This window comes from Callospermophilus lateralis, chromosome 7 (genome assembly GCF_048772815.1).
Source record: "Callospermophilus lateralis isolate mCalLat2 chromosome 7, mCalLat2.hap1, whole genome shotgun sequence".
Lineage (NCBI taxonomy): Eukaryota > Metazoa > Chordata > Mammalia > Rodentia > Sciuridae > Callospermophilus > Callospermophilus lateralis.
This window is the reverse complement of record NC_135311.1, coordinates 102,918,738-103,056,458: the sequence shown is the minus strand read 5'-3', so window position 1 is coordinate 103,056,458 and position 137,721 is coordinate 102,918,738. Positions and strand designations below refer to the sequence as shown.

General features: G+C 46.2%; 2 protein-coding genes across 3 annotated transcripts; both read right to left on the bottom strand.

Moving 5' to 3' along the window:
* Positions 1–8,286: 8,286 nt before the first annotated feature.
* Magoh (mago homolog, exon junction complex subunit) lies at positions 8,287–16,775 on the bottom strand. Of its 2 annotated transcripts, none has more exons than XM_076862745.1 (5): positions 16,632–16,775; positions 14,555–14,613; positions 12,648–12,758; positions 10,867–10,949; positions 8,287–8,323 (listed from the first exon to the last, which is right to left on the bottom strand). In XM_076862745.1, the coding sequence occupies exons 1-5, from the start codon at positions 16,717–16,719 to the stop codon at positions 8,302–8,304; spliced, it is 363 nt and encodes a 120-aa protein (XP_076718860.1). In that variant the 5' UTR covers positions 16,720–16,775; the 3' UTR covers positions 8,287–8,301. The 2 variants fall into 2 exon arrangements, with proteins under 2 accessions (XP_076718860.1, XP_076718859.1); XM_076862744.2 differs by lacking the exon at positions 8,287–8,323 and adding an exon at positions 8,689–8,925.
* Positions 16,776–24,652: 7,877 nt separating this feature from the next.
* Positions 24,653–101,810, bottom strand: Lrp8 (LDL receptor related protein 8). Its single transcript, XM_076862719.2, has 20 exons — positions 101,705–101,810; positions 100,886–101,005; positions 66,165–66,291; positions 58,145–58,269; positions 54,270–54,653; positions 53,249–53,371; positions 50,305–50,343; positions 48,987–49,106; positions 48,788–48,913; positions 45,704–45,878; positions 44,081–44,308; positions 42,472–42,590; positions 42,134–42,273; positions 40,568–40,709; positions 39,483–39,635; positions 38,106–38,327; positions 35,965–36,033; positions 28,216–28,388; positions 27,061–27,237; positions 24,653–24,767 (listed from the first exon to the last, which is right to left on the bottom strand). Exons 1-20 carry the CDS (start codon positions 101,808–101,810, stop codon positions 24,729–24,731), a joined length of 2,907 nt encoding a protein of 968 aa, XP_076718834.2. The 3' UTR covers positions 24,653–24,728.
* Positions 101,811–137,721: the final 35,911 nt, after the last annotated feature.

The following is a 137,721-nucleotide window of genomic DNA, read 5'->3' as shown; positions in this document are numbered from 1 at the left end:
AGCTAATTTTCTCATTACCAGACCCTTGTCACTCTTATCTATAGTGGGAAAATGAGAATACAAGAATAATTCTATAAAATGGGCCCACTGTGCTGACTCCCCTACATGCTTTCTTTGCCCCAAAGCAATTTACCTGCAGCCCTGCCTGGCCTAAGTGGACAGGATGTGTTGCATTCCTTAAGAGGAACCAAAGTTACTTTGAAGGGAGAGACATTTGTGACCCTTTTCACAGACCAAATTCTGGAAGATAAGGATAATTCCTCCAAACCACAAAACCTGTAAAAATGAATAAGAATCTGGTTACAGTTGCTCAGCATGGACCAAGGGAATCCAGCACTGTCATGGCACTAGGTACTTGAAAGTCTGATGTCACCCTGCTGTCAATTCAAAGGTCAAGAGGTAAACCTGGGTGGAGCTCTCTGGAAAATTCCCTGAGACCCTAAATAAAACTGGAATGCAAAGGAGGCATATTGTCTCCCTCCTTTCTGAGAGGACCAACTCTCCTTCGAGTGTCTCCTTTCCCTTCAATAAATTCATCCTTGTTATTCTGAGGGACATGTCTGAAATCTTTCTGACTTGATCAGTAAAATAAAGGCTTGAAAAGGGGGTATTTGTGCTGCCTCAGTTTCCTAGAAGACCCCAGCTCTGTAACAGGCCCTTCTCCCAATCTAGACATTTCAGGGGTATAAATTTAGTTAGGATAATCACTTCCCATGAGTCAGATGAGGCTTATCAAGGCCTACTTCCTGCCAGCAGTTTTACCTGAAGAAGCCATGCAGTTTGGCAGGGGAGAAAAAAGTTCTTAGTACATTTACCTACCTGAACAAAAATTCCCACACTATCTGTACCACCTGGTCTCAGTTCTTAATGGCTGCTGATTTTTAATTTTACAATGGATTTTAAATTGGGAAATTTTTCTGAGGCCAGGCATTTTATCCCTTAAAATGTGTTAAACATGGGGATCCAAGATGGCGGGCAGAGGGAGATAGCATTCTGTGTCATTCCGTGACCTGGGACTCAAAATGAGAATTCTGTTTCTCTACGAGCCATATGCCTGCTCCCGTGCAGGAATCATGGTCACTGTGACTGTCCAGGGCTCCAGGCCTCGGTGTCAGAGCAGGTCTCTCAACTACTGACCCACGCAGGACTACTGGGTTCGCAAGTAGGACCACTGGCAACAGCACCCTTGCAGAACTTTCGGACACCCACCTGAGCAGAAATCCCGGACACAGCTCCCACGCAGGACATCCAGCAGCTTCCCACACATAGGAACTCTGGCCATCACTCCCGTGTGGACTCCCATCTACCAAGTGGGGCTCCTCAGGTCGCCTTCATCTTGGGACTCTGCAGCTGCAGATAGTCCCCTACATGCAGTAGCCTGTCTGTACCTGAGAACTTCACACAGGCTCTGAAGTCAGTTGACAGCGACACACCGCATGTCACAGAGTTCGTCTCTGAACTCATCGTCCAACGCCATCACTCAGCTCCCGCACCAGACCTGACATTCCATCGCTGAAAGCAGGTGCCTCCATCTTGGGTCACCTTCATCACCGTCTTTAGTAGAGCAACTCCCAGTTTGGAACTCCTGCTGGCCAGGTATCCAGTTTCTAACTCCCCCCCCCCCCCCGCCTCCCCAGCAGCTGCTAACCTGGCACAGTGAGTGACCAACACAAAACAGCTCTCAGTGGGGCAGGTGCACAGTGCACCCAAAGCACCACACTCAGAGCCCCAGAGAGAAGAGAGAAATGTCCCTCATTTAGGAAGTAGTAAGGGAGAGGGTAAGTGTGATAGTTTAGAGACTAACACAGACACCAGGAACTGGGAGGTCTTTGGGCAAGATAAAAAGATAAGATCATGATGTGGTTTCCCTTGGGGATTGGCAGGTCCCACACCCTACTTCCAGGTGCACTCCAACCAGTACCAACCCTCCTACCCTGATTACCTTCACCATCCTGAGGGCCCAGATACAAGCTAACAATAGATGACCCCACCTATTGGATGAGAAGGGAAGCAGGAAAGATATTGAGCTCCAACCAAAACAATCCCTGTTTCCTTGAAGATTTTTTTTTTTCCTTCTCCCTCTCTATTCTCCCAACCTCACATCCCCAACATATGAGGACTGGGACATCTGAATAGTATATTACAGTTGTGTTGAATATTCTTTTTTTTTCTTTTTCCACAAATATTTACTTTTTAAAATAGTATTTTTATTTTTCTTAATTACATCTGTTTGTTTTATGTACTCTACTGTCTTCCCACTTACTTGTCTACCCCAAATCACTTCCTCTTACTTCTCCTGCTACTAATCTTCCTTTTTTAGATTTCTCTTTCACACTTCCTAAGATATAATAACTCTGTATCCTCACCTCCTACCTCCTCAGCATATCTTCCTACTCCTCACCCCCGGTTTTTGTCCACCATCAGAAACTATAAACTCTTATACAAACCTATTGAGTATATTGTAGATAATAATTGAATTCACCATTTCTGAATATTGTTACCAAACTGTAAATGTCTTAATAGCAAATATTTGTTTGTAGGGTGTATATATTGTTTCTATTGGGATCTGTTAACATTGTCCTACACCTCAAAGGAGAGGTATTGGAACCCTACAGGGGCACTATAAGCCTATAGGGTGAAAATGGTAACTCCTCAGATCCACAGTGCTAGAAGGGAAGTCATGCAAGCAATATGAAAAGACAATGGAAGAAAGTACCCCAAACAAATCAAGATACCACATAATTAGAATCCATGGCAAGCACAGCAGAAGAAATGACAGAGAAGGAGCTCAGGGTGTACATAATTAAAATGTTCTGTGAATTAAAGGATGATATAAGAGACCAAATACAGGCAGCAAAAGATCATTTTGACAAAAAGCTACATAAACAAATACAGGAAGCAAAAGATAACTTCAAGAGGGAGATAGAGGTTCTAAAAAACAAACAAACAGAAATCCCTGAAAGAAACAATAACCAAATTAAAAGTTCAATTGGAAGCATTACCAACAGATCAGAGCACTTGGAAGACAAGACCTGAATGAAAGATGAATGAAGACAAAAAATAATCTTGAAAAGAAGTAGACCACACAGTGAAAATGGTAAGAAACCATGAGCAGAACATTCAAGAAATATTGGATAGCATGAAAAGACCAAATTCAAGAGATATTGGGATAGAGGAAGGCATAGAGTTCCAAACCAAAGGGATAAGCAATCCATTCAATGAAATAATATCAGAAAATTTTCCAAACTTGAAGAATGAATTGGAAAACCAAATTCAAGAGGCTTACAGGACCCCAAATGTATAAAATCACAACAGATCCACACCAAGGCATATATAATGAAAATGTCAAATACAGAATAAGGAGAGAATGCCACAAGAGAAAGGAATCAGATTACATATGGGGGAAACCAATTAGATTATGTGCAGATCCTGAAAGCTAGAAGATCCTGGAACAACATATATCAAGTTCTTAAAGAAAATGGATGCCAACCAAGAACCTTATATCAAGCAAAATTAAGCTTTAGATTTGATGATGAAATAAAAAATCTTCATGTTAAACAAAAGTTACAAGAATTTACAACTCAAAAGCCTGCACTATAAAACTTCTTCGGCAAAATATTCCATGAAGAGGAATTGAAAAACAACAATGAAAATCAGCAAACAGAGAAACTACACTAAAGGAAAAACTAATCAAAGGAGAAACCAAGTCAATGCCAAAAATAAACAAAAATGGCTGGGAATACAAATCATGTCTCAATAATAACCTTGAATGTTAATGGCCTAAACTCACCCATCAAAAGACATAGACTGGCAGATTGGATTTAAAAAAAAAAGATCCCACAATATGCTGCCTTCAAGAGACTCATAGGAAAAGACATCCACAAACTGAAGGTGAAAGACTGGGAAAAATCATACCACTCACATGGACTGCAGAAGCAAGCAGGAGTTTCCATCCTCATCAATAAAGTAGACTTTAAGCCAAAGTTAATCAAAAGGGATAATAAAGGCTATTTCTTACTGCTTAAGGGAAACATTCATCAACAAGACATAACAATAATGAATTTATATGCCCCAAACAATGGAGCTTCTATGTTCATCAAACAAACTCTTCTCAAGTTCAAGAGTCAATAGATCACAACATAATAATTCTAGGTGACTTTAACACACCTCTTTCACCAATGGATAGATCTTCCAAACAAAAGCTGAACTAAAAGAAATTATAGAACTCAATGATACAATAAATAAGTTAGACTTAATATATATAGAATATTTCATCCTTCAATGAACGAATACATTTTTTTCTCAGCAGCACATGGATCCTTCTCTAAAATAGACCATATTTTATGTCAAAGCAACTCTTAGCAAAAGTAGAGATACTACCCTACATTCCATCAGATCATAATGGAATGAAATTAGAAATCAATGATAAAATAAAAAATAAAAGCTACTCTAATATCTGGACTAAATAATATGCTACTGAATGAACAATGGGTTGCGAAAGACATCAAGGAGAAGATTAAAAATTTCTTAAGAGGTGAATGAGAACACAGATCCAACATATCAAAATCTCTGGGACGCTACAAAGGTAGTACTAAGGAAAGTTCATTGCATGGAGTTCATTCCTTAAAAGAAAAAGTCAACAAATAAATGACTTAACATTACATCTCAAAGCCCTATGAAAAAAAAGAACAAATCAACACCAAAAGCAGTAGAAGACAGGAAATAATTAAAATCAGAGATGAAGTCAATGAAATTAAAACAGAAGAAACTGAAAAATTGACAAAACAAAAAGTTGGTTCTTTGAAAAAATAAATAAAATTGACAAAAATTTAGCCATGTTAATGAAGAGGAGAGAGAAAACTCAATTTTACTAACATATGTGGTGAAAAAGGAAATACCATAAGACACTAAAGAAATACAGAAGATAATTAGAAGTTATTTTGTAAACCTGTACTCTAATAAAATAGAATATCAAAGGCATCGTCAAATTTCTAGTCATATGGTTTGCCAAAATTGAATCAGGATGATATACATAATTTAAACAGATTAATTTCAAGTGATGAACTAGAAGACACCATCAGAAGCCTACCAAGAAAAGCCCAGGACTGGATGGATACACAGCTGAGTTCTACTACAAGACCTTTAAAGAGGAACTAATACAAATACTCTTCAATTTATTTCAGGAAATAGAAAAAGAGGGAGCACTTCCAAACTCATTCTGTGAGGCCAATATCACTCTGATTCCAAATCCAGGCAAAGACACATCAAAGAAAGAAAACTTCAGACCAATATCTAATGAACATAGAGATATTGGGATAACAAGAACATATTTCAGCATCATAAAGGCTATCTATACTAAGCCCCAGGCCAACATCATTCTAAATGGAGAAAAATTGATAGCATTCCCTCTAAAAACTGCAACAAGACAGGGATGCCCTCTTTCACCACTTCTATTTAACATAGTTCTTGAAACACTGTCCAGAGCAATTAGACAGATGAGAGAAATTAAAGGGATACAGATAGGAAAAGAACTCAAGTTAGCATTATTTGCCGACAATATGTTTCTATACCAAAAGATCCAAAAAATTCCACCAGAAAACTTATAGAACTAGTAAATGAATTCAGCAAAGTAGCAGGATACTAAATCAACACCCATAAATCACGCTCTGAAAGGGAAACTAGGAAACTAATCCATTTACAATAGCCTTTAAAAATAAAGTACTTGGGAACCAACCAAATGAAAGAGGTGGAAGATCTCTACCACAAAAACTACAAAACAATAAAGAAATTAAAGAAGACCTTAGAAGATGGAGATATATCCCTTGTTCTTGGATAGGCAGAATTAATATTGTCAAAATGACCATACTATCAAAAGCACTATACACATTTAATGTGATTCCAATCAAAATCCCAATGACATTCCTCATAGAAATAGAAAAAGCAGTCATGAAATTCATCTGGAAAAATAAGAGACCCAGAGTAGCTAAAGCAAGTCTTAGCAAAAAGAGTGAAGCAGGTGGCATCACTATACCAGACCTTAGACTATATACTACAGAGCAATAGTAACAAAAACAGCATGGTATTGGCACCAAAATAGACTGGTTGGCCAGTGGTACAGAATAGAGGACACAGAGGATCTGGGGCTGTGGCTCAGTGGTAGAACACTTGCCTACACATGTGAGGCACTGAGTTCTATCCTCAGCACAACATAAAAATAAATAAAATATATTGTGTTCATCTACAACTAAAAAAATTTTTTTAAAAAGAATAGAGGACACAGAGACTAACCCATATAATTACAATTATCTTATATTAGGCAAAGGCGTCAAAAATGTACATTGGAGAAAAGATAGCCTCTTCAACAAATGGTGCTGGGAAAACTGGAAATCCATTTGTAACAAAATGAAATTAAGCCCCTATCCTCACCATGTGCAAAACTCAACTCAAAGTGGATTAAGGATCTAGGAATTAAACCAGAGACCCTGCATCTAATAGAAGAAAAATTAGGCCCAAATCTCCATCATATCGGATTAGGCCCCTATTTCCTTAATACGACTCCTATAGCGCAATAATTAAAATAAATGGATGGATTCAAACTAAAAAGCTTCTTCTCAGCAAAAGAAACAATCAGTAAAGTGAATAGAGGGCCTACAGCTTGGGTACAAATCTTTACCACTTGCACATCAGATAGAGCACTAATCTCTAGGGTATATAAAGAACTCAAAAAGCTAAACACCAAAAAACAAACAAACAAACAAACAAACCCATAAATAACCCAATCAATGAATGGGCCAAGGAACGGAATAGACATTTGTCAGAAGGTGATATACAACCAATCAACAAATATATGAAAAAATGTTCAACATCCCTAGCAATTAGAGAAATGCAAATCAAAACTAACGATTTCACCGCACTCCAGTCAGAATGGCAGCTATTAAGAATACAAACAACAGTAAGTGTTGGTGAGGATGAGGGGAAAAAGGCACACTCATACATACATACATACTCGTGGGACTGTAAAATGGTGCAGCCAATATGGAAAACAGTGTAGAGATTCCTTGGAAAATTGGGAATAAAACCACCTTTTGACCCAGCTATCCCACTCCTTGGTCTACACCCAAAGGACTTAAAAACAGGGAAACTGCCACATCAATGTTTATTGAAGCACAATTCACAATAGCTAAACTGTGGAACCAACCTAGATGCCCTTCAGTAGATGAATATTCAAGAAAGAAAATGTGGTATATATTCACAATGGAATATTACTCAATAATAAAAGAGAATAAAATCATGGCATTTGCAGGTAAATGAAGTTGGGGAATATAATGCTAAATTGAAGTAAGCCAATCCCCAAAAAACAAATCCTGAATGTTTTCTCTGATATAAGGAAGCTGATTCATAGTGGGGTTTGGAGGGGGAGGATGGAAGGATTAGACAAACTCTAGATAGGGGAAAGGGGTGAGAGGGGAAGGGAGGGCGAATGGGGTAGAAAAAGATGGTGGAATGAGATGGATATGATTACCTTAAATACATGTATGAAGACACGAATGGTGTGAATATACTTTGTATACAACCAGAGATATGAAAAATTGTGCTCTATATATGTAATATGAATTATAATGCATTCTGCTGTCATATATAATAAATTAGAATAAAAAAATTTTTTTAAATGTGTTAAAACAAGGTATTTACCCCTACATTGAAATACAGATGTGTCTATTAAAAGATGTTTTTAAAAAACTCTAAACACAATTTATTGAACTCAGGCACTCAATCACTGAACTATTTTATTTTGAGACTGGGTCTCACTGAACTGCTTAGTGCCTTGCTTTTGCTGAGGCTGGCTTTGAACCCACGATTCTCCTGCTTCAGTCTCTCAAGCTGCTGGGATTTCAGGTGTGTGCCACTGCACCCAGCCCCAACCACAATTTCATACCTAAAAAATTAACACTACTTCATTATTGTCTTCAAATACCAATGTTCAAATTTCCTCATTAATGTCAATTTGGGTCATGATCCAAATAATCCATACACTGCATGGACTGTGGGGTTTTTTGTTTTGGTAGTGCTAGGTAATGAATCCAGGTCCTTAGGGATATTAGGGAAGCACTCTACCACTAAACTACACCCAGCAATTAATGTGTCTTTTTAAATCTCCTTTATGCGTTTCTGTTCCATGTCTTGTTTTTCTTGCAATTTATTATTTTTCTCAGTACTAGGAATTGAACTCAGGGGCACTCGACCACTGAGCCATATTCCCAGACCTTTTTGTATTTTATTTAAATACCTTATTGTATTATTTTATTGTAAGCCTTCTGGATCCCTAAAATTTTTGAATAGGGTCTCACTGAGTTGCTTAGCACCTTGCCATTGCTTAGGCTGGCTTTGAACTCACAATCCTCCTGCCTCAGCCTCTCAAACCGCTGGGATTATAATTGTGTGCCCAGCTCTTGCAACTTATTTAAGAAGCCAGGTCATTTGTTCAAGAATTTCTTTTCCTCTGAATATTACTAACTGGATTCTTACTCTGTTTTTAAACTTTTTTTCTCCATTTACTTGTTTCCTGTAAAATGGTAGTTTCCAGAGAATTGGTAGATATTTTGGTAATACTTCCACACAATGTTGGTGTTTTACAAAGTAACGGAGGAATGCTCATATGTTCAGGTTTTTATAAAATAAAAATTTGGATTTTATCACATATTTATTAAAGACAATCATTTACAGTTTATAAAAAAAATACTGCCTTGATATACACAAAAATCTCCTGATAGTAGTAATTAAAAACAACTTCTTCCACCCCCCTCAGGTCCATACTAATATTTCATTTAAATTGGTTTAATTTTGAAGTGTAATCCAATAAGACTGAAGACCAAGCACTTTAGGTCCTGGACAAGATAATAAAATACTCGTAAGCCTTCTGGATCCCTAAAATGTAAGAGGGGAAAAAAATTAAAATGCTGAGAAAAACTGGCAAAAAAAATCCTTCCAAAACACAATCCAATTAATAACCTGATTATTTATCTACCAAAATGCTTCTTGTGAAGCATTAAACCTTTGAACAGCCTAAAACCCATAAAGAAATATTACAAATATTAAAATGAAATATTATGAGGGCATTTAAATATGTTGGTTTTTGGGGGAGACGGGTACCAGGGATTGAACCCAGGGGCACTCAACCACTAAGGCACATCCCCAGCCCTATTTTGTATTTTATTTAGAGACAGGGTCCCACTGAATTGTTTAGTGACTCGATTTTGCTGAGGCTGGCTTTGAACTTATGATCCTCCTCTGCCTCACTCTCCTGAGTTGTTAGGATTATAGGCATGTGTCACCACACCCAGCTTGATATTTCCTTACTTCAGTGGCTCAGGAGGCTGAGGAAGAAGGATTGTGAGTTCAAAGCCAGTCTCAGCAAAAGCGAGGCACTAAGCAACTCAGTGAGACCCTGTCTCTAAATAAAATACAAAATAGGGCTGAGGAGCGGCTCAGTGGTCGAGTACCCCTGAGTTCAATCCCCAGTACCCCTCCCACCCCCAAATCATGATTAATATAACATTTCAATATTTTTTATGCTTTTCAAAAACTGTATTTTTTAATGTACACACACAGCAAAAGACTAAAAAGATACATTTCAAGATATTAACAATGGTTATCTAAGATTATGGGCAATTTTTCCCTTCTTTTCTATTTTTTATATATTTCCTGTGCTTTCTACAATGAACATGTATTGCTTTCAGAATTAGAAACAACCTCCTCCCTCCTTTTTAAAGTGGTACTAAGCAGGACCAAGATGCTGAATATTACTAGGCATCAATATCAACAAAAATACTGAAGGAAGACAATTAAACCCAACATTTACTAATAGTGATCCATAACTAATTCCAAATCCTCAAAACACAGAGGAGTCAAACAGGTTGTTGGATTCCAGACCCTTTAAAGCATATAGATTTGTATTGCAACATCGTAATTTGCCCCACTGACAGTATGAATTTTTAAATTCAGATATTAAGAGATTTCAAATTTAATCAACACTTTAAGAGGTGCTGGATTGAATGGTCAACAGTGACTGAGAAAGCTTCTCAGACTCGGATATGGTACAGTTTATTTCAAGAACTTCTTCATGCATACTTAATTTTCTATTCTGGGTGCTTTGATACATTAGTGTGTGTGTGTGTGTATGTGTGTGTGCCACTGAGAAAGTTTTAGTATCAATGACTGAAACACGAAAAGTAACAGAAGTAGCTTTTAAAAATACAGCTGGCCCAAATCTGCAGAGGATCTTTATCATTCATGGGTCCAACCACCCATGGATCAAAATGTATTTAGGCCTATAACAGCAGATTTTTTCCCTCTTTATTCCTTACAGTATAACAACTATTTACATAGCATTTATCCTGTATTAGGTTTTTTTTTAATATATATTTTTTAGTTGTTGATAGACCTTTATTCATTTATTTATTTATTTTTATGTGGTGCTGAGGCTTGAACCTAGTGCCTCACATATGCTAGACAAGCGCTCTACCACTGAGCCACAACCCCAACCCTGTATTAGGTATTATAAGTAACCTAGAGATGATTTAAAGTATACATGAAGATGTACATAAGCTATAAGAATGTGTTAAACCATTTTATATGAGACTTAAACAACCACAGTTTTGGTGTCTACAGTGGGACCTGGCACCAATCCCCTGTGGATACTGTGAAATGACTATAATGTGGAGTCCCTTTCTAATGAGGGGGACAAAGCTGCCCGGTTCTGTCCTGCAATTGCACCAGATCTTCCCATAATGGTCCCAATTTGGTTCAAGTTTCTTATTAATCTACTCCAAGATAGACACAGTGGATATAAGGATCATACATACTTACTTAGATTGATTAACATCAATAAGGGAACCAATTTTTGATGTTGTGAAAGAAATGTGTTCATCTCCAATGACGATTTCAAGCTCCTAGAAACATTTAAAAAATCTAAGTTAGGCAGAACTGAAATTTTCATCAAGTACAGGGAAGGGGCTCACTACTTCCAAATCACTCACACTCTACTATAGATAGCCACATAGAAAAAGTACCTTATTTTAACCATTAAACTGTGATGGAAACAAACAGAGATGATACTGGATAAGCCCTTGAGAAACTCATCTGCCTAGAGAGAGTAGTGTCCTCAAGGACAATCATGTAAGATTTAAATTTACATACCACTTTGTTAAGTGACGTGGATAGATCTGGTATCCAACCTTTCTGGACAACATGGAACAAGGAAAATTATCCTAGATCTTGGGTTTGATCTCAGCTTTGCTACTTACTAGCTGTATGACCTAACTATCTATATGATTGCCTCCTCTTTGCCACATATTGTTCTTAGTGCTTAGGACAGATTAATAAAACCAAACCAAACACATATCTGTCTTTGAAGAACTTATATTCTTCCAGTGAGACCTTTTTTCCCACCTTATTTTTAAAAAAAGAAATATTTAAAAAATCTATCTTCCATGCTTTTTCTTCTTTTGGTACTAGGGATTGAACCCAAGAGTGCCTTAACACTGAGTTACATCCCAGTCCTTTTTATTTTTTGAAAAAAAAAAATATTTATTTTAGGTCTCACTAAGTTGTGGAGGCTGGCTTTGAGCTTATGCTGTTCCTGCCTCAGCCTCCACCAGGTGCTGGGATTACAGGCATGCACCACCATATCTGGTGCCATCTCCCATTCTTTCTTCTTCCTCTGTCCCCTAAAGCTGGAGTGTATTCTTTCTACTTGTGATTTTAGATTTGGTACTATGTTTTAAATCTATTTTATGTGGTCATACTACATGTATCTTTTTACTTTTTCCATTCAATATTGCTTTTTAGATTTTTCCATGTTAACATAGATCTTAAAAATTTTTTTGGAATAAAAAACAATGTGACAAAATTCTTCTATGTATCTCCTTGCAGGTATGTGAAAATTTTCCTAGGAAAATTCCTAAAAGTAGGATAACAGTATTCTCAGGGGCTAGGGATAATAGTTCACTTGTAGAGCATCATAAAAATCAGTGGAATACACAAACATTTTTAAAGATCACAAGATTTTAAGATGGAAATGTGGGCTGTCCAAGATAAGGAAAATCAAGGAAATCAATTAGAAATCTGGATTATGATGGCTGCAGTCAAGGTAGAAATATCTTTTTGGTTAATTCAGTTAAATAAGACAATGGCTCTTATTTAATTCCCAAAACAATCTTTAGAATTTTATACACACACACACACACACACACACACACACACAAAAATATGTGTCATGAATTAAATACATATAGTCACTTGCATGATTTCCTTCCATTAGGTTGTGAAATAACTATTTTTTATTTATCTCTATATCCCTACAATGCTTTGTCCAGAGAAGTTACTCAATATGTGAGGTAGAGAGCAAAAGGTCTAAGAGGAGAGATCACAAGAAGCAATTCAGGGCTGGGCTCTGGGTAGCCTGCAACACCACTTGCTGTCTCTGGTCCTCTCTCTGGAATTAATGTTTCCTTAGACAAAATGCTAGTTATCTGTTTCATGCAAGGCTCAATTACATGCACATACACATGCACACATTAAGCAGAGCAGTAAATGTTATCTTTTTTGTAAGAATTCTGTATTACAAGAACAGTCAATAAAATACACACCTGCCGGCCTACTCGGTCAGGAGGAGGCCACAAAGCATCATCCTCTTTGGTAATTTCACTGTCATCAATTATTCTCTTCAATTCCTCCATCACACTTTTATGTACATAGGCCTGAAAGCAGGTTAAAAAACAGAACTTAGGTTGTATTTTTATGGAGTACTCTGACTCAGAGAAGATAAAAACAACAGCTCCTGAAGACCTATTTCTGTGCAGTTGGGCATAGTAGTGCATTAGCCTGGAAAACTGAGTGAGATCCTGTCTCAAAAAGTAAAAAGGTTGGGGATATAGCTCAGTGGTAAGGTACCCTGGGTACAATCCTCAGTACTCCCCCAAAACAAAACAAACTAAAAACACTTTGTACGCTAGCCCATCTTGAAAAAAAATGTAAGGATGCTGACAATTATGGAAAAGTGTAAAATCAATTGCTCATTAAATAGTTATTAAAATACATTGACTTTGGGCTGGAGTTGTAGCTCAGTGGTTGAGCACTTGCCTCGCAAGTATGGGGTTCAATCCTAGCACTACATAAAAACAAATAAAGGCACTGAGTCCATATACAACTAAAACAAAATTTAAAAAAATACATTGACTGTTAAGATATTTTCAAATGTAACAAAGTGGTAAAAGGAAAAAATAGCTTTGACAAAGTCTTTCCATGTTGAGTTAACATAGTTCTTGTTCACTAGTTTTAATTTTTTTTTGGTATAAAAAACAATGTGACAAATCATAACAGAATGGAAGTCCATGGAACTGTACTAAGGCATGCTGTGTTAGTCAGTTTTTCGTCACCGTTACCAAAATACCTGAAAAGAACTAGTTAGGGGAGAAAAAGTTTAATCTGGGCTCATGGTTTCAGAGGTTCAGTACGTGGTCAGCTAATTCCATTGCTCTGGGCCCTAGTTGAGGCAAAACTTCATGGGGGAAGGGCTTGGCAGAGGAAAGATGCCTGCCAGGGAGGTGGGGAAGCAGAGGGAAGGGCAGCAGAGAAGAGGTCACAGAGAAGATAAACCCTTCTAGGGTATGCCCACAGTGACTTACCTCCTCCAGTCACAACACACCTGCCTATAACTACTGCTTAGTAATTCAAATTATAAGTTCATCAAATGGATTAATCTATACCAATGTGGTTATAGCTCTCAAAATCAAACTATTTCACCTCTAAACATTCCTGCATTACTACATGATATTTCTTTGGGGTCAGGGGAGTAGGACAAGCATCTCATATCCAAAGCATAATATATGCACAGATCTGAATTCCAGTTGTTAACCTCTTACTAGCAAGGATGACTGTGAACAGGCCCCATCTGGGCCTTCATTTTGTTATAAAGAGGATATAATACCTCCCATCATATGGGCTTATAATCAGGGTTAAATAAGATCATATGTATGATCTTAACACCTGGTGCCATGCATGGCATCTATCATGTATTCAATGATGCTAATTGCTTTCCATGATCCCTTTTTGCTTTCAGATGCAAATTAAATAGCTCTCTTCATTGAGTGCTATGTGCCGAGAGGAATATACCAACTGCTTTAAGAATAACATATTTAATTCTATGACAGTATTTGAAAGGGACAATGACTTTATTATCCCTGTTTCTGCATATGAAGAAACAGAGACTTATTAAGTTCAGCCAGGAAACTTGTCCAAGGTCACACAGGTTAGTAAGCAGCAGATTGAGGGATCCAACCAAGGCATACCAGACTTCAAGTAGCTATCAGTAATTGATTCATAATTATAAAATAAAAACTGAAATACATAAATAAAATAAAAAAGAAATAATCTAGAAGCTGTTTATAAATAGAGATCTACTTCCCCAGTCCTTAACTTTAAATACTATTCCTAGAAAGAGCAAAACCAATATAAGGCAGAAAGCTAGACTGAAATGAAAATGAAAGGCTCATACCTCTTTTCTGATCATGACATCATTTTTGTAATTACTGTTGTTGGCATACCTCAATTTACCTGTAAAAGGCAGAAAATAAATGCAATATACAGTAAAAACATATGAATAAAGCATTATTGGTCTACCGAGACTATTACCTGTTGCCTAAAATGTATCCTAACTGTTCTTCAAAGGGGCTGTCAAATTTACTATATACGCCTTGGAGTTTCAATACTACTAGCCTTTTCAGGTTATCAATTCAGGCTACTAGCCTCCCAGCCAAAAATTCAGGTAACACTGAACTACAGTTCAAGCAAAAGGCAACCACCTATGTAAAAGAACAAATGCAGACTGTTTTGTGACTCAGACAAATCACAGTTCTGCAGATTAATATTCTCAGCTGAAAATAAGGATTGTAGTTGATAACTTACCTGCCAGAGGACATGTGAAGGCACATTGAAAACTGTAGGATGCTGTTTATATGTATTATCATACAACCATGTGACAATCTGATATTTCTGTGATGAAAAGAATGTGCTTTTATCACTGAACACATTTGGTACACAAGGCCCTCTGTGCATATGAAGAGTGAACAGGCTAGTTTGGGGAATATGGCAGGGATGAAGGAGAAGATAGAAAAAAACAGAAAACATGATTTTCCCCCCACTATGGAAGACACAGGTAAGAAGAGCCAAATAAAAAGCCTTTTCACTTTTTCTCTACTTCAAGTTTCATTTCATGTAACTTACAATGGACAATGTGATGCAGGAACAGATCTACATGGTTAGGTTAATCTAATACTTTGATACCATCAATGGTTTCCCTCTGCCTTCCTGACAAAACCAAACTCCTTATTATAGCAACTAAGCTGAACCCCTGCCTTTCTTTGTAACCTCTCTCCTACATAATCTTTAATCACAGCTGGTGTCAAACACTTTGTTTCTGCCTGAAACATCTCAAGCACTTTTTAGCTTTCAGCCTCTTTGCTGTGAATCGTCCAAAACACAACTCCTACACAATTCTGCACATCCTTCCAACTCAAGTCATAGTATGCAGGAAGTTTTCTCTGACCCTCAAGTTAGATTAGGTGCCTCCTCTTTGCTTCCAAAGTTTCCTTTGCTTCTTTATGCCACAACACCTAATACACCATTCTGTCACTGTTTACAAATCTATCTCCCTCACAGTTGAAGCTTGTCAGATTCATCTTTGTACCCTCATTTAGTTCAAATTTTCTATTCATCTTTGACTCCTCTCTCCTCCACCAGTGTGCCTTCCAAATATTACCAGTCAAGCCTAATTGGCTCTGCACCCAACACTATCCTAAATCTTCTCCATTTCTATTAATTGGTACCCTAGTCCCAACCAACACTTCCTCATAAGTGACCATTTCCACTCTTGCCCATTCTGCACCCAATTGCTAGAATACTTTTTCAGGAATAGATAACATCTTTCCTTTGCTTCAAAATTTCCGACTGTGTCCTGGTCTATAAACACATGGTGTAGCCCCAATCTATCCGACATAATCTCCTACTATTGTCCTCAGAGCTCAACTATTGTTCAACCATCACACTGGCTATCTGAAACATGCCTGGCTTGTTCTTGCCCTTGACATTTGCTACTCCCTCTGTAAAATGCTCTTCCTCCTGAGCTTCATGAGGCTGGCTTCTTCTTGACACCCAGGTCTCAGTTCCAATATCCACTCTTCAGAGAGCGCTCTAAAGGCTACCCTATCTTAAAGCAGCTCAACCAGCAATTATTTCAACATTTTGCCTTTTCAGGATCAATCGTCACTGTCTGGGATCATTTTGTGATCCCTCTCCCAGCGTTGAAACAGAAGTTCCGCGAGAGGATTAGTTTGTCTATCCTTGTTGCTGTATTCCTAGAGTGGAACACAGCAAATGTAAGCAAACCGATCACAACTAGCACTAAACAGAAGCCGCTGCACACGGATAGAAAGAACTAAGAGCGGAGAAAGAGGGTTCCTTCAGACCCGGTCTGCTCGGGTCTCAGTCCCTTCTTCTAGTTCCAGCCCATTCCGGACCCCAGGGATGCCCCCAGGCCTAGTCTCCACTACCGGCGCGCGAGAAGCCGCTCTTACCGTCGGGTCGGAATTCAAACTCCAAGAACTCGTGGCCGAACTTGCCTTTGTGACCCACGTAGTAACGTAGATAAAAGTCACTCTCCATGCCTAGCAAAACGGAACTAAGACCGAACTTCAGAAGTGAACCACAATGCCGCGATCGGCGGCCGATAATGACGTTTACGGTGGCGCGCGGAAGTGACGTCAAAGAAAGGGCGTGCTCGCGGTGTCTAGGTTCCTCCTTCCCGGAGGTGGGGAAAAGCTTGTTCCTCTTTTCCACCCCGGGGCGGGAAAGTGGAGGAACTTCTCTGTGTGTTTTGGGCATGAGGTGGAGGTTGCCGGCGGTCGTCGTGCTTCTTCTTCAGGGACTGGCGACCTCATTTAAAGACTGGGAGCCCGGGACTTCGATCCTGGGTCCCGCCATTTTAAAGGACACCGACTCATGAGTCGGAGAAGATTCCTTACTGTCTCTGGATCTAGGTTATCTCAACAGTAAAATGAGCAAAATGATCGACTTCCCAGGAGAAAGCCGTGCACGATGATGTGTGTGTAAATTGTCTTCAAACTTCTGTTAAGAAAACGTTCTCAGTGACGCCTTCCCCGAATCCACAGTGCACATTACCTGGAACTAACTCGCCTAGACTAATTCCTATTTTTTCCCCCTTTTATTTTTCTCTCTCTACCTGCTTCACTGGTCTCTAGAATAGGTACCTTAAAGGGAAGTTAAAAGGTATACCTGATTTCTCAGGGATTCTCAGCCCAAGCTGCATGTTGGTGAAAGACCCCAGCCCAGCAACCTTAGGCTTAGTTACAAAATTATTAGGGCACGTCACAAACCTGCAGACAATGTATTTTTCAGATAATCAGTTAAGTGTGACCGATTGAAAAGGGAAAAACAGGATGGTTGGGAAAGAGCAGAAAAACAGATTCCAGGGCATGCCTGAATAAACAGGGGCTAATAAGCAGGAACAGAAAAATCAGAATGCTCATATGTAACTGTCATGTGGTATTGTTCCAGGAACATAAAATGAAAAATAACTTTACCCTTTAGGTAACCTGTATGCTGGGTTCAAAATAGCCAATAAGAAACCTGTTGCTTACCGCGCTTGCGAAACCTGCCCCTTGACCCTATAAAAAACCTGTACCCCAAAGCCCGGTGTGCCAGCTCACCGAAGCTTCGGCTGAGGTTTCGCTGAGCACCCACAGGCACCTGTGTCTGAATAAACCTCATGCGTTTGCAGCCAGTGCCTTGTGCGTCTTTCTTGGACAGGGAGTCGGTGGGTCTTTCATTGGAATCATGTTCCATTGGCACCTTTAAAAAATATAAACTCCTGGACCCACCCGAAACTCATATCTCCAATGGAGGATCTGGAAGTTGCTTTTTTGTAGAGCTCCCTAGGTAGGTCAAGGTAGGTGACCAGCGCCCAGAAGGCTGTCTTCCGGTGAGAGTTGTTGACATCTGAAAGTTTTCTGGCTCAGCTAAGGTTTGTGTAGGCCGAGGGCGATGAAAATCCTAATTATAGAAGCATGCTTTAGCCATCCAAGTTCCAGCTATAGAGAGAATGGTTCTAGAGATGGTGCTAAGATGACATCGTTATTTGGGCCTGGAGATTCTAATTGTATAGTATTCTGTAAATCCTGTAAATTCTTAATAAATTCTTATTCCCAGACTACATTTTTTTCCCCTGAAGAAGCATTGGTAACAGAGTGTAGAGTGGGTTTAGAGGCTGAGGGAATCACTGGAGACTGAGGTTAAAATAATTCCTTAACAGTGAGTCACTGTAACCATAGGTGAACAGGTTCAACTTTCTGAAACTCAGTTGCATTATCTTTAAAATGAGCATAATAGGACTGGAAATGTAGCTCAGTGGTAGAGTGCTTGGTCTAGCATGTGGGAGGCTCTGGGTTTGATCCCTAGTACAGCAAAATGATAAATGTATAAAAAATAAGAACTTAATAATACTGTGTACCTGGAAGCACTATTATGAGTGGAAGCACTATTATGAGGATAAGAAAGAATGTCTTAGAAAATATTTTGCCAACTGTAAATTGTGTTTGTGTGTTTGTGGTGTTGGGGATTGAACCCTGAGCCTTGTGCATGCAAGACAAGAATTCTCCTAACTGAGCTATATCCCCAGCCCATCATGAGGCATTTTTATTACAAAGCACTGGACAGGAGTGGTAACAAGGGAATTTTATGAAAAGAGAGGGGAACCACTAGGTATTTGGCACTGAATACATGTCAGCTCCTAGGCTGAGCCCATTTACACGTGCTTGTTCTTTGAATCACCAGTCTTTTTTTAAATATTTTTTTAATTGTTGATATACCTTTATTTTTTATTTATTTATATATGGTGCTGAGGATCAAATCAGTGCCTCACACATGCCAGGCAAGTGCTCTGCCACTGAGCCACAATCCCAGCCCCCATTGTAATAGTCTTGAGGTGATAGTTGGAATTAGGCCAGTTGTCATATGGTTATTTTCCTACAATGAAATTATAAAAACTCTTAAGGGGCAAATCTAGGCATCTATGGACATGGCAAATAACAAAAGTACTAAAAAATTTAAAGGACACTTGACCCAGTTAGCCTGTAAAGTAATTCAGGTGTTTGGACATGAGATAACATTGAATAGCTGAAAGAGCATGACATAAATGTCTGCAGTGCCTGAATTCAGCATAATTTGTCTACTCTGTGTCATGTGCTGAGAATATGATGTGAAAGAACAAATCTTTATAGAGCTTGCAGAGAATGCAGTTGAGAACACAAGAAGGCATAAGGTAGGAATAAGGGTTATCAATAGAGGAAGCATTGAATACTCTGGAAGTTCAGAGGCGCTTGACCACTGAGTCACATCCCAAGTCCATTTTTGTTTTTATTCACTGAATTGCTTAGCACCTTGTCTTTGCTGAGGCTGGCTTTGAACCCGTGTTCCTCCTGTCTCAGCCTCCTGGGCCACTAGGATTACAGGCACGTACCACTGCACCCAGCAAGACCCTTACTCTTATTAAAGGGTTTGGGTTAACCCAAGAATGTTGGGTTTTAATGCCAAGGAAGAAGTTGAAGGGCTTTAATCAGGAAAGTAGAAAGTAATGGTGGTGACATGACCTATTGTATTTTTAGAGAGATCACTTTGGCTGCCATGTTGTAGGTTAGATTGGAAAATGAAAAACTGAAAGTTGAAATTTGGATAAATAGTCGTTAAAGTATTCCATAAGGGTGGTAATATAAGATAATGGTGACCCATAGTCAGGTAGTGACAAAAGAAATAGAAAAATGGGTGAGTTTAATTTAAGAGGTAAGTAAAGAAGACTAAGATATGGCCAGAGAGGTTGGGGAAAAACCATGAGTATGGTGTTTAAGAGTTTGCCAATAAGGAGTGGTCAACTGTGTTAAATATGGCTTCCAGGTCCAGGAAGTTAAGAACTGAAAGCATTTACAACATTTATAGTGAAGGAGATCCTGGATCAACTTGGTGAAAGCAATCTCAATGACATAGGAATTAAGTGTCAGGACAGAAGTACTGGGGTGCAAATAGGCAAAAATTATTATAGAAGCACAGAGTTGAGTTACAGAATGAGAAAACAGGGAAGCTTCCTGGAGGAGGCATTACCTAAGTGGAGTACTCAGGGATAAATAGGAGTTAGTTAGAAAGAGGCAGAGAAAGAAAATCCAGGCAGAGAATCATGTGCGTGCTCTTTGGGTCTATGAAAAATTACTGTGTGACTTTGGGCAGTTACTTCACCCATTTCCTCATTTATAAAATAGGGATGGGTAGTCCTGATAGTATTTATCTTATAGGGTTGTTGTTGCCAAGATTGAGATGATTTATGTAGAATACCTGAGAAATATTAGGGACTCAATTACTGATAGTTCATTCCCCCCCCCCCAATTAAAGCATCACCATGGACAATACTTCAAAGATTTTTAAAAATGAATTTAATCTCTCTCTAGAAACATTGTATTGATTTTACAAATGTCTACATTTGGTTTTCAGTTCACCAAGATGATGTCAGTACAGCTAAGGAGATGCAGCACACACCTTCACTCCCTCTGTCTCTGTAAGAGAAACCAGATTGTAGAGGGCATGGAGTACAGAAGCTAACAGAACTCGAAATGGTAAGACAAAAAGAGCAGAAACAGTTGGTGTGCCCAAACATTCTAACATGCCCTACTGTTACATCCAATACAGTAATTTGGGGATTGGAAGGAGACATACAAGGAAAATCCACTGGATACAAGATGATGGAGTTTGCAAACCAGTACTTTACCCTCAAATTGACAATTAGTATAGAACAAAATGCTATTTTAAAAGCACATGGTTTGTACAGGTATTTGTTTTTTTGTAATTTTTGTAAAAAAGTATCAAAACTGTGTCTTTAAATATATATATATATATATTTATACAGGTGGCTTTTTTAAAATTATTTTTATAGCACAAAGTGTTTGCAAATGCAGAGGGTTTCTGCCGATTCTTGACTGTGCACATGGTGCATAGCCTGAATGAAGAGCTTCCTGATTTTTTATATTAACTGAAAATTTTGAAGCTATAATTCCTCCACCTTCTAAATTCTTCATATCCTGTAATTTCCCAATATCCTAAAAATATAGTGTGAGAAGACTCTGATATTATCTTCATGCATTTATGGGAAAGGAAATTTTCTCTGAAATGTTTTAACTACTAACTCATTTATATTCTGTGACGAGCGCATGGCCAGTTTTGGTGTGGATTGTATTTCTGTGGGATGCGAATGGCCCTCCCCATTCCCGCTAGTGCCTGACTGTACAGTGGCTAGGATCTCCTCTCCAGACCCCACATCTTTAAAACTTCTAGTTTTCTCACAGTTGAGAAAAATCTAAGAGGCTCTTGACAACATGGCATGCTTCCATGAAAATCACACTGCCTTTATATTAGTTTTCATCAACCATATTAAGAAATCTCTAATTCAAGTTTATGAAATGCAGTCAAAATTTCCCTTTGGCCACTGGAAACTTGAGGCTGAATAATGTCACGTCTACAAAGTGCTGGCAATGCATCTTATATTTTCCATGGTGTACTTAGTGCCTTGTTCACAATAATGACCAAGAAATGTTTAATTAAATCAGAAATTAAATGTAAGTGTTTTATAAAGTGCTTATGTTGAACCTGACTCCATCCAGCCTCATTTCTTGCTAAGTCGTGTTGAGTCTTTTATTCCAGTTACAATGAACTACGTGCAGTTCCTTAAAGTCTCCATGTTGATTCATGCCTCTTGTGTCTTTGCAGTTTCCTCTGCCAGAAGCAGTCTGGATGCTCCTTCTTAATTTTGAGACTTAGCTTAAGGTCACTTCTCCTTTGAATGCATCATTCATCTCCTCAGGTAGAATGACCTCTCTCTCCTTGTCCCTAATGGTAAGGACATTGAAATCTCTAAATTGAAATTTCTTCCCTTTTTGTTTCTACATGTCTCCCTCTGTTCTGCTGTGAGCTTCACAAGGACAGAAAATATTTGATTGACCTTTACATCTGCAGTACCTGGCATACATTGCAACTAGTGAATGATTTTAGGGGATGAATATGCTGCAGTGACATAGAGATAACTGAAGGGATCAGTAGTACTTATTGCCATATATTTAAATCCCATCTTATTCTCTTTTTGCCAGTTGAGGTTATTTTAGTCTGTTTTATATATAATCATGCTATCCAGAATAAATATTAAATAAAGTTTTTGTTTTCCCTGTTTCTAGAAGGCCATTTCTGCCAGTGTCTTGGTAAATCCACTAGAAAGGTAGCTACAGATAGAAAGCACGTTGATACAGTGTTTAGATAGCTTCAAGATGTCTCCTGGAGAAGGAAAAAGGACTGGGCTGGCTTCTTTAAATACAGGAAATATTGTCTTGATGAAATTTTTGCCCTTTTGGCATTATCTACAAGCTTTCTTCAGCTCTATCATCCAACGAGTCTGTGATCTGTTATTGGCTGTAGATAAATATACACAGGAACAAAAGGCAACAGAATTGTAACTGCACCTCAAAATAAGGCCCAAAAAGCCTCCAAAAATAGGAGGAAAGTGGATTTGACTCCTCAGATTTCATGATCCAACACAGGACTCTCCATTTGTTTCTTGTAGGTTATTCTCATAGCTGAATTTCTCAGGGCCATCAACACAAGTACATCATGAGGAAGTTGTAAAACAATGTCCAAGCTTTGGAATAGTTGTTTAAGAAAACAAGATTAGGAGACCATTAGTAGAGCAAAGTCCTAGGAACAGGATTATAGAACTGTAGATTGTCTGCCTGGAGATTTTAAAGGGCATCAAGTTCATGAGACATCCAAGCTTCACTGAGTTTGGGGCATCTGGAGGGTGGGAGTGGGAAGACATTTGCTTCAGAGTGTCAGGTTCCAGGTATGTTAAGGTTAGATACATGTCCTCTGCTCCCACGTAAGCCAAACACTTCCATGTTGTATGTGTCCCTGGTTGTGGAGAGGGAGTGAAGTGGAGGAACAGCAGAGTGAAGGAAAGACCATGCTTTGGATGAGAAAGCCAGTGGTGACTGAATTCCTTCTGTGACTGTAGGATTGTTTCTGATGGTAGATCCCACAGATAAAAAATAGTACTTCTCTCCACCTGCCCCAAGGCCCAGGAAAATCGAGCAGGAAGGAGGTGTCCATAATGAAAAAAAGATCTATACATATAACCAGAGTATTTCCTTTTATTTACATCCAGTAAACCAAATCCCTGTGTGAACATACATAGCCAATATGTTGTACTATTTTGTATGCCACTTCCCCTCAAATATGACTTCAGGTTTAACCACTTCAGGTTTTTCTGATTTAAGCCAAAATTAGTTTCATCTCTATGCCCAAATGATGGTAAGAAACCTACTAATTTCTTTAAACTGTTTTTCCCACCTAAAGAAAATGGTAGAAAGTGAAGGGAAAGAACAAACAGAGATGTAATAAAACCTATTCCACCACCGTTATCCTCACCCACAGCATGTCTCAGAGTTCAGTGCCTGAGTGAGTCTCTATAGTAAACATGGGCTGTTCTGAAAATGTCTCCACTTAGTTAAATAAGTTAGGATGCAGCCTTCAGGGTGCTTCAGAGGAAGCTTACTGAATTCAACCCCAGTGTCCTGAAGGAAACTGAAGACATTACTCAAAGAGCTGAACTTAACAAGGACTTGCTGAGGTTTAGGCATGTTCTTTCTTGAACTCATGAACACTTCTGGCACTATGTATAATATCTGTTCACTGACCTTAGCCACAGACAAGAAGCCCCAGGTGAGCTGAAAGGCTTTTCCTGGTTTATTGGGGTCTCAGGAATAGCCAGAGGTAAAAAGATCTGTCTCTTCAAACCACATATTTGTACAAACCTTGGTATCTATTTTCTGAGCCAAATTTCCAAAGGTTTCTTTGAAAACTACAGATACCCCTCTTGTGGACTATTTTAAAATAAATCTATTTTTATGTATTTGAATAATAACTAGAGGTGTGTCTCTTCTCTGCAGATTTCTCTCTCACACATACATAAACACACACACAGAGTCTGTGTGGTGGGCCAGTCATACCAAAAATAAATACTTTCACTTCTCTAAATGTTTTATGGAACTAATGTCATTTTTGAAATATGTTAATAAATAATCTAAGTGGGGGAGGGAGTTGAAGTGTTTGTTCTTTTTTACTTATGTTGATGGATAGCCACAAAGCATTATCATTGTATTTACAAAAAAACAAAACCCCCAAACCCAAAAAATCCCCCCAAATCAAACATCCTCTGTAAATATAGTATTTAAATGATGAGTAAGGTACTGTACCATCGGCCCCTGTTTGGTTATGTACAGCAGGTTAGTCACTCAGCAGTAGCCATTCCATGAATTCCTCATGGGTAGTGCAACGAGTTAAAAAGTGTATAAAACATTATACATATAAAAACTCTCACATCCTTTGGATGTTTGCAGTTCATCATAACTTTGTGGTTACCTTTCTGCAACATAAATTAAAAAAAAAGTTACACATCCACACACTCACTCACACAGACCATATGTAGAAACCCATTCATCCAGTCATACACCATCCAGAGAGAGTAGTGCATGGGACCGAGCTCCATGAGGCACGAAGGGGTGGTCCCATCCTCAGGGCAGTCCATCATCTTCAAGGCTTAATGCCACTCGCTGGGGAGATAGACCAAAGAAATCATCATTAGATCCATAAGAGTTACTATTTATTATCTGTAAAGTACCAGTCATATTATTACTTTATGGGTATTAGCTCACATAATCTTCAAACTATGCTGAGACAAGATTTATCATATTTTGCAGTTGAGAAAACAGACTCCATGAGCTTATGTACTGTTTGATCTGGATCACGTAGCAAGTGGCTGAACTAAGTTTGACACCAGGTCTGAGTAAGTCCAAAGATATCGCTATTTTCATCATTCTATTCTGTCTCTGTAAAGCAGGGTGGCAGATCTAAACTTTCTTCCCTTCCACGATTCAATGTTGGGTCAACTTAAGTGGATCAGATCTGTAAAACATTAAATCCTTGACTTTTAGTGACTTGTCTCCAGAATGCTAATCACAATTAGTTTGTAACATGCTGCACCCTCCCAACTGATTAAACAGAATTGGAAGGAAGTGCAAGTCATTAAATTCAGTCCCTGTCTTCCTTATCCCTGCTTTCCAGTCACAGGATATAGACTCCCCTCTGCCACAAATGCTAACCACTAGATGGTGAGCCCACTAACCCTTAAGCCAGTAACCCCTTGTGGACAGTGGATTTAAATTCTTTCCTATACTGATGTGAAAGTTGTGTCTTTATATCTTATGAGATTCCCTGATTCTATGTCTTAGACTCAAAAACTGAGTTCTACACAGGACAGTCCTGGTAGAACTCTGGTTCTGCCACTTCCTGGCTATGATCTTGGACAAGTTATTCACTTTCTATGAGTCTCCAGTTTTTTCTTTGAAATTTATAGATAATGTGTGAATTCCTTCCCTTTATTCTGTTTTTGTCTCTAGGATACACATCTAGCTTTCCACAACTGGTCCTGATATAATCATGTTTGTTTTTCTTCCATTCCTCCTTTGGACAGACCCTAGTTTCATTTTCTCTTAGCTATGTGAGTTTAAGCTGGCCACTTGACTTTTCTGGGACTTTATCTGTCAAATGGAAATAACAGGACCTACCTTATAGGGCTGATGTGGAACCAAATGAAATAATAAATGCATAGTGTTTGATATAGGACTTCATACACATGGGACCTGGAGAATTCTAGATCAGCCTAACCAGTGTAAGTATCTTCCGTCTCTGAACATTCTACATATGATAAAAAGCAATTCCACTGCCTTTCAAGTCATCTTTGGCTTATTTGAGGTTTTCTGTGAATGCCATGCTCCACTAACAGACCTTTGAGACCATCTTATTCTAGTCCTGCCACCCTCCCACTCTAGTCAAGACAGATCTCTAGGGCCAAGACAGGTCCCCATAGTGATGGCAGAACTACCTGAAAAAGGGACAGGGAGAAGACAGGTTGAGAATACTGATTTACAGAGTTTTTTCTTTTTTGATTGTAAGAGCTTTAAAGTTATTTACCCCATGATAAAATTGAAAGAGCATGGGCCTTTATGTAAATAAAGACTGGAGTTTGAATCCTGGTTCTGCCACTTCCTGGCTATGATCTTAGGCAATTTATTCAATTTCTATAGTCTCCAGTTTTCTCATCTGCAAAATGGGGCTAATAATATCAACTCTATAACATAATTTTAAAGATTAAAAAAGAAAATGTGAAACACTGAAAACAGTGTCTGACACATAGTAGGTGCTCACTAAATCCAATTTCCTCATTCTGTTAACTCTGTTTCTCTGTAACTGGCAGACTTGGGCATTAGACTTCTCAGGAGTAACTCCTCCTAAGTCATTTCCTTTTCTGGAAATAATGCCACATGCAGAGTGCTTTGTAATTTACAAAGTGCTATCTTGTTTAAACTTTCTAATTTCAGGAGGGTTATTCTTGTTTTACAAATAAAAGTAAGTAGAGAGAAGTGACTAAGATCATGGGGCTACAGAATGGTGGAACTGGGAGACATCTTTTTACCGAAAGCTCAATGCTTCTGGCACTGTGCTCCTTTTGATCTTTAAAAATTGTTAAGCAACTGTTTGCTCGGACTGGCCGAGGTTAAGGATCCTCAAGGCCATCTGCTCACCCTTCTCATTTGTTCAACTTCCTTTCTCATGTCTCCCCTTTATGAACAGTTTGCTTCAGATAAAGTTCTGTTTACTCCATACTCAGTCATGTTCTGCACATGCCATTTCCTTGGTCTGCCACTAACCCAGGTTTCCTCTTTGCCCCACCCAGCTTACAGTTTGCAGCCTTCCAAGACCAGAAAGCCTTCTAGATTGGCTGCACCTTCCTAGGTTCAGGCCCTCACTCACCAGTCCCTCAGGCTCAGAGTGGCACTGCCCTACCTTGCACTTGACGACAGGCAGCTCGGAAAGAGGGTTCTTCGGGAGTTGGTGCAGCTGTGACCTTGGTTCCCCCGGCAAGACAAAAAGCTCCTTGAGGGCAGGGGCTGGGTCTTCCAGTTCTCTGGTCTCCCCAAGACAGGGCTCTGCCCACAGTGGGCGATCAAAGCTGCTGATTGCCTGACAGGGGGATGTACTGGATGACCTCTGAGGTCACACTCAGCCCCCTGACTCTGCTGTACAACAATGATACCTGCTCTAACCACTTTGTGGTTTTTGCTTCCCCAACAAGTCATGCTCTCTTGTGCCTTTAAGCCTTTGCACATGCTCTCTCTAGAATGCCATTTCCCTCCTTCTCTACCTGGAAAATTGCTATTCATCTTTCAAAGATAGAGTTCATCTGTTACCTTCTCTGAGGCATTCCTTTCCCAATTCCCCAGACAGAATAAAGAGCTCCCTCATTGATGTTTCCATAGCATTTGTTCAATAAATACTTGTTGAAAGCCAGCTATGCTATGCTAGGCACCAGGAAAACAAATTAATCATGTCAGATCCTGCCCTCAAGGATCTCACACTCTAGAGGGGACCACTAAGTAAAAGACAAATGGACTGTAGTGTGACAGGTGCTGGGATGGAGAGAGACCCATGTGACCATGGGAGAACAAAGCAAGCCAAGGAAAGCTTCCTAGAATAAAGAACTCCTAAGCTTCCACCATGGCACGCAGCACACAGTTGTACGAAGGTACGTTAGCATCTCTAACTCTCCCAGCAGCTCCTTAGGAGCAACTGCATTTCTTAATTACTTTTGAACACTCAATGTCTAATGTGGTGCTTGGCATATAACTGGCATACAGTGTTGTTGAAATGAATACATTCATATTAAATGGCCACAGTTGCCCTTCTATCCCAAACATGCTGAAAACTCCTCAGCAGAAAGAAAGGCCTCCTGCTTCTTTACTACCAGGAAGAGACTCTAGGTACAAGGTGGTCCTGCTACCCGCTACCCTAACAACCTACCTCAGGATATCTGTATTCCCCAGTGCTTGGTACATGGTGGGTTCTTGATAAATGTTAAGGAAGGAGAAAGGAAGGAAGGTGTGGGGAAAAGGAAGGAAGGGAGGATGGAAGGAAGAAACTCGCCCAGCAAGGAATACTTACTGCAGGATAGACATGGCCAATCTGAGCAGTCCTCCCTATATGGAGCTCGTCTTCATCTTCTTCTTCTGTTGTTTTCCTGTACACTGGGTTGTCAAAATTCATGCTCTTGGTATTCTTCCGCTTCCAGTTTCTCCAGATCAGGTAGCCACTCATGCATAACAGAGCTATTACCGCTAGAGGAAGGGACACATTATACTGGACATCCAGGAGGCTCCGGCTCATGGCCCAGACCTCAGTGCAGATCCTGCCACCTCTTCAACTTCACTGCCCCTTGCCTTTTGGGCACTGTTTCTGCCCTTTGGAAGCCCTTCTCTCGTCTCTTCTTTCCTCCATTAGCTACTCATCCTTCAAAATCCATCTCAAATGACAAATCTTTCCCATTTGCTGTAGACAGAGTCCATTGTTCCTTCATGTATGCTCCCAGACCATAGTATCTTACTTTACTGGAACTGTCCTCCCAGCTCAACTGAGCCTTGGTGGGCAGAGACTGTCTTACTTATCTCTCCATGTGCAGTGCCCAGCACTGAAGAGGTGCTCAGTTGACATGTGCTAAACAAAGGAGTCAATTTTTCCCCCTTTGCCCTATTGCTGCTGCTTCCTGGAATCTCTTAAGAAAATCACCCTTTCTACAAATTAGAGAGTGGAGAGTGGGATGAAGCTATGGCTCCACCAAAGAGGGGCAAGACTAGAAGGGGATACAGAGGGCAACACAGGCTTTTCAGTTAGAATAAATGAATTTATTAATGAGTAAAGAAGGCTGTTGAGAGCCACAGCCGAAGGGGCCCCAGCAAACTTCCAGCTGCCAGCTGATGATTGGCTCACAGCGGCCCCAGCAATCTTCAGCTGCCAGCTGATTGGCTCCTCTGCGGTGATGCTCATTTGGCTGTTTCCCCGCCCTTTCAGACCATGGAGTTGCTCATTGGGGGACTTTTTTTTGGCTCTGCCCACACGATCCAGCCAATCGCCTCAAGAGCAGGAGGAGTGGGGGGGTTTGAGAGGCTTGTGGGAAGCCGGTGGTGGCAGCTGGGCTCTGAGGGAATTCCTGAAGAGCTCGTGTGGTGTGGCGTGTGTGTTCTAAAAATAAAGTTCGTTTCTGCTTGATAAGTGGCTCCTGAATTGTGCCCAGCCAGACTGTGGCATTTGGTGGCCCGCAAGGGGATTAGTCACCACTCCTAGGCCTCGAAGTGTTTGAGTGGCTTGTTGTAACGGCCAATGTTTTGGCCATTCTTGATGAGAGATGATGCTAAGGTCTGCACCTGTATCCAGTAGCCCATTAAATTCATGTCCTTGAATATTTAGTTTTAGCATGGGGCGAGAATCTAAATTTAAAGAAAGCAAAGCCCAATCTACACCTGTGGAGCCTAATCCCCTGGAACTTCTTTCTACAGTATGACTGGAAAATTTATCATGTAGGCTGGGTATTATTAGTAACTGTGCTATTCTATCTCCTGGTGAAATTACTGATATACCCTTTGGAGAACTGGCTATAATTTTTATTTCACCTTTATAATCGGGATCAATTACCCCAGGACTTATCATAAGTCCTTTTAGAGTAGAAGAACTGCATCCCAATAATAAGCCTACTGTTCCTTTGGGAAGAGGTCCTTTTACCCCAGTGGGAATGATTTGAACTCCCATCTCTGGAGTTAGTACTGTTCTGGCGGAGGTGCAGATGTCCAATCCTGCGCTTCCTCTGGTTTGTCTAGTGAGGAATCTAATGGACAATGTGTCCTGGGCACTACCCTGATGGGGTTGCTGGGTTCCTCCAGTGCCCCGTATATTTGTGGTCTTGGGCCCTGGAGCATTGGGCCCCCCTGTCCATTTTTTGGCAATGGAGCCCAATGCCTTTCTCCACGATATTGTGGATAGACACCTGGTCCTTGTACGTTTTTTGATAATGGAGTATCCTCTATGGTGGTTTGAGAACGGCATTCATTAGTCCAATGTCTCTCTCTATGGCATCGTGGGCAAATACCTGGTATTCTACTCCTTTGATACCTAGTTTTGTTAAACCCTCCTCCTATGGGGCAATTCCTTTTAAAATGTCCTGTTTGTTCACAATTGTAGCATGTTTTTGGCCTGGCATCTAAAACCTGTTGTACTGTAGCTGCCAAGACTTGCCCTTGTTCATTAATGTCTCTACATAATTTAATATATGTGTTTAAATCTTCATGTTTCCATGGTCTAATGACTTCTCTGCACCAACGATTCGCTTGCTCATAAGCCAGTTGTTTTATTAATGGCATTGCTTGTTCTGTATTCCCAAAAACTCTGGTAGCTGTTTGAATAAGCCTATCTACAAATTCAGCAGAAGGTTCATTAGCTCCTTGTATTACCTTAGATAATTGACCTTGTAAACCTCCATGTCCTTGTAAAGTCTTCCATGCCCTAACCGCATCTGCAGCAATTTGTGAGTATATGGCAGGATCATATGCAATTTGTTGCTGCTGATCCTCATAAGGTCCCTTTCCTAACAACATATCTAAATTTCTCTGAGGATAACCAGCTGCTGCATTTCGCCTAGCCGTTTCCTTGCAAAATTCCTCATTGGCAACCTTCCATAACAGGTATTGTCCTTCATTTAGCACAGCTTTACACATACTAGCCCAATCTGCTGGTGTCATGTTCAAGTTGGTAATGGATTCGACCATGCTTACAGTGAAGGGTGCTTGAGGACCATAGGTTGTTAAAGCCTCTTTTAGCTGCTTCACTGTTTTGAAATCTAAAGCATGGTGAATTCGCTGCCCTCCTGCCTGCTCAAATACAGGGCATGTTAATATTTGAGGTCCTGTCTCAGGATCCTATCTATCAACTCCGGGGGTTGGGGGCCTCCCAGCATATGGAGGTGGCGCTGTTGGTTGGACACTTACGCCCTCTGGTGATAGAAAGGTGTTAGTAGCAGTCTCCTGTTGTAACTTTTCCCCTGATGGCTTTTTCTGCTCTAAACTTTCCTCCTCTGTCTGACTAGCTTGAGAGACCTTCTCTTTTACTTGAATCTTTTCCTCTGTCTGACTAGCTCGAGAGACCTTCTCTTTTACTTAAATTTTTTCCTCTGACTAGCTCGAGAGAACTTCTCTTTTACTTGAATCAATATGTCTTCTCCTTCCTCTATCATTGTCTGAACTGATGGCTTTGGACTAAGCAAACAAGATACAAACATCCACAATGGCAATGTGCCAACTGGCAGAGTCCCTGGGCTTTTCTTTTCTATTCTTTTTAAATCTTCACCATGATGGTTCCATTGTGATATATGTAACAACTCCTCCTTAAAAAGCCATGGGCTACATTTTTGTATTGTATCAATGTATGCCCTGACTGTTTTTGATTTTACTGAGATGCCTCCTTCCTCTAACAATTTACTTAACACTCTTTCTGTTTGTTTTTTACTATTTTCTGATCCCATATTTCTACTATAATACAACCCAACAAGATGACGCCAAAAAAACTGAAACAGAATGAAACAAAAGTGGAACAACAAAAAATCATTATAATAGCCTTTCTATCCTCCTGAAATGTCCATCCGTCCTTTCTCCCTATCTGTTCCTCAGATGCAAATAGTTTTTCCTCAGATGTGAGCGGTTTTTCTTCCGTCTTACACATCTCCAGGGACAGGCAACTTAAAACAAAAGCGAAATAAAACAAAAGAAGAATCTTAAAATGGCTACCCATCCTCTCGCCCTGCCCTCAGGGGCGAGCAGTTTACCTTATCATTTACCCTCAGTCATTCCCCGTACAGGCAACCAAATGCCGCAGTCTGGCTGGGCACAATTCACGAGCCACTTATCAAGCAGAAACAAACTTTATTTTTAGAACACACACACCACACCACAGGAGCTCTTCAGGAATTCCCTCAGAGCCCAGCTGCCACCATTGGCTTCCCACAAGCCTCTCAACCCCACCTCCTGCTCTTGAGGCTGATTGGCTGGGTCGTGTGGGCAGAGCCAAAAAAAGTTCCCCAATGAGCAGCTCCGTGGTCTGAAAGGGCGGGGGAACAGCCAAATGAGCATCACCGCAGAGGAGCCAATCAGCTGGCAGCTAGAAGATTGCTGAGGCCGCTGTGAGCCAATCATCAGCTGGCAGCTGGAAGTTTGCTGGGGCCGCTGTGAGCCAATCATCAGCTGGCAGCTGGAAGTTTCCTGGGGCCCCTTCGGCTGTGGCTCTCAACAGAAGGCAGCACTTTTTAACAGAGCTGGTTAAAAATGGCAAGCAGCTTCATAAGGTAGTAGGTAATCTCTGCAAGTACTCTAGTGGAGGCTAGATGATCATTATTTAGGATATCTGATGCTTTTATATCATGCTGTTATTGATGGGTTTCTGTTTAAATAAGATGATAATCATTGATACCCACTAAAAATAGGGACAAAGTAAGGATAGTCATTATCACTGCCACTATTTAATGTCCTTGAGAGATCTAGCTGTACAGTAAACCAGATAATAAATTGGAAATTGAAGGGAATAAATACAAGAAAGGAAGAAACCAGACTGCTGTTACTAACAAATATTTGTATGTTTAGAAAGTCCTAGAGAGGCAAGTGAAAAACTATTAGAAATAATTTTAGTTTGTCAAGAATCAATATAAAGGTAGGCCTGGTAGCGCATGCCTATTATCCCAGTACTTTAGGAAACTGAGGCAGGAGGATCACAAGTTCAAAGTCAGCCTCAACAACTTAGCGAGGACCTAAGCAACTTAGGGAGGCCCTGTCTCAAAATAAAAATAAAACACTAGGGATATTGCTCAGTGGTTAAGCACGCTGGGTTCAATCCCTGGTACCAAAAAAAGAAGAAGAAGAAGAAAAAAGGAACCAACACAAAAAATCAATAGCTTCCTTTTTAGTCAGCAATAACCAATTAGAAAATGTAATGAAAAAAGAACACATTCATAATAGCCCAACGAAATCTATAAAATCCTGGAATAACATAATAAAAAATGTGCAAGTCTTATGTGATTTTTAAATTATTCTAAAGGGCATTAAAAAAAGACTGAAATAAGTAAAGATGTGATATTTCTGGATAGGAAACTTCAATATTGTAAAATGTAAATTCTTCCCACTTAAATTTATATATCCAAAATGATTTCAATAAAAATCCATCATAATTTTTATAGAATCGACATGATTAAAGTTCATCTAGAAGAGAAACTGAACAAAAATATCCAAGAAAATGCTGTGAGCATAACATATCACAGAATGCTATGAGTATATAGGAATAGAAATACAATTTGTAAAGTAGAATAAACAGCCCAAAAATATGGGTGTGTGAGAAAGATGGCAATTCAAGTCAAAAGGAAAGGATAGACCAATAATGGTTTTGGAGAAACTAGGTAGATTTGTAGGGAAAAAAAAAAAATAATCTCTCCCTTATACCACATACTCTAAATTCCAAATGGAAAATCTAAGTACTAAAAACAGCTTAAAGTATAAGAAGAAAATATTGGGAGATATTTTAATAAAATTCAGAGTAAGGGAGGCCTTCCTAAGCAAGACACAAAGCTCAGAAATCATAAAAGATTAACAGATCCCGATACTTATAAATTTTAATTTATGCATGGCAAAAAATACCATAAACATATATAAAAATTAAGTAGCAGATTGGGAGAAAATATTCATCACATAATTAAAAAGGTTTTAATATTCATCCTGTATAAATATTTCTTTCTTTTTTTTGTACTGGGGATTGAACTCAGGGGCATTCAACCACTGAGTCACATCCCCAGCCCTATTTTGTATTTTATTTAGAGACAGGGTCTCATTGAGTTGCTTGGTGCCTCGCTTTTGCTGAGGCTGGCTTTGAACTTGCGATCCTCCTGCCTCAGCTGTGGAGCTGCTGGGATTCCAGCTGTATAAATATTTCTACAAATACAAAAAAATGAATAGAAAAATAAGAATGTGAATAGGAAATTTAAGGATGAAATGTAAATAATGGCCAATAAGCTTATGAAAAGATATTCTCTCAGGAAAATAATACTTATCTTTCGCCTCTTGGATTAGCAGAAATTTAAAATTTATTGATTATATTAGGGTGGGTTATATCAATGAAACAGCATGCATGTCTTTCTCTATAGAACATAGGCTGACGGGAATGGGATTGATTTGTTTTTCACTCACTCCACTCAAAATAAGGCTGGAATAATAGTCTCTAATATCATCTTATTCTGGTTAGCCCTTTCAAGGTCAATTCAAATGCTCTATTCTCTGGAGTTATCTTTTCTTCCACTGTTCCTCCCCAGAATTATCATGCTGCTATTATATCAAGTCATTATTATATCATGCCTCTATCTAATCTGTCATGCCTCTGTTATGTATTAATATCTACCTTATATGATTATGTTAACTGATTAAAGACTGAAATCTTAGTCTTTATTTTTTTCTTCTCTGCATTCTTGATATAGCATTCACAAAGGGGAGAAGTTTTTTAACACATTCATTAATTAACTCACTACCATACTGAGGATTCTCAGGATCAAAGAACAATGTCCCTATCCTGGAGGTATTCATGGGCATGTAAAGGAGAAAAAAACTATGAATGGACAATCACAGTTCAAAGATACTGTGAAGAGAGGAAGCTGGCATGAGACACATGTACGAACATCGGGGTAGGGGAATGATTTAACTCCATGGTTCTGTGTGAGGTCATAATCAATATTTTTTTTTTTTTAAGAAACAACTAAAAAAGATTTTATTTGATTAAATAAAGAAAGCTTTAAAATTCATTAAAATTATCAATCCACATAGTCTTTTTGGATAATAAAACTATCAATCTGTACAGTCTCTTTAGATACCAATATTATTCTTCCATAATCAATATTATACTCTGGCTGTATTGAATTCCATCTAGTTCAGCCTCTCCATTCCTATCCCAAACCATTTCCCATTCCTGGCTTTGCTCATGCTGTCTTCATGCTTTCATTGCTCTTGATTTTTCTTCACTTGTCTGACTCAGCTATAAATGTATCTCATGTATATGTGATGCTGAGGATGGAACCCAGTGCCCCACACATGTGAGGCCAGCGTTCCGCCACTGAGTCACAATCCCAGCCCCATCATCATGTATCATTTCACTAGGAAACTTTCCCTGCCCTCTTTCTTCCTCTCTCTCCCAGGATGAGTTAAATACTTCCTCAACACTTTCACTAAACTCAGTGCATAGCTTAGTCTTAGGACTTACCATGTCATAATGAACTTATCTATGTTATGTGTCTTTTCAATAAGACTTAACTTGTGTAGGACAGGACCAAATCTTATTCATCTTTAGTCACCTTTCCTCCCCTTAATCACAATTTGGCATGTAGTAGCTCCTTCATAAATGTTTGTTGAAAACCAGAAAGAAAGCAAAACAGTATGACCTATTCAAGGGATGGCAAATATCCCTACTCATTTGTTCAACATATATTTAATTTAATTTTCTATCATGTGCCAGACTTTGCTAGGAGCTAGGGAGAGTAGTAAGCAAGAGAGACACCAGCCCTGTCCTCAGGGAGCATTCAGTTGGGTTTCATGTGGTGGGAGTGCAGAGTATGAATGAGAGGGGGTGGGACATGCAAACTGGATCATCACTTAGGGCCAGGTCCTAAAGAGCCTTATATGCCAGGCTAAGGAATAAAATCAGGCTCAGGAGGTGACAGGAAGGCTGCTGGGGCAGAATGAGTCAACGAGGCAAGTCAGTGTGACATGTTATCCTCCCTCTAGTGCCTTTTCCCAAGAGCTGGGCAGGGTCTCTCTTTTCTCTCCAGTAACAAGGGGCCACACTCACCTATGGGCGCAATAATCCCAATGACAGCAGCAGTAACTGTTGAGCCCATCTTGCTGCCTTCATTCCCATCTGCAAAATACAAACATTGGCAGAATAATGCTCCATTAGAGTGAGTCCAAGCCTTTACTGGCCTTAAGCAGTAAGAACTACCCAACTGCTTCTCATCCTCACTTTAAATGATGATTGGCTAATGCTTAATAGTACAGTATTCCTAAATGCTATCCAACTCCTGTGAGGCAAACAGGACAGAAGGTGTATCTCCATTTCACAGAGGGAGAAATTATGTCTTAACAGATAAGTGGCTGAGCTAGGACTTGAACTCAGAACTGGTGACTCAAGCCCCACACCCTTCAGATAGCATCACAGGCTGGGGAGTATGCAAGGCAGGGTGAGCACTTAGATTTTTATGTTGCTGAATGACTGGATCAATTGCATTTTTCAGCCACTGTTTATTGCATTGTCTATGGTACTGATGGTCTGTCCATCCATCTGTATTAATAGTTTATTTTTCTTAAGTAATTAATGGGGCATAATAATGTAATGGAATCAAGAGCCCAGGTTCCTGCGTCAGAATTTGGGGCTCATGTCCCATTTTACTACTCATTACTTGTGTGACCTTGAGCAAGTTTATATAAATATAAATACAGATATAGATTATATGTCTGTGTCTATCTATCTATCTATCTATCTATCTATCTATCTATATAAATGAAAATAAACACTATCATGTTATATTTTTTTACCTTTAAAAATGGAGGTAACATTATTATTTTCCTCTTAGGGAAATTGTAAAGATTAAATGAGATTATTCATATAAAATATTAGCACAGTGCCTGATACAGCCTTGCCTGGTTCAAAGAGGGCACTGCATGGGGTATGGATTGTTGTGAGACCTACATCTAAAAATATAGGCAAATACACATTCTAAACTGGAAAATACTTGGAAAATGTCCTATATTTTCTAAAAAGTATGCTGTGTCATCCCTTCTCACTCTCACAAATATCTTCATTATAGTATATTTACAGTACTTTGTAGCTTAAAAGCGTTTTTCCTTTGGATCCTCTTAACAGCCCTATGGGGCATGAAGAGGAGCTGTTATCCACATTTGCTCTGAGTGAGGAGATGACTGTTCCCTGGCAATGGCCCATCCTTTCAGTGTATCTGTTTTTCTGATTCACCTCAAGTCAATCTAACTATTGAAGGGAGAAGAGGGCTTGCATTGCTTACAAAACTAACTGTGGAAGTGCTGCCGTCCTCTCACTCTGGGGCCACAGCAAACACTGAGAGTGAAATTAAACCTATTGCTTGACAAGGCCCATGGGGAGGTCAGAGGCTCTGCCCCCAGATGAGAGGAACTGGAATTGATGTGTTCCACTTGCCTCTCCAAACTTCAGGTGAGTTCTCAACTCTAAAAATTCAGCTTCTGCTGGCAAAACAGGCCTAATCAGAAAGGTGTCACCAGGCTGCTTGGTTTCTGGGCCATCCATGAATAGAAAAAAATGTTAAAACATAGTTTATCCTTTTAAATGAACTCCCCCTGGCAGGTAACTCAATTAAAAAGGTATTTGCTCATTAATGAGATAAAATAGTTCGCAGTGACAATTACTGTTCCCAGTGATTTAATAAGTGGCGAACTTAATTATTTTCAGCCCAGGGTATGGGAACAGGAATGAGTAGACCATAGCTAAGGATGTTAACATTTGGGCAGCTCACTGAGGATGCTGGGAACTGAGATTAGAGCTTTCCAACCCTGAGGGACACCCTTCCTACACATGTCAATAACTCATAAAGCGCAAATATACATCCAGGCAGCAGAGGCTATTTATGTGCTTCCATTTATCCTGCCTCCTTTGTCTCTTTTGGCAAACTTGGGAAGCAGGCAGGGAGTGTGTTGTTTTTATTTTCTCTTTGTAGGGAAAGAAAATGAGGCTGAGAGATAGGATATAGCTTCCCTACAGATCCCCTATAAGTTAGGGGCATCTACGACTCCTAAATCACAGTTGGCATTCTCTTTCCCTCTGCTTCTTCCTCAGAGATATGCAGCATTCAACTCTGGTCTGATCTCTCTTCCCACACATTCCCATCCTGCTTCCACAGGACCCTCCCATGTCATGAAAGAATACAGAGCTCATTTCCTTACAATGCTGGGAGTGGTTGCTGGTTGCAGGGCTTGGGGTAGATGGGCTGATGCTGGGAGCCCTGGGGACACTAACTGAGCTTGGGAAGGGAGCTGCCAGGCTTGGTGTGTCTGTGCTGTGATGGTAGGTGGGGCTGTGGATGGTGGTCCCAGGTGCTCTTGTGGTGGCAGCTACTGTCCTCGTCGTAGTAGAGGCTAACGTCGTAGTTGAGGTAGATTGAGGTGCTGGAGGAAAAAGACCATGGAGGTCACTTGGACAGAGCATTTTGTTGCTTTAGTGCCTAAGTTATTGTCTTGATGAATTACACGTAGAAACTTATTCTCATGGCTTAGTTCAAATGCCACTCTGGTGAGACCCTGCCTCATCCCTCTGAATAGGCCACGATCTTCTCTTGATTCAAAAGATGAGTCATTAAACCATGCTATAGAATTAAGTGTGGGAAAGACCACTGTAAAAGACTAGAGGGAAGGGAAATCAAAAATCTAGAAGCATTTTACTGTGGTATTGTAATATCATTAGGTTTAAATTCTTATTCCACTTTAAACAATGGAACCTGGAAATCATATATGGTACAGGAAACCTGTGCTCATATAAAAGGTCTTGGCTTTACATCAAAATTGGGAAATAAACATAATTTATGTTGTTCAAGTATTATATGATGATTAGTCCTAGTCATATCACAAAAGGGCTTCTAATGTAGTTCTAGGTAAGAAATAGGCAAACACATAACCATCCATTTAGTATATAAATAGTAACTAAAGCCATGGAGATAAAGGGTTCTTAACTTGAGGTTTTCAGGGAGTTCCAGAAACCACCTACAAATTGAATTTAAAATATTTTGTGGCCAGGTATGATGGTACATGCCTGTAATTCCAACTACTTGGAAGGCTGTGGCAGGAGGATCATAAGTTCAAGGTCAGCCTCATCAACTTAGTGAGACCCTATCTCAAAATAAAAATAAAATGTCTAAGAATGTAGATCAGTGGTAGAGTTCTTGCCTAGCATGTGTGAGGCCGTGGGCTCAATACCAATACCACCACCACACACACACACACACACACAACACAAACACACACACACACACACAAACACACAAAACACACACACACACATACACATATACATACTGTAACAACTGAGATTTATATTATTATTATTATTATTATTATTAATGTATATGTGCATTTTTTTTTCTTGGGAGAAGAGGAAACCTTGACAGGCCTCTGGGGACATGCACATTCAAGGAAGGTGGAAAAAAAGGAGTGTGCAAAGGCAACAAGTAGCCAAAAAAGATGGAGGAAAACTAGGAGCATACTATGTCCCAGAAGTCAAGGGGGAGATTTCTGCCAGAGGCCACCCCTCCTGGAAGCTCTGCTTACCTCGATAACACCTCTTCATGTCTGGGCCCAGCCACATCGTGTCAGGACAGGCACATGTGTACTTGGGAGAATGGCTGGAGATTTGAGGAGCAGGAAGGCACAGGTACTCACAGCCTCCATTAGGCTGGGCACTCAGCTCACAGGCATCTGCAGCTAATGGCAGAGAGAGAGAGAGAGAGAATTAGGGCACAAATAGGACATGCTGTCTTCCCACCTCCCATTGATGAGGCTCCTCCCTCTTAGCTTACTCAAAAAGCTTTCCCTACTTAATTGCCCCCATCCAAGGTCTTGTACATGCTAGGTAAGCACTCTACCAACTGAGCTACATCCCTAGCACCCCCTACAATTTTATTGAGCACCTTCCAATTCTATACCTCGTGCTTTATTTCTATTCTCATTTGATTCTTACAATTCTGAGAGATGGGTGTTATGTTAGATTCCAAAAACTCATGACCCCACCCCCATACCCCATGACATATGCCATATCTCTTAAATTTCTAGATCTAGAATCAGGCACCAATCCTATCTCTTTACCCTCTTTCGCTTCCCCATCTACACCCTGACAGCCAACACTTCAGTTACAGTTAGAATTAGTACATCCTAGTAATAGGGAACAAGACAACCTAGAGGAATGATCCTGGATTCTATATCCAGCCAACAGTGACTTACTGTACAGACCTATGACACATAAGTTTATACTACTGCAAAATGGGTACAAATAGCAAATAAGAAGTAATGTGTCACAGCAGAAGAAATTCTGGAATCAGACCTGAATTTAGATTTTAGTTCTACTACCTGCTAACATTAATTTATCTCTCTAAACCTCAGTTTCCTCAGCTGTTAAAGGAGAATAACAATATGTACCCTTTGTAGGATCAGAAAAAATAAGAAATTTATATATTTATTTATACCCAGCCTTATTTCGCAAAAAGCTTGAGGCAAAATAAGACAAAATATGTGATGTTAAAGCACTCTATCAACAAGAGACAGTTGTTATGCTGAACCGTGATATAAATGTGAACATGGTCTGTTTCATGGCAGGAGAGGACCAGGGGACCAAGGACCAGAGACCAGGGAAGGCTCACCTCTTGGCTGCTTCAGTTCATGGAAGATGACAATATCATGTGGGTTGTTGAGGTTCTCAGCCAAGATGGAGATTTCTAAGCCATTGAGCCGATTTGCACTGAAAATGGCTTCGTTCTCCAGGTCTGTCCAGAATACCTTGTCCTGTAAAGGCACAGATATGGAGGGTAGGAGGCCTATAGACTAAGCTCATGAACTCAGTCTGAGGGCTTGGACCCAAATTATAGTCATAAGAATTGCCCTGATATTTCCCCTGAGCTATCCTATCCACAGATTCTCAGAGGACTGAGGATTAGCTTATGATCTATGATGTCAGCTCTCCTGGTTCCCTTCTCTCTTTGAGGATTACTTGGTGATTCTGTTCTTTGACCTGAAGGCCACAAACTAACTCACTAATGCTAAGCTGGGCCTGATTCCTGGGCCAGTAGAAACCCAAGGTTAGATCTCTATAGTTATTACTATCACTGGAGTCAGGGACCAAGACTGCAGAGGATACATGAGCTACTGAGGACTATCTGCTGCTGGGCTTCCTACAGCCTCTGATACACATCTAATACACATAAGTCCATGTGGTTAGTCCATTCAAGCCTACATGTGCATCTGCAGGCAATCCACAGTTACTGTGGTATAATCATGCATCCTTATCCACAGATCCAGACACACACCTAAATGTTCCCCTATACACATAAAGGCATATTTGTACCTAAATAAACTTGTCTAAATACTGGTGGACATATTTACATCAATAATATGATACAAGCACCAGTGCATACAGGAATGGATATTTTTACTCTGATGTACTATACATACACATGCACATACACATACTTTACACATAACACAAATATGCTCGAGCACACATATATGTGTCCAAACACACCTGCCTTTTGAAGCAGGGGCTGAACTTAGAGGTGGAGCTTTGCCCACAATTCCAGAGCAATGCTGAGTGAAGCAGCTCCAAGAAAATATTATCAAAGCCCACCATAGACTACTGTCTCCTCATTTTTTTTAGCAGAGTTAGTCTCAGGGAAGAGACTGATGTGTAAGATCTTGGTAGATTCTGTCTTCCTTGTTCCCCAGGAGGAAAGATTGTTGGGGTAAGGGCAGAGAAGGGCCCTGACTCCTCACCTTCCGGGGAGCTTCTTGAGGACTGGGATAGTGTCTGATTTATTTCTATGACCCCAAGTTCTGGTAAAGGTCAATAGAAGTATGTTGAATTGCATGTCATCTCTCCGGCCATTTCCTACAGAAAATGACTCTAAGGAAACATATATTCATTCCATCTTCCCTTCCTCCCTTTTTTGGGTGCTGGATGCTGAGGTTGGAAGCATCCATATCTAGCAGTCACCTATAAGAAGTGCTCTGAGAGAGGCTTCTAGGAAGAGAGCACAGGAAAGACTACCAGGCCCTTGTATTCAGGCAGCTATCAATCTGCGTACAAACATGTCAGCTGGCTTCCCTGTTCCTTTGTTTCCATTTGGACAGGTCTCAGGGAGGCATCCTATTTGAACAGCATTCTCTAGGCTTCAGCTTCTTGGCAGGGTCATGCCTCCCTTCACAGGGCTCACCTCAAACACAGCTATCCCAAAGGGGTGGCTTAGGAAGTCAGGAGAGAAAATCAGCATCTTTCTGTTGCTTCCGCTGAAGTCAATGCTGGACAGCTGGTGCAGCTTGGAGTCCACCCAGTACAATCGCTGGTTCAGTAGATCTTGGGGAGGAAGAAGGGGAGGAGGGATCAGGGTTAAGACATTTGTACCTCCCCACTGCCTACATTCCCAGGCCTCAAACTGCACCCAGCCTAGGGCAACAACCATCAGGGAATGACTGGAACCATGAGGAGGACCTAGAAACAAGAGCCATGGAGTTCCAGACAGTCATCAGGATCAAGCACTAAAACAGGGCTCACCTAGGGTGATTCCGTTGGGCCATTCAATATTGTCTGATACCAATGTTTGCCGGTCCACACCATTGAGCCCAGACTTCTCAATCTTGGCCTGGAACCCCCAGTCAGACCAATACATGAACCTGAAATATAAAAGAACTCAATTTGGCTTCTTGTTAGGGATACGATTGGGGTGGGCTGATTCATTAAGGCTCAATGACCCACGGACTAGTTAAGGATTATACATTGTAGGAACTAGGAATACTTCTGAAATCCTTTGGAATCATGAAATATAGAATCAGCAGACACTTTAGCCTTCATCTAAGAACCTTGAGAAGCTTAGACTCCCTGATTCTACACAGTCTCAGCTGAATAGTCTTTGAGCCCATCTTTCCCATTTCTCGAAGCTCTAATCAGAGCCTTCGCGTGTCAGTGTGGGAAGAGTTCTGCAAACTTTTCTCTTTCTTGGTTCAGAAAGGAGAAAGTGGATGACCTTCTCAACTGGGTAGCCCTCCCTGCTTCTGAATCCTCAAGCCGACTAGGATTGGTAGCAGCTGACCATTGTAATTCCAAGATAGTGCATTAGACCTCACTCCTTTGTAAATAGTTCCTTTATTAAACTCTATTCCAATATCTTACTTTGAGTATGCAGTGCATTTCCTGCTAGGACCCTGACAAAGCCATAATGGAATAGGGCAAGTTTAGGGGACAGGATGTGGCAGGTGCTGCACCAGGTCTGCATGAGAACATGCAGTGAACAGGACTGAGGTGAGGGTTAATGAGGCCACTGAGTGTCTTACCAGAGTACCGTGCTGGGAGCACCTGACTCATGCTCAGTAAATGGCAGCTATTACTTCCCAAGGCCTCACAAACATGCTCATGTGGTCTGACTTGAAGAAGAGTATTTTCTCATTTGTTTAACAACTAAAGAAACAACAGAGGAAGAAGCTAGCAAGGCTTCACATGATACCTCTATTTAAAAGGTCCTATTCTGTTCAGTTCCTAACTTGTAAAATAGATACGGGCAGAGCAAGGCAGCCTAGTTGATGAGGAGTTCAGAGACTAGGCAGCTGAGGTGGGAATGGAGGTGGGTAGCCAAGAACAGAGCAGACCTAGTGACTTGGTCCTCAAATCTTGCTAGCTGTCCTGCAGACATGTTTCATTTAACTACTGAGGCCAATGGAGGAAGTTATACAGAGACAGATTTGGGATTATGAGGAAAAAACTGACTTTCCAGTGGGCAGAGCTGACCCACAATAAAATAGGTCCTATGGGAAGTAATGATCTCCTGCCCCCAGAAGTATGTGAGCAGCTGCCAGATGTCCATCAGCAGCAGGTTGAGGAAAGGCCTCTGCCCAGGAGCTTCTACCAGGCCATCTCCAGAACCCTGCTGTGCTCCGAGACATGCTAATTCTATAACACAGTGGAGTGGGGAGTTGGGGGAGAAACCTGGCAAACAATGTCCAAAGAACCCCTGGTCTGGGATTAATAGGATAAAGGCCCTCTGCATGGACTTTCTTCCCCATGGCCTGTGTCTGAGCCACCCAGAATCTTCTAGGCAGCTCTTATGACAGACATGTGAGGACTGAGCACCTACAGTCGTGGAATGGGAAGTTTAGGTGGGGACACTCACCCTCGCAAAGGGTCGACAGCAATGGCCCGGGGTTCACTGAGGTCACGGCTGAAGAGAGTGCATCTGCGGCCACCATCAACTGTGGCCACTGAGATGGTCTTATTGCCTGAGTCTGTCCAATAGATGTGCTTGTGGACCCAGTCCACTGCCAGGCCTTCTGGAGAGTATAGCTGCTCATCAATGAGGACCTCCTGCTCTGCTGGGTCACTGGCCTTGTCCATGTAGGCACTTAGGAGAAACCAGAGCTGGTATGAGCAGATATTCCACTCATGGGCCCATCTGGAGCTGCCTGTGCACCCTTTTTCTTCCCTTAGGATCATGACAGTGATTTTATAAGATTTTGGTTAATTTACATTCAAAATGTTCCCTGAGCCACCAGAATAGTTATAAAAGCATGAATCAGCACAGTCTCTAGTCTGGTGAGCTCAATTTAGTGGGGGACTGAAGCTTGTGGCTAGGTACAATGACCATGCCCTCTCTCTGGTTCCACAGTGTCTACTACCATCCATAATCCTGCCTGTCCAATCCCCAACAATTCTGGCTGTTCTTGGATGTCCTATGGACACCCTGAATTCAACATGTCCAAACCTGTTCATCCTCATTTCCAATCCTTTAGTCAAACAGACTGTCTAAACCCAACCCCAGATCCTCCTCCAATTATTCTCAGCTTAAAGAGCAGCATCAAAACCCCCAAGCCAGACACCTGAGACTCCCCAATTTAATTTTGACTCTTTCTCCTTTAGCCCCACATCCAGTCTCTTCATCAAATCCTCTTCTTCCAGTCGCAAATGTTGGTCATGCCCTGCTATAGCTTTATTTCTACATGTATGAATGTGAACACAAGCATGTCTGTGTGCTGGGGGGACATAGGAATCTAGTAGTCAGAGAAGAGCACTTGGGATACTTGCTTCCACCCATCCATCTACTCATCTATCCCATCATTCTTGCAACAGTGATTCAGGGTCAACCTAGTGTCTAGTCATCAACAGTCTTGCCAAGTGGATCTCAGAACAAAAAAGACATGACTTCCTAAGGAGGCTTGGACATACAGGGAGCAAACTAGCGCATCTGAAACCTAGAGTAAACCACCTTGAGTATGCAAGGGCCTCCTGAGTGCTGTCCACTGCTGTGGTCACAGTCAGAATGCTGGGGGTACTGCCATCCAGGAAGATTTCTCAGTTCCCAGATTGGGTAGAGGTTTCCTCTGTACTTTCCCTGCTTGATCGCCATAATGGATGTCACTGTATATGGGATTCTCCAGGCAGGAACCAGGTCTGAGTCATATTTGAGTCTCTGGAGTCTGACACACAGGTATGTGAGCTGCTGTGAAAGTCTTCAACAGAGCCAAGGGTTTCTTTTTGTTAAATAGCTCCTGCCTTGAACTTCTCGCTAGAGGTCAGACAAAGCCCAGGCACATGGGCTCAAGACTGCTCTCCCACCAGCGCTCCCAACCTAAGTGCCCCAGGGGGTGAATGAAATTCTGGTGCTGCCAGAATTCTATTCCCAAATGCAACTCTCCTGAGAAACCCTAGAGGCAGAGGCTACCCTTCCCCTCCTCCTCTGTCAGCTGTTCTTTACCCTCTCCCCTCCAAGCCTGGAGGGTGCATGAGACATGCCACTCACCTATAGATCTTGCGGTAGGAGAGGTCACACCAGTAGATGCGATTGGTTGCAACTTCCACATCTAGCGCCACAACATTCTTGAGCATGGGGATGAGTCGAGAGTAGTCCCGCTTCACCAGGTCTATCTTCCGCACCTCATGCCGGTTGGTAAAGATTAGGGACGGGCTCTTGCCAGCTGCCATGCAGGGAAGTGAGAGAGGCTCAATGTAAGAGACAGGAAGGGAGTCTGGAGAATAAGTCTCTGTCACTAGATTGCTGGGTAATGGCTCATTTTCTTGTAAAATAGGGGTGATGATCCCTACTCCACAAGTTTAGAGGAGCAGATGAAGTGAGTATAAAAAGCACAAGATGCAAAGTATCACATATAAAAGGAGTTTTTTCTTTTCATTAAATATAAACCCCCCCAAATCTTTTACAACTCCCCATTTCCTCCTTTGGCCTGCACCAAGGCCTTCTGAAGTATCCAGACTCATCAACCACCCCCCAACACTCCTTGATTCCAGCTACAGACTGACTGTCATAACCTAGCCAGGGCAGGGCTATGCTGCCTTGGACCTGTGCTCACATCCTCCTCTCCACCTAAAATGCATTTCTTCCCAGCAACTTTCACCCTTCTTTGCCTGAGACCCCATTGCCATAGTTCAAGAAGGGGCCATCTAATTAAGGAAGTGCCTTAGAAGTACGGCTCAGAATGGAGGACAGAAATCAGATCCTTGGGGAGGCTGCTGTGAGTTTTTCATGTTGTGAGTCTTTAGTTTATACAAAGTGTGTCTGGGGACATGACAAGAGATGAAGCTGCAGAGACTGACAAGCCATATGACAAAGGGTCCTGTGAGCTGGGTGAAGTTTGCTTTATCAGTGGCAGAGTGGGACATGTGTAATATCTAACACACATTATATACATGCAGCAGACATAATGCACAACTGCCCATGTATACACAAAACCCATTTTTAGAGTTAGGGTTAGATTTTAGGAAGATCATCACTGAACTAGACATTCCTGGCTACTCCAAATGGACAGACTCTCCCAGGCAGTTTTCATATGTACCTGGCTACTCTTGAGCACCAACACTGTCTGAGCGGCAGCTCTAAGAAATACCTGTCCCTGGAGCTGCCTGTGTCTTCTCCTTCTCATGTTTTCCAGTTGACACTTTTGCCAGCCACCTGGTCACTGAAACTGTGCATCTGAGCCAGGCTAATGTGTTCCCTGGGGGCAAGGTGGGACCAGCACAAAGCATGTAAGGTCTGGGGCTGGGTGTATGACCTGTGTTTAGTGATGAAGACTTTTACAAAGAGGGTCAGGGAAAAAGGGAGGCTATGATACAAATAAAGAGCCCATAAAATAGGGCTTTAAGTACAGGAAGGGGCAAGGAGGAAAGCTAGGCTCTAAGACCAGCTCTGCCACTGACAAACTGATTTTCCTCCCCAACTTGACCTCTCTGAAATTAGGAGCTGGGTTAGAGGGCATCTCAAGTTGTTTTTAATGAAGAATTATGACAGTAAGAGAGACAGTGTGTTTATGACTTGCATTTCTATGTAAATGTATTTTAGATATCCCTACATATATACATTGAATTTTATATATACATGAATAGTTGTTTATTGTCCCTACTATAGATAATGTGTCACATGTCCTATGTGGAGGTTAAAAACAGACTATGTGGTATACATGATGCGGGTGTTACATAGTGTATAGTGTAGATGTATATTTCTTGGATTTATGGGCTACATATTAAGCATCGTGGCTGTTGTGTTGTTTTAATCTCTATGTTATATGATGTATTTAAGTGTATGAACTCCAGACTAATGCTTCCAACTGTCTACTCATAGCCCTACTTGGACATTTAAATGGTTTCTTATACTCATCAAGTCCAAAACAGGCTAACATTCCTCCAAAACTGATTCTCTCACCATCTTTCCCAAGTCCAAAAATAGCGATCCTATATTTTTAGTTGCCTGGCCCAAAACTTTGGAGTCATCTTTCAATCCTTTTTCTCTCACTTCCCACATTCAATTTATAAGCAAATCCTGTTGGCTGGCCTTCAAAATATAACCACAGTCTATTCACTTCTCAATATTCCCCCTGCAACCACCCTGACCCTCTCTCTTTACTGAGATAACCTCTCCAGCGGTTTCCATTTCCTTGCTTGCCCTCTGCAGTCTGTTCTCCACACTGCAGCCAGACAGTCTGAATGGCACACTGCATTCTCCCTCTACTCAAGACCCTTCTGTCAGGAAATGCAGACAGCCCCTAATAATAGTCTAGAAGGCTTTTGGGTATCTGCCCTGAGTCACCTCACTGACTTCATCTCTTTCTAAAAGTTTCCTCAGTTCAACTACCCCGCCTTCCTCACTCTTCCTTCAACACGTCAGGCATGTTCCTGCCTTAGGGCTTTTGCATTTTTGATTCCTTCAACCTGAAATGTATTTTTGCAGGTAAGAGGTAGCTCACTCCTTCACTTCCCTTAGGTCTTTATTCAAATGTCACCTTCTTAATGAGGGCTGCCCTGATCATTCTATTTAAAACTAAAACCCACTACTCTCTAAACTTCCCCATCCCCATTTCCTACTTTACACTTCTCTTTAGCCCCTATCACCATCTGATAGACTATATTTTATCCTGATTTCTTGTCTGTCTTACCCATTAGAATGTAAGTATACAAGGGGAGATGAGGATTTGTATACTGCTGAATCCCCAGTTCAATATAAAGAATTGAATAAGGTGAATTAATTCAGTTGGCTAAATGATCAATGTGTAGGACTACACATGTCACGGTTTTTGTGTGGACTACACGTCACGGTTTTTGTGTGGGCTGCTCATGCTCTGCATGTGGTCCCAGGGTGCCTATATATTGTGTTGTGCAAGTATAGTCTCTGGGGGCCATATTGGGAGCTATTTGTAGTGTCCATATGGGTTATTGTATAGTATACTGTATATGTGATCTATTTCTACACTTTGAGCACAGTAAGTGCAACCTGCCTTCTATGTGTGGGTGCACGTGACTATAACCACTCTCACATATGTGAAGGCTTGCTGTTTCATGTAGCCCCATAGAACAGTGGATAGCCTTGGGGTGTCCATACCCACAGCCTTGCAGTTCTTGGTCAATGTGTCCATCTCATAGCCAGGGTGACACTCGCACTTAAAGTATCCCTTGTAATTCACACAGATCTGGCTGCAGGCATCTGGGTCCTCACACTCGTCAATGTCTGTGGGGAGGAGCAGAGGTCAGAACTGGTAGGAGGATCTGCCTCTCCTTGGGCAGATAGGAGGAGATCTCACCGCCACAGGTCTTCTGGTCCAGAAGTCGGAAGCCCGCTGGACAGGTACACTCAAAGCCAATCTTGAGGTCAGTGCAGATGTGGGAACAGCCTCCATTGTTTTGCAGACACTCGTTCAGCCCTAGGGAGGGATGCAGGCTCCTGAGAGTCCAAGAGCCCAGAAGGGATGGGAGCAAGGCAGGGGTGGGGGGCAGAGCCTCAGTGCAGCAGAACTCCCACAGAGCCAAGACGGCTGGAGACCTCGCTGAGCCTCAGCCCTCATTAACCAGGAGAGAACAGATTCAGAGAGAGCAGGTCCTTGGCCTTCCAGGCCAGGGGTCTGTCCACCTCCAGGCTGAAGGCAGTAGGCTTTCTCTGGTAGTCTGAGGTCTTTACTTTCACAATCATGTTTCCAATGATCCCTCTTTCCTCACCACCTCCAAGATGAAGGGGCCTGCATGTGGTAACATCCAACTTTGGGATACCCCAAGAGTGCCTTCTGAAATGCCCCCGCTCACACATCTCCAGCTTAGGGAGCCCACTTCCCTCCTGGGGAATAGCAATGCTCTTTATGAAGTTCTTCCTCATAGGATATGCCTCCTCCAGCTTGGCCCCCACTCCTAGTTCTGCTATATGGGCTTGGCCAGGGTGCAGGGGCTCCCTCAGAACTTCCTTAAAGTGCTTATTTCTCACTCCCTGCCATTTAGTTGCCTTTCTCTGGACATATTCCATCTGTTCACAACCCTGTCTGGGTAGGGGACAGAATCAGGAGTCTGAACAACATCCTTGCCCCTTACCAGGCTTGAGGCTATCTAAAACTCCTAGGTCAGGCCTTTTCCTACACGGACCTGTGGCTGAGTCAGTTCTCTCCTATATGAACCAATACAATGGACTTTTTTCCAGCTCCTCCACTGTCAGCACCTGTCCCTGTTCCTCCACCTAGTCAAAGGCCTGGTCCCAATATTACCAACTGCTTCAAGGGATGAAGGGATGCCAGGAGGTCATCTGGGTCTGCTTTCCCCATCCTCCACTCCCTCACCAACTTCTGGAAGGTCCTAGGGGAGGTCAGGGAGTCCAGGACCAAGGCTCACCAAGTTCTCACAGCATCTTCTGAACTTTAGAATCACAGAAGGTTAATTCTATAAGCCAAGGAAAGGTGCCACACCACCCCCTTTGCCCACCAGGCTCATGCACTGCCACTTCAGCCAAGTCAAGCAGAGTTGAGCTGAGCCAGCCATGGCCATGCATACAGCTGGTCTGAGCTGCCCACCCCAGGCCATGCACAGCTATGGGATCCCCCACCTCCAGCCTGAGCCATGCTTAAGGAATGTCCCCTTTACCCCTGGGCCTCCTCCTGTTTCCCTGGAATGTTGGTGCAACTGAAAGAACAAGACCATAGCAACCCCATGACTCATGGATCCAGGGGTGGCTCAGCCAGGTTCAGCCCTGGGAAGCCTCAGACTCATGAGGATGAACTGAGCCATGGTAGCTTTGGAGTAGTTGGGGCAGGGGTGAGGGTGGGGGTGGGGTCACCTTCAGGACTCATTCTATCACCCCAAATCTTTCCTGACCTTTTTGGTACCATATTATTCCCTGAGCGCCATCCATTCATTTCTTTCATTCACCTGCTACCTCATTCATGCATCCACTCGCTTCCTTCCTCTCCTTTCACAGGTAGCGGCATCTCTATGATTCTATTTACTGAGCATTTGATGGAGAGGCATGTAGGCTGGCTCTGAAAGGGGAAAGCTCACAGTGACTCTGGCTTCTAATGAAAAGAAACACAGTTCTCCAGGACTGATCTGGGTTGGGAGAAGAAAATGGATAGCAGGTCTGGATCCAAGTGTCACTGTCAACCCTTCCTTAGAAGGCCTGTTCCTCCTTAATTCTGCTAGCCTGGAGGTGATTCTACTGAGGAGTGGGAGAGGAAGGAAGGGGGTAGAATGGTCCAGAGGCCTGAGTAGCATTTGAAGCTTCCATGGGAGGAAGCAGTGATGTCACTTTCCCCAGCACGTGCACACACTTGCATGCACACATCTGCATGCACACACCTGCATGCACACACACACCAGCTTATGTACAGTGGCACACACAGACACACAGACTCCATCAACACATTCACACAGAAATCAGTACACACACAGAGATGTGTGAATGTAATTTTCCTGCCTTACTGAGATAAGACATGGATACAGACACTGGCCTCTCACCAGCCAGCACAGAGACAGGAAGAACACGCACAGATACAGACACATGCATACATACTTCTCTTTGGCGTGCCATGCAAAAGATGAGAAGAATTTAGCAGGTTAGTAGTCCCTGGCTACTGAAGATCTGGGTGTGGGGGGGAGATAGGCTCAGTTGCTCCTGCTTCCCTGTTCCCCTTTCCACAGGCTCCTTCTTCGGGGCCTTTTCTTGGCAAGGCCTGTGGGCGGTGGGAGGGAGGGTGATAATATCTCCCACAGATGAAGTCACTCAGCTACTCTTCCTTTTGCATTGTTTTTGTTTTACATTGTCTTGTTTTTTTTAATCCTCAAAAGGAGAGTAAAGACCCTGTTCCTGGGGAGCTCCAGAGAATGAAATTCCTCTCAGTGCCCAAGAGAGGAGTACTGGAAACAGTCTGCCAGGAGGAAGGACAGGGAGGGGCTGACCTAGACTGTCCTCTCAGAGACTTTTCTGTCCAAGTCTCCTTAGGGCCTCGACCTGGGATCAGCAGAGAAATGATGCCTGCACCTCTCTGGGACCACACTGGTTTCCTGGCATGTCCTCTGGGATGCTAGCCCACCTTCAATGCAGAGCTTCTGTTCTCTCTAGACTGGAACCCATCCTGTGGCTCCCATCCTGTAGCTCCAGCCATCAGGACAGCCACCTCATTCCAGTTCTAGCTCTAATCCAGCCCACAAATCTGGTCTCTGCTGCCTGACTTGGCCTGAGCAGTGGCCCTAGGATGTGCCTCAATTGACTGCCTGGCTGCTATTCTCCATGTCTCCCCTACAGAATCCCCTTCAGGGGCCAGAAGCCTGGAGGCCAGGGCCTTAGCTAGATCAGCAGGGCAGGAACACCGAGGAAGAAAGTCGCAGAGCACACACTCAAGAGTCTGAACACGAAAAGAATAAGGAGAAGAGGTGAAGTTTGTGAGAAACAACATACTTTTGGGGCATCTGGGCTGGAAAGGAAAGGCCTTTAGAACTTTGTAGAGATGTAGAACAAGAGGCTCCAAGGGCAAAGAACCTCATATAAGGCGACAGGACAGCACACATGTCCAGAGAGAGGAGCATGTGAGGGCCTTGAAGTCGGACACCAGGATGGGGCATGGCAGGAGGGTTAGTCCAGCCGTTGGATGTAGACAGGTACCATACCACACTCTTTCAGAAGCTCATCCGACCAGTCCCGGCAGTCCCTCTGAGCATCACACACTTTCCCGCTGTCCACGCACTCGCCACTCTTACACTGAAATTTGTAGGGACCCTCACAGGTTGACTCTGTTGGGCCAGACAAGAGAGTGGACAGTGTCTGTGAGACCTTGAGCAGGTAGGCCAGGGCTGGATTGGGCCAGGAACCACAGAAGATAAGCAGAGTTCCAGCCCCAGCCCCCACCAGTCTAGAGGGTAGCTCAGGACAAAGAGCCAAATTCGGGGCCTGTGGAAGCACGGCTCACAGACAGGATCCCAGGAATGATCACAGATACACGCTTTGGCTAGCTGGGGAGAGCCATGGGGGTCTGTGTCTGATCTGGCAGCTCTATACATAACAGCTCTATAGAGACATCAGAGGCTGGACTGACCATCTCCTGAGGGGGGACCTTTGCTCCATGGACTCCGAATAGGAAAGGCTACTTAACTGCCCAATCTGTTATGCATTCCCCTGGATGACTAGTGAGTTAAGGTCTCTTCTCCTTAGAGGGGCAGGTGACAACCAGAAGAGTCCTCTCAAAATCAAGGGGGCTCCCTGAGGAGCAGGATTCAGTGTCTGTTCAATATACTAGTGAGGAAAGTCACTTGGAAGCTTAGTTGCAGGGGGTTGGGAGACAGGGGGACTTCCTTAAGTGCCCTTTCATCTCTCCTTAGGTTGCTTTTTGCAAAGTTCTTCTAAAAAAATCCAGTTCTGGTGCCATTAGGACTTCATAGGAGGGGAGTTATATAATTTAGGGGCAGTGATGCTCTGGGGAAAAATACATGCCAGGGACCAAGGGGGGATCTTTTCCAACTCTGCTTTTTCCAGATCTGGGAGAGCTCAGGGCTTCTTCTCAGGGAGGATGTTGCCCCATTGCCTGTGTGAACGCACCCTGTAAGCAGCCAGCTTCATCACTCCCATCTGGACAGTCTTGTTCCTGGTTGCAGCGTTTGATTGCAAGGACACAAGTCCCATCCCCACACTGGAACTCGTCCCCACGGCAGGTCCCCAGCACTGCTGGAAGAGGGCAAGAGGAGATGTTCGGGGTCAGTGTGGTTCTAGGTCAACTCTCCCCCCAAACCCCACACCATATCTACCCCTGGAAAGAACAAAACCAGTGGCTAAGCTGAGGAGTCCTCAAAGGACACCTGGCCAAGGCATCTCCAGTGTACAGATGGGGAGACTGAAGCTCAGAGAGGGGGAAGGCTTTGCTCAGGGTAACAACACTCTGGCTGGCAGAACCACAAGTAGAATTCAGGTCTCCTGTCAGTGATCACCTAGGGCCACTCCTCCAGAACAGACATTTGGCCTTCCATTGAGTCTTAGTGCTCATGACTTAATGACTTTGTCCATTTAGCAAGCCCTGCCTGACCCAGGTGCTGTGCTGGGGATGGGGACCCCATAGACTTGCAAAAGAATCTCCACATCCTCTGAGAACTCAGGGTGCAGAGAAGGGCTGAGGAGTACGTGGAAGAGGGCATGACAGTGTAAGATGAGGACAGCAGGGACCTGGAGTGGCCCAGTGGAAGGACCCAGCCCAGCTGGGATAGTCAGATTGTAGAAAAGGCTGGTGAGGAGTTCCTGAGTGCACAAGGTCATTGTTTAGAGGCACTAGTATGTGACTGCTTGGATGGGGACAGGGCAGTTGGGGGGGGGGAGGAATGAAGGAGAAGGGGAGATTGGGGCAGATACAGGTACCATTGAAGATGCTTGGCTTCTGGGGTCAGACCTGAGCCCCACTGCTTAGTAGCCATGTGACCTCAAGCAAGTCACTTTATTCTCCCAACCTAAGTCCCTAGTAAAGCAAGGCAATGTATTCAGGGTAAAGCAAGGAAAGGAAGCCTGCATCTGGCCTACTGGCAGCCGGATCTGCAGGCCCTCGGCAGGGCTGGATGATGTGGAGGGGGCTTACGGCAGTCGGCCTCATCTGACTTGTCCTTGCAGTCGTGGTCCCCGTCACAGCGCCAGCCCAGGTGTATGCACTCGCCGCTGCGGCAGGCAAACTGGGAGGTGGGGGAGCAGGCTGCCGGCGCGGACGTGGTTCCCAGGCCTGCTCGACCACAGAGCTCGGCTGCCTCATCTGAGTGGTCCTCACAGTCGAACTGGCGGTCGCAGACCCAACGCTCAGGGATGCAGGCGCCACCGACACCGCCACAACGGAACTCACGGGGCCCACAGGCAGGGTCCGCGCAGCCGCGCTCATCGCTACCATCACCACAGTCGTCATCGCCGTCGCACACGAACACCGTGGCCAGGCAGGAGCGGTTGCTGCACTGGAACTCGTGTGGGGCGCACACTGCGCAGGACAGAGAGGCGGTCGGCCGCCGGCCCCCATCCCCGCCCACCCGGCCCTGCTACGGAAGCTCTTTCACCTACAGGAGGGAATGAGTCCTGCTGAAGGCCTGAATGGGGGACGTGAAGCCAGGCACAGCAAAGTGGAGCTTCCAGTGGTGACCCTGGGCAACACACTTGCCCTTCCTGAGCCTTATGAGCTTCCCTGCATAAATGAGAGTGAAGATTCCTGCCGTGCTGCCAGCAGGATGGTGGGAGCAGGAAGGCTCTAAAGCTGCAGAGCATTGCCTGTCTGGACAGAGAGGCAATGATCTATACAGTCACACTGCAACAGGATGTGAGGTTGTCCCCTATATCACAGCTGTGGGAGGCATAACCTGCACATTCCATCACAGGCCCCGCCCTGCATTCCCTGCTCTGATCCCAGCACCTCACTCCTGAAAGTGTCCAGCTCCAGACACCTTAAATGGTTTGGTGATGCCATGCACAAGGGAGGGTCCTACCTCCAGGTCTTGCTCAAGTGGTTCCACTTGCTGGAAGTCCACCTCTTGCCCACCAGTGCCTTTTTTTCTGTCATCAGTTCTTTTCCTTCAAGAGCCCAAGTTCCACCTCCTCCATAACATATTTCTTGTTTCTCTACTTGGGACATCTCCCACTGCCTCAGCCCTATGTGCCTTTCACAGCCAGCCCAGATGCCTGGGTTTCACATCCTTCTCCATCTGCTCCAAGACAACAAACAAACAGCCTGGAGGTGACCCTGTTTTGTCCTGAGGGTCTGGCATGGAGCTCCCAGCAGCAGGTAGATGTGGAATGGATGGCTATGAGACTGGCCTGGGTGTGAAGAGTAATTGAGGGCATAGGTCATGGCCCTGACTGTGGCTCTGGGCTTCCCCTCTCTGATGGGCTGCTCTGAGTTCAGAAGCAGGGAGGACCTTAGAGACCAGTCAGCCCACTCACTAGTTTACAGATAGGAAAACTATGATTCAGAGAGGGGAACAACTTGCCCAGAGTCACACAGTCCCTGGTGACAAGAGAACCAGAACTGAGGTTTGGGGCATTTTCTTCCTTTTTTTGGTACCAGGGATTGAACTCAGGGGCACTCGACCACTGAGCCACATACCCAGCCCTTTTTTTGTATTTTATTTAGAGACAGGGTCTCACTGCGTTGCTTAGCAATTCTCCTGTCTGAGCCTCCCGAACTGCTGGGATTACAGGCGTGCGTCACCCCTTCCTTCCTTGACTCCTTCTCTAGCTTTTCTTGTCTTCTTTCCTCTTGGAGTGTAAGCTGTTTTCAGGGTCACAACTTCCTTGCCTCCTTCCTTCCTTCATGTCTTCAGACACTGGCCAAGAACTAGCTTGGGGACCCAGGTGAGTCATGGGTGCAGTGGCTGTGATCACAGGTAACAGGGTGGTTGCAGCACCATATCTCTCCACGAGGGGTCGCCCATAGCCTGTTTATATTTTCTGGTGGAACAATGTCAATTTTCATTGTTATGGAGCATGAAGTGAGGTCTTTGGTTTCACAATGTAGGCAGCTCATGTCATGTGTTTCTGACAGCTCTACCAAGTTTCTGACAGTTGCATTTTTTTTCTCCTTCTGGGCTTTTGAGATGTTGGGGCATTGGTGGGAAGCACATGGTATGGATGCCACAGGCTCTCAAGAGGATGCTGATGCCTAGATTAGCTCCCCTCCTATCTGTCCAGAGTCAGTTTGTACATGTCCAGAGAGGATTCATAGCCTTCTGAGAGTCCTGATAGGAAGTGCTTCTTTTTTCTGGTGGTGGTGGGGGGGGGGGGGGGACTGGAGATTGAACTCTACCACTAAGCTACATCCCCAGCCATTACGTTATTGTTGGTTCTGGGGATCTAACTCAGGGGCACTTAGCTGCTGAGCCATATCCCCAGCCCTTTTAATTATTTTTATTTTGAGATAGTGCCTCAGTAAGTTGCTTAGGGCCTCACTATGTTGCTGAAGTTGGCCTTGCGATCCTCCTGCCTTAGCCTCATGAGTCACTGGGATTACAGGTATGTGCCAGCATGCCCAGCAGGGAGTGCTTACTAATAATGAGTTCCCACCAAGGTTCTAAAGCTAACAGTAACTTTAAAACCAATGCTACCTAGACCCACACTCCCTCCCAGCATGCAAATGGAATAGCCTCTGAGAGATGGGAGAAGGAAGGACACATTTTTCCTCTGCCCAGACAGTACAGTAGTGAACTATAGCAGAGAAGCCCAGTAGGACCTAACACGCTTGCTCTTATAATTAATGGGAAATATTTCTGTCCCAACACACCTAGTTAGATACTCTTACCCTCTGCCATAGTGGTAGACTTTATATTGGAGGAATCATCTGATTATAGGGATGAGAGATAAGGAGAGGATTCTCATGGACCAGTGAGTCCTTACAAATTATTACAGCTGAAGAAATGAGCCAGTACTATCACTGGGGCATTGAAACTGCTGGTCCCAGACAGGATCTCCCCCACATCCAGAAGCTCTCTGCTTCAGATCCATCAAAGCACCAGACCTAGAATCTGTGACTCAGAAGTCTTGGGAGGAGACAACTTTGCCCCTGGGCCGGAGGAAAGGCCAGGGTGCACACAGAGAGGCTGTTGGAGAGCACAGGGGTGAGAGGCAGCAGTGGGCAAGTGGCAGGCTTAGGACCTTCTGTGTGAGCACCCATGTCTCTGCCTAGCCTCCCAGATTAGTAGTGTCTCCCCACCCCCAATAACCTTGTGCTTCCAGAGGGAGCCCTATGTAGGATTCACCTCAATGTCCCTTCCAGAGTTTGGCTCCAGGCCTGGCACACAGTAGGTACCCATCAAATTGAAACAAGTAAGACCTAGTCATAGTTCCCCCTGGCCCAGGCCTTATTGGCCTGCTCCCTGGGAAGGAGATAATCCTGTATTTGAAGTTCAGTGATGTGGAACTGTCCCAATGACCACTTCCATCTGTCCCTGCTGAGGCTGTTGGGAATGTCTTTCCTACCCTGTGACATGTGTGCTTGAATCTGAGATTTCTGCAACAGTCGTCCTTCACACCTCAGGAATCTGCCCTCCTCCCCCAGACAATGCCCATGCCCTGGCTCAGGCCACCACCATTTCCCCATACAGCCCACTCCCTGGATCCTTTGCCTTTTCTTAGAAATTGGAAAACTTGTGGAATGGATGAGCAGATGTCAGGTGTGGTAAAAAGCTTTGCTGTTCAGACCTGAATTTCAATCTCAGTTCTATCACTCAGACTTGGGCACTTTTCCTTCCTTGTCTGAGCCTCAGTTTCCTCACCCATAAAATGGGGATGATAATGGCTACTCATGAGGTGGTTGTTAGGATGAAAAGAAGAAAATGTCTCCTAAGTGCCCAGCTGTTACTAGTGTCCTGATCATTATCCTTTCCTTTCCACTTGCCAGGCCCCAGGGGAAATAGAAGCAGCCACTACTCCCCAAGGCTGCCTGACCATGCTTGGTAGACCCTGGGTTTCTGACCCCAAACTCACAGGTAGCACAGCCAGCTTCATCTGCTCCACCCTCGCAATCCTTCTCCCCGTCACAGCGCCAGGAGGCAGGCACACACTTGTGGCTGGTAGGTCCGCAGCTCAGTTTCTCTGCAGGACACACTTGCCTGGCTGTGGAGACAGATATCCATGCATGGTTTAGCCAAGGGGGACACAGGGCATAGTGCCAACCAGTCCTACCACCCAGTTCCAGCCACCTGGCACAAGGCTGTGAGTGTCCCTCAGGATCCGCCTGTCCCACATCTCAAGTTTCTTCATCCGAAGTCCCTGTCCGCCTCTAGGACTTTCCAAATCCAAATCTGACCCCACCATTCCCCTGCCTGACACTCTTCTCATGGTCCCTGGTCCCTGACACTCAAGTCCCTCCTTGATCCAGTGACTCCTGCCTTTCTTGCCTGATTATCCTTCTCACCCCTCCAGATCTTTCTTTCCAGCTCCAGCAACATGTAGCAGCCTCACTCTGCACTCCTCCACTCTGCACTCCTCCCTGACGTTTCCCAGCTGGGTGCCCTTGGGAGATACAGGCCCAACTAGAGCAGGGTTTGCCTTCCAGATCAGTGATGCCATAATCCGAAGCTGTATATGTGAGGGCCCACCAAAGCCCCTGTAGCTCCAGCCCACCCCTCTCTAAGCCCCCTCTCCTAGTAATGGTGCTGAGCCCACTGCTGAGAGCAGCTACTGCTTGGCAGGGCCCAGCGGGACTACACAGCTATAATTACTGCAGCCGCAATCAGAGGCTGACTCAATCAGGGGCCTGAAGCCCCAGGGTTGATTCTCAATTTGGAAGAAAGAATGAGAACCCTATTCAAGGCTGGGGGCAGCTCTTATCCTGAGCTTCTCCTGATGCACTTGACAATCAAGGCAGATGCCATTTCAGACTCCCATGGTTGGCTCCCTACTGCCTTCCAGGGTGTGCAGGAGGCCCAATCTCAGTGGTCTCTAGGATGTGCCAGGCACAGTGCTAGAGGCTTCTATTTAATCTTTTTTTAGGGGGGTTCCAGGGATTGAACTTAGGGGTACTCAGCCACTGAGCCACATCCCCAGCCTGATTTTGTACTTTATTTAGAAACACTGTCTCACTGAGTTGCTTAGCATTTAGCTTTTGCTGAGGCTGGCTTTGAACTTGTGATCCTCCTGCCTCAGATTCCCAAGCCGCTGGGATTACAGGTATGTACCACCACACCTGACTCTATTTAATCTTAATAATAAACAAGGAAGGTGAAGATTTATGTCCCAGCCTCCAACATGGAGACTGAGGACATGAGCCCTGGAGCCTGGGTTCAAATTCTAGATCAAACATTCACTTGCTATGTGAACTTGAGCAAAAATCCTTATCTCTGGGCCAATAAAGTGGGGATACTGCTGTGTCCTGTCTTGATGGGGCTGGATTTGTACTCAGTGGTACTTGCCTGGCATGCATGAGGCACTGGGTTCAATCCTCAGTACACATAAAAATAAATAAATATATTGTTTCCATCTACAACTAAAAAAAAATTTTAAAAAAGATTGCTATGATGACCAAATTAATGTCTGTAAAGTATTTCAAAGAACACTTAGCCTAGTGCTACTATTACAACCCATAGATAAGAGATGAGTACTCATGAGTCTCATTCATTTATCTATTGATTATTGCTGGGTACCAGACAAGGTGGTCTGCACTGAGTTCTAGTCATGCTGCTGGTAAAAAGTGAATGAGTCAGCTATGTCTGAGATTGGGAACAGTCTGTGGTACCCCTAGAAGCAGTGGCTGATCTCATGCTGATCTCTGCTCCCAGACTAATTTCCTCTCCTCTTGCTTCTATACCTGGGATGAGGGGCCACAAGGAATGGAGAAAAGACACAGAAAAGTTGGGGAGACAGGTGTGGGGCAGATGTCTGAGTCAAGGTCCACCGACAGTATTATGCCATGGGAGAAGAGTAGTTTTGAACCCTCCAGTATGAACTTCAAAGTTATCCCTAGGAATATATTTTATGAATTATAAGGCAATCCATTGAGAATACAGGATTCATTGGACAGAAATTTCCCTTTATAGCTGCCAGATAGAGCTCTGGAAAGCACTGACACTCAATGACCCTTTAAAATGTCACCTTGGGGCAGTCATATCGGATAGTAAAGGGGGACTGGGAGTTTTAGAGATGGGGTCCTTCCAGGGTTCCTCTTCCACTAACACACTGTGGGTGTTCAGGCAAGCACTCTGGGCTCCACCAGGACGTGAAGGAGCTGATATCCAGTGTCTCCTGGAGAGTCCTCTGACCAAGGGGAAGGCAGTGAGGGAGCTATTAGAAGTGCAGGTTCCCATGCCCCAGTTTGTTCTGACTGAATCTAGACTAGGGCAGAGCTCAGGATTCCACGCCCCTCTGTATTAGAAACCTTGAATTAAATTGGACATTTATAAAAGATACAGGATATTTTACCTCATTCAAGTACAAGTGATACCATAAAAGGTGTTAATAGGTGTTTCAGACACTTGTAAGTGCCCCTGAAAGAGCAATGGGATGAGGGCAAGGCACCACTTGTTCCCAAGCCAGATCCAGGAAACAACCTCAAAGGGGGTTGGGAGGGCCACATTTACCAAGCACCCTTGGTGTATCAAGCTGCTTGTGCCAAGTATTTTCCCATTTTATCTTACCACAGTGTGAAAGCTAGCATCCCCCTACCCCAAATTCACATTGGAATTTAATCCCCAACGTGACAGTGTTAAGAAGTGGAGCCTTCATGAGGTGATTAAACCATGAGGGTATGAATGGGATTAGTAGCCTTATGAAAGAGGCCTGAGGGAGTTCCCTTGCCCACTCTGCCACAAGGACACAGTGAGCATGTACCATCTATGAGGAATGGGCCCTCACCAGACACTAAATCTGCCAACGCCTTGATCCTTAGACTCTCAGTCTCCAGAACTAAAAGCAACAGATTTCTGTTGCAAATTAGTCAGTTTAAGGGATTTGGGGCTATAGCATCCAGAACCATCACCCTTCCCTGACAGGTAAGCCAGCCCTGCAGGCTGAGTACAGAAATCATCATGTCACTAGTGTTCCTAGAGTGGAGTAGATAAGCACCCCATTGTACTGATGAGGAAACTAGGCTCAAGGAGACAAACTGGCCCAAAGATACACAACAGGTGAGAGACAGTCTGGGTTCCTCTGACTAGAGCCCTGCCCTTTCCAGAAAACCCTAGATACTCTAAAACCAGCCTCAAACTCTCTTCCCCAAAGCCTAAGTGACTGAAAATGGCCCTTGACCATATGCACCACCTCTAGAAGCCTGGTTCTTTAGACCCCAGTGCAGCAGGCAGCAGACTGAACTTCGAATGAATATTTATACAGTTAATAGCATAACCTTTCAACAAGGACAATGATTAAACAATCCGTCTGCTTCCTTTCTTTATAATTAATAAGACATTTGCTGTGTCCCTAAATAGACAGTTCTAATTACAGGCTCTCAAGGATTCATCAGTGTCTGATAGCAGCACCTCATCCTGAAGAGTCAAGACTCTTGGAATGCCAGGACAAGAGGAGCCTTGGAGGTCACATTGACGAGCACCTCTGGACCCAATGTCTCGAGAAAGGAATGATTCCAGATATTGAAAATGTCCGTCTCTCCTAGAATCTCATCATCTCTCTTGTGACATTGTTCTTCCCAAAGTTAGGACTTGATCTGGCTCTCTAGGCCCCAGGTCAGGCCTCTCTGCTGCAGAGCCCTTGGTAGAGCGACATGCAGATCTCCTTTGGAGGAAGATCCTATTATTTCCTCCATTTTATAGCTGAAGAGAGCAAAGCCCAGAGAGGGTAAGTTGTCTGCTCAAAGTCTTATAGTGAGGGGCAGAGCTTGACTGCCAAACCAGGTCCAAATACACTGCGTAATTTTTGTATTTAACCATTACACATGGAAAAAGTAGGCCCCACAGGTCTCTCCCACACATCTGAGCTGGAGAGGAGTCACTGGAGGAAGGAGGCTCACTGAGCCTTTGCTCAGGCAGGCTGTGCATGATGGCTATTAGATGTCCACTGTCAGGATTCTTGAACCCAAAGGCCCCCCTGACAATATAAGAGAGAAAGAGCAGGGTTTGAGTCAGTTAGACTTGGGTCCAGGTTTCATTTACTAAGGTCTTAGGGCAGGTCAGTTAACTTCTCTGCATCCTGGGGTTGAACAATCTCTGGGGGGGTTGGTGGATGTTTTAAATGAGGAAACATGGCAATCACTGTATTTGAGATCCTGGAACAAATCTAAAGCTGTAGAAACTGTTGCCCTTAAATGTACTGTACATGCAAAAGACTGGTAGGGCACCTGCTTCTACCCTGGGACATGCACATGGGTCCACATGGTTCACTATGGCACAGCCTCCACCTAACTGCAGCCTCTCCTTCTGCATGCCCCCAAAGGTCACCTTTGGTCTGCTGTCCAAGTACCCCAGGTTATAAGATGCAGAAGTTAAAACCCCTCCCATCTCTCAGACAAGAGGAACCCTCCAAAGTTGGCAAGGGGGCTTGAAACTGCACCCAGGAGTGGCTGAAGGCATTTATTAATTTCTGGAGAATCTTGCCTCAGAAATCCAAATCCATGGGTACTTTTCTAATACATAAATTCACAAATTAACAAAAAAGGACATGTCTGTTGAATAAAAAAAAGGAAAGTACTTGGTAGCTACTCAATGACTGAGCAAGTCTACATATCAACTCACTTGAGTTTTAGAAGCAGACAACCTCCAAATGGGGACTGCCAGCTCCAAGGAGACTGGACACTCATTTGATGGGAGCTACTAGCTCTCCCCAAGGAAGCACAGCATGGGACCAATGCTTTGTGTCCAAGCTGGGAGTTACACCAGGCTCGTTCACATGGGGTCTGGCAAAATGCTTCTAGCTGGGTCAGTCCCTAACTTGCTGGGTGATCTCAGGAAATCCCTGGGCCTCCATTTTCTGATCTATAATAAGAAGGTGAGCTCGGTTAATCAGCGAGATCCCCCTCCCAAGTTCCATACTCCATATTCGGTAAGGAGCACCCAGAGTGTAACTCATTCCCCTTGAATCAACCTCTCCTCCCCCTGCCCACACCCCTTCCCAACCGATGCCTGAAGGTGGGTCAGAGTGGTTCCCAATCAAGTGAGCTATAATTAGAGTCAAAAAGCTACTTTCATTAGGCAAATGTTCTGGGCTTTTCTGTTATGACTCTAGCTATATTTTTTTAAGTACAGAATTCAGAACCAGAAAGAATGGAGCTGGGAGATACCTTGCCCAACCAGGGGCAGACAACATAGTAGCGGGCAATGTAAGAACTGGGAGCTGCCCCCACATCCCTTTTCCTCTCAACACAGCCCCCCTCACTTATACTGTTCTAATACTATAATATTCTAATATCTTACTATTATAAAATGTTGTGTTGTGGCAGAGGTCTTAGAAGCCAACATAATAATAAAAATAACACCATCATTTACTCTGGTACTGAAACTTGCACTTTCTCATGATCCTCACAATCCCTATATGGCAGGTACCATTGTACCATTTGACAGATGAAAGAAACTGAGGCTCTGGAAGACTGGGCAATTGGTATGAGGTCTCACAGGCTAATGGACCAGACCCACCTATATCAGATACCAAATCACTATACTTTATTGTCTATAATCTTTCTGGTAGGGGTGAGGAGTGGGACTCTATCCTGGGAGCTGGCACAACCCCAGAAACCTGGTAAGCTATGGAGATTGCTATGGCAACACCAATTAAATGGACAGCAGGTTGGCTGCCGGGTTCTCATTCAGCTGGGAAGCTGTGAGCAAACCTACTATCAGGCCCTGCTGCCCCAAGTTCTGCCTGACCCTTGAGGTCTCACTCTGGCAGACCTCTTCCAGACAGCCCTCCCCAGCCATGGGCCTTGCCTGCCTCTGATCAATGTTAACAGGAAGCAGGGATCCTGGTCCTTGTGCCCCAGTTGAGCACAGGCAAGGGAGAAAGAGGATTTCAAAATACTAAGAGTTCAGAAATCTTGATATCGTGAAATTCTGGAATATTAGAGGTCAGGGCCTAGATAGGAATGAGAAATAGGTAGAACTTCACAGGGAATTATTGGGATATTCCAAAAGAGAGTTGGGCCTCTCCACTCCTGCATGCTGCCTTCTCTGCTGCTCCCACAGGTATCCTGTCCAACTTCAGAGAGCTTGAAGAGCCTGTCTTTTGTCACAGAAGGGGGACCTGCCATGAATAAGCTGTGTATCTTTGTGGTAAGTCAGTCAACTTCTCTGGGCCTCCAGTTGCTCAACTGTCAAATAAAGAGGGACTTGGGAGGCTAGAGGGATGGAGCAGGAGGGCCTGGCACAGCCTATGGATGGGAAGGCAGCAAGTGCTGGGATGGGAAGCAGGGGTAGGAGGGGGCAAGACAGGACAAGCAGGAGGCTGAGGAGCGGGTGAGAAGCCCAAGAGAGCAGGGTGAAAAGGCCCGAGGAGGGCCAGGAAATAAGGTGAATAGCAATAGAGACTGAGTTGTGGAGAGAAGGAGGAGCACAGCCCTGGGGCATTAAGATAGCCCCCAACTAATAACCACAAGGAGGCCCCTGTTCCCCTCCTTTCTGCCCCCAGTGTCCAGGGTAACTGCTGAAGTGGGCAGATGGCAGAGTTAGCTAACTGCAAGAGTAGAAAGGCCCCCTGTGGCCACAGCCCTCCTCCCCAGGTGCACATGACTCTGCCCTTGGAGGCCAGGCAGCCACAACCAAGTGGATCAACTATTCCAGCCTCAGTTTCCTTCTAAGTGGGCCCCACCTCCCTCTCAAGGTTTCTAAGAGATGCAAATAGCAAGTGGGCGTGGCTGGCTTTGTTTCTTCTGAAGCTCAGGACAAAGCACTGGGCTTCCCTCCTGCCCTGGCGCCCCAGGACAGCATTGATTTGGGCTATCTGGAGGGGTAACAAAAGGATAGGGCCTGTGTATGACTGAGGAGGGCAGGGGCAGTTGTACAAGGAAATGACCCCCTTGTCTGCAGCGGGGGTCACTCTTGCTCTCTTCTCTCCCTTTCTCTTCCTCTCACAGACTGGTAGCTCTGTTGCTAGGAGACAAGGAAACCCAGTTATCTCCAGCCACAGCCTTAGATGGGACTGTGGCCTCCATTGTCCCTGCCTCTGCCTCTAGGGCAACTATTACCCCTGAAGAAGGGTTCCCCGTCCCCAAAAGCCCCACCATCCACCACGTGCTCACCCTGTCCCAATCTTTTGTCTCAGGCTTACACAGCTGACACTCTGCCTCTGGACCACTGGGTCCTTCCCCACCCCCTTTTCATCTCCTTTTTAATTTAACAAATGTCACGGAATGACCTGCCTGGTGTAAGTTTGCTTAGAGGATTAGGGCCTGGAAAAGAAATCACAGAAAGACAAAGGCCTGAGTGTGGGAGGCGGGCCTAGGGCTTTGGCCCTCCATATCACCCCTGGCTGCATCTTTCACCAGCCAACTGGCTAGGGACAACTGGGCTCCAGGGCTCAGCCCACCCAAGGCAGAGGAAAAGGCTAGGACTTCAAAGTCCTGGCTGGGTAGCCACAAGCAAGTCACTCAACCTCTCTGAACTTCAGTGTCGTCCTTACAAAATTCTGAAAGTGACAGTACTTGCCTCCTGAGGCTGCTATGAGGATAAAAGGAGTTAATACACACAAAGAGTTTAGCACAGTGTCTGGCACACTGTAAATGCCTAATAAGTGCCAGTGGCCATTCGCACTACTGGAATTGCGATTTGGGTCCTCAAGGACACCAACAGGGACGGCCTGCAGGAGGCACTATGGCTACTTCTGGGCAAAAGGACTCAATGGGCTGATTCCAGTGCCTGGTGCTATAGAAACAGAGTCCAATGTGCAACTGGTATGAAGAAAACCCAGAAACAGGTAACTAGCAACGCTTGACTGCTAGGCCCCCGACCCCAGGTATGGCAGTGTTCAGCTGCTCCCCTCAGTTGAGCCTCACAACCTGCCGCCACAAAAGAGCTGATGAGGAAACAGCTCCAGGGAAATCCCCACCCCCCAGTCCAAGAGACAGGACTCACGGCAAGTGGCCTCGGACTCGTCAGAGCCATCAGGACACTCCTCCTCTCCATCACACTTCCACCGCTCAGGGATGCAGTGGCCGTTGTCACAGGTGAAGTCACTGTCTGCACAGGTCTTCTTAGCTGTGGGGCAAGGAGAAGAGCATGAGGGGTCTGGTGAACACAGAAGGCTTTTCTAAGACAGTCTGGTCTTAGAACAGTCTGGTCTTTTCTAAGACAGCAATATACTCTGTCTAAAAGCTGGCCCAGGTGACCTCCCACAGTACCACCAGACCACGGAGCAACTCACTCAAGAGGAGATGAGAGGGAGAAAGGCTGACTCACCCTGCACCCATTTACTGAGGGTCATGTGAAGACAGGTCCAGGAGCTCAAGTCTAGCAATGGTGCCAGGGGCCATCACACCCTTGTCACACCCCTCTCTTCCCTCAAAGTCTACTCCAAGGAGCCCTCTCTGATTCCCATCCTGCAGCTGCCCCTTCAGCCCGTTCTCAGCCACTTTACCTGCCTCCCCACCCCAACCAGCCTGGAAGTCAAGGCCCCTTCCACAAATAGGGAGCTCATGAATCCTAAAAGTAGACGTTTCCTTTGTGGCAAGATTAATGAGGTATTTTGTGCTCATAGTGGTGACCAAGCACCTACTGGGTAAGACACTCAAATCAATCCCTATCCCCAAGGCCCTTGCAGAGGTCCTACAGAGGAGACCTTTGTCCTGCACTGGGTTTTGGAACCCAGCTGGGCCTCCTTCCATGTGCGTGACCTTGGGGTAGTTACTTAGCTTTAAGCCTGTATGTAATCTTCTTATATATGTAATGGGAGAAGGAAACAAAGGCTGTGAGCAGTGAGAAGTTACAGCCCAAGTGGAACATGTGCAAAGAACCCACCCCCAGGAGATCCTCGTGAGCAGCGGCTATTGCTGTTTTCATGGTTGGAGTCTTAATTAAAAGTGTAAGCAATGGGTGTTCTGTGTCCACCCAGGGAATATAGCAAGATGAGCTCTCACAGCTAGTGAGGCAAGAATGTGGGTACCAACCCCAGCACAAGACTCTCTGCTGCCCTATGTGCCCTGTCCTGAGAGGCACTACAGTTTGGTGTCAGGGAGTGGAAATGAGAGGGAGGGCTGTGTCCTACAGTACCCTCATTATTATTGCTGAGCTGGGGTCCCAGCTTCTTCCTGAATGCTGACTGTATCTGACAGGCCAGGGCAGGTTGAGGGCAATTGACCCCTCAGGCCTCCTGTGGGTGAGCTGGGGCTGCCTATCCCCCACAACCAGCAGGTGTGCAGGGGTGAGGCCTTGAGGACCCCAGCCTGGACCTCTCAATTCTTGGGGCTCCTCTGCATCAAACGTGTATTCAATTTATACCCTGCCCAGGCTTGGCCTGAGAGTCCAGGACTTGCTACAGAGCAGCAAAGTGGGAGAGAAGGAGCACAGAACAGGGAGCCAGGAGGCCTGGACTCCAGTCTTTGCTGAGCTGTTCTGCTGTGTGCCCTCATGCAAATCTCTGTCCTTTCCTGGCCCTCAGTTTCTTCATTGGGAAAGGGGCAGGGGATTTGTTGAGATATAACCTTTCAGTGGAGAAGGTAGTTCCAGATGACGAGGCCCAGAAATGGCAGGGACAGTCTCTTTTCAGCACAAAGAGGATATCTCAGCACAGCAGGGCTCATCTCAGGCCTTGGGGAGCCCAGTCCTCCCTTGACTGACCTTGGGGCTGATATGCAGGGGCCAACTGGATTATGCCCCTCCCCAGGGGCTGAGGTCCCTTGACCCCCTGCTCTCCTCCTCCCCTCTCCCCCTCCCCATTCTTCCCAATCCAGTCCCCCCTGGATTCTAGAGGGCTCCTGCATACTCCATACTATTTATAACATCACACCTTGCTCAAGTTGTTCTTTGTCTGAAAACCGTTTCTTGAAACTGCTTTCTTCCACTCTGTACTTAGATATCACCTCCTCCAAAAAGACATCCCTGATCACTTCTAATCTTTGAGGACCTCCCCTGAGCTCCCACAGTCCTCTAAATGTCACTTTAGAGTACAAGTTGGCAAACTTTCCCTGTAAAGGGCCAAAGAGTAGATCTTTAAGTTGCAAGGGCCACATGGTCTCTGTCACACCACTAAATTCTGCCATTGTGGGGCAGAAGTCACCATAGACAACAGTTAAGAGTGAGCACAGCTGTGTGTAAATAAAAGTTTATTTATAAAAAAAGGCAGCAGGCTGTGGCCTATGGCATAATGATCTATGCTCTAGATCATCAGTGACTCCATAGCCCTACATGATTAGCTGTCCTCTCTGTCCTCCAACATGGTGATGTCAGGCTCCGCACAGGACCCAACTTGGTAGATTTCAGGCAGAAAGTGAACTAAATGTCTGGCCTAAGGGCCAGGACCCCACTTCTCCCCAGGAAGTTCCTTCCCATCAGCCAGCTTTATTGAACTCCTTCCATGGTCTGCTTGCAGCCCTGCAGAGATCTGGGGAGAGAGACTGGGTATCTTGAATCTACTCCATTTCTTTTTTTCATGAAATCCTTGCAGTACATCTGCATTCTGAGCTTTCTTCACACTTTCCTTAGCCAGATGCCTCTACATGCAGGCTAGAAAAAACCCAAGGAATCGGAGTCCACCTACAGATGGGGAAGAACCTAAGTCGAAGAGAGGAAAGAAGCCGGCCCAGGAAAACCCAGCAAGGCAGAAACAAGAGCCAGCTCCCCTGTCTCTCAGCCCTCGGCCCCCAAGCAGTCCTCTCTGAGCTCTGCACAAGAGGTCATTGTCAATACCACTTCTTGATAAATCATAGTCTGCAATCATTGTAAAGTGAACACCTGTATAAGCTGTGGCACCTGGGGAATTCTCCCCCATAGGAGTTCAGCATCCAAACAAAGAGGCAAATATTCTGAGTTTTTCTTTTTTTAACATTCCCCAGATGCTTCCTGGGTGGCAGTGTTGATGCTAGGGGTTTTGCTCATGAAGCCCAAGGACAAAGACTCGTTATGTCCTCACTCAACATTTGAAGAAACTTGGGCCCAGAGATGTTAAGTTATATGACCGAGGTCACATCTGAGTGGGAGCAGGGCCACAATTTGAATTTGCAGTCATGTGTCTGCTCTTTCCCACCATGCTCCCCAAATACACACTCGGCCATAGAGGTGGAAGAAAAGCCCAAGGTAGATGGGGAGGCCCTATGGAGGCTTCAGTCATCATCACTGAGCCTCTGCCCTGGGAACACAGAGGAAACAAGCTAGTGGCTGGGAGCACAGAGCAAGAGGGTAAGTCTGGCAAGGATGGATGACCAGGCAGCACCCAGTAGACAGTGTTGTCAGGGCTATGTCCCTTGGTGCAGGACAGCCAAATGCCCTAGGGCGCTTTTCTGGCATTCTGGAAGCTCAGGGGTGAGCTTGGCCTGCCTGCATGTCCTAGACCCAGCAGGCACTGTGCAAGGAAGCCGAGCAGCCAAGCACCATCACAGTCCAGAGGGCTGTTGAGATGTCATCCAGGCCCAGAAACGGGGCTGCAGGGCTCAAAGTTCCATAGTGGTGTTTTGCAAAACTTATCTGTTCATTGTCTAGACCAGTTTGGTCATTTTCCACCCTGGCTCCTTTCATCCAAAATCCAGTGACTCTCTGGTAGCTCCTGTTACTCCCATTTACAGAAGAGGCACTTGAGGCTCAGGGAGGTAAGGATGGCAGCTGGCAGAGTGGGATTTCAGTTCTGTGTATCTGCTTCCAAAGCTTGACCTCCTCCCTCTAAGGCCCTCCACTATCCCAGTGTTCCCCAGCTAAGAAAGAGAACCCCAGAGAGGAAACACAGTGAAAGGCCTTTCAGATCCCAGGGACCATCGGACAAGGCAGTGAGGCAGGTCAGGCACTTAGCACAGAGGCACCTGCATGAAGCAGTCCCTTGCAATGTGGCCAGGAGTGTGCAGAAGAATTAACCTAGCCTCTGATGACCTGTTCTCTGCTAATGTACTGCCCTGAGGAGACTGAGGCAGCAGGGTCACTTTCAGGTTTGAGACTCAACTGAACTACCTTGGGAGGTCCCCACTGGAAGTGTACCACAGAGGGACTTAGCATCAGAGCTAAGATTGAGTCCTGGCATGGCTGCAGCCTCACTGAGTGACATTGGACAAGTAAGTCACTTCCCTCTCTGAAACAGTGGCACAGTGGCTTCCCATGCAGCACTGCCACAAGGCAAAAGTTTTCTCTTGGGGATCTCAGTAAACATCCCAGCATCGGATCATTCAGTGTAACAGGTCCCAGGTCCCGGAGTCCTCATCAAGGGAAGGGGCTGAGCTATTGTCCTGGGGCTGTCAGAGTAAGCCATGCCAGACCTCACTCTCCTGGCCTTGGCTCTGGTTCCCAAGACGATTCCCCAGCTGGGCTGGAGGCCGTGGCTCCGTTTCCAGGGATTTATGTCCCTCTATGCCAGTCTGCCCCTTGGACAATGCCCACCTCTGTGAGTCCCTATACTCCACAGCCCAGGAGTGATACATAGTCATCCAGGGTCTGCGACATCATAATCTGGTGCCATGGCAACAGATGGGCTGCCACAAAAGACTTGAGATTCCAGAGGGCAATAAGGAGGGGCTGACCCCAGGGCAGAGCAGAGTGGGAAATCCAGGACAAAAGAAATTGGAAGCTGCAATTTATAAGGAACACAGGCCAAGGAAAGCATCAGATGGTCCAGGGCCAATCGGACTCTGCTTTGCCATTTCTGGGCGGTGTGATGTTATTCAAGTTACACAACTTCTCTGAGCCTCATTTGCTTCATCTGCATTCAGGGGATACTGTCCTTGCTTTACAAAACACAGAGGGTTTGGGGATAAGGATGGCACTAGGGCTTTAAAAAGCAGAAAAAGTGAGGAGTGTGAAGTCAGCGCCCTGGCCCCAGTAGCTGCATGCAATGCGGGGTCCATCAGTTGGCCTGTCTGGGCCTGCCTCCTCATCAGGAAATGGAGGCATGGTGCTGACTGATTCTTAAGCTCGTCTCAGCATCCAGGGGCTGTGATCTTGTGAAATTATTATGATCACTCAGCACCTCAAAGCTTCCTCCTTCCCTGAAACAGTATACACCCTCACACTGCTCCCACCCTCACTCCCCGCAGCCCAGTGCAGACAGGGCTTCAAAACAAAGACCTGTCAGGGCTGCCCAGAGCTGCTCCATGTGCTTTCCTCTCCGCAATCCAGCGTTCCACCATGTCAGAACCCCTTCCATTTTAAAAGCCCAAAGAGAGGTGCCTTCTCAAGGCCACAGTTCATGCCTGAAGGTGCACTTGAACCCAGGTATTAACTTCCAATCCCGCTGTATAGGCCAGGAAGCTGGGGAATGGCCAACTGAGGAGGGCAGTGCATTCAAGGAAGAGTCAACTAAGCTGTGGGAGTGGGGCAAGGGATGAAGGGTGTTTCAGAAAGAGGGATACAGCGCCTGGGGGTGCAGGAGCCAGCCCTCCTGTGCGGGAGGCTAGTGGCAAGGGGCCTGGGAGCTCCACCAGGCCAGGGCCAACTCGGCCCACGGGGCAGAGGCCCAGCACAGGGCCTGGCTTTCCTTGAGCTCCCAAGACCTCCCCAGCCTCTTGCCAAGCCCATGGCTGCTGTTTAGCAGCCAGCGAAACCCAAGGCTGAGCTGCCAGAGCTTGCTTTGGAATTCAGTGAGAATGGCAACATGGATATTCGGCCCCTAGCAGAGAAAGGACAGAAGGCAGGGACAGGCCAGGGAGCTATCCACCCAGACATATGGAATGACATCATTTTTCCCCTTGGAGATTCACAATGCCCACGGCTTACCAAAGGCCCTGAGATGGCCCATAGCAGACATCTGGTTCACTGTTTGCCCCAGCTCTTCCAAACTTGTTTAAGAAACTCCTTTTTTGGATGCCATGCCTATTATTTCCCAAGTCAAAGTGGCCCAATGAGCCTTACCTGGGAAAACACAGGGTGGTATAAGCCCCTCATCCTACAGATAAGAAGACAGGCTTAGAAGGACTGGCTACAGTCACCTGGCAATCTGGCACCCAGCTGTCATGTCTCTGAGCCAGCACCAGACCAGGAACAACAGAAGTTGTTCACAGAGCACTCAGCCCAGAATGGAGCTGAGGGGACCTCTCTTGGAAGACCCCAGTCCTCTGAGCAGGGCCTTTTTGAGAGGAGGGATCAGGACAGAGAGAGGGGATAGAGACCAAGCCACCTGGATCAGGGAGATGAGAGAGAGATCAGGGATGCAGTCTGCTCTCTGGTTTCCTGGGCTACAGAAAGACGCAGAGCAGAGACCTATAAGAAAAGGTGGGCTCCAGCGCAACACTGTCGCTGAGCCGCCTGGACTGGGGTTCTTCCCCTCCTGGGGCAGGTGAGAGACTGAGAGCAAAGACCTAAAGCCCCCACCTTGTACCCTGGTACACACAGGGGACTCAGCTGTTCCCACTTCCTCTCCCAGGCTAGGGCCAGCACTAGGTGGCTTGGCTCCCTCTACAGTCAGCCCTAAGGCAGCTGGGCCACTTGTACTGGGTGGGGTCGGGGAGATGAAAGGGCTGCTCCTCACAGCTACCCTTCTGCAGAGCTCGCCAGGCCCTGGCGTTGCCAAGACGACCACTGCAGCAGAAGGGAGATCCGGGGTGGGGGCAGGGGGCGTGCCAGCCCGCCCTTGGCCTACTAACCTGGCAGGCAGATTTAAATGACAGCCCAGGAAGCTACTATTAAACTGTCACCACAGTCAACAGGACGACAGACTCCGGAGTGTTCTCTGGCTGCAGCAGCAACACAGCAGGAGTGAGACGGGGAGGAGACTGTGGCCTGAGCAACCTGCACCTCCTCCCAGGAGACCTCAGCTGCCTGTGTCCACCCACTGCCAGAGTCACCCTCTTAGGCCAGGATGGGTCTTGGCACGGAGCTGGGGCACAGTGCAAGGCCTGGCAAACTTTGTGTTTCATTTTTAAGCAGAGGAACCTTTTTCCCAAGTGAAATTCTAATGTATAAAATAGATAAAAATAGAGTTGCACTGTTGGAAGCAGAGCCAGAGATGGGGGACCCCATCAGCTGTTGCCCCATAACTCAATGCCCTGCTGGGGCCTCTGTCAAGCCCTGGGGCTCAGAGCCCATCAGTGGCTGCTTTGGGATTCAGCGGTTTAAATCCTAACCCCTCCCCAGGCATGTGATGTCTCCAAAGAGCCCATAGGTCTATTATAACATTTAAGATGCTTTCATGGGTTTTGGATTCTAATTTTATAAGGGCCCACATTTCTAAGATCACCACAACAATTTGCACATCCCAAGCTCCTGTGACAAGATTCTATGACAAACACTCCCAGAGTCAGACATGTCAATAGGCCGTGGATGGCTGAGATTCCATCCCTGCCAGGGACTGTTCTGAGTTCAAGCTCCACACACTGTCAATCTCTGGCTCAGGGCTCTAGGCGGTGCTGGGAGGCAACTGTTCCTAGTGTCCTGACACCCATGAATGTGGTGGGCGGGGCTCATCCTTCGGCTGTGTTGGCTCAGGCGAGTGACATCGGAGTGCCCTTTCTCTGCCACCCTCCCATCCCACCTGAGAATGAGGAGGAGGAAGCGGCAGGTGCAGAGGAGATGCTTGACAAGTGAGGGTTTCGGGAAAAGCTTGAAAGGGTGAAAGGGGTGACACAGGAAGGATCACTTTTGGGTGAAGGCATCTTTGCTTTTAAATTGGAAAAAGTTTCCCTCAAAATGTCCAGACCCAAAACTGGGGCTGTGGCTCAGTGTTAGAGTGCTTGCCTGGCATGAGTAAGGCACTGGGTTCGATTCTTGGCACCCCATATAAATAAATAAAATAAAGGTCCATTGACAGCTAAAAAATATAAATTAAAAAAAAAAATGTCCAGACCCCATTGCACTAAGAAGTTAGGCACTCTAGCCACACCACATCATCAGACAGACAAAACCACCCAAAATGAGGTGCTGAGTTTGAGCAGGCTGAGGGTCACAGGGACTCTTCATTTTGTACTTTGGGGCAGGAAGTGCCCTTTGTCGTCTGTCCCTCAGACATGCTCTGAGGGAGCAAGATTTGGGCTGGGCTGAGGGATAACTGGGGAGTGTCAGGACCATTGTCCTGTGGTTGTGGCAGAGGACACAGGTGTCACTCTGTGATCTGGTTGAATCACCACATCCCATCCAAAAAATGGGATTTCCCTACCACCTCAACTGGGGCTCTTAGAGGGGATGCTCTCTCCCCCTCTAAGGAGGGAGGCCCAGAAAGGGGGAGAAACTTGAATAGAATAAGACTTCATAGCCTGACCCTTCACTGGGTCTTATGGCAAGTGGGCTCTCCACGAATACCCATGGCCTCTTCCCACTCAGGGCCTCACAGTGAGATGAGGCCCCCTCCAGCTGGCATTCTGGATCTGTGACCTCATGACACAGATGGTCCCTCCAAAAAGGTCACCTGGAGCTTTCCCAGCCAATACCTCCTTCAGACCCCAGCACATCCGAGCTGCTCCTGGACACTGCCTGACCCCACCCGGCTGTCACCAAGGGAGGCCCAAGCCCTAGCTTGGGCATGTGGGACTCCCTGTCGCCACAGGGAAGATGAGCGCCTCTGAGAGACCGACGACAAAGGGGTCTTCCTGTCCCAGTGATTTGTGGATACAGGCAGGAGGTATTGAACCAATGACAGGAGGGGGCCAGAGGGAGGCGAGGGCAGGATGGGACCAGCAGGAGTCCCTGGCTGGCGCCTGCCAAGGAACCAAACATGATGCAAGTTGCTGTTTGGAGCAGGCGACACACCGGAAAAATGGCCCCACTCAGGCCCATCTCCTGGGCTTGGGCCAGTCCCACTCTGGATTTTGGTTAGTGATTTTGAAATCCCTAGGACTGGACTATAGGTCCCAGGGAAACAGCCAGAAGAAAATTCATGATATCCTGTAAGCAGAAGCCTCCAGAGGGCAGGAGGCAAGGCTGGGAAGCCCTTTGGGGCCTCCAACCCAGGATCCTGCCTGGCTTCCGGGTCTGCGTTCACCTCCACAGAGGGAACTCAGCCTCCTCTGACCAGAAGACCTTCCTGCTCCACTCCAGTCAGGCCACTGGAGCTGACAGGTCCATGGTCTGCCTCCCTTGGGTAGGCCTCAGGGCTCACGCAGGCTCCTCACACTCAGGGCTGTGTTCTTGCCACCAGCCCCCCAGTGGAAGGAGGCGTTCTTCTTCTCTAATGCGGCTGCGAAGGCTCCAGATCTCATTCCAGCCCCAATATGCTGCATGACACTAGGCAGGCCTTTCAGTTCCCACTAACTGCAGCCAGGGCCAAGGAAGCCAGGCTAAAGGGCCCTGAGAACCCCAGACCTTACAGGGTGCAGACATTGCCTCCAATGGAGGGAATGACAGAGTAACGACCCCACCTATCTGGGGAAAAGCAGTTGGTTCCTCCTCCCCACCCAGAGGTCAGGGCACTCAGGCCCCTGCTGTGATCAGTATTGTCAGTGCAGCACCCTCTCCACGCATTAGGCAGCAGCTGCTCACGCTGAGAGGCTGCAAGGAAAATGCAAATGCTTTCAGCAATTAGGCTGCTAGGAGAAGTGTTTCAGAGAGGAGAGGAGCCCTACCGGCCCATCTTGATGACAAATGGGCAGCGACACCCTGTTATTGGGAAATCCATCTCCTGGTGCCGGGCCTGCGCCTCTCCACGGCGCCCCTCCGTGCTGGGCCTGGGCTTCTTGCCAGTAAGTGTGGGGCAAGTTATGCCTAGGAGACCAGTGGGAGCTCTCAGCCACTCCCAGTTCCACAGCAGCCATCCAGGGAGCCTCTGCTCACCTGTGCGCCCAGTAGGAGGCCTTCAGCTTAGAAGTGGCTATGATATTATCAAGGCTATGCCAGGGAGACTGCTGGTTAATTGGGACACAGTGTAAGAATATTCAACTGAGGCCGGGTGCGGTAGTGCACACCTGTAATCCCAATGGATCGGGAGGAGGAGGCAGGAGGATCTCAAGTTCAAAGCCAGCATCAGCAATTTAGCAAGGCATTTAGCAACTCAGTGAGACCTTGTCTCTAAATAAAATACAAAATAGGGCTGGGGATGTGGCTCAGTGGTTGAGTGTCCCTGAGTTCAATCCCCAATACCTCTACCTGCCAAAAAAAAAAAAAAAAGATATTCAACAGAATGGGGTTAGCGTGGGGCATTCTGGATCTGCGACCTCATGACACAGATGGGTTGGGGGTAGGAGGCAGGTTCTGGCTGTGCTCTGTGGCCTTTGTCTAAGTCCCCTGCCTTCTCTGTGCCTTGCTCTCTTCCTCCATGGCAAGATAGATTGGACAAGTTCAGCTCCAAGTTCTCCCAGGCCCAGGACAAGGCAAACTATGGTAGACAACAGGAGCTGGTCCCCAGACCCTCACCATCCAATCCTGTGGCTCCAAGTGAGGGGTTATAAATCCATGGTCAGCAGCTACTGTCCTCCCAAAGGCATCTCTATAATCAGAGAGCCATCTTTTCTTGTCCTGCTGCCTCCCTATATCCCCTATAATATGTTCAAGGGCCTTTGCAGGGGACACAGGATCTCTTCAACTGCCCTGATCCCTGGCCACCTGCCTCTCATAACCACTCAAGGATGACGGACAGCCATAGGACTTCCCACTGGCACCTTGACTCATCAGCTCCACCAGGCAGAGGGCCCTTCTCTCTCCATAACTCTCAAGGCCAGCTCAAGCATCAGTTTGATGATATCAATTCCCCCCACCTCCAGCAAAGCAAAAATGAGTGGACCCCACTGTGGCCCTTGGGGGCACGGAGCACCAGGGGTGGAACATTAGCAAGCTGGACTCTCCCACACGGTACTTGTTTTACCACCACATTTTTGGCAGTCCAGCCGCAGGTAGTGCCTTTGGGAAGCCCTGTGGGCTGCGCCACCCTGGCTGTCAGTGCTGGGGTGAAGATCTGCAGACTTGCTGGACAGCTCTCATCTCCCTGCTTATGGTTCAGAGAGAACCCGGAGCCCTCCACCAGCCCAGAGCAGGCTCCGCAAGTCATCCCAGCAGCTCAACAAGCCAGTGACACGGCTGGAGCTGGGCTCAGATACAGGCAGACCCTGGCCAGTCAGAAAATATCTAGTTGGACCTTGGCTGTGAGAAAGACCTTTGGGGGGCTTCTTTGGGGATTTCCACAAAGCCAGGCTAGGGTTGGGGAAATCTTGGGCACCACACCAGGCTGTTCTTGACTTCTGGGATGACCTTGGACAAGCCCCTAATCTCCTGTGCCTCAGTCTCCTCCTCTAAAGAGGAGGAAAGAGGCAGGTTTTCCACATGCACCATTTCAAAGCCTGCCTCACAGGTGAGAGCAGAAAGGGACCAACAGGGAGCACTCCAGGTGTGGGGCAGAGAGAGAGGGTCGTTGTGGTTAGCCTGCCCCCAGGGGGGAGGCAGGCATGTGGCTGGAAGAGGAGGACAGCAGAGAATGGGGCTCAGGGTAGGGGCCCAATGGAGAGAGTGAAGGCAAGGGCACAAAAGGCACATCAGCTCAGCAGTGGGGACTGTGGGGGAGTTTAGGAGCCAAGGAGACCGTGATACTGGGATATAGCTGAGCTTAAAGAAAAAAATGAGAGGTGAATCTTCCTTCATAGGGTTAATAGAAAGCTGAGGAAACAAGGACCTGATATAAAAGCCACAACCCAGAGCAAGATAAGATGGTCTTGATGAGCACAGAAGGTGGTGAAGTCACTGTGTGGCCAAGCACACTCACTCCTCCTCTGTCCCTCAGTGCTCAGCTGTAAGAGGAGGATGTAATCTCCAAACCTTCACTCTGCCAAGTGAGGGCCAAGGTGGGGGGGTCACTGCCCAGAAGAGCCTTAGGTAGACCCCCAAAGGAAGCAGTGATTTTAGCTGGCATCAATGGGGGTGGGAAGCCCATTCTGAGAAAGCATGATTGATCCAGAAGGAAAAGGTAGATTCTTAAAGCAGATGGAGATGGCTGTTTCTGGCTTCTTAGTGCATTTGGAAGCAAATGGGGTCCATTCTCCAAAGCCCTTTAACCTCTCCACTATTGGTTCCAGTGAGAGCGTGTGGTCCCAACCTCCACCCAGCAGCAGATTCCTCCACAACACTGTCCCCAAGCAGAAGCTCCCACAGAGGCCCCTGCACCACTATGTCCAGCCTGAGGGCAGCCTATAGCCATGTTAAAAGCAAAGGACTCAGGGCTGAGGTCCTGGGAGCAATCTTTATCACAGGTGAGTTAACCTATCAGAGCCTCATTTTCCTCACTAATGAAACAGGACTAGCCATCTTGAGTGGTGAGATGTGAAGGAGACAGTAGATGGCAAAATCATCTGGAGAATCCTATGGCCCCAGAGAGGCAGGGGAGTCCTGGAGGGTGATGCTGTTTATTGTTGGTTTCCTATCACCAACTCTTCTGGAGGCTTTCCCACTGGGACTCCTGGGGACAGCTGATGGCAGATGAGCAAGGAGCTTGGCTCAGGTCCCTGGTTCCCCCTCCTGAACAGTGCTGGGAGGGACTGGTCCACATGGGACACCATAGGGAGGCTCAGGAGGAGCCAGAGGGGACTGGAGGCAGAACACATCTGGAACTTAGGTGTTGGAGGCCACCTGACCCAACCCTCAGATTTCATTAATGAGGAAAATGCAGTCTGAGGCCACACTCCCAAGGCCACCTCAGCAAAGCAATTACACTCCTTCCCAAAACCCAGTCATGGAAGAGAATTTTAGCCTAAGAGACTCACAGAATCACAAAATGGCCCTAGAACCACATAATAGAATCTCCGTCTCGGGGAGGATCTTAGAATCTTTAAAACACAATCCCAAAGTCATCAGACCTATTGAGCCAAAGGTTTAGGCCCAGAGAGTTAACAGAATCTTTCCAATTTTGATATGGCAGAGAATCTCAGACTCACAATAGAACAGAATCCTAGAAGCTCAAAGTCACAAGATCTAATCCAGGTGCCAGAAACAGCAATGGCCTGCCCCTCCCCCCACCCACCAGTGCAGGAATCCTGTTCCCACCGCTGACATATGGCCATTCGGCCCTCTTGAATACTCTCAGCAACAGGGGCCTCACTCAGCTGTGCCGGCTGGAGGCTGGACACGTTCCCTCCTCCTGAACAGGGAGGGAAATAAGTTCTCAACAGGAGATCCCCACTTTGTACAAATGGATTTTTCACCCCTCCTTGTTCTTTGGCTCTGGTCAGAAAGATTCCCAGGGAAGTGGAAAGAAGCCAAGAGCTGCCACGAAATGACTTTAACCAGCAGACAGGCTGGTAATAGGTTTCGGTGGGAAAAAGGAAGGAGAGGGGCGATTAATTCCAACTTGCAATGCGATAAAGGAAATTAAGGCATAATACGGAGGAGGCAGCAGTTCCATTAACCTGCGCGGAATACCAATTACCTCGGGCTTCTCAAAATTGCTAGAAATAAAGAGAAAACCCCAAAAGAGAGCGGCTGTGGCCCAAGGCTCATCTGGATTAGGCTGTTTGTTTGCCCTGGCACCCTAATGATGGGAATGAGGGAAATTCCCGGTTTCCTGGGAGACAGCCGTACAGAGTGGGAGGAGAGGCAGGCCCACGCGCAGCCGCTGGTCCACTTGGCAAGGGTTCAAGGTGAAGGGTCCCAGGCCGCTGCAGGGAGAGCTCGGGGCAGAGGCTGCAAGCCTCCTCTTGCTCAGCTTTCTCTAGGGTTCACCTTTAGTCCCATGTTTTGGGAGGGGACCTGGGAGGGCTAAGCTTCTGCCAGCTCCTGTCCTAGCTAGAAAGTCTCGGGTCTTGCTGTTGGAAGACAAAGAATCAAGCAGGAGCCTCCTGAATGCCAGGCACCCTGCTAGATGCTGGTGAGTCCTGCAGTTAGAAAAGACCTTGAGGGCATGCCCTGCCTCAGGGTATTGGTTCTGGGAGGGTAGGCTCAGGGCTCTGGTTGAGACTACCACCCATCTGAGGCCAGCCCGGAGAAAGAAGGAGCATGGGCAGTTAATGGCCATGGGCCACAGCACAGTGCCTCAAACCAGAGCTGGGCAAGAGGAGGCAGACATGGTGTGGGAGGTGAGCAGAGGTGAAGAGTGGGGCCAGATGCCAGGCAAACTCACTCCCACAAGAATCCTGGCCCACACCTCAGCCACTCCTACCATTTCTCAGAGCCCCTTATGCAGGGTGCCCAGTAGCTGGGGGGCCCCAGTCAGCATGGCTCCCACAGTAAGATAAGTCCCACTATAGCTTGGATGGTGAGGAAGCCAGTTCTGAAACAGCCTGCCCTATGAACACTGCCCACCACCCCAGGATGTCACCACTCACCTGGCTCTTGTCTTCTTTTTTTGGGGGGGGAGGGGGGCAGGTACTGAGGATTAAACTCAAGGGCACTCAACCACTGAGCCACATCCCCAGCTCTATTTTGTATTTTATTTAGAGACAGGGTCTCACTGAATTGCTTAGTGCCTTGCTTTTGCTGAGGCTGGCCTTGAACTCATAATCCTTCTGCCTCCTCCTCCGGAGCCACTGGGATTACAGGTGTGCACTGGGTCTTATCTTCTAGTGAACATTTCCTTTGGAGATCTGGGAGATTCTAGTTTGCTGCTTGCTGTGGCCTTCCTCCTGTCAGCAGTAGGTTAAAGCACTCAGAGCTCAAATCTTGGCGTTGTCCCTTACCAGCTGTGTGACCTCAGGCAGGTTACTCAGCTTCTCTAAGCACGTGTTCTCTCTCCTCATCCCAAACTCTGATGGGTAGTTGGTTGTGAGATCAGTACTCACACAACTTTCATGATGAAAGTTGCCCCCGTGCTCCTCAGCTGCTGTGGTAGCACCCCCACCCCAGGCTATGTGTACAGTGGGCCCTTAAGCAGTCTTTGCTAGTTTTTAAAGGGGGCCTAGTCGCTGCTGTCTTGCACCACCTGGCTCTTCTGTGACGTATTTTCTCTGTGTAAAAACTACAAGGGAGAGGAGGCTGAGGTGAGTTGAATTATCACCAGGCAGCCAGCCAGGCTCCCAGGGCAATTGGTTTCAGGAGCAGTCCCCCAGCTAATCACCCAATAATCATAACCCCAAGCAGGGCATGGCCACTGGCCTGCCTGGATACACAGGCAGCAATGGAAGTCCAGCCACCTACTTTCCCTGCTGCCTCTACTCCTGTCCCACACTGGTGAGAACAGGTCCTCTAGGAGGCCTCTCCCCAACCCATGTGTAGGGACCAAACCTAGGGAGAGTGATGTGGGGAAGGGAGGGGAGCAGAAAGGTGCCCAGCCACCTGATTCTGGGTGAAGTTCAAGTCTGCCTGTGCTGAGCCCATGTGAGGCCTGGTTTGCTGGAAGGCAGGGTATTCAATGAACACACCTTCCTCATTCTCTGGGAGTAGAAGTGAAGGACCCCTTCCTATAATCTATTGGGAACCCAAGAAGACCTCTTCCAGCCCACAGACTCATCTATCTTTCCCTATCAAACTAGCAGCTCATGGGAAGCAGGACAAGATCTGCACAGGCAGGCACCGGGGAATCCTTCAGAGTATGAGATAGATGAATGAACGATGAATGAATGAATGAGGACTGGGTCTTTTCAATCTATACAGGGATTTACAACCAAAGATACAAACCAGACTTAACACTCAGTATTCTGTGTACTTGGTAAAAACAATAGTCATTAAACCATTGCTTTAAAATCCTTCATTCATGATCTGAAACTTTAAGGTCTCTCCAATTGGATGGCACCATGTGTCTTTCCCTGCAAATGGACAAGCCACCTTTGGTATCCCCTTTCTCCCTCTTCAAAGACAGGGGTATGGTACCAAGGAGAACAGGGTCCTCGGTTCTGGCCCCAGTTCTACCCATGAGTTGCTTGCCATCTCATGCTCCCTGGGACTCAGTATCATTACCTATTGAGAGCCTGTGCCTGCTCTACTTCATCACCATGAGCCACATGTAGGGAGCTGAAGCTGGAGGACAGTGCTAGCAATCAGGCAGATGGTTCTGGGGAGTGGAACAGTTCCAGTCTGCAAGGCTGCAGGAGGCACCAGCCTCTGTCCTAGGCCTTGTTAGAGTCTGTAAACAAGTCTGGATGGCGCCTGGCAAAATGCCAGAGGGAGTGGTTTGTGAAGTAATGCCAGCGAGCCATTAAGTGTGGAGATTCCATATTGGTTGACTGCTGTATCTAGTTTATGCTAATTAAGATAAGCTGTGTGGAATGTATAAATACCTCTGTTGTCCTACAATAAACGGCTCCTACTCCTGCTGTATCAATCTACACAAGTTGTTCGTCACCCCCCGGTTAGTTTGCTGCAGCCGGACTGCGGCAAGGCCTCACATCCTGGCCTGCTCCTTGGGGACACGTGGACTTGGGTCTTGGTCCTGGCCCCAATCATAATATAATGGCTGCCTCTGGGCCTTGCCCTCATCTCACCCCAAGGTTTACAAAGCTCTTTGCATATGCCTCCTCATTTAGTCCTTACAACCCCCTGTGATGTTCAGAGAAGGACAGGATGGGGCCAGTCACAAAGAAAGAAGACCATCATGCCCAGTGTTCCCTATCAGCCCAGTGGCTTCCTCCAAGAAATGGTAAGAACACGGGATCTGCAATGGGGATTCTGAACTTGCCCCAGGACAGCCTGAGAAATAGGAGTGGTATCCTTTCAGGAGCCTCTCTGAGCCTCCATGAAAATCTAACAGCACAAAAGATGCCAAAGGCACAAAGTGCTGGCTAGGGCAACAGCCCACTGTGGCAGAAAAGGCACCACACTGGGCTTCAGTCCTGGCCCTCCACACTCTGGCTCTGTGCTTGGACAGGCCTGGGTTTCCCCATCTGTCAAACAAGGGACAAAGATTCCTGCCCTGCACTCACCCCAAGAGGTCAGCTGTACACTTGCCAAACCCACCCCTGTCCCACCTGCTCCCAGCCCATCTGTGACCACCACCTCAGACATGAAGGCTCAAGAGGTCCCCCCATCCACTATTTTTTTTTTTTTTTTTGGTACCAGGGATGGAACCCAGGGCACTCAACTACTGAGCCATATCCCCATCCCTTTTTATTTATTTATTTTTAAATTTTTGAGAAAGGGTCTCACTAAGTTGCTTAGGTTCTTCTATAAGTTGCTGAACTTGTGATTTGAACTTGTGATCCTCCTGCCTCAGCTGCTCAAGATGCTGGAATTACACATGTGCACCCAGCACAAGAGGCCCTATTTGCACCCAAACCAATCAGGCTCACAGCACCCAAAAGCCAAGACTGGGCATAGGTCACAGACACAGAAGTATGCTCAGACAGTCGTGCAGACCCTCAGGCACACACATACAGATGGGGCACATGTGCACAGTGGCACACAACACCTAGTTGCACACTCAGATGAACATGTTCAAACACACATATCACGTGGTGCACATGTGAAGCACACAGGCCACATACCCACACATGCACAGGTGGCTTCGTATGATGCTCACATACTGCAGACAAATATGCATAGATTTTTTTTTTCCTGCCTTTCCTGTGACAGCCAGATGGTGGGATTCTCCCACAGGGCTACCATTTAATGCTCTAATTAATTAAAAAAAAATTCTAGATACACCAAATCTGGGTTTATTCCAAATGTCCCACGCCTGGTCCTGTCTGAAGCCAAGGAGGGCAGAAGGAACTAGGGAAAGGGAGTCAGGATGTGCACAAAAGAGGCCCCACCTCCCTCTTGGAGGGTGGATACCTAGCTAGCAAGTGGGAGGGCAAGAGCCACCCACCGACAATGTAGGAATGATCCTGGTTCCAAGGATGTCCCATGACCCAGGAGGGGAAGAGATGCCAGGTGGAGGTGTTTGCCAAAATTGAAGTACGCTCAGGGTTGCATGACCAAGCCCAACCCTCCTTCACTGAGCCCTACTGCGTGCAGAGTAAGCTTCATAAGCCGTGGGAGGAAACTGAAGGGGATGGTGGGTGCACAAAGCACAGAGCCAGCAGGCTGCTGTGAGATGGGGATGAGGCATAGAGCTGAGGGCGGTGCGGAGTGCAGGGCCCACCTGGCTCCCTCCCTCCGCCTCCCTGCCTACTTGCCCCCAGCAAGACTGCCAGCTCCCGAGGCCCGGCGATCCTCCTGCCCAGGTCCTGCCCTCCAGACCTTCCCCTGTCTTACCCAGCATGGTTATTGCTGCTATTTGGGAAAATACAGCAATAAATTTACCGCCTCACTTATGAGTAATTTGCTGTCAGGGGCTCTGCATTAGCAGAGAGCCGAATTAACAAGGCTTAATTAACATTAATGTTGTGACAGATCTCAACTGGAGTCAGAAAATCCCGCCCCCCGTCCTCGCGCCCAGGCCCAGGCCTGTGCTTCTCTGTTCACATGGGAGGTGAGAGGCCCAGGGAAGGCCACCTGAGACACTGGGGGGCTGTGTCTTTCCCAGGATTAGGAGGAATTTGGGATCTGGAGGCACTCAGGAGATCAGTCCAGGAAGCCAGGTGCCCCTGCATACCAGTTCCAAAGGGGCTCTCACACCAAGTCCTTTGTCTCTTGCCCAGTGCAGTAGCTGACACATGGGCTTCAGACAGCAAGAGACCACAGTCTGAATCCTGCTGCCACCTCCTACGTGCCAAGTGACCCTGGGTGAGTCCCCACACTTCTTTGTGCCTCATCACCCCCATCAGCAAAGAGACAGGAGAAAACCCCCTCATAAGATGTTGAAAGATCATGATTTCACACATGGAAAGGTGCTCAGAGATCTTCATTCCACACCCCAGAAGGCTCCAGAGTGAGTGACATTGAGTTTGCTGATCTCATCACCTCGGTCAGTACCCCCAGCCACATGCTCTGATGGGGGTGGGGGCTGCTGTGCAGGCATCAAGAGGGGAAGTGACTTGCTTAACTCACCTGCTGTTTGGCCTTGAATGGGTAGGTCACACCTTGGGTGGCCTCAATACACTGTGGGCAGGGGTAAAGGGACTATAGCCACCCACCAAACTCCTGGGCAAGAGCTCCCGGAAAGATCCAAAAAGCCAAAGTGAGGGGAAAAGTCAGGCTGTGGGGCCACCCTGGGGTGGCATCAATGTTTGTGGAAAGAACCTGTGGATGACAAAGGAAGGGGAGAAGTGTGCCCTTGGGCAGGGCGCAGCCATCCCATGTGAGAGGCCCAGGGGATGAGAGCCGCCTCCCGAGTGCCCAGCCACTGTCAGGCTCTGGAGAAGATAAAAATGCAGCGGGAAGCGCATCCCCCCCACCCCAGGCTTGATACCACGGGCAGCCACGCTACAGTTTATCATTAATGATCGCCATTAATATTAATGGGAGCGCGTCTCTGACCAGAATCAACTTCAGCAACCACCACCAACCTACCCCAGTCAGACTCTTAGCCATCGTCCTGAACATTCTCAGGTCACTGTACAGGCCAGTGACCTGTCCTGTTAGTTTAAGAGGCTTGGGCTCCACCCTAGAGCATACCCACACCATGGCCTCCAGGGATAGCAGAGACCCTGGGCTCCCAGTCTCACTGAGGGACTGCCCAGCTGGAGGCTCCGTGTCAAGGACCTGCCTGGCAACAGCTGGGGAGGGAGGAGACAGGCAGCAGATGAGTCCACCTCCAGAGAAGCCCTTGGGGAGGGGGGCGCCTTATTAAGCCAGTGAATCCTAATAAGCCTCAAGTCCCCCCAAATGCCTGCCACAATCCCTGATCCAGGGGGCCTTCTGCGCCCACTCCATCCCCACCCTCCTGACTCAGACATTGATCAGTCCTGTGACCCCAGGGAGAAGTCGCTCGTTACCTTCGACCTCACTTTTCTGACAAGTGGAGGATAAGTATAGCACCTACCTGAAAGGGACTGATGTGAGAACCAGCGGGACCCTGCCTGGGAGAGGGAGGGCTCAGTACAGCACAGCCATGATTACCGACAACCAGAGATGAGCACAGTGGAGACCCAGCCCTGCAGGGGCCATGAGGAGCTGGGCAGGCCCAGGAGTGTCTGGAGCCACAGGGCTGCTCTGAGGCAACGGGACAAGTCAATGAAACCTGTGGCAGGTCTGGGACAAACAAGGACTCTGAGGACAGACAGAAAGAACTTTCCAGAAATCTTAGCACTGCCTCATAAAGGAGTGAGGTGTATCTCAGGAGGTATGAAAATATCCATCCATTCATTCAACATGCATCCGCTGGGCCCCTTCTCTGGGCTGGGCCCTGACAGACGGAGAGAGAGAGAGAGAGAGAAAACCAGACCCTAAAGGGACGAAAGATGCTAAAGATGCCAATCAACCCCAAGTCAGGCCTGCCCCACCTACACCAGGCAAATGTGTGAGTCCAGGGGAAATGCAAGGGGCCCTTTGCCACGAAAGGGGACATGGGCAATACCCGGCCAGCTCAGCGAGAAGCTGAACTGATCCTTCTCTGAGCCCCTGATGTCCTCTGTGATCCCAGGGGGCCTCCTTGTTCCCATACTCCCCTTCTCTGGTCCACCTTGACCACATCTCGGCATCAGCCCCAAACTCCCTGCCGACACCCAGTGAAGGGTGGACAAGTGGTGTCCATGGTGGGAAGACACTCCGGGCAGCAGGGTGTGGAGGTCAGAGGAAAGGGTGGCTTCTCTGCCTGACAGGGGCAAGGACAGCCAGTCCCAGGCAGGTGGCAGCTCACTCCTTGCCCACTTTGCTGCCCCACAGCATCCACACGCATACACTCTCAGCAGTTCCCGGGGAGCAGACTCCAAGGAGGCCCAGCAGCCAGACCACCAGCTGCTTCCCCCTCCCCATGCAAACCCTGGCCACAAAGCACCCTCCCCCAGCTTTGCCCGCCTGCGGTGACAGCCTCTTGGCACCGGCTCTCCCCTTCCCTCCATCTGTCAGGAATTGGTGCAGACAGACTGTGAGAACCACAAGAGGAAGTAGAGACACTGCTGGGACCCTCCCTCCCCTACCCCAGCCCCTCCTCCTCAGTGTTCCACCCCACCCCCACCCCACCCCAGTCTCTCTCCTCCCCCTCCTGTGTCTCTCCCTCTGCATCCATCTGTCTCCATGTTTCCTGCCGATGAAGACATCTAGAGTGGGCAGGCAGAGGGGAAGAGGACCAGTGACCCCCAAGTACAACCACCATGACAGCAGCAGGTCCACCCATTATCTTCCCTTCTCTCTTGCCGTCAAGGAGTCCAAGCCAGTGAGACCGAGGGCTCAGTGTCCCCATCTGTATAATGGGTGCAGTAATTCCTGTTGGGCTCACCTCCCAAGCACTACCACACATGAAAGGGCTCTGTCCACCATGAGCCTCGCACAAGGCAAGTGTCCAGTGTCTCCAGCTTCTTCCCATTTCACGAGGGAATGAGGATCTCAGTGCTGCCCTCCTCTTGTGAGTAGTAAGGCGAGAACAGGACCAAGGCAGATAGGAAAGTGCCCTGCAGAGCTTTGGTGGCAGCAGGAATGCAGGAGGCCTGTCAGGGTTATGACTCTCCCCATATTTCCGGGAGGTGAGCAGGCAAGGATGAGGAAACCAAGGCTCCGAGGGGGCAGTCCCATGGCTGTGTTAGAGGCAGACTCTGTAACCGTGGCCGGGCCTCCTGCCCTCCACATCCACCCAAGAAGTTCTAGTTCTCTCTAGAATTCTTCCAAAATGTAGGAAAGAAACCAACTTTTTTAAAGTGACCTGGCTGCTGGTGAGGGAATCCACATGTGATGGGGAAGCCCTGCTACAGATCAGGGAGGAGCAGTGGCCAGAGCTCACAGGGCACAGGGGCACTGGCCCAGTGTCCTAGGGCTTCCTGAGATATGGGAGTTTTAGTTCTAAAACCAGGACAGCTCCAGGATGAGATGGTAATGGCAATACCAACCAGAACAAACACAGGGATGGGCATTTTCATGGAAAGAGAGAAAATCCCTGCTCACCTGCACCCTGCGAAGCATGGCCCAGGGCTCCAGAGGCCTAGCGGACAGGAGGTTCAGCTCCAGCTATAGTCCTGGGGCCCTGCAGGGCCAGGTGTGACCCCACCCATAGCGTAGATATGCCCAAGGAAACAGTGAAGGGTCTTGGGTCCTCCGTCTCCTTCACAGTGGAAGAAGCAGAGGCTCAGAGGTCACAATTGAGTTAGGGGTCAGTGCTCCCAGGACAGAGCCTGCTGCTATTCCATCCGGAGCTTCTGCTTAGCTGCTGACAGGACACAAGGCACAGAACGAGCCCTCTGGCTGCGAGAACCCCAAGGCTCCAGTCTGCGTGTGGTGCTTCCTGGGGACTCAAAAAAGCACAGCGCCAGGCACAGGCCACCAGGGAGCTGAAACCCTGAAAGGGATGCCGAGCACAAAGCCCATGGACACCCTCCACTCCTCCCACCCTCTACTCTCCTCCACAGCCATCCCCTGCATCTGAGCCCCTGAGGCTTGTGGTCTGCATCCTGAACCACAGCCTTTTAATCAGGCCATCACAGAGTAGAGTGACAGGGACAGAGATGAAGGGAAACAGGATGGAGGAATCCAGAGGAGACTCTGACATGCAGAGCGGAGGGAAAGGAAGGCTCCTAGAAATGGTGGCTCTAGAGGTAAACAGGGGTCAGATATGCAGGGTGGGGCCTTCCAGGCCAAGGGACCGCACAGGGGAGAGCGCAAGACTCTCACACAGGAGCAGAGTCCTGGGGATGAGGTGGGGGACACTAGATGGTGAGACCTGGGGCTGCAGAGGTGACAGGTGTATGTTAGGCCATGAAGGGCTCTGAATGTGGTGATTGAGAAGCCTCGACCCTGCACAATGCTGAGCTACAGGAAGATAACTCTGCCTGTCCAGGAGCACTCACAGCAGAGTTGACGGACTAGAGGCAGGAGACAGGGGTCAGGGAGGCACTGCAGCAGGGCCCAGGAAGCAAGAGACAGTGGGTATGGGGAAGGGGCCTGGATGGGCAGGTAGGCAGGGAAGAGAACCTAAGGACCATGGCAGATGAGGCAAAGAGAAAGAGAGGGTTGTGGCAACTCCCAGGTTCCTGACCAAAACCAGGCAATGACTGTGCTCAGACAGGTCTAATGGGGCTGAAACTGCCAGTCATAGCTTCCCGCTGCCTGTGTGCTGTGCCACAGGTCACTGAAGATCTGAGTACTGTTGTCCTGCACCCAGGAGGCCAAGCTATTTCTAAGGATGTCACCTTACCTCCAGGCACAGCACATCTGCCCTTATTCTCTACTTCTCAAAGTCCTGGGGCCTAGTGCTGCTTACAGAAGGCAGCCAACATGCATGATACTTGAGAATGTGCACCTCCAGAGCCCCACACGGGTTGGGGGTACAAAGAGAAGCAGTGGCCCCAATAAGAATGGGCCCTACCAAAGTCCACAGCACACCTTAGCTGCCACAGGCTGTGGCAGGAATACAGAAGGGGAGTGATCCTGGGCAGGCTTAGGATGAGACTGAGGGGCGGTCCCTGTAAGCAGATTCCCCAGCAATAGAGCCGAGGTGCAAGAAAGCAATAGAACTTTTGGAGGTGGGTCAGGATTGACAGAACTAATCCCTAACAGGAAGAGCTGTCCGGACACAGAGGGGGCAGGATCACCGTGAGCTCCTGCTGGCAGATGCTCCATGCATTGCGCTGGGGCTGCAGACAGATTCGTGCATTGGGAGTGGCCCAGAGGATGCTTTTGCCAAGCAGGATGCTGCGCCAGCCCACGAGCCAGGGTTCACTCACTTGTTCACTGAGCACATGTCCCCTGCAGCCTGCTTTGTGCCAGGCCAGGGACAGGGGCACCAGAGGCAGGTGGACCAGAACCAGAAGCTTCCTCTCTGTCTTCCCCACCCACTGAGGGGTGAGGCTGGAGTGGAGCCGGGGACAGAGGATGGAGGCAAATCAGTCCCTTCAACCTGGCTGCCCGTGCTCCACGTCACAGGTCTGTTAGTTTTCTTTTACTTTTCATCTTATGCTGGGGGTGGGGGGTGGAGGCTATGCTGGGAACTGAACTCAGGGCCTTACACATGCTAAGCAGGTATTCTGTCACTGAGTCACACCCCCAGCTCCTTGTCACAGGTCTGTGTCCTATCCTCAAGGGGCTGAAGGCCCTTACCTTCCTGGGCATATCTGGCAAGCAGGGCCAGACACAATGTACCCCACCCCTCCCAGAGGTCCCCAAGGCTCTGGGCTCATTTCCTAATGAGGTCCCTGGAAGGACTCTCCCTAATTAAACTGGGCCAGTAAGTTCTTGTCTGGGGCCACAGGAGAGAAGGGGGGGGCGAAAGAAACTTTCTGGGGGCTCCCAGCCTCCTTCCACCCCACCTCCAGTAGTGCAGCAGCCAGGCACAGAATAGGGTCCCTGAAGGACAGATGTAGGTTTAGAGGAGGTCAATAGAAGGCTAGCAGGTTGTGAGTCAAGCACTGCCATCCAGCACTATTCTTAGAACTTCTGCTATCAATCCTACAATCACCTCGAGGTGATTGCTCCTTTTATAGATGAGGCAGGTGCTCAGAGTGGGAAAGTAATTTGTCCAGAGCCTCACAGCTAGGAAGTGGTGAGATATGGGCGGGGACCCTTGGGGGTTTTCACATCTACATCTCCCAACTGGCCACACACCAAGCAGAGGTTTGGAGTCAGGTCTCAAAGGATCTGAGACTGAATTTCTAATGCTGCCCAAAGTGGCTCAAACTACTGATATAATCCTCTCTCCCAGTACAGATGGGGACCCTGAGCCCCAGAGAAGGGAAGGGTCTTATCCAGGTCACACAGCAAGTCAGGACCTAGGTGAAAAATCCCAGTTCCTAGGGATGGGGTTGAGAACTGGGGGGCATTTGCAATGTGGCTCAGTACATTAGCAGCAATAAGGGCTTGGGCCTGTTTCTGGAAGGGGGACCTCAGCACAAAATCAGCAGTGGTGGCGGGGGGGTAAGCCAAAAGCCTGAGAAGAACACAACAGAGAGGGCTAGCAAAGAGAATAAGGGGCTCCAACCACACAGGCTGGCGGACCAAACTACCCTGGTTTGGTCCAATTCATGACATAGGATTGACCAAAAGACAAGGGCTGACTGGGTGGACACACACACTGTGGGCTAATGAGGTTTCTGGTACTTACTACTGGCCAGGAATTACTAATTCCCCACCTTGAACAGAGCAGGAGTCTGGGGCTCCGGCTCAAGGGACTTGCTCTGGACCTCCTATTCAGAAAGCAGATGGGCTACAGCTGGAACCCAGTCTGGGTGACCCTGGGGAGGTCACACTGGCCTCTGCATCTCTTGGCACCTACCCTGGAGAAGCAGGCAGTACTGACAGGCAGGGGAAGGGGGAAAGGGAAGGAGACAAAAAACTGTCACATAGGCAGCCAATATAAAGTCTGCCTTGGCTGGATCACAGGTACTAAAAAATTGGACCATTCAGAGTTCAGCAAAAATAAACAGCCAGGAAAAAAAAAAAAGAAAGAAAGAAAGAAAAGAAAAAAGAAAAATAGACGTAGGCTTGCTAATAAACAGTTGGTTCTGGCTATGTGTATGTAGTTGAAGCCATGTCCCCTACGGCAGAGGCCCTAGGGGTCCTGTACGGTTGGGTTTCACAGCCTCTGCCCCTATTTCTATCCCTGGGCCTCAGGAACAGGGGCAGCTCCTTGGAGCCCCCATACCTGAGGCCTGGTCATGGCAGACTCCAGCTACTGTGAACAAATGCCCTGATACTCGGGAAAACAAAAGGCTGAGAATTAGGGCCGAGGGGGGTGTGGAGATGCCCCACTCCCAATGAGTAGAGACTCCTAGAGCGACTAGCACCTGTCGAATGGCCACCTGGCAAGGTGAGGGAGAGGTGGACCTGCATCCCATGGTATAGCTGTTTGCAAGGAGCTCAGCCCTCGGAGAGGGGGCCAGACAGCATGCTGCAGGCTGTGGCCTGAGGAAGAGAGGCGGCCGTGGCAGGGGGGCAGGCTGGGAACAGAGATTGCTGGCGACTCTCCAAATACAAATAATTCCCTGCACAACAGCCTGGTGGGGGGCTTTGGCTTGGTTTGAGCCACCTTGGTGGGTGTGGGAGGAAGAGCGTCACCTAACCCCATGGCCTCGTGTGTCCAGAATGGTCACTTCCCTCCTGCACACCCCCTTCCCTCAAACACACACCCAAGCACATAAACCTGTGCCAATGCCCATGGCAAGGAAGGGGCTCTGAGGGTGCAGGGGCAGCAGATGGCAGCTCGGGGTCCAGGAAGCGGGGGAGGAGGCAGGGGAGGAGTGCTGGCTTGAATGTCCCTGGACTGAGGCCATCAGGAAAGCCCACCCTTGCCTCCAGTTATTCAGTCAGGCAGCTTAACCTGGGCCTGATGGGGCCTCCCTGCCTCTCATCAGCTGCCACTCCTCTGATGTCATCCTGGGCCCACTGGGGAACTGAGGCCCCTGCTGGAGAACTAACCATGCCAGGCCCGCAGGCTAACAACTCCCGGGGGCCCCACCGCAGGCAGGAGTGGGATGATTCCTGGAGCCCCTCCCTACCAGAAACGCTGCTGCTCTCTAGGCAGCCAAGCCCTCCCCACTGGCCAGCTGACCTACATCTCTCCTGCTGCTATTTCAGCAGCTGCCCTGTTATTGTGTCCTTGGAGGAGGTGGAGGAAAGCTGCTGATGGTCCTTCTGCTCAGCTGCTCCCTGTGCAGGAATCACAGGCTCAGGAAACGGAATGGGGATGCTCATTTTCAGGGCTGGGCTCTGGGCCCCCTCCATCTGCACCTCCACCATGTGAGCTCATTATCCCTGTTTCAGAATGGCCCTTGGGGCTGCCGGACCTTCCTCTGCTTTTCTCCTTTATCCAACCCATCATGAGCACGAGAAGGGAAAATGGTGCAAGGAATCTGGCTTCGGAGTTGAGTTCTAGAAGTGGATCCTAAAAAGCCCAGCTGCTCTGTCTACCCACCGTGCCAGCTACACTCCTCCCAGCCCTCCCCAGGCAATAAGGGACACTGAGGCACAGCCTCCCCTGACCCAGGAAGGACTAGCCAGCTCCAGGCAGGAGTCCGGTCTGAGTGCAGGAGGTAGTTCAGTGGAGCAAGGACCAATGAGTGAAGGGAAATTAAATTCAGGCGGGGAAGCCACTCATCCAGGGTCACATAGCAAGTCGGGACAGAAACAGAAGAATCACTGCAATGCTGTGGAGGAGACGGAGTCCACCAATATGTGGACAAGAAGGATGGTACAGTTTTGTTCAATGGGGTGACAAGTCCTTGGAGCCTGAACATAGTTCCCTTTCTCCTGGCTTTGCTTTGGGTGTCCTAGATATGGCTACTTTGTCTGTCCCCTGGGGCTGGGACAAGGTGGCCCTGTGCTCAGGGAAAGGGAAAGTCCTTCATGCTGGCTGCTCCAATGGAAGGGAGGACCATGGGGGCATGAAGGGGATGTTTCCCTAGAGAACATGGTGGAAATGATAAAAATGCACACACTCAGCAATTCCTTCCCTAAGAATTTATCTTAAGGAAAGAATCAGACAAATGCACAAAGATGTAGCACAAGGATGTCCACCCTGCACTGTGTAGAACAGGGGGCAGGCGGTTATGGAAACAACTAACACATCTATCAACAGGAGAACATGTCATCAAATGAGGGGCAACCCACACAGTGGAAAATGATCTAGCCCTTTAAAACAACGGCACAGATCCACTATTATTGACATGGAAAGCCATGCATGACATGAGACAACTGGTATAACACGACCTTATTTAAAAAAAAAAAAAATAGGTTTACATACAGCAGCTAGCTCACACACAAGACAGCAGGGTCTGGAAGGACACAGTGCTCCCATGGTGGTAGCACCAAGGGTGATTGCTGCCACCTTCCTCTTTTTTGATTTTCTTTAATATTTGCTTTTTGTTACAAGTGTGAAATTATTTTCTCATAATCAGAAAAAATTACTTCCATGGGAAGAAAAAATATAAACAGAATTGAGTTTCAGCCTCAGCATTATCAATAACTGGGCAAGTCTTGTGACCTCCCCAAGCCTCTACTTCCTCATCAAGAAAATGGGGGTAATAATTGAACCCTGCACCACCCACCTCCCAAGCACATTCCACTGAGGCACAACGGGAAAAGGCCACACTGCATCTGGAAGATCAAGGGCTGGAAACTGAAAGTCTCCGGAGTGGTGAGAGTGAGGTCTCTGTGGTACCTCAAGGCCAGTGACCAGGGCAGAACAGTGGCCACATGATCACTCCCATGTCTCCCAGACTGGAAGTCCCCTGGGGAGACCTTGATCTTCATGTGGGTACCCCACAGACCCGGGACTTACTGGGCAATTCCCAGTCATCAGAGGACATTCAAGGGGCTTGACAGTTCCCCAAAGGTGGCCTAGCCTAGATCTCCCAGCTTGTGAGCACCTGGGCTGGGTCCCAACAGAGACACGGGGTCCGACCAGGCACAGTGGGTGAGAAGCTCACGGTCAGGACTGAGCAGGCTTCCCCAAAGGCCTGTAGGACCTCCTGAGCCACTCCAGCTCAGGGTCACTAACACAGGGCAGCATGTGAAAAGAGCCAGGGTTGCAGGACTGGTCATTAAAACAGCCACCACCAGGGCCCAACTGATGCTCAAGGGCACTGTAGGGGCTGGGCCAGTCAGGAAGAAGTCGAACACCCACTGGAGGGCTGGCAACAGGATCTCCTGCTGAGCCTGGGAAGGAGCCACACGGCTGCTGTGGTGACTGGGATCTGTGTATACATGTCTCTTCCTCTCACTTGTGGCAGACTCTGCAGTCAAGACAGGCGTGGCCTAGTCCTGCCCCTGACCAGTCAGGCCACCTGGAGCAAGTGACTTTAGTTCTCAGCTCTTTTCTTTCTGAAGTTCAGTCATGTCACCTCAAGGCCTGAGAAAGCCCCCAGCAGTCAGCACACTCATGAACTCTTATGAAGACAATTATTTTACATGACTTCCCAGCCATCTGGCGGTGGGCAGGCCCTAGGGTTCAGCCAGGGGCAGCAGTGCGCCTGAGGTTTCCCATGTTGGAGCCTGAAGAGGCCTGTGTCAGCCTCTTAGTCTGAGAACACCTTGTTCCCTGCAGGAAACAGAGAGGGTGGGAGTGGCAGGTGGGTACTGCAGCAGCAAGAGGCAGGAGCACATGCTGTTCTGCCTCCACTCCCACTCAGGAAGCGAGGGTACCCTAGTTCTGAGAACGGGTCCCTGTTGACACCTGGAGCTGAATTCTGGCCACGGGGGTCTCAGTTTCACCTTCTGCTGCCTGGGACTGGACAGTCTGCAGGGTAAGCCTGAGAAGCTTGGACGCAGGAGGAACACTGGGACCACTGATGGTGGGCTGAGGCTCCTAGGGATCACCCTCATCAGCAACACATCATTAGGTCCTCAGTTTCCCTTTCTGAATGTAGAATGGCTAACAGAAGTCTTTGGAAATTGTGGAGAGGCTGGGAAATGGGGGCCTTATGTTGGGGCTCTGCAGAGATCTCTAGAGAAGAGGGTCCCTCCCGAGTGCCACTCCCCAGGCCAGAAACCAGGAGTCCAGGGAGGTGCTGCTGGGTACCAAGGCAACTCCCCTGCTTCTTCATGCCCTCCAAGCACCAGGCCACCTGACCCCTCCCAGGTGGACAGAGTTCAGAGAGGAAAGTTTGAGGAAGGGTCCAGGCTCCAGCCCAGACAGACAAGTCAAATCCAGCACCAACGGCCAAGTCCCTTCTCTCTGAGCCTTCACTCATCATATTTAAAGTGGAAATAATAAGAAAATGTCCCTTGCATGGTTGTGAGTACCAAAGCTAAAGGAAGCAAACTGCCCAGCATGGTCCCAGGCAGAGCAAGCAGACAGTGTATCTGTCACTAGGAATCTCCTCGTGGGAATGCTTTTTCTGGAGTCTCTAGTGTTCGACATAAGGCTGGCAGAGTGAAGAAGGATCTGAGTCCAAGAGAAGAACAAGGACATGCTGCAGGAGATCAGGAGCTGGAAAGGTATCCTGGGAGAGGCAGTACCTGGGCCATGACTTCAGAGACTGGGTGGCCTGGACAGGCGGGTGTTTTTAGGGCAGGTTTTACCAGGGCTGTTTAGAGTTAAGACCCCCCAGGGCCTGGCTCTAGAGCCCCCAGGACACAATTGGGCACCCTTCCCCAGGTCCCAAACTGCCTTCCGGGAACAGCATGGGCCTGGGGGTACAATTACTCACCCTGGTGCCAGGAGAACATCCACCTGTTATATCCCTCAAGGGGGCACGTGCTCTCTCAGACCCCCGCACGCTCACACTTCTCTCCCAGGGGTCCTTCTCTGGTCTCACCTGCTACCAGCATTTCCCCAAGGAGAGAAAGCTGTCAAGTCACTAACTGCCTGTGGACAACTAGGGAAGAAGCCAGTCAGCCCTGGGTCAAGTGCAACCAGGAGTCCCAGCAGGCCTAAGAAACTGAGAAGCTCACTGAGGTGACTCTGGCCTGAGAGGGCTCCTGGGAAGGCCCAGGGAGAGCCTTCGGCAAACAGCCCCAGGGGCGCAGGCCTTGGCCTAGAAGCAAGGGAAGCCTGTGGCCTGCTGGCAGAGCCACAGGGGTGGCAGGCACAGCCAGGAGGAAAAGCGCAGGAGGCCAAATAGGACCTGCCTTCCCCAGAGCCTGAGGCTACTCATTCACTGCAACTAACCAGGCCTGTTGGACTCATTTCTTTCCCAGTCCCTGCCAGGCTGCTTTCTGTCATCTCCAGGTAATCCTGAGGTTGAGTGGCCCTGGAGACTCTTCCAGACTGGGTAGGCAACCCACTGCAGGAGCCTTCAGAAAAATCTGGCAAAGCAGAGGCCGGAGGATCATAAGTTTGAGGCCATCCTCAGCAACTTAGTAAGACCCTGTCTCAAAATAAATAAAATAGAGGCAGTGGCTCAGTAGCAATTCAGTGAGGCCCTAAGTAACTTAGTGAGACCCTATCTTAAAATAAAAAAATAAATTAAAAAAGTGTGTGTGGGGGGGGTGGGGCTGGGATTTGGCTCACTGGTAAAGCACCACTGGGTTCAACCCCCTGTTAAAGAAACAGACAAGAACAAAAACCCACATGCAAAATCCTAGAGGTGAGAAGCCGAAGGAAGACAAGAGCAACAGAGCTACAGTCTGGTGGCCAGGCTATAGGAAGAGGCAGAAAGGTGAGTGGGCACAGGGCTGGGCAGGGGGCCAAATACAGAGGCACCCAAACTGACTTCATTCTTGGGGTACTTGGGAGCTCCAGGAGGACTCTGAATGATAGAGTTACCTAGTCAGATGGGGTTCAGAAAAAAGCAGCAGCATCCTAAAAAGGAGATGAAGTTGGGCCTGGTGTCTAGGTAGCACCTGAAGGCCAGAGCTGGGCTCCAGCACCAGCCAGGAGCCGTGGCTGGGCTATACCTACTCACAAGGCTGCTGCCCAGCAGGCCATGGGACTTCTGCAGCCTGGCCTGCCCCGCTAACGGGCCCTCCACTAGGGGAGACCTGGCTGCAGCCACTCCAGATTAAACATTGGATGGGTAGCAAGAGTTGGGGGAGCAAGAGAGCTGAAAGACACCTGAACAAGGTAGAAGTATATGAGCATGAAATCGATCTACCTGTCCACCAGTCTAACCACAAAGAAGCACTGATTGTTCCCAGAGCTGGGGGTTGAGGGGAAGGAGCCTTAAGCTGTCATCCTGAGATTAGAAACCGAAGCTAGGTCACCAAAGATCACCAGCTAGTACTCATGGAAGCACAGGTTCCATAGTTACGTGCTGTGTTCACATCTCAGAAATTTCACTTAAAAATTATATCCATTGGACCAGTTATTTAACCCCTTTTGTGCCTTTATAAACTGAATAATTCAGGTACTTTGTAGGGCTGCCTCTTTCACAGAACAGAGGAGCTCAAGGGGATATGGGTGAGATGCCTGACCACGCCTAGCCCACAGCAAGAGCTTGGTAAGTGTGAATGGGTTGAGTGGCCCTGGAGACTCTTCCAGACTTGTGGAGTAAAGACCTGGCTAGGGACCAGAATCCCCACTTCTACCCCCAGACACCAGGAGCAACAGGATGCTGAGACCGAGGGGTCAGTTGGCCTACGTGACCCACACCCACAGCCAGGAATCCCATCTAACTTCCCCTGGGTTTCCTTGGGACTGGCCCTGCAGTTTCCGGCCTCTTTCTTCACTTTGAAGGTCCTCTGAGTTGGAAACTAAATCCCCATGAGCTCTTCCCTTCCCCATCCCACCAGCTCTAGCTGTCTCCAAAGGGCCAAGCCCACTCCCTGTGGATCAGGATCAGTCTTGGAAGGCCTCAGTGTGAGTTCAAGCTCCAACCCTGAGGAGCTGGATGACTGGGGGATGTGGGGGGGGGGGGTCACATCACCTCTCTGCACCTCAGTGTCCTCTCTAACATGGGCTCTGTGCCACCTATTTTAAAATATGTAAGCCCTGAGAGAAGGTATTAGCCACCATCTTTCAAGCTATCTCCTCCAGAAAAAGCCTTTCTTGGCCTCCTTAATACAAAACTTCCCTCCCGCCAGCCTCCATCAGCCTCTTGGTATTCAGGGGCTGCACTTTGGCTCCTTTGGCAGCTTGAGGTCATTTTGCCTCACTTGAACATTATTTACAAATTCCACCCCCCATTCTGCAGTCCAGAGAGGCATAGAGGCAGGGCGGCTGGGGACCCCTTGCAGGTCAGTGCCAAGGGAGGTGGCCAGGTATAAGGAGGAGCTGCTTCAGGAGGCGCCAACAGGGAGAACAGTTTGATTCAGCCTGGACAGGTGCCTCAGATGGGGCAGAAAGGGTTTCTAAAGATCTCAGAGGTAGGAACACTTTTCCATTTCCTTCTCTTGCCAGCCCTGTGAGAAGACTTCCTTGTATAAACCTCAGCATGGAGGAACAGCTACACTGTTTGGCAGACGAGGAAACAAACTCAGGAAAGTCAAGCAGTGTGAAACTGATCCTTAGTGCTATGAACAAAGCCACCACTCCCTCTACCCCTGACTGTGACTCTACCCCAACCATCTCAGAACCAAAGGAGGAGCCCAGACTGGTCACCAGAGCACTCCTAGTCCCACCTGGGGTCACCCAGCCATAAGCTACTTCTCCTTTCCATCTTTCCCAAAGCCTCACACAGAGCTGAAAAGCGACAGGCCCAACATTTAAAGTATAGCTTTCTAGCTCCTAGATTCTTCCATACCACACTTCCCCCTGCAGCAGACAGACCCCCTGAGCTAGGAAGTTGACAGAGATTCTGATCAAGTTCTGTCATTCTGAACTGTGTGGCCTTGGGCAAACCATTCAACCTCTCTGAGTCAGTATTCTTATCTATGAAGCAAGACAGGAGAAACTTCTGCTCTTCACACCCATCTTCACAAGATTGTCATTCTAAGGAGCCAAGAAGGTACAGTAAAACCAGTGCAGAAGTGCAGTTTCTATTTCCCTGACTCTCCACAGCACTCTCCCTCCAGGGGCACCAGAAGAACAACTCCCAGGCTAGAGATTCACTCTAATATTTTACCTGACCAGGGCCATTTTCACAACTTCAATAGCACCAGGGACTGTCAAGTCACCATTAGGCTAAGTAGTCTGGAGGCAGATGTTTCAATTCCGGATCCTACTTAGCAATTCAGTAGCTGTGGAACAAGTAACTTAACCCCTATAAGCACTTAACCTCCATGCTCAGCACAGAGACCAACAGAGACCAGCACGTGTGAGTCTTGTTATTTCCAATGACATTTCTGGAATTAGTCCTCAAAACAATCCCATGAGGTTGCCAGGGCAGGAATTATTAGCCCAAGTGGTCAGGTGGGGAAACTGAGGCAGACAGAAATGATGTGCACAAGTCACAAAGCCCACTCCAGGTTAGGTCTGAGAGTGAACAGAGAAGTTTGACAAGCAAACAGTCAAAAATCTCAAAGACCCAACAGATGGTTTACCTGTCCAAGTGTCTCCCTCTCTGTCCTGCGCACTGTGCAGAGCTGAGGGTCTGCCCACCTGCTGCCTCTTCCCTCAGACCCTGTGTTCCCGGATTGGCATGTTCTCCAGAGTACCCAACGCCTGGCTCACCGAGGCCTCAGTAATAATAAAAAGTCCAGTTTTTCTGTTCCTGGAACTATATTCCTTCTACCAAGGCAACTGCCTGCTAACTAGCTTCCGGTCCCACTGATAACAAAAACCCTGTGCCCCCAGACAAGGAACTTCAAAATCAGTCACACACAGAGTGTGCTAACACCATGCTCAGTAAAGACAGTCGGGGCCTCAGGCCCCTTCCAGGAAACAAACCCTTCCTTCTAGTCGCCTCCTTCCTGGTGCCCATGACTCACACCCAGACCCGGCTGGCAGGAGAGCGCGGTCGGGTACTAAGCGTGGCTTTCAAAGGTTTTCACGGTGACTCGACAGAAAAGCAGCGGGCGCTGACTTCCAGCCGGCAACACTACCCAGAGGATGCGCGCGGGTGTGCGGCCGGGGCGGGGCCAGGGCAGGGTTCCTGAGCCCAGGGCACCGGAATATTACACACCCGCCGGCTCCAGGATTGGTGACTCGGGCCATGGAGGCCTATGGGGTGGTCCTTGCCCAGCCAATCAGGGGCCCCGGGGAGCCCATTCATTCACAAAAAAATGAGCAGGAAAAGGAAAGCGGTGCGGCCAGGGCCACTTATAACTCTGAAACACTCGCGTGTAGGGTGGAGCTCAGGTGGGAGACCCAGAAGGCCCGATCGCTGGAACGTAGAAGCACGCAGGGGCTGCCGCGTCCCCGCCCACAGTTCCGGCCCAGGCGTGGCGGGCTTGGGGCAAACCGACTTGGGCTCCGCCCCAGGCCGGGCCAAGACACGCCAACCGCCCAGCTCCCGCCGGGTCGCTTAGGGCCACCCCTCCCGGAGGGAGGCTGCGTGGCTGAAGCAGGTGGCCCCGCGGCGCCTGGAGCCACGTGCACACTGAGCCTGGCGCCCCCCACCGCTTCCTCCCTGTCTGGGTCTGAGCGCCCCGGCTGGTCACTCACGGCAGTCATCCTCGTCGCTGTTGTCCGAGCAGTCGTCGTCCTCGTCGCATCTCCATACCGAGGGGATGCAGCGCTCGTTCCGACACCGGAACTGGTCCGCTTGGCACTCCTTAATCGGCCCTAGGGGTAGGAGGAACGGAGACTTGGGTTAGCGACTTGAGCCCGGGAGAAGGAAAGGGGGTGATGCTGGAGACCCCGGAGGCTTAGGGCACCCTGGATCCAGATGGAGGGCTGGATGCTATGAGTTCCCCGGATGGCGGACCGCTTGGTGGTACGGTGAGACCAGGCACATACTTAACAGTCGGCGTCACACGACTTGGGTACACCCTCCATTCTGACACATTCAGCCGCACACACGGCCCATAGTCAAGATTCACGCAGACACAGCCACAAGGAGACACAGCTCACGCTCGACACACGCACTGGGCTAATCGGCTCATTCCCCTTGCAAACAGCCACACTCTACCGCGCGCAGGGGTCCCGGTAAACGCATTGTCAGGCAGGGAAGCAGCTCGGTTCCGCGCACCGCCGCGGTTGAGCGCGCACGTTAAATAAACCCCAAGCGCGAGAATGGCACAGCTCACCCGAAACCATGAATGACCAGCCACAGGAAAGTTCATGGCCGGTCAGGCCCCCGCTGCGCCCATCCCCTAAGAGCCGGTGCCCGGAAAGCAGAGCTTTCAACCCAGAGCCGGTGCCCAGAAAGCAGGCGGGTTCGAGTGCAAATTCAGGGATAACTGGGTCCTCCCAGGCCGTAGGGCCGCGCTTTGTTGGCTGCTGGGGCGGCGCAGAGCACCGACTGGGACCCGCCGCACGCACCTTGGCCGCCGCGCAGCTGATCCGCCGCGGCCGCGAGATGCTGAAGCTGCAGCAGCAGCAGCAGCAGCGCCAGCGGCCGGAGCGCGGCCCGCTCCAAGCGGTCCATGGTGGGCCCGGGGCTCCGGCCGCTGCGCCCCGCGCCCCCCATGCCGCTGCCGCCGCCGCTGCCGCCGCCGCGCTTCAGACCGCCGAGTCCTTGCCGCGGCGCCGGGGCTGCCGCTGCCCCCGCCGCCGCCGCCGCCGCCGCTGCCGCCCGCCCCGGCTCCTCGGCTGCATTTCAAGCAGGTTCGGTGACGCTCGGCAGCGGGGCGGGCTCAGGCTGGGCGCGCGGCCCCGGCCCTGGGCGGCCGCCGCCGGCGCGCGCGCTCCCTCCCTCTGCCGCCTCCGCCCCACGCTCCTCCCGCTGCCGCCTCCTCTCTCTTTTCCCTCCTTGTCCTTGGTCCACTCCTGCCTTAACAGACTCCCCACGACCTCGCTGTGGGCCCATCGAGTGCTGGGGTCTGCAGACGCAGGGATGAGCCAGGCGAGGCCCCTGCTCCTGAAAGTAGCAGGTCTCAGGGAAGCAACACGGGCTTCCAGGAGGAGGTGGTGGATCAGAGGCAGAAGGATGCCCAGGAGAGCCAGGATGGGAGAGAAAATGATGTTCCAGAAGGCGCAAGCCTGTGCAGTGTGCGCGTGGGGGTCAGATTGGGGGACTAGGAGCTGGGACATCAAGGTATTGCCGATGAGGGAGAAGCCCGGGGTATGAGCCATGACCTCTACACCTGTCATCACCTCCAGATACATAGCTGCTTCCTGTGCCTATGTCCGTCTGCGTCGTGCTTATGCGATCACAGGCAGGGATGTGAAGCAGGCGGCTTGGGCCTGGCTCATCGACTGTTCATTCGTCCACATTCAGTATTCTTCACCCGCCCAAGCAAAGAGGCAGACAATTGCGGGGGGATGGGGGTGGGGGGCTCAGGTAAATCTTGGTTTGATAAAGGAGACCACTATAGGGACACCGTCATCTCTGCCGCTAGGGGCCGCACATATAGGACCTCTGTCCACCTCACTGGCCTCTGTGCAAAGGAGAGGATGCCTTCTCTTGAGGCATTGTAGCTCCACCTCAGCGACTCCAGGGTATGGGATGTGGAGAACAGAACCCAAACTAGGTTTTATCGGCCTGCTGATAAGCCTGTCCCAACCACACAATCTTCTTTAGAAAATGAAATTTTAGGGCATTGACCGCTAAATGGGATCAGCTTGCAGGTGCCAAGGCCCAGTGTAAGGTCCACTCCCTCTTCCTTCTTGTCCTTCTTTCCCAGCAGAAGGGTGGGGGCTCTAAGCCGTAGACCTGAAATCACCCTATCTCATCAGCTTCCTGAGCCCAAAGGGTTGCCCAAAGACAATGGCTGTAGCCACCCCACCAGGAAAGGGCTTAGGCCTTAGGAGACCTGAGGGTGCTCCTACCATTGTCCCTTCTATCCCTCGATCATTTAAGCATATTCTGGCCATGTGCTAGGCCTGGGGATGCCAAGGTGAATCCGGCATGGTGCTAGCCCCAGGGAGGTCCCTGGCTGATCCAGAGCAGACCATGAACAGACAATGAAATGTGGACTTAAGCACTCCCAACAAAAACTTGTAGAGCACCTACTAGGTATCAGATTCTGTTCAAGGCTCAAAGATGCAGTGTAAAAATATATAAGGCCCCTCTCTGCCCTCCTTCCGTTTTTCCCTTGGGTGAGAAAAACCCAAAAGCAAGGAAGCAAAAGATTACTTTAGATTACTCTAATTGCTATGGGGAAAAAAAGCCAGGGTGATATAAGAGTGGAGGGTAACTTTTAGAGGAGGTGACATTTCAATGAATGGTAAAGAAACTGACAACATGAAGATCAGAGAGAAAGGTATTCCTGGCAGAGGGAATAGCAATGTAGAAGCCTCTAGATGGGCTGGGGCCTGGCGAAAGGGAGGGGTGTGTGCATCAGAAAAGCTTCAGGGAGTCCAGAAAGCCCTGATGGCAGCAGGGCTTTGTAGGCCAGAGCAAGGAGTTTGGATTTTGTGCTAAGCAAAAATGCCTAGGCTGTGAAGTCCAGGACAGAAGCCCCTCCACTACCCAAACTAATCTAACTCTGCCTCTCCTCCTCTACTCTGTGTTCATAGAAAAGTCATTCCCATCTGAGTCTCAATTTCTCGTCGGTGAGATGGGGAGTCTCTGAAATTCATTCCAGCTTTAAGATTTTTGAATGGGGTGAAGTTCAGAGGCAATAGGTAGAAAGATTAAGACCATTAGCCATGGTCTGAGAGTGTGGTTTAGTGTTAGAGCATTTGCCTAGTATGTACAAGATCCTGAGATTAATTCCAGCACCAGAGAGAGAGAGAGAGAGAGAGAGAGAGAGAGAGAGAGAAAGAGGATTGGGGGTAAGGAAGGGGAAAAAATAAAGAAAAAAGCACAGCTATTGGGGTATTGGGTCAAACTGTGGCTGGATTCCTCCTTATCTATGTGAACTTGGGCAATTCAACCTCTGTAGTTAATTTTCTGCATCTGAAAAATGGGAGCAGTGACAGTACTTAACCACTTAGGGCTGCCATGAGGGTTATATTAGATGAGATTGTGTGTGTACGACATACAGGATACAGGAGGTACATAATAAATATTAGTTATGATTACTATTATTCAAACATAATTCCCTGTTCAGAAACCCTTGATGGCTTCTCAACATATAAAGAATGCAAATTAAATCCAGGCATTGCCCCACCTCCCCAAGGGGATCTTTGCTAATACTGTCTACCCATATGTCAAGTTGCCAGAATGGGCTACTCTTTGTCTCTCCACATCTCCCTCAACAGAAGTTCTCTCAGCTTCTCTAGGCCCCCTATCCAGTTTGGTCCACTTTGCTGAGTTCCTACAACCCCTGGACTGTCTGTTTATCAAAGCCTGGATCACCCTGTACTGCCACCATCTGTTTATGCACCTGTCACCTTATCAGCCTGAGGATGGGGACCATTTAGCTCTTCTGCATCTCTGGGTCCCTGGCATGGGACACATTGATTTCTGCTTTTATTGGAGGTTTCTGTCCCCTTGGATGACAATGTTTTCAGAAAATAAACACAAGACTTGGTACAAGAAAAGCACATGATAAATTATGTTTAAATATCTGAAAATGTTAAAAGAAGACTACACCAAACAGTAATAATTGCTAATGTTTATTGTATACTTCTGGGGGTCAGACACCATTCTAATTGCTTCATCTTTTGCTCGTTTAATCCCTACAGCATCTCCATTTCATAAATGGGTAAACTAAACGGAGAGGTCACACAGACAGTAAATGGCACGGTCAGTATTCAAACCCAGATGGTGGAACTGGGAATTTTTCAGGCACCAGAGTTTGTTAATTCCTTTGAGGGGCGAACAGAGAAAACCCAGCCCTTGGAATGCATAAGACGCCAAATGAACACTGAGATTTGGGTGTAGTTTCTGCTACCCAGGTGACTTCTTGTCCTCATCTGTCCTCTCTCTTGAGTCATGGGATGACTCAAGCATATGGGACGTGCCTACCCCTGTATTTCCAAAGAAAACTCCTAAACCCAATCCCCAGTGCAGTGTGTTTCCCATAGACACATAGGTGACCTTCTACCTGCTGTCAGCATGACACCCTGTCCCCTGCTGCCTCCATGTCTGGTCTCCAGGGCCACTAGAAGCCCTGAAGCCCACTCTGCACCCTTATTCTTCACTCTTCCCTCTAAGAACTTACTCTTTCCTCTCAGACCCTTCCCAGGCTGGACCCTCTGCCTAGAACTAGCACTGAGGAACAGGTGACCTCTGTTCATCTTCTGGCCTCTACTCACATGCCTCCTCCTCCTGTGGGAAGCCTTCTAGCCTCCCCACAAAGATCCACCCTGCTCCCCTGGGCTCCCAAGCACAGTGTGTCCCAATCTGTTGGGCTACACTGTTGGATCATCCGCTCAATGAAGAGTGTCCCAAGTCAGAAACCGGGTTGTCCTGGTCCTTGCTGTGTCACTGCTGATGACTTGTTAAAGGAAGGTGTGACCAGATGAATTCTCTCTGGGTCAGGGCCAAAGGGCCTTCTGCTTGCACCCTGCCTGGCTTACTTTGGCTGGCACTGTGCCAGGGGAGAGATATGGAGGACAAAACTCCATCCCTGCCACTGAGGATTCTGGTGTGGGGCAGACATAGACTGGGACAAATAGTGACTGCAAAGGGAGACAAAAGCCCCAGGGGAGGGGCTGTTCAGGGGCATCAGACTCCTACCACCAGGTACCCGCAGACTCCCAAGGCTGGGGGTACCTCAGCCAGTGTTGGAGACCAGAGGCCTGAAGCCAACCACAGCTAAACTGCAAGGGCATGGAGCTCCCGCTGTCCCTTTCCTTCGCTTTACAGATGCATGGCTCCAGTCCGTCACACTATGCTGTGAGCCAGTTGCCCATTTCTCCTTGTCACAGTCTCTTTGCATTTGTGTCACTGTCTCGCTCTCTCCTCTGTAAGGAGGCAAAGACAGAGGAGAAAGCATTTATCTCCTATAAATGGGAGATTCTAATTCAGGACATGAACTTTGTATAGATCTAAATCACTGCAGTTTAAATCACTTGCTACCTTATGACTCTTTGTGCCTTAATTTCCTCATCAATAAAATGGGAATGGGAATGTTACCTAATTGTATAGGTTACCTATTGCTACATAACAAATGACCCTGAAACATAACAATTTAAAACCATAATAAACACATCCTCTCTCACAGTATTGGGGGGGTCAGAATTTGGGAGCAGCTTAGGGTGATTCTCACTCTGTGTTCCTCGTGAGGCTGCAGTCAAGATGTTGGCCAGGCTGCTGGCTGTTGGCAGGAGGACTCAGTTTTTTACCATAAGGCTCACTCTGCTTTAGTGTCCTTGGGACATGGCAGCTGGCTCCCTCAGGGCAATTGTTCCAGAGAAAGGAAGAAGTCACACTATATCATTTCTATGATATCCTCTTGGGCACACAGGTCAGCCCTACCTGAGTGGGAATGGGCCGCAGGCTTGTGAGTCCCAGGAAGCAAAACTCTTTTGAGAACTTTCTTGCAGGCTGGCTGTAAGGATGTGTAAGGATGAAAAGGCTAAAGTGTGTTAAGTTCTTAGAAGAGTTTCAGGACATAGCACAGACTGTAAGCATTTGCTCCTATAATTGGCACGGCTATTGTTTCTGTGACACAGTCAGCATGCTCTCCAGAAGGACTTCTACGACTCATCAGCTACAAGATTGCTATTAGCTGCAGAACCCTGCATTGTGCAGAGGAAGATACTGAGAGGATGAGGGTAACTCAGAGCTTCCTAGAAGAGCAGAACAAACCCAGCTTCCATTTCTTGCCTTCTCTATGGTCTTACTGTAGGAAACAAGGTGGGTCCCTCTTCCTCCCCAGGCATGGGATTTTCATCCCTGATCTGAGGGATTGTACTACGTCAGTATGTCTCGTTTCTTTAGTCATTTCCATCCCACTTGAACTACGCTCTCAGTTTCCACTTATCTCCCTTAGCATCTCCTAGTACTGGTGTCTCTCAGCATCTGTTGGGATTGGTCCCAAGACCCTATGCCCAGAGAAACCAAAATCTATGGATGCTCAAGCCCCTTATATAAAATGGCATAGTGTTTGCTTATAATGTACACACATCTTCCTAAATGCTTTCAATCATCTCCAGGTTGCTTAGAATACCTAATATAGTAATACTATATAAATAGCTGTTACACTGTATATTGTTTAGGGAATAATGAAAAAGAAATAGTTTGTACATGTTCAGTACAGACATTTTTTTTCTAATATTTTTCTATCCATTGTGCGTTGAATCTGACAATGTGGAACCCATGAATATTTAAGGGTGACTATGTTTTCCTTAAATCCTTTCACTAATAAACTTGGCTTCATCGAATCAATAATCCCCATGAAATCACAGGTTCGACATAGTAGTTGCATTTCTAATACATTAAAATGAATGTGCAGCTACACCAGTAAACAATGGGCCTCTGCCTGTGCAGATGTGTCTCCCTTCTCTAAGGGCCACCAGCTCTGAGTGCCACCATTTGTTCTGGGGAAAAGGATGGAACATAGGGGCCTTGACCTCTCTGTCCACAATAGCAGGTATTCCTCAAGGTCATTGGCAATTTGGCCTGAAGCCCAGGGCCTTCCAAGGAAGGATCAGCAATTTTCTGTTTGCTTTTGGTTTGACTTAGTTGTTCCCCCCACCCCCGTAAAAAGTTTTACTTGCTCATAGTTTAGAGAATCATGTTGTTCTGAAAGGCTTGTTATGAAAATCTTAAGTTATTTGTGTGCCACCTCCACTCTCCCCAGAGGCAACTGCTGTCCTTTTAGCTGAATCTTTTGGTACATAGCTCCATATCGTTAAATAAAACACTTCTTTCTGTTTTTTGATCTTCAGTTTTAGGACTTTTTTTTTTGGTGTGTGTATGTGTACTGGGGATTGAATCCAGGGGTGTTTAACCACTGAGCCACATCTTCTGCCCTTTTTATTTTTTATTTTGAGACATGGTCTCACTGAATTGCTTAGAGCCTCAAAAACTTGCTAAGGCTGACTTTGAATCGATGATCCTCCTGTCTCAGCCTCCTGAGCCCCTGGGATTATAGGCATGTGCCACCACTCCTGGCTAGGGACTATCTTTTAATTTCCCATCATACAAATGAGAGCTTAGCTCCCTCACACACTCCCCAGTGGTCCCCAACCCACGCACAATCAAATACAGAGTCAACTCCTGCCCATCCTCCTAGTAAGATGATTATGTAATTTAAAAAAGTTTTTTCCCTTTGAAAATATTTTTTTAATTTTAAATAATTATTGTAATAAAATACAAATGACAAAATTTACCATCTTAATCAGTTTTACAATTCCTGTGGCATTAATTTCATCTGCATTGTTGTACAATCAGCCCCACATTGAAACTCCAGGCCCATCCAACAGTAACTCCCCATGCCCTACCCCCAGCTCTAGGAAACCACCAATCTACTTTCTGTCTTTATGAATTCACCTTCTCTAGGGACCTCAAGGAAGGAGGATTGTACAGTATTTGTCCTTTCAGGTCTGGTTATTTCACTTAGCATAATGACGTCAAGGTTCATCCATGTTCATCCATGTGTTAGAATTTCCTTCCTTTTTAAGAATAAATAATATTCCATTATATGTATGTATATTTCACATTTCATCTCTCCATTCATCCATCCATCAATAAACACCTGGGTTGGTTCCACATTTTATCTGTTGTGAATAAAGCTGCTATGATCATGAGTGAACCAATATCTCTTCAAGTCCCTGCTTTCAATTCTTTTGAATATACTGAGAAGTGGAATTGCTGGATCACGTTATAATTCTACCTTAAATTTTCTCCATAGCAGCTGTACCATTTTATAATCCCATCAATGGGGCACAAAGTTTTCAGTTTCTCCACATCCTAGCCAAGACTTATTGTTTTCTGGGTTTTGTTTGTTTATTTTTAGTAATAGCTATCCTAATGGGTATGAGGTTGTTGTAGGTTTTTTCCTTTTTTTTAAGTAGGTTTTTTTTATTGTGGTTTTAATTTGCATTTATTAAATGATTAGTGATGGTGAGCATCTTCTCATGTGCTTATTAGACATTTATTTATCTTTTCTGCAGAAATGTCTATTAAAGTCCTTTGCCCACTTTAAAATCATATTTAGTTTTTTGTTGTTGTTGAGTTGTAGGAATTCTTATATTTCTTGATATTAACCTCTTATTAGATATGTGGTTGCAGACATTTTTCCCATTCTGTGGGTAGATTTTTCCATTTGTTGATCATGTCCTTCAATAATACAGAATTTTTTAAAATTTTTATTTTAACATGTCTATTTTTTCTTTTGTTGCCTGCACATTTCCTGTCATATCCTGCAAAGATTTTTATGTGATCATAACAAAATAACTGCTCTTCACAGTATGTCATGATTAATATTTGTCCTACATAATTTTGTGCTTTCTCTGGAATTAATAATTGATCAGTTTTGTTTTATTTCTTGCTTTTCTACATATCCATCCCTTATTCCTTCCCAAACTTTCCCTTGTTAATGTAAATCTCCTCTTAATATAATCATCCACATTAAGTATTCTGTCAACTCACCCTTGTCTAAGAAGTCCCCTTGGAGTTTGGACTGGCCATCCTGGGCTGGCAGGTGGCAAGGCCAGCTGCCAGCTCTCCTTGTGGGATCTCCCTTCACCAGCATCTGGAATCTGCTCTGCAATTTTCTGCTGTGCTGGATTCCTTGCTTCCCCGTTTCCATGTCCTCTTCTTTCTAGATTCCACATTATTTGGGGGAACACCTAGCTACAAATGTTTTTGTTTTGTTTTTGTACAGGGATTGAACCCAGGGGCACTTAACCACTGAGCCACATCCCCAACCCTTTTTTTTGAGACAGGGTCTTGCCAAGTTGTTTAGGGTCTCTCTAAGTTGATGAGGCTGACCTCAGACTTGTGATCCTCTTGCATCACCCTCCCAAATCGCTGGGATTGCAGGCGTGTGCCAAGGCACCCAGCTGCTTGCTTAGCCACAATTTTCTAAAAGGAAATGCTATGGTTTGTTCCCTTCAAAACTCATGTTGGACAGTCACTAGTATGGCAATATGTAAAAACGTGGATGTGTAACCGATGTAATTCTGCAATCTGTATATGGGGTAAAAATGGGAGTTCATAACCCACTTGAATCAAATGTATGAAATATGATACGTCAAGAGCTTTGTAATGTTTTGAACAAACAATAATAAAAAAAGAAAAGAAAAAATTGAATAAATCTTTTCTATATTAAAAAAAACTCATGTTGGAGTTTAATCCCTGTTGTAAGATATTAAGAGGGGAGAAACTTAATCTGACTATGGTATTTAGAGGCAGGGTCTTTGGGAAGTGATTAGGATTAGATAAGGTCATCAGGGTAAAGTCCCCATGATTAAACCCTAGGGGCTTTATAAGAGAGACCAGTCACACATACACACACATACACACACACACACACACCAACACATGTCCACAGACATATATATACATGTCCACAAACACTGAGACACATGTCACTCCCTATTCTCTTCCCTATCCCTGTGATGCCCTGCACTGCCTTGGGACTTGGTCAGCAAGAAAGGCCATCACCAGATGTGCCTACCCTCACCACCTTGGACCAGAACTGTGAGCCCAAATAAACCTCTTTTCATTAAAATGCATCCAATCTGTAATATTGTGTTATTAGCATCAGAAAGTGGAGTAATACAGGAAGTATTTGAGGTACAATTTTAACACCGTGCATGTCTAAAAGTGCCTCTCTTTTAAAAATTGATAGTTTGATTAGCTGTAGAATTCTAAGTTGGAAATAATTTTATTTCTGGATTTTGAAGGCTTGCTCCATTGTCTTCTAGTTCCTACTGAAAAGTCCAATGTCATTCTGTTTCCTAATCTTTTTTTTTTTTTTAATTCATTTTTGTGTTGAGGATTAAACCCAGGGGCACTTACCCACTGAGTCATACCTTCAGTCCTCTTTTGTTTGTTGGTTTGTTTTGAGACAAAGTCTCAACTTGCTAAGTTGCTCAGGGCCTCATTAAGTTGCTGAGTCTGTCCTCAAACTTGCAGTCCTCTTGCCTCAACCTCCTAAATTGTTGGGATTAACAGGCATGTGCCACCACGCTCAGCTGTTTCCTCATTTTTTTAAAGGAATTTTTTTCTTTCTCTGGAGGCTTTTAAGTTTCTGTGACTTTGTGGGTCTTGAAGTGAGGCTGTCTCTGGTCACTGTGCTAGACTCATGACGGGTCTTCTCATTCTAGAGCTCATCATATTCAGTTTAGAGAAAAATTTCCAAACCTACCTCTATAATGATTTTATTTTATTTTTTCTTTTAGGACTTTTAAATTATTCACATTTTGGCCTCCTCACTAGTCCTCTGCATTTCCTAATTTTTTTTTAACCTACTTTTCTTCCCTTTTTGCCCTCTATTCTAGAAAATGTCTTCAGTTCTACACAGTGTTTTAAAATTTTTCGTTCATATTTCCAGGCGCTCTTTGTTCTCTGACTTCTTTAGTGTGTTATCTTGTTCTTTTCTTGTGGATGCAATATTTCCTCTTATTTCTTAGAGGGCAGTGTTTCGATTGGTGGGGTTTCTGCTGGAGTGTTTGTTGCCCTGTGTAGTCTCTGCTTCCTCCAAGTTAATTTTTTTTGTACCAAGGATTGAACCCAGGGGTGCTTAACCACTGAGCCACATCCCCAGCCCTTTCTGTATTTTATTTGGAGAGAGGGTCTCACTTTGTTGCTCAGGGGCTCACTAAATTGCTGAGGCTGGTTTTGAACTCATGAGCCTCCAGAGTCTCTGGGATTATAGGCATGTGCCACTGCATCAGACTCCAAGTTAATTTTGGGGTGATTATTGAAAACACTGGCTACAAACTGGGAGAATACATTATAGCGTAAATAATGAACAAAGCATGTACTACTCTTACAAATCATTAAGAAGACAAACAACTCAATTAAAAAAGAGCAAAAGACATGAACGAGCATTTCACAGCTGAGAAAATAGGAATGGAAAATAAACTTGAAAAAAAAAAAAAAAAGAAGCTCAACATTATAGAAATCAGTAGGAAAATAAGCCAGACACTGTGGCAAGTGCCTGTAATGCCAGCAGCTAGGGAGGCTGAGGCAGGAGGATCGTGAGTTCAAAGCCAGCCTCTGCAACAGCCAGGCGCTAAGCAATTCAGTGAGACCCTGTCTCTAAATAAAAAATACAAAAAAGGACTGGGGATGTGGCTCAGTGTTTGAGTGCCCCTCAGTTCAATCCCTGGTACCAAAACAGAAAGAAAAAAAAAGAAAAAGAAAAAGAAATCAGGAAAATGCAAATTAAGACCACAGATCTTCCACAGACAGGGAATCTGATGGTGACAAGTATTGGTGAAGTGTAAGTTGACCTGCTTCTGATGCAGTGTGGACTGTCGCACCAGCTTTGGGCTTCTCAAAGGGGAATATTTAGTAATTTCATTACTTAGTGTAAACTGTAGAGAAACTCTCATGCACAAGCCCTGGGAGACAGGAACATGGAGGGTCCTGTTGGCGCTATTCGTGATGGCAAAAACCTGGAAATTCCTCTAGGCTTTAAACAGGAAAATGGGTGACTTGTGGCATCTCCATATAATGAAATCCTTTACAGCAGAGGAAATGAATCCAACAGAGCCACAGCCAACTATGTGGAAGAATCTAGAAACACAACACTGGGTAAGAAAAGCTTGCTGCAGGAGACACAGCATAGTCCAATATTTACAAGCCTCGACAACAAGCAAAGAAACTCTGTTGATTAGATTTCCCTACGTTGGATAGAAATTGGCTTTAAAAGAAGAAATTCAAGAAAGTAACCAGCCTAGGGAAGGCTAGACGGGAGGCAGCCGTGCCCTCAAGTTTAAGTTGGCTTCAAAGACACTCATTATCTGTGCTTTTTATCCAAGGTGGCCATACAGCTGGTGTTCCCAGGACAATACTGGCTTATATTTGTCGTCTTCACGTAATTATCTATCACAACTCTTTTCTTTCTGAGAAAGGTCCTGAAGTGGATAATAAAGAGTGTGACTGGTCTACTCTTTTCTCACAAAATGCTACATACATCATCTCTTTTGTATGTATCTATTGTGTGTGTGTGTATACATATACATATATATTACTTATAAAAATTTTTAATACTGGGGCCACAACCCAGCCTCATGGGATATTTGTGGTCCGGTTCTAGCAACCTTCAGAACCAGTGTGGGTAACTCTCCTTGAAGCCTCAGATGAACCAAGCTCTGAGAAGCCCAGTCCCTAGACCCCTCTGGCTACTCTGACCTCCCTGTGCCCTTTTCTTCACACCTTTCTCCACCCTTGGTCCCATCCCGTCCTCTCTTCAACCTGCCACTTGATGTGGGTTCATCTCCCAAGAGTCCATGAAACCTCACTCATGATCCAGGTCCACTTAGGGTCACTGATGTTCCTCAGTGGCCGGCCCTGCACTGGGTGATATTGGGGACCTATCCCAGGCCCTGCCCTTCAGGAGCCATCAAGTGTTAGGAAGAGATGGAACTGTGACATCCCAGTGGATCAGGGATGTGACAATGCAGAGGAGAGAACCTAGCCCAATCCGGGAGTCCAGGAAAGGCTTCCAGAGCTGAGTTTTGAAAGTCAGACAGGAATGAACTGGGTAGGAGAGTGGGAAGAGCACATCAAGAAGAGAGGACAAGACTAGGGAGCCTCAGGGTGAGAGAGCAGGCTGGGCTGGGGGGACGCTGTTCACACATGGTTCAGACTAAGCAGCACAGGGCCCAGACAGAAGTGGGCTAGAAGACCATCCTGGGGGCCTTGCATGCCAAGCCTAGGATCTTAGGCAGAATCCTGAGGACAGTGAGAAGCTTACTAGATGAATTAAAAGCAAAGCAAAAACTATGGGTCAATCACATCAAATGAGCTAAGAGGGAAATTGAGATATAGCAACAGAAGAGACAAAATAATGGAGCAATATTACTATTCTGCTTTATCCTGGAAACCCTCTCCCCAACGGCCCCCTCTCGTTGGCCCCTGCACACCTCCACACACACACCCGGCACAAATTGGCGTGGCAGGGTGGCTCTGCAGTCCTGTGAGCAGGTGCTGGGGCAGGACTTCATCAGTCCCAAATTCCAACTTTGCCATGAGTTCTACTGGGTAACTGGGCAGGCAGCTCAAAACTCTCTGTTCCTGCTGAGGATAATGAGGCTTAACCAAACCACAAAGGGCCAGGTACATAGTATACTCTCAACAAAAGTGAGCCATGGTGGCTGTGCAGGTTGAGAGCACCCTCTCTTCTCCAAAACAAAGGAGACTATTCCTGAGAGAGCAGGAAGAAGAGAAAGGACAGGAGGGTTTGATGTCAGAACCTAACCTCGTGGCCTCACAGCAAAGAATACTGACTCTATAAATATTTGTCTGATGAAGCAATGAATGAAACTTCAAGATTCCAGATGACTTCCAGATACTCCACATAGAAATATAGCTTTGAGGTCTCTCCCTGCCCTTGTCTGAGGTCAATGCACCAGCCTCACCTTTACGGTTTACAGGTCCTCACCTGTACGCCAGTTCCCTGCAGATGAAGCATCAGGTACTCTATGGCTGAGACAGAGCTCAGAAAAGTGTGAAGCCAGCCAGGCTCAGTGATGCTCCCCCATAATCCCAGCAGCTTGGGAGACTGAGGCAGAAGTACCTCAAGTTGAAAGCCAGCCTCAGCAACTTAGCAAAGCTCTAAGCAACTTAGTGAGAAGATCTTGTCTCCAAATAAAAAGGGCTTGGGATGTGTCTCAGCAGTAAAGTGGCCCTGGGTTAAATCCCCAGCATGGGGGCGGGGAGAGAGAGAGGGAGAAGGAAGGAAATGAGGGAGGGAGGGAGGGAGGGAGAGAGGGAAGGAGGGAGGAAGGGAGGGAGGAAAATGTGAAGCTCGCCTGCAGTCAAACCATGATACATGACTGGCTCAAAGCTCCTTTCTTCCACTGCCTAAAACTGCCTGAAAATATAATCCCCAAGGATACGGGAGCTGTGAGACCCTGAGAGAAGACATCTTGGGTAGGGGATTTTAGTCACAGAGCTAAAAATCTTAGGTGAAATCTACAAATATAAAATTTAAAGAGGAGTTTATTATTCAGGCTAAGTTATGCTGAGACACAAAAAATCAACCTTGAAATCTCAATAGGGTAATAGGTAATGTTTATTTCTTGTTCACTCACAGTACAGTGTGGGTCAGTGGATCTCCTGAACATGTATCCTCCACATGTCTACTCAGAAATCCAAGTTACTTCAATCTCAGAGTACCACTATCTTCAGCACATTGTCATTGTGCAAGGCAAAGGAAAGAGCAAGGATTGTCACTCTAGGGGTTGTAAGGCTGGGCCTGAGAATAGTAAACATCACTTCTTCCCATATACCTTCTCTAAGAACCCAGTTACATTGTATGTTGATTCATTTTCTGTTACTCTAACAGAATACTTGAGACTGGGTAATGTATACAGAAAAGAGGTTTATTTACCTCACAGTTATGGAGATTGGGAAGTTCAAGATCCAGTGGCTGAATCTACTGCAGTGTGTAATAATATGGTAGATAGTATCCCATAGTGGGACACATGCCAGAGTAGCCAGAGGGCAACGTGGAAGAGAAGGAGAGGACAAAAACACTGACCCAGTTTAGAACAGCCAGCTCTTGTGAGAGGTAATCCATTCCTGTAAGAACTAATCCAGACTTGCAAGAAAAACATTAATCCTTCTTATACACCCATCTCCCAACACTGCTAATTAGCAACCAAGGTTCAATCTGAGCTTGGTGAGAACAAACCACATCCAAATCATAGCACATGACCTTTGTCACCTTGGCAAGTTAGGCTGGGAAATGCTGTCTTCCTATGGCATGGGGAAGAAGAAATCAGACTGGTGAGCCCCTGTCACACAAGTGAACCCAGTGCAGGCTGGAGGGGAAGCACCCAGCAGCTGGCTGAAGATCACCAAGCCCCCTTCCAACATGGGGACCATGGTTTAAGAGTCTCCACCCAAGCCCAGGATCTGGGGAGGCAGAGGCCAGAGATGGTCACTGTATCCAGAGTCCCAGAAGAGTTCTCAGGGTCCAGGGCCAGCGGGCCTGCAGGGATCAGGCCAGGAGTAGTTTCATGCTTCCCTAAACCTGCCCCTGGCCTCTGAAGCTGTCTCACCTAGTTCTTAAAGGTAGTGGGGCCGGCCTGGAGGTTTCCTGTTGTAATCTCATAAGCCCTCGGTGCTGATCCCAGCACCAATGTGTTCTCCTACAGGGCCCAGGAGAGTCCAAAATTCCCAGTTCCTTCGTGCCAGGGATTGTGGAACTTGAGGTCTCACAGGAACTTGTCATGGGTGCTGCCTCTACCTGGTAACCCGACCACAGCCTGTTAGCACCCAGAAGTGGAACTGGGGCTACTAGTAAAAGCAGACACTGTGTCCCACAGGTGTCTATGGCTTTCAGACCTGGAAGCCCTCCCCTGGCATGTAGAGAGATGGTTTCCCAGAGCTAGGAAGGCCAGCTGTCCCCAGCACCAGCCATCCTGCTACCTCCATAGGCCCCAAAGAAAGACCCCACCCACCTGGGGTCTGATCACTCCTTTTGCTTCCCCAGGTGGTAGATAGGACTGAGGGGGAATCTGCACCAGCCTGGGGGCGGGCTCAGGGACAGCTGCCATCTTGGGAGGCCAGATGACTTCAGGCAATTTCCTTCACCTACCAAATCTCCTTCTTCACATCTTTAAAATGGGCAGATTGCTTCCTGTCAGAGGCACCAAGATGATCCCATGAAATGGTGAAGCAGATCATCAGAGCCAGCTAGCATGAGATCTGTGGGGTCCCTGGGGCCAAATCCTCCCTGGGTCTGGTCCTGTGCTCTGCAAATGCTGGCAAAATCTGGTCATTATATAAGGGGCAAGATTGACGAGGGTGGCTGGAGCAGTGGCCTGGGCTAGGGGCTTGCTGGGTAGAGGTAGTCTGAAAGCATAAGTGGCAAGCAAGAAAGGGAACTGGGAATCAGCCTGGGAGCCCCCCTCCTTTTTGAGGACCACCCTCCCCTACTAAGACGCATCATTTATCTTCCCCTCCCAGCGTGAGCTCTGGCAGGAGGTGGTGGCCTGGTTTCCCAGGCCCTGCTCCCAGGGCCTCCCAGCCTGTCTCCCAGGAGATGCCCTTCTCAGCCGCAGGCCAGAGCCTGCCCAGTCTGCCTGGGGACCGACTGCAGCACAGGCCCAGGATGGTGCCTCTGCGAGTGATCCCGCTGAGGGGTAGTGTCGCACGCCTGTGCATGATTGCATACTCCTGTGTATATTAGGTGTGTAAAGGGCAATTTCTGTATGTGACTTGTGTTGGTAGCTATGTCTGTGAGTGCTTGGAAGTATGCCGTGGGGTGGGGGGGCTCACAGATCTTATCCTGTTGTGTGTTTCAATGGAAACACGTATATGGGTGTCCTGGTCAGGAGGTCACCTGTGCATGCCTGTGCTTTTGTGTACTGGGCCTCTGGGAGTCTGGGAATAACCTATGAGCAAAGAGTTGTGGCATATTTCTGTGTGGTGGTGTGTTCCTGAGTGTGTTGCTGTGTATTGGGAGGGGATCGTGTGTTTGTATAATATTGTTCATTGTACAGCTCAGGGATTGAGACAGACACATACAATCATAATGTCAAAGGCCTCAGGGGTTGTGGGGACTGAGAAAGGCAGACACACTCCACCCTACAGAGAGCTGGAGGTCTTTCTGAAGAAGGAAGAGCCTTCGGGCAGAGGGAACAGCTGGAGAAAAGGCCCAGAGGTTGGAAAAGGCACATTGAAGACTGTCATAGATATCTCCTTGCTTACTAGGGCCTGGAGGGGTGGGACATAGGACTGGAGAAATGTTGTGTCTCCCATGGGACCTGCTGGGGGTCCCAGGCCTAGGCTTTGGGAAGTGACAGAGCAGAGAGACTCTAACTCTCTTTAACATCCACCAGATCCAGCAAGATTCTGGGGTGGAGCTGGAGGGATGGGGCAGGGAGCTTGCTTGGAACAGGAATCCCTGTGCCCTGTGACCTCAGTGGGGACTCTGTTGCCAACACAGTGCTAGAGATGTGAGGAAAACTGTGGGAGTTCAGGGGCTCTGTGTTCCCAAGCCAGGAAGCTGTAGCTAGCTGCGTGTACTATGCACTAGTTTGTGACCTCAGGCAAGTCACCTAACCTCTCCATGCCTCAGTTTCCTGATCAATAATAGGGGATTATAACAGCATCAGTGTCTGTCAATAGTGACGTGTGGATTAGGTGAGCTGATACGTTTAAAATGCTTCCAACTGCACCTGGCACAGTGGTGAGAGACTCCTCAGAAGCATTTGCTACTATTTGGTGACTTATTATCTCATTATATTCTCACAAGGATTGTATGAAGTCCACATTATTTTCTTCATTTCAAGAACACAAGCTTTGGACTCACACAGAGCTGGGTCTGAAGCCTGACTCTATTGGCTCATAGCCATGTGACCTCAGGAAAATTGCTTGCTGAATTCCTTGAGCTCTCATCTCCCCATCCATGAAATGGGGTTTTTGGGAAGAGTAAATGGGACAATCTAGGCAACATCCGGCATCCCGGGCCTGGTGCTGGGGAAACACTACTGCCGAGCCACCAAGGTGAGGAAGTGGAGGATTGGTGATTAAGAGGCGTGGCCAGGGTCCCAGAGCTGGGAAGGGGCAGTGCTGACACCAGAATGTGCTGGGTCTGCCCAGGCACCTCCCCCTGCCAAAGATGCCGATGCCACCTTTCTTGAGCCCTGGTTTCTGCACCTGTGAGTAGAGGAGCTAAATGGAGAGGGCCTGCTGGGTTCAGGCGGCTGGGTCATGGTGATGACAGGTTGCAGGGCTGGAAGGGTGGGGGAAGTGCCATGCCCCGGCTAGAACCAGAATTATTTCTATTTTAGTCAGCTTGTTCCCTGCTGTGACCAAAGAACTTGACAATAACAATTTTAAGGATCGAAAATTTATATGGGGGCTCACAGTTTCAGAGGTCTCAGTTCATAGATGGCCAGCTCCATTTCTCGAGCCTGAGGTGGGGCAGAACATCATGGCGGAAGTGCTGGGTGGAGGGAAGTGGCTCAGGACGTGATCAGAAAGGCACAGGCCCAATGACCCACCTCCCCAGTCAAACCCTACCTGCCTTCGGTTACCACCCAGTTAATCCCATCAGGGGATTAGTTCACTGATTGGGTGAAGGCTCTCACCACCCAGTCATTTCACCTCTGAGCCTTCTTGCCCTGTCTCACATGTGAGCTTTAGGAGGCTACCTGACATCCAAACCATAACACGTTCCTCATTCCCAAGGTCCCACTCTCTGCTCTCCCTGAGGCTCTCTCAGGAGTCCAACCCTTCTACTGCTCCCTGGGGCTGCCCTGAGTGTGACCTCTGTTCCCTGCTGATCTCCTGTAACCTTGGGTGGTGGTTCTCTCAAGGTCTTCCAGCCCCAGTAGCCTCATCTATTCACACATGAGCTAATCGCTGGTGAGAGTGCTCGGCAAGTGTGTGGATGGCTAGCATTTATTGAGTGCCTGCTATATGCTGGGCTCTTTTCTAGACACTTTAGATGGTGAGGATGAATGAGGTAAAGGAAGAAATAGTTTTGAACAGGGTCAGGCATCTTAGATGGTAAGATGGTAAGTACTATGTAAGTGTTCGTTGCTATTATTATTTCTAGCACCTCAACGTTTACATAATACCCAGGACCCCTCATGCTCCTCTGGGAAAGTTGGGGGCAGAGAGCAAGCATTATTGTTATCATTTTGTGCATCTGTCCCTCCAACCATCAACATAGCACCCATCCAATGACCAGCGACCCTGAGACAAGAGGCTGGGGCCCCCAGCTGGAGTGGGGTAGGAAACTTACTGGCCTCCAGAAGTTTTCTGGCCTGGAGGGACTGGAGAATGTATCTCATGCCAGAGGATTGTTGCCTGACAGGACTGGGAGCCCAGTGAGACCGGATCTTCTGATTTTTTGAGAAAAGCTGGAAATGTAGATTTTTTTTTTTAATGTCCTGATCTTTTATCTCTTAGATGTTTGCAACCAACTTGACTAAAACAAACAAACTCCTGTGCTGGCTGCTTCCTGCCCATGGAATGTTTGAGCCCTCAGGGAATGAGGCTCAAGGTCAGGGGCAGAGCTGGGATTCAGAGCTGGGAATCCTGAGTCAGTACCCCCTACCAGGTCTGGAACATGCAGAATTGATAGATATAGGTCATTAATTATACAGTGAGGTCAACCTCCTGAGAAGCCACATGGAGACCCCCAAGGACACTGCTTTATTGGTGGAAGCCCAAGGAAAGAGGATGGAATTTAGGACAGGCAGCCCCATTCTCCACCTGCTCAAGCCATGCTGAGAAATGAGGTGCCCATGCCACCTATGCTTCTTGTCTGCACACCTGTGCTGGTGTTTTGCAGAGTTCCCAAGAGCAAGCTGGGGACCACCCCAGGGAATTACAGGAATTCCTCCTTCCTTTCCCCTGGGAATCTCTGACCACCATATGTGTGTCTAGGAGTCAGGTAATCTCCATGACCAGGCCAGGGTTGGATCAGAGCCTATAGACACCGTAGGACAACAACCTGGTTCAGTCCTCCAGTGGTATGAATAGGACTGGGACCACTTCCATTTGGTCTCTGGACCTCAGCTTTCCCATGATGTGATAAGCAATAGAGAGAGAAGTGGCAGTCTACTGACACAGTAGACTCTACTTCCTCCACAGGTGCCAACAAGCATTCAGTTGCCTCTAATGCCTGTCCTAGGAGGCCACTTGCATGCCCCTCAGCCAGTCTGTTCCTTTGCTGAGCTGCTGTGACAATCACAAACTTCTATTCTGTGTTGGGCAGAAACATGACTCCTGATGGCTGATGTCTGGCCCAGCCTGCACATGTTTTCTGCTTGGCCTCCTTATGGAAGGCAGCACCGTGGGAGTAAAAATGCCCACCTCACTTTGAGGACTGAATACATATAAGCATCCGTTCTACACCTGGCACATAGGTGTCAACCAGTGCCAGTCACCTTCTCCTGGGGGACTGAACACCCTAAGCCCAGCCCTGGCCTTAGGTGAACTTCCCCGCAGGGTTCACTTGCCTCTTCCTCACTTGCATGGTCAGTGATAAATGGTAAATGCTGGCTCCTGTCATTAATAGCAAGTGTTGACCGAGTCCTGACAGGCAGAGCTGGGCTGGGTCCCCTGCTCCCCAACCCCTGGGGTGGCCATTTGGGATGAAGCTTCCCATGCAAATGGCTGGCATAGGGGCTGGTCAGGAAGAACCCCATCTGAGAGGCTGCTCAGCCCTGCCCCACTCCTAAGGCCATTCAGTGCCAACCAGTCCAGCCTCCTGCTCACTCTCCTGATTTTACCATGGACACCCCTTCCTCTGCATTGCCCATCCTGGCCCAGGTACCCACTCTTCCTTACCTGACTCATTCCACAGCTGCCTTGCTAGTTTCTCTGCCCCTGAAGTCCTTCCTCTACTCAGCCAGCTGGATTGTCCTAAACCCAGATATGAGTTTGTCGCTTCCAGTTTAACACCCTGCAGTGGCCACCTGTCATCCTCGAAGCCTTGGTCTGGCATTCCTGAACCCTTAGTTTGTACCTTGCTATTCTCCCTCGACCAACCTCCTGAGGACCTCACACTGTGACCCCAACTTTCTGCACTCTTCCTTGCTACCACAACCTTCCACCCCCGAGTCTTTGCACATGCCGTGTATCCTTCCTTCAGTTCTTCCCCGTTTAACATTTGAGGCCCGGGGTGCCAGGCCCTGCTCCACACGCAGAGACACAAAAGTAAACAAGATGACAAAGACCTTCCACCTTAGGGTTTGCATTTCAGTGGGGGAGACATCAAATCAACTAATCAGTAAATTAAAGTATGGAAAGACTGAGCCTTGAACACAGACTGCTGGCCCAAGCAACTCACCACCAGGAGCCCCTTGCCTCCAACAAGGCCCCCTTCATTTGAATCAGGCCCTGCTGGGTGAGGCAGGTGGCCGGTCACTGTGTCTGGAGCCATTCAGAGAGAACACACCAGGCAGGAGTATGGCCAAACAAAGGCCTGGGGGCCAGACCTATGGGGAGGGTGGGAGGACCTGGAGGATGATGGTCTAGGCTTCCCCTGGCGCTCCCCTATTATGTCTCGCTAGGGAGTGTAGTTTGAGGCCAACTTGTCACAGCGCACTCTGACTTTATTTCTGAACTTAATTTATCCCATGCGTCATACTGACAACTCCGAATTCTGCCCCAGGGCCCCTTGCCTGGCTCCACCATAATAGTACACTGCCTGTGCTTAGGTGAACTGGACCCTGAGGTGTGTCTCAGCTGCTGATTTGTGCCTGCAGCTTCTGGGGACAAGGTGGTTCAGCTGCTATTTGCAGGAGGTCACTGGAGGTTGGGAATTTGACCTAGAGTAGTTCCTTGTCCCTGGGTTCAGAGCAAGTGCACAGTTCCCATTTTCCAGGTATGGAAGGAGAGGTCCAAGGTTGAGTCCGTGGAAAACCCAGAATTACTGGGTCTCAGCTGGGGCCCTTTCCCGCATTTCACCCAGTTCTGGATTTTGTCCACAGCCTCTTAACCAAGAGAAGATGTTCCCTACTCCCCAGCAGTGTGAAAAGGGTCAGGAATGTGGTCCCCCTAGGTCCTAAAGCCTGATGTGAAAGTAGATTCTCACTTAGGAATATGCATATTGAGGGCTGGGGGAGAGTGGTTGTCCTTGTCCTCATTGAGTCCCTGGCAGGCACTCCGTGATGGGCACACACTCCCTCTCAGTTCCTGTGATTGTCAGATTCTCATTCCTGTGACCCAAACTCCTGACAATAACAACTTAAAGGAGGAAAGAAAAAATTTATTTTGGCTCATGGTTTCAAAGTTTTCAAAGCTTCAAGGTCTCTGGTTCCATTGCTGTGGGTCCAACATGAGGCAGAATATCATGGTGGAAGGGTGCTTTGGAAGAAAGCTCTCAGCTCCTGGCAGCAGGGAAGGGGAGAGAGACAGACAGACAGAGAGACAGACACAGAGAGAAAGATAAAGTTCCCCAGGACACACCTCTACCCATGCCCCACCTACCTACAGTTTCCACCTCCCAGTAAGTGGTCCACTCAGCCATCCTCGGAATCCACTAGTGAGGCCAGAGCCCTCATGATGCAATCACTTCCCAGAAGCCCTGCTGCACCGAGAACCAAGCCTTCGTCCTATGAGCCTTTGTCGGGCATTCCATATCCAACAACAGTTCCTCAGGGATCACATTACTGTGTGAAATAAACATGAATCTAGTTTCAGAGGGACACACACAAAAAAACACATCTGTGGAAAAATTCTGGGGAAATACAGCCAAATGCAGCCACCTCTCCGGAGCAGAGACTGAGTTCTTCATTGCAGTGGGCAGGCCATCAGAGGCTAGAACAGCCCAGGTGACAGCACCACGTGTAGGGTCTGAATCCGAACCCTAGGCCACCGATTCATTCATTCATCTGCTTGTTCCCCAATCACCCATTTAGCTCATGCTAGTGTTGGGCTCTGGACCAGGCAGGGGTGTAGTGCTGAGTAAAGAGAGTGTTCCTGTCATCGTGGAGGTTCTGGACCAGCGTAGACACAGTGTTGTGGATTGAAGCACTTTGAAGAAAAATGAAGTAGAGTGGGGTTACTGATGCTGGATGGTCAGCAAGGCTTTCTGAGAGGGGATCTGTGAGCAGAGGTCCAAGTGGAGGGAGGGAGCCCAAGAATATGCAGGAAGAGTTTCCAGGCACAGGAAGCAGCCAGTGCAAAGCCCCATGTCAGTACATTGGTCACCTCCACCTGGGACACGGAACCCCTGCTCTCCCCACCTTGACCCCTGAAACCCTATCACCAGAGGGAACAGCACATGAGCAGCTTGAAGCCTGTTGAAAAGATCTACAGCTCTCCACGGAGCCCCCTCCTGCTTCGAGGCTTGATTTTCCTAGTGTGTCGCTCATGCCACCAGGGATGAACAGGGAGGTTTGAGGAGGGTTGCAGATAAACATCTCCTTATTTTCACAGTAATGCATTCATTTTTAAATGAATTTATTGCAAAAAAAATAATATGCACCAAACCTGGTATTATTGTCAAGGACACATGGGGAAAAGGCTTTGTTTATTTCAATTCAAATAGCACATACACGCATACAGAAGGTCGGCCATTGTTGAACCTTGGAGGAGGCTATCTGTAGGGTATTCATTTTTATATGCCTTCAATTTTTCTACATAATAAGACATTTCAGGGTATGAAGTTGGTTGGGGAAAATAAAAACTGAGGAGATGCCCCCTTGAATCAATTGATCTTCCCCCTTGACTGTCTTTTCTTTTTTTCTACCACTGAATCTCCAATTAAAAATGGTTCCTTCTTTTTTCTGTTTTTGGTAGTAGAGCATAGTGGTTAAAGGTGCACCCTTTGGAGCCTGATAATCTTGTATGGTTCCTGACTGAGCCTTGAACCACATCCCTAACCTGTTTCAATTTCCTCATCTAAAAACTGGAGATGATGACAGTACCACTACACTGGCAGGTTGTTGGGAGACATGGGGAAGTCATCAGGCAGGTGCTCCACAATTCCCAATTCAGACTGTACTGTGATTGGTCCATCTTTGGAGAACTCGCAGCAGGATCATAGATGTGGGCCATGGCAGAAAACCACATGGCAGCCGCGGAAGGCTTTGCACTGTGAAGGGGCTTGCCTCCTGCCTCTTTGCCCCCCCCCCCCCACACACACACCAGGCAACTCTACAAAGACTGCATTTTAGTTAATCAATCAGATTTATTACTACCTGTATTGAGCTGTTCATTTTTTATTTGAATTTTTAAAATTTAATAACATCGTTTTGTTTTCACTGTTTATTTTTAAGATTAAAGTCCATTTGAGGTAAGTCATGCTGATTTTCCATTTGCAGAAATAACAAAACACTTTCTTTAAAAAACAAGGTCTAAGAAGCAAGCGGATCTCTGAAATATCTTTGCTATGTTTCTGTAAATCTAAAACTATTCTAAGACAGAAAATTTATTAAAAAAAAAAAAAAGAAACCTAGGCTCATTTTTTTTTTAAGTGTGAATAGAAAAAGAGAAAGAAAAGAAAAAGCAAGTTGATTAAGGGGAAAGTATTAAATATATACTGATTGTGCTCAGTGGCAGGCATGAATGGGGGGAAACTGCTTTTCGGGGACCATGGTGGAGCATGTTCACAGGATACCTTGGGAGGCAGGAAAGGAGCAGGAGGAATTAGGGGTGACATACCCTCGCTTTTACGGCCGTACCAGGAGTTGAACTCGGGCACTCGACTACTGAGCCACATCCCCAGTCCTATTTTTTTTGTATTTTATTAGAGACAGGATCTCACTGAGTCGCTTAGCGCCTTGCTTTTTGCTGAGGCTGGCTTTGAACTTGCAATCCTCCTGTCTCAGCCTCCCCAGCCACTGGGATTACAGGCATGCACCACTGTGTCTGGAGACAAACCCCTTTGAGGGTGGGAACAGCCTTGTTGGGCTCAATGACAGGTAGAAGGATAGTGGAACAAACTGCCAGACTAGCAGCAGGCGGAAGCTTCACCTGCAGGCGGGGGTGCTGGACCCCAGGAAGCCAGGCTGGAGCCAGGGACAAACCCCCAGCCTCCCCTCCCTCTGAGTCCTGCTGCTGCCCCAACTGCAGCACCATCCAGAAGCCAGCAGCCAAGGAGCTCATGTGATGCAGTCCCTGGAGCACAGAGAAGGACAGGGTGTTGCAGGGGCAACAGCAACTGGCGGGTAGTTCTCTGCAGAGGCTCAGCATATTTGTGGGAGGAGCCTGGAAGTGCAGGTGTCCACGTGTGCATACACACACACACACACCCCTCCCCGCCTCTCCCCCTGTGTAATGCCTACCATGCAGTATGACACTTTCTCTCCTGAGCCTCGGTTTCCTCATCTGCCCCCAGGGGCAGCCAGTGTTCTCTCCTGGGTGGGCAGAGCAGCTGAAGAGACTCCAGCAGGCTTTGTGAGCCCTGGGTACACAATAGGCTTTAGTGTCAAACAGTACCCTCTGTCCTTTCCAAGAGAGGACAGAAGCCCTTCCGACTCCTCATGGCCGTGTTGGGCTGTCACCTTCCACTGCCTCTCTCCTCAGTCACCTTGGGGGCAGTAATGCCCAGCACTCGTGGCTCTACCACCAGATTGCCCCCACCTGGCCTCCTGCTTGGGATTATAGGTGGCTCCTTGCCATCTCAAATCGCAGCTGTCCCTTCAAGGTACAGATAATAGCCAAGGTCCAGGGAGGGGAGCCACTAGTCCAAAGCCCCACAAGTGAGCTGTCACTCAGTGGGATTGACCTGGGCCTGGTTGGCCAGAGGGTTGGCACAGAGGCCCTTTCTCTGGAAACCGGCCTGATTTTCAGCTCTGAAGGCCCCCCAGGAGGTGAGAGAATCCTGGTCAAGGCTTCTAGTTGTCTATAATTTTCCAGCCTAATTGAACACCTGCAAATCCATTTGCTACCTAATGATACAGTGGGAGCACCAGGGGATTTTCAGAGGGAAAAAAAATCATTTAAATTCAAGGAATAAATAACAAAGCCCTGCAACACAGCCAGGCCTTGGGGAGTTGTAGGATTTCGGCTCCCATCTAGCTCTATCAGGTCACGCCCACCCTGTCTCTTCATCTGTATAAAGGATTAATGGTTCCTCTGTGCTCCCCATCCTGCCAGTCCAGAAGATGAGAAAACGCCTGGTCTCAGCCATTCTTCTCTCTCTCCCCATCTTCTTACAACTCCACTGTGCTCCAACCACATTGAACTTCATGTCACTCCCAAATACTTCACATAAGACAGGGAAGGTGCAGCAATTAGATTGTGCTGTGTAATAAACTACCTCCCCAGCATAGACATTCGTTTGAACAATAAGCATTTACAGGCTAGTGGGGCAGCTCTTATCCCCCTGGGTTTATTGGTGCACCTGAGTCATGACTTCCCTTTTGTGCCTGATTGATTACAAAATTGACTGTAATCAGGTGTGGTGGCTCACGCCTGTAATCCTAGTGACTCAGGAGGCTAAGGCAGGAGGATAGCAAGTTCAAGGCCAGCCTCACAACTTAGTGAGGTCCTAAACAACTTAGTGAGACTCTATGGGGTGGGGATGTGGCTCAGTGGTTAAGTGCCCTGGGTTCAATTTCCAATACCAAGATTAAAAAAAAAAAAATTACCCTAGTTCTTTTCCCTGCCTGTATAATTTTTCTTACAATGAGCCTTCACAGTTCTTCTCATCAAGAGAGGGAGGCTACTTTGCAACCACTCCATCTGGGCTGGCTTTATGATTTGTTGTGACCAGTGGAACGTGGCAGCAGACATGACCTTGCTGCTATTTGCTCCTGGGGTGCTGTGGCTGCTGTTATGAGGATGACCTGTGATAGGCTGCTGACCTCTCTCCATGGACAGAGGTCCAGCAACTCAGCCCAGGCTGACCTAGATCTGAGAGCTCCCAGGCAACAAGGTGACCAACCATCTCAATTTCCTCCAGCATGGAGGAGTTCACTGAACATGGGTCTTTCAGTGCTATACTGGGATAGTCCAGGTAAACCAGGATACTCGATCACCCTGTGGTTCATTTACCAGCTGACTAAGAGGCAAGAATAAGCCCAGCTCTAAGATCAGAACTGGCCTGTAAATGTTTATTGTTTTAAACTACTGTGTTTGGAAGGTGTTTTGTTACACAGCAATATCTAACTGATACACCTTCCTCATCTCTGTGTGAAAACTCAGAGTTGCTGCCCAGGGCTGTGCAAGTTGTGCACTTCACAACTGCAAGGAGAGCCAGTCTCAGACACCACATAGTGAATGGCACCACTTGTAATTTTTCAGGACAGAAGCCCTGGATAAATTCCCTAAGGCTCCAGTTCAAATGTCATCACTTCCTCTGTGAGGCCTTCCTTTATTCCTCTCGACCTAATTTATTAGGAGGAAAGGACCCTTCCATGCCAAAAAAGAGCACAGGTTTTAGAATCAGACAGGCTTACTCCAAAGTCTGAGAACAAAATGATCTTGAACAAGTCATTTTAATCTCATTTGGAAATATGGGGTGACAATAATTGCCATCCTTTGGGATTATTATGAGGAAAGAGTATTAGGACGGTGCCTGGCCAGAGTGGGCATGGAGCCCATGTGTGACTCAAGACACAAAGCACCAGGCATTTTCCTCCAGGCAGTGCTGAGCTCTCTCCTCCCTTTCCTGTTCCCACTGCAGTTCCTTCTCTGGCTCTAGGGCTTTCCATTCCTGCAAAATGCAGTTACCTCCACACCAGTCATCTGACCTCCAGGCTTGCTCTACATTCTGCATTGGGACCAAAAAGACTTTCTTTTTTAAATGAAAAAAAATTATCATGCAGTAAAATTTACTTTTTTTTCTCTTTATGTTCTATGAATTCTAACTTATGGATAAATTTGGGATGTCACCACCATAATCAGCACATAGAACAATTCTATCACCCCAGGGGACTTTTTTTTTTTTTCAAAATATGCATTTTTTTTATTTAAAAAATTTTGGAAAAGACAGTACCTATGCTTTGTAGGAAAAATACCTATAAGCATAAAAGTTACTCAATAAGAACTGTCTAACACACCTGATCACTCATTCTTCAGATGCAATTTGCAGTTTCTAATGTATCCTTCTACAGCTATTTTATGCTTATGCAAGCACAAATATATATAACTGTTCCACAAACCCCAGTTTTTAAAATATTTATATTTTAGTTATAGGTGGACACAAGATCTTTATTTTATTTTATGTGGTGCTGAGGATCAAACCCAGTGCCTCACGCATGTTAGGCGAACGCTCTACCTCCGAGCCACAACCCCAGCCCCCAAACCCAGTTTTTAAAAATACATTTTTTATTTTTAATTGACACGTAGTAATTGTATATATTTATGGGGTACCATGTAACATTCCAATATCACAACCCAATTTTATACAATTGGAACTGTATCTTGATTTTTTTTGTATTTAATATATTTTGGAGATTGTTTCAGATGAGCAATAATTCTAGCCTATATGTAATAGTACTTACCATATGCCAGGCCCTGCTCTAAATGCCTTAAGTGTAGTTACTCATTTAAGCTCCAGTTTTGAGGTAGGTGATATTATTATTATTGTTGTTATTGTTACCAATCCCATTTTAGAGAAAAGAAAATTGAGGCCTATCGAGGTTAGGTTATAATTGGTATCATCAAACAGTCAGTAAGTAGCGAAGCGGATGCTAGGATCCAGGCTCCCGGCCCTAGAGGCTGAGTGCTGAGGAACACACTGCACCACGGGGTACTTCAGGCAATCTCGAGCAATCCCATTATGTCTAGGCATGGCCATTTATTGAGCCAGCCTCCTCTTGATGGCTATTATTTGCCTCTGCAAGCAAGGCTGCACTAGATGTCTCTGTCGTTTGTCTTTCTGGACATGTGGAAGTGTATCTGTTGAATTAATTCCTAGAAGCTGAATGCCTGGGTCACAGGGTGAGTGCAGTTTTATATTTGATAGATATCACCAGATTGTCTTCACAAGAGTCGATCAATTTATATTCCCATCAACGAGGCAGGAAAGTGTATTGTCCAGCATCCACCAACACAGGATATTATAAAAAATTTTGATCTATGCTCTCTCATAGGGGAAAATGGTAACTCGATGTAGCTTTTTATTGGCCTTTCTCTTACTATAATTGAGCATGGATGTCTTTTCATATGTTTAGAAGCCATTTGCATATATTTTCTGTGAACCATCTGTCCATATCCTGGGCCCATTTTTTCTCTTAGGTTATTAATCTTTTAAAAATGTGGTTTCTCTTTACATAATCGTGTTTAAATTTTTCTTTTAATTTTAGTTATGGTATTTTTTTTCTCAATCAGATGGAGTTGATTTTAGTGTGGTCCCATTCATCTCTTCCTATATGGCTTTTGGTTTTGAATCATTTTGAGAAAGGCCTTTCCTTTCCACACTAAAAACAACAAAATAATTACCCATGCTTGCTTAAGTGCTCTCAGGATTTCATTGATCACCTTTAGATCTTTGATCCACCCAAAGTTAATGTTGATATAAGAAGTGGTATGTGGTTCCAATCTACTTACCTCAACACCATTATTAAATAACCCATTTTAATTGACTCATTTGAAATGAAGCTAAATTTTCATCTGTGTGTGTGTGTGTGTCTAATTGTGGACTCATTCTTTCTTTTATCATCTTCCAGCTATTCTTTTTGTTTTTATTGTAGTATAATTTATGTATAACAAAATGCATAGATTTTTCAGTGTTTAATTCAATAAGTTTTGGCAATTGTGTACACATGTAACCGCTCCAGAGACAACATTTCCATCATCCCAGAAGATTCCTTCCTGCCCATTCCCAGCCAGTCTCCCCTCCACCAGCCCAGAGGCAACAACTCTGCTTTTTTCATCATAGATTTATTTTTCTTGTTCTAAAATTCCATCTAGGTCATTATGCATATCAACACTATGTTCCTTTTATTGCTGTAGTATTCCATTATATGCACATTCCACAATTTGTCTAGCTGATTTCCTATCAATAGACATTTGGATGGTTTCCAGGCGTGGATAGCTATGAATAAAGTAGTTACAAACATTCTTGTAAAAATCTATCTAAAAATATATTTTTTTTCCATTTCTCTTGGGTGAAATTGCTAGGTCAGAGGGTAGGTGTGTGATAGTTTTATAAAGAGCTATCAGAGGGGCTGGGGTTATGGCGCAGGGTAGAGCGCTTGCTTAACATGTGAGGCACTGGGTTCAATCCTCAGTACCACATTAAAAAACTAAATAAACAAAATAAAGGTATTGCATCCATCCACAACTAAAAATATTTTTTTAAAAAAGCTATCAGAGCTTGGTGTAGCAGTACATGCCTAAAATCTCAGTGACTCAGGAGGCTGAGGCATGAGGATGTCAAGTTCAAAGCCAGCTTTTGCAATTTAGCAAGATCCTGTCTAAAAATAAAAATATAAAATGGATTGAGGATGTAGCTCCAGTGGTTTAAGCACCCTGGGTACAATCTTGAGTACCAAAAAAAAAAAAAAAAACTATCAGATTTTTTTCAAAAATGGTTGAATACTTTTTATATTCCCACCAGCATGTGAGAAATTCAATTGTCATCGCCCTTATTAATATTTGGTATTGTCAATCTTTTCACTTCTAACTATTCTGGCAGGTGTGTGGTTATATCTTATTGTGGTTTAGTTTGTGTTGTATTTAAATGATGACTAATGGTGTTGAGTACTTCTTAATTTGCCTATTAGTCATTTGCAGAACTTCTTTTGTGAAATATCTGTTCATAGCAGGGACCTACTTTAAAAATTAGATTATCTTTTTTTTTTTTATTGAGTCATAGAAATTCTATCTATTCTAGATTCTAATCATTTGTTTCATATATATGTTTTGCAGGTTATTTTTTACCAATCTATAGCCTACCTATTCATTTTCTCAATGATGTCTTATTTTTAAATCATAATCATTTGCCTGGCACAGTGGCTCACACCTGTAATCCTAGCAACTCACAAGGCCCTCAGCAACTTAGTGAAATTCTGAATAAAAAATAAAAGGGACTGGCAGTGTAGCTCAATGCTAAAGCACCCCCACCCTACATTCAATTCCCAGTACCCCAAAACAAAATCACCATTTTATTTGTATAGTATCAACAAAATTAATGGGTAACAGTATTGTTAGTATGGGGAATTGTTGCTGTGTACTTTATATTTATTTGCTCATGTAGGTTTTTTGGAAGATTTGGAAATGAGAAAAAAAAAAAAGCAGAAAAGGAGAAATAGCATCTTTAATGACAAGATGTATCTCCCAATCTATGGGCAGGAAATTTTAAGATATTAAAGAGTTTTATTCAAAAAAATTAAAAGTTGGAAATAATCTATTACAGTCCTTTGTGCACAGTTGTTTGGAAAAATCATATTCCTGTCATTCACGTTATTCACTCAGCATGCGTGACAGTCCCGATGTGTGTAATCATGCAAATAAAACGTGGTTCTTCTGATGCTGGATTCTGTTTTCAGGTAATTCAAACAAGTATTCATCCACATAATACAAGTGAAACAGGAAGAGAACGACATAACTCTTCTCTCTGATCTAGGTTCCATCCCAAGGCTTTCTACATCTTCAGGGAGCAGGAATTCATAAAATGCTAAAGAGAATTTGAGAGTCGAAGCTGAAGCTAGATCAACAACTGTCAAAACTGTCACACTGGCCTTTTCTGCACTGAGTAGGTGCTGAATGCAATGAACACTAAAGTTTCTTCAATTTCTCAGATCAAATCTCACGTCTCCTTCCGTAGCACTTGTGAAGGTAGTTTGGTGTGTGAATCGCTGTTCAAATTGGAGTGTCTGCAGGGAGACGATCACCACAGGATCTTAACTGCCACCTTGCTCTGCCACCTCAGTAATATCTTTTGATAGCAGAAGCTTTTAATTTCCAAGTCTGATTTATCAAGTTTTTTTCTTTTTTTCTTGATTATGTCCTGTCCTCCAAGAAATCTCTTTTTAATCTCAAATTCTCAAACATATTCTTTTATGTTATTTTTGTAGAAATTTTTGATTATGGCATTTTCATTTAGGCCTGCAATTTGTACCACACTAATGTTTCTTTTTGGAGTGATATAAGGGATAAATTTAATTTTTCCCTATATAATTATCCAGCTGTTTATCTATCATTTGTTTTAAAAAAATAAATTACTTCCCCAGTGAATTGTTTTGGTGCCTTGGTTGAAACTCAATTGGCCATGGACGTGGAGTCTGTTTCTGAATATTGTGTTCTGTTCCTTTGATCCATTTGTCTATACTTAGATACCAATTGTCTTAACTACATAGCTTTATAATAAGTTCTGAAGTCAGGTAGTGTCTGTTCCTCAAACTTGTTCTCTGTTTGCAAGAGACTGTAGACTCAAATTCTCATGTAATTCAAGGACCCGACCATCTGCTTCCTCAGAAAAGTCTGCTGTGATTATGATGGGATTGCCCTGAAGCGCTGGTCACCCTGGGAGAATGAACATCTCCACTGTGACCAGTCTTTCAGGGTGTATCACTTCATTTATTTAGATCTTTAGTTTATCTTAGCTATACTCTGTAGTTTTTAGATACAAATAAAATTGATTTTTATAAACTCACTTCATGTCTTACAACCATGCTAAATTTACTTTTTAGTTCTAGGAATACTTTCCAGTTTCTATAGGGTGTTTTTTTTTTTTTTTTTTTTTTTTTTTTTTTTGTTGTTGTTGTTGTTGTTTTGCTTGTTTGTTTTTGGTACCAGGGATTGAACCCAAGGGTGCTTAACCACTGAGCCACAACCCCAGCCCCCCCCCCCTTTTTTTTTTTTTTGAGATGGGTCTCACTAGGTTTCTTTCAGCCTTTCTAAGTTGCTGAGTCTGGCATTGAACTTGTGATCATCCTGCCTCAGCTTCTGGAGCATTGGGATTACAGGTGTACACCACAGTGCTCAGCCATAGGGTGTTCTTATTTAAACAGTGTATCACTAAATTACTCTTTTCCTATATTTATGCTGTTTATTTCTTTTCTTTTCTCTTTTTTCCTTCCTTCCTTCTTCTTTTTTCTTTATTGCACTAAAAATTCCAGTTCAATGTGAATTAAAAATGGTGAGAGTAGGGCTGGGAATGTGGCTCAAGTGGTAGTGCGCTTGCCTGGCATGCATGCGGCCCGGGTTTGATCCTCAGCACCACATACAAACAAAGATGTTGTGACCGCCAAATACTAAAAAATAATAAATATTAAAAAATTCTCTCTCTCTCTCTCTCCCTCTCAAAAAAAAATTTTAAAAAATGGTGAGAGTAGACATCATTGCCTTGTTACTGAACTCAGAAAAAAAGTGTGATGTTAGCTGTAGATTGTTTGTAAATACCTTTAATCAAATTGAGAATGTTGCCTTCTATTTTTAGTTTCCTGACAGTTTTTATCATAAACAAATTTTGAGTTTTTTCAAGTGAATTTTTCTGAATCTATGGAAATAATCATGTGCATTATCTCCTTTATTTTATAAGTATAATAAAATGCATTGATTGCTTTCTGAATATTATGATAACCTTGTATTTCTGAGACATCTCCTTCTTTTCTTCTCAGAGTCATGTTTTCCATATTTTATGGGTGCACTATAGTTGTGCATAATGGTCAAATTCATTGTTACATATTATACATGCACACAATATAACAATATAATTTGGACAATATAATTCTCCAGTATTTACCCTTTTCCTCCCCTCCTCCTCTCCCTGGTATCTCTCTTCTATTCTACTGATACCTCTTCAATTTTTATGAGACCCACTCTAGCTTCCACATGTGCAAAAAATATATATATAACCCTAGATTTTCTGAGTTTAGTTTATTCCACTTAACCTAATGTTCTGAAGTCCTATCCATTTTCCTAAAAATGACATAATTTCATTATTCTTTATGACTGAGTAAAACCTATTGTGTATATGTACCACATTTTCTTTATCAATTCATCCATTAATGGACATTGAGACTGGTTACATGGTTTGGTTATTGTGAATTCTGATGCCATAAACATGGCCTTGCATGTATTCCTATAATATGCTGATATTAATTCTTTAGGATGAAAACCTGGAAGTAGAACAGGTTTTCATTCTACTTTGAAATGAATCACATGCTGGTTTCATTCGTAATCTTTTGAGGAACCTCCATCTGATTTCCATAATGGTTGTCCTAATTCACAGCCCCACCAACAGTGTGAAGTGTTCCTTTTTCTCCACATGCTCTCCAGCTCTTCTTATTGTTTGTGTTCTTGCTGACTGCCATTCTGACTGGCTTGAGATGAAATCTCAGTATAGTTGTGATTCGAATTACCCTAATTGCTAATCATGTGAACATTTTTTTTCATATATTTTGTTGGTCATTTGTATTTTTTCTTGTGAGAAGTGTCTGTTTAGTTCATCAGCTCATTTATTAATTGGGTTATTTAGCGTTTTGGTTTTAAGTTTCTTGAGTTCCTTTTATATTCTGGATATTAATCTTTTGTCAGAAGAGTAACTGGCAAAGGTTTTCTCCCATTCTATAGATTCTCCTTTCATGGTCTTGTTTCCTTTGCTGTGCAGAAGCTTTCTAATTTGATGCCATCCATTTATTAATTCTTGGCATTATTTCCTGTGCTTTAAGGGTCTTATTGAGAAGTCATTGCCCTTGCTTATATGTTGGAGTGCTGACCCTGTTTTCTTCTAGGAGTTGCATAGTTTCTGGTCTAATTCCTACCTATGTCTTTGAACCATTTTGACTTGACTTTTGTACAGGGTGAGAGATAAAGGTCTAGTTTCTTTTGTAAATGGATAACCAGTTTTCCCAGCACTATTTGTTTAAAAGGGCTATCTTTTCTCCAATGTATCTTTTTGGCACCTTTGTCAAGGATCAGATGACTGAATCTGTGTGGGGGTTTTTTCTGTGTCTTCTATTCTGTACTATTGATGGGTCTATGTGTTTATTGTTTGATCTACCATGTAGTTTTTGTCACTATAGCTCTGCAGTATAATTTGAAATCAGGTATTGTGATGCCTCCAGCATTGCTTTTTTGGCTTAGAATTGCTTTGGCTATTCTGGATCTTTTTTTTTTCTTTATTTTTTTATTGGTACATTATAGTTATACACAGTGGATCTTTTATTCTTCCAAATGAATTTTAGGACTGTTTTTCCAGTTCTGTGAAGATGGTCATTGATATTTTGATGGGGATTGCATTGAATCTGTATATTGATTTTGGTGGTATGGCCATTTTAACGATATTAATTCTGCCCATCCATGAATGTGGGAGAATTTTCCAATTTCTTTTGTTTTCTCTTCAATGTTCTATAGTTTTCATTATAGAGATCTTTCACCTGCTTGGTTAGATTTATTCCTATAGCTATTTTTTCAGGCTATTGGGAATGAAATTGCTTTCCTGATTTCTTCATGAACAGATTCATTATTGGTGTATTTGGTATATAGGAAAGCTATTGATTTTTTGTTGTTGTTGTTGTTACTAGGGATTAAACCCAGGGGTGCTTTACCACTGAGTCACATCTCTATTCCTTTTTATTTTTTATTTTGAGATAGGGCCTCACTAAGTTGCTGATGCTGACTTTGAATTTGCAATCCTCCTGCCTCAGCCTCCCAAGCTTCTTGGATTACAGACATATACCACCACACCTGACCAAAAGATATTGGTTTGGTATGTTGATTTTGTAAACTGCTTACTTTTCTAAATTTGTGTATTAAATCTAGCAGTCCTCTGGTGGCACTTTTCAGATCTTCTAAGTATAGGATTATATTATCTGCAAACAGTGATAATTTGACTCCTCTCTTTCCTGTTTTCATCTCTTTTATTTTCTTCTCTTATCTAACTGCTCTGGCTAGAATTTCTAGTACTATAATGAATATAAGTGGTGAGAATAGACATCCTTGTTCCAGATTGTAAAGGAGATGTTTTCAGTTTTCCCCCATTTACTCTGATGTTGGCTTTTGGTTTGTTATATATAGCCTTTATGATATTGAGGTAAGTTCCTTCTATCCCAATTTTTTTCAGTGTTTTATATCATGAACTGGTGCTGGATTTTGTTGAAGACTTTCTCTGTGTTTATTAATATGACTATGATTTTAGTTCTTAATTCTATTTATGTGTTGAATTACATTCATTGATTTGCATCTGCTAACCTATCCTTGCAACTCTGGGATAAAACTAATTTGGTCATGACATGTAAGCTTCTTAATATGTTGCTGAATAATATGATTTACTAATATTTTATTAAATATTAAATATTTTATTATTTTTGCATCTAAGTTCATCAGGGATATTAACCTATAGTTTTCTTTCCTGGATGTGTCCTTATCTTATTTTGGTATTAGGGTGATATTGGTTTCATAGAATAAATTTGGGAAGTGTTCTGTCCCTTTATATTTCATGAAATTGAGAAGCATTGGCATTACCTTTAAAGGTCTGGTAGAATTCAGCTGAGAATCCTTCTGGTCCTGGGCTTTTCTCTGTTGGAAGGTTTTCTGTTTGTTTTTTATTACTGATTCTATCACATTGCTAGTTATTGGTCTGTTTGGGTTATCTGTCCTCTTGATTCAACTTTGGCGGGTCATTTATGTCTAGAAATGTATCCATTTCTATTAGGTTTTCCAATTTATTGGAGTATAAGTGTTCAAAATAGTCCCTTATGATCCTCTGAATTTCCGTCATGTCTGTGGTGATTTCTCCTTTTTCAACTCTAATTATATTAATTTGGGTCTTTTCTTTTTTCTTTTGATTAGTTTGGTTAAGGGTTTGTCAATCTTGTTTACCTTTTTAAAGAACCAATTCTTTGTTTCATTCATGCTTTTTTTTTTTTTTAATCTCTATTTCATTGACTTTGGCTGTGATCCTACTTGTTTCCTTCCTTCTACTGGCTTTGGAATTGATTTGTTCTTCTTTTTCAAGAGACTTGAGATGCATCTTTAGGTTGTTTATTTGGGATTTTTCTGATTT

Excerpts from the sequence above, each read along its gene's own strand:
- Magoh (XM_076862744.2), bottom strand. The coding sequence starts at position 16,719 with ATGGAGAGTGACTTTTATCTACGTTACTACGTGGGTCACAAAGGCAAG. Across the intron at positions 12,759-14,554 it reads ATGTCATGATCAGAAAAGAG|GCCTATGTACATAAAAGTGT; the intron begins GTATGAGCCTTT and ends ACCTGCTTTCAG. Across the intron at positions 10,950-12,647 it reads CTGACCGAGTAGGCCGGCAG|GAGCTTGAAATCGTCATTGG; the intron begins GTGTGTATTTTA and ends AAATGTTTCTAG.
- Lrp8 (XM_076862719.2), bottom strand. The coding sequence starts at position 101,810 with ATGGACCGCTTGGAGCGGGCCGCGCTCCGGCCGCTGGCGCTGCTGCTG. Across the intron at positions 44,309-45,703 it reads TCCTACCGCAAGATCTATAG|TGCCTACATGGACAAGGCCA; the intron begins GTGAGTGGCATG and ends GTTTCTCCTAAG. Across the intron at positions 42,274-42,471 it reads GCCCAACGGAATCACCCTAG|ATCTACTGAACCAGCGATTG; the intron begins GTGAGCCCTGTT and ends TTCCTCCCCAAG.